Source organism: Diadema antillarum, unplaced genomic scaffold, assembly GCF_040938485.1.
Source record: "Diadema antillarum isolate AM-2024a unplaced genomic scaffold, OU_Dant_1.0 seq00001253_RagTag, whole genome shotgun sequence".
NCBI classification, from domain to species: Eukaryota; Metazoa; Echinodermata; class Echinoidea; order Diadematoida; family Diadematidae; genus Diadema; species Diadema antillarum.
The window spans coordinates 189,527-312,500 of NW_027272039.1; the positions used below are offsets into that span (position 1 = coordinate 189,527).

Consider the following 122,974-nt stretch of genomic DNA (forward strand, 5'->3'; position numbering starts at 1 on the left):
TACTATCTGGTCGTGCTATCTCATATTAAGAGTATTTTACATTAATATGCGTTTATATGATCAACTATGGAGGACATCTACTCAAATCTCACAGGGCATCTACTCAAATCTCACAGGGCAATGATGATAACGTCACCACAATCATCCTAATAATAATATACCAATGTCCGAGCACATCATATTAATATGTTTGGCTGTATTAAATAACCTGACTTTGAAGATCGTTATTATTAATAAGACAAATTTTATTCATTTTACAACAAAAAGCATACCGGATTCTACAAATTTAACCATTAAAATTGATTTTATACCACTAAGGAGCAAAAGGATTCCCACTAAATTTCTCGGCGTTTATTTGGATAGGAATCTTAATTGGAAAATACATATTCAAAAAATTGTTTCTTCAATATCTATAGAGTCATCGGTATTCTCTATAAATTTAAATATTATCTTCCACCTCACACACATTATCTTCTTTATAATTCACTCGTACTTCCACATATTTCCTATTACAATATAATCTAGGGGAATAGCTCTAAATTAAACACTAATATGATTTTACATTTACAAAAGAAAGCCCTTCGTATCTGTACGGGTTCCCACTATCTTGCCAACACGGATCTTCTATTCCATCAACTCAACACTTTTAAAGTATGTGATATAAACATTCTACAAACGGCATCTTTTATGTTCAAATTTGTCTCTAATTTGTTACCCCCTTTTTAAATGATATATTTGTTTATGATAGAAATGTACATGAATATCCAACCTGAACTTCTGACAATTTTTCATGTTACTAATCCAAGAATTCTCATAAAATTAATCACCGATCAAAAAGTCACGACGGGCCAGATATGGAATCCCCTACCGGATCACATCTCTCTGGAATATTTCGTTGTATAATAATTGAATAATTTTTAAATCTCCAAAACACACTGAAGGCCTCACCACTTTCATGCACTCACCACTTTGTACATGCAATCCACCTCGCACCCCTCCTCCCCCCCCCCCCCCCCGTCCTCACGCTCCCATCCCTATACTCACCCTGGATAAACATTATTTATATTTGTCAACTGGGCTGTTTCCGTTCTCAAGCATAAGCTTATAGGATACAGCCTTTTTCTGCAATCATTGCTCCCCTTAGATTGTACCTTTGAATTATCTTTCTTTATCATTAATGTACTGTGTAATTTGTATCAAACAATTATTGTCAGTATTTTGTATTCATCAAGTTTATCAATTCTTTTTCAAAAATCCTATGGTTTGTACAAAAGAAAAATGTATTTGTTTGTATATTACGCTTGTCATAGAATTGCAGAAATAAACAAAATCAAATATATCAAAAATAAATATCAAACATATTACTTTTTTTAAATTCATTTTATTTCAGTCTGTTCTAGCTATCCGGTACAAACATACCCACCCATTCACCCATAAACGCGTATGATGTTGATGATAATACATGTAATAATAATGATAATAATAATAATAATAATAATAATAATAATAATAATGATAATAATAATAATAATAATAATAATAATAATAATAATATTAATTATTATTACTATTATTATTATTATTATTATTATTATTATCATTATTATTATTACTATCGTTGTTATTATTATTATTATTATTATTATCATTATCATTACAATTATTACATACATATCTATGAGCTTGCAACCGTTTTTACGGCCTTCGATCTTCAGGGCTTTTGAAAAATAAGATAACAATAACAAGCCATCGTTTTGTAACGAAATCGGAACAAAATCATGGTGAAATGAAAACAGCAACAACAAGCACACACCAACGGTATTCGTAATACAGTGTTCAAACTTAAGGCACCAAATATATTCGAATTAAGTGTAGCAAAACTAGGTGGTATGATATACTGTCATTTTATGGCGTTGGGAAGAAGTTGTGTTGATTGATACAGCAATATTATTTATCCAATGGACAGCGAGATGGCTAAATAAAATCGCGTGTTATTTTTTTTGTGTGTGTGTGTAAATAAAGGGTTCAAGTAATACCATCAGTGAGTCTTAATGTACCGACATAATGCATTTTTACTCATATTCGAGGAAAAATATGCTGCATATACCTGTGGTCATGAAAACTTTTATCTAAAAGGCTAATTAATCAAAGGTTCCGCTATATGAGACCTTAACCTCTACAAAATTTTGTTTGCTTGTTCTGGAGATTGACGTTATAAGTATGCTTTTTTTGTTGTTGTTGTTGCTTACTTGTCTGTTGCTAATCTGTATCCAAACTATATTTTTATCTTTTAAATGTATCATTTGCCTTAACATCTTACTGTCTCTTAAGCGAAGTTTCATACTCTCTTTAAAATGAAAATATACTTTTGAAGATTGAAGTTCTTGTTTTGCTTTAACATCATATGACAATTTTTGTATATTTCCTACTGATTTTGGGCAGATGTAAAGAAATCAGCCATTTCCATCGATAAGTGTATTCCTCCAGTATATACATGGAATACGCACCGAAATTATAAGAGGTGTCAATGCATTATAGTGCTGACAGGACGATAATTTTTGCATCAAAATCACACTACCGGGAATGGCTAATCTAAATTATAGCATAACCTTCTTCTACAGTAAGTCCAACGTTATTGTAAAGATGGGTCTTTAATGTTGTTGTTTTTTCTTTTACCCCTTAATATACAGAGACATCGGATTGGAAAGGAGCGCATCAAATACAAGACAACTGCTAATGAGGTGAGACTTAAAGGACAAGTTCACCTTCATAAACATAAGGATTGAGAGAATGCAACAATAATAGTAGAACACATCAGTGAAAGTTTGAGGAAAATTGGACAATCGATGCAAAAGTTATGAATTTTTAAAATTTTTGTGTTGGAACCACTGGATGAGGAGACTACTACAGCTTGTGAGTCATATGCGTACAACAGTATAAAGAAAATGTAAAAGAAAATTTAACATATTTTCACTTTTTTCGCGGAATAAAAGAGCACTTGACTTGCCTCTTTCTAAATGCGGGGGGAATAATATTACCCATAACATTTGTCGGTAACGAGTCAGGGGAATGTGTACTTTTTTCAAAAGATGGAATTTTGTGAAATTCTCTTTATATTTTCTTTATATTGTTGTACGCATGTGACATCTAAGTTATACATACACTGCAGTAGTCTTCTCATCCAGCGGTTACTGCACAAAAACTTCAAAAATTCATAACTTTTGAACGGATTGTCTGATTTTCCTCAAACTTTCACTGATGTGTTCTACTAATATTGCTACATTCTCTTAATCCTTATGTTTATGAAGGTGAACTTGTCCTTTAAAGGACAAGTCCACCTTCATAGACATGTGGATTGAGTGAATGCAGCAATTAGAACACATCAGTGATAGTTTGAAGAAAATTGGACAACCCGTTCAAAAGTTATGAATTTTTGAAGTTTCTGCTCAGTCACTGTTGGATGAGAAGAGTACTATACTTATAACGATATAAAGAAAACATAGAAAAGATTCAACATATTTTCGCTTTTCTCGCATAATAAAAGAACGCTTGACTTGCCTCTTTCAGAAGGCAGGCGGAATAGTATTACCCTTAACATACGTCAGTCAAAAGAAATGGTACTTTTTTCAAAAAATGAAATTTTGTGAAATGGTCTTTATATTTTCCTTATATCGTTGTACGCATGTGACATCATACACTGTAGTAGTCTTCTCATCCAGCAGTGACTGCATGCGCAGATACTTTAAAATTCATAACTTGTGAACGGATTGTCCGATTTTCCCAAAACTTTTACTGATGTGTTCTACTAATATTGTTGCAGTCACCCAATCCACGTGTGTATGAAGGTGGATCTGTCCTCTAAACTTGCAAAGCACATGCAGTGTATCGTCATAACGAGAAGTGAAAATCAAGGAGGCTACGTGATGTTCAAACTCACTTGGGCTTGATAAGGACGGTTTATAAAAAGGCACCGAAGGAAAGAGGGCGATTTGCTGAGACGAGAAGACAACTCCTCAAACTCGCGTGATAAGTCTATGCCTTATATAGTTTTTTGCCTCCTCCTGCTACACGAGTTAGGTTGAATATGGAGCGAGTTTATAAGGGTTGATAATCTTAGTATTGGTTGAGATAAGGAGTCAGCTGTTAATTTTTTGCGAGATACTTAGAAATCACTTTATGAAATGCTAAAGAGTGTATACAATTCTAAGAGAGGATTCAAAGTTTATTTGATGAAAAAAAAATGTTTTGAAATGGCTGGACATAGTCATAGGCCTATCCAAAAACAAGGTGAAGCAAAGTGGTTCTCATAAAAGATGGGTCCCACCTTTTACTAGGACCTCTTTGTGGATATTGCTAGCCCTTTTCATACCAATTTTCATGAAATAAACTTTGAACTTTTGTTAGAATTCTTATGCTTTTTCGTATTTTCATGAGAGGTTTCTAATTTCCTCACTAAAAAGTTGGAAACCGGAAGCCCCGTCTCGACCGAAACTATGCCACCCAAGATATTCCCCCCCCCCCTTTAACTTTAACAAGCTATTCTGTCTCTGTTGGTATCTAGTTTAATCCTAGTTTAAAAGAACAATTGCAGTAACTGTTGCCATTTTCTTTTCTTTTTTTTTTCTTCTTCCAGCCAGATCAAGACAAAATTAGAGCCGTATGTCGGGCTATCGAACGCGAGTCTGGTAGCCTCGGCGTGCGTTTCGTTGTCAGACAGAACGGGACGACGGAGTTTACCGTCCGGGGCTCAGAGGATCAAAAAGAACTTGCTCTGCGCTTGATCCACATGCGACTGAAAGGAGTGGTGAGGCAATTATCCTATATACCGAGAAGTTGTTTGCCTGAAATTCATTAGTTTTCTTCTTCCTTCAACAATTATTCACTTTTATCTACAGCGAAAGAATTCCCATCAGACTAGGTACACTTTCTATTTGCAGTCGGACTTGAAGTCGATTTTGTGTGTGTGTGTGTGTGTGTGTGTGTGTGTGTGTGTGTGTGTGTGTGTGTGTTTGTGTGTGTTACGTGCATTTCATTTCATTTCATTTGCATCCCTGCTTTGTGTGTTTGTTTTGTTTCATTCAGATTTATTACATGTAGGCCTATAATGATTATGTGTGTTTGTGTGTAACTCATCACTATAAGAAAGTTTTCCAACATCAAGTTGATGATTAAGTGGATATTCATAAATAATCTAGAATCGTAGATTCACTCCAAAAACCTATCAAAATAAATGTAAATAGTACAACTCGGCGAACACAGAATTCCGGCTTGAACTGTGTACTGAGTAATATATTTCCACGATGCCTTCTGCTGATGCGTGTGAATATAGGTCTTCAGATCACAAATAGGAATCCTTCGATCAAAGTACAATGTGTTTTTTTTTCTGCATCCATGCACTAATTTCCACCTTTCCTGCCTTTCGTGACGTCAACAACGGCGAAGCCAGTTGAAATAAGCGTACTAACAGTATACCCTACGGTGTGTACCTGGCCATAACCAGGTGTTCACCATGAGCAAGACATGTTTTACGCTGTGCAATCCATACGATTTGATCATTTCATTTTCTTGTCACTATTAGACTTAGTCCTATGTCAAATTTCTCTAGAATTTCCAGAAGTTACAGAATTCGTGAATTATAGACCCATTCACATCATCAGAAATAAACAAGTAATGGGATGTCAGGGGACCTCTGAGTTGTATTGAAGTATAAGTACAAAATATGAATAAGTGAAACTTTTTTTTTCAAGCTGGCATAAGATTGAAATGATTCCTATATATACCAGGAAGAGTTACATTCCTATCTTTTTATAGAGTCTCATCTACACAAGTCTCTTTACACTCACGCAAAAGCTTTGCGCATAAAATCATTTTTGCAATATGCATTAATTTACATTATATGCATCATAAATGATAATAAAAAAGCAAACGCAATAACATTGCACGTTATACATTGTACATTTTACATTGTACATGACTACGATCGACACATACAGCCTGCATGTATTTTATTTCGATTTCAGCCAATGCCCGAACCGCCCGCTGTAGTATTTCCTCTGTCTGCCGAAAATGTCGAGCGACACAATGAGCACCTTAGCGACCGGAGGGAGTTCGCATGCCGTCCGTGCGCTTATGTTTGGTGGAGAAAAGTTTTCGAGTACAAGCCGGTCTCAAGGTAAATGCAGAAAGCAAGATGAAAATATCTTAACTGTATTATATGTCTATCAATATTGATACATTAGTAGAAAAATATTAGGAGAACACATCAGTGAAAGTTTGAGGAAAATCGGACAATCGATGCAAAAGTTAGTAATTTTTACAGTTTTGGTGTTGTAATGACTGGATAAGGAGACTACGTACTAGAGTTCATGACGTCATGCGTGGACAATATTATACAGAAAATATAAAGAGAATTCCACAAAAATTCATTTTTCATGAAAATTACACATTCCATCAACTTCATACTGACATATGTTCAGGGTATCAGTAATCATTCCCCCTGCCTTCTAAAAGCGGTTAGTTAAGTGCTCTTTCATTACGCTAGAAAAGTGATTGCATGTTGAATTTTCTTTATATTTTCTTTACTAGTACACTGCAAAAAGTCCGGTGTTAAATAGTGAACACCGAGCTGGTGTTAAATTTTCGATGCTCATTTATGGTGTTAAATTAACACCTCCGGGTGTCATTTCCAAATTTTATACTGTTTTTTTGAAGAGTTTCTTAGTAACTGCACTTCTTGTTGATTTTTAATTTAAACAAGACGATCAAGAATTTTACATTGAAAGACTAGATTTTTGAAAAAATGTGAAAATAAATTTACACCAAAGTAACACCAGCTGGTGTGGTCTCTTATTGAAGCTGGACGGGTGTTAAACCATTGATATCAACACCAACAAATATCAAATCAACACCATGTGGTGTCATTTTTGAATTAACACCAGTACAGTGTCAAAATAACACCAGGTACAGTGTCAAATTAACACCACAAAGTGTCAGGTCAACACTTTTCAACACCATCACAGTGCATATTTAACACCTGTGGGTGTGGTCCTTTATTGAAGTTTGATCGGTGTTAGATTTAACACCCGTGGTGTTAAATCTAACACCGATGTTTTTGCAGTGTATGATACTCGTATGTTGTCCTCAAATGATGTCATAAACTCAAGTATAGTCTCCTTATCCAGTAGTTCCAACACCAACATTTTTAAAGTTCATAACTTTTGCATCGATTGTCCGATTTTCCTGAAACTTTCACTGATGTGCTCTAATGTTGCTTTCACTCAATCCACATTAAATGGGTTTTGGTTTCCTTTAAGAGTGATCTTGGGCCTTTATTTTATAGAGCGAAAGTTCAAAATATCAGAGCTCGCTCATGCAGTCTGCTGGGTCGCATTGCTGAACCACCTCTAGTTCTGCCATCATGCATTCCAGTATTAACACATAAGCTCGATCAATTTCCTTACATGACCATGTGACAATTTTATACGTTTTACTTTTCTGTTATACTATAAGTTAAAAGAAAATAGATTTTTAAATCCGTTCTCCGTATAATTTCATGCCTATGAATTCGGGAACCTACAGTTTTACAAGCTTCATAGCTTTTATTTAGGCCCCAACATATTTCTGACATTTACTTGTGACATCTTCAGATGATGACCATATATTTGTGTTAAGTATGTTTTTGGTGTTCCTTTTCTTTCTTCTCCAATAAAAAGACATGGTTGTATATATTTTGTATTCTTGCTTTACTGTCACTCATTTTGCAGTGGCGGATCCAGGGGGGGGGGGCGCAACCGGTGCACGCCCCCTTTATTTTTCGTTTAAAACAAAAGAAATAAAAAGAAAAAATGAAATGAAACCCGGAAGTGGCACCAGAAATATCAGTTGCGCCACCCCCCCCCCCCATCTTTACAGAATTCCTGGAACCGCCCCTGTACTTGTATATCAAATGCAAGTATGGAACACTGAAGTCAAGCAGTAGTGAGGGATTATGGCAACGTTCAAATGAAATTATAGCGTCGGCCTCATGCCAAAAGGGCCCTAACAGTGTACAAAGTCTGTGGTGCTACAAGGCCATTTTGGCATGAGGCCGACGATTATTAGTATAATTTAAGATGCGACGGGTGCATCTTAGGAGAGACTGGTAAAGTACACTCACACACTCTCCCTCCAATAGCTTGTTTGTCATCTCCATCGGTAAGAACTTTATTGAATTATAATTTAATTAAAACACTATGAATGTGTACTCTTTTTTTTTATCATGTAATGCATATTCAAGAATGTAAACACGCATTCATAGAATGATGAATAGTGTTCACCACTGGTCATTAGAACATTTTTTTTTTATTTGCCCAACCCTTGTACTGAACACAATAAATTACATGAACGGAGTATAGAAATAATATTTATTTTTTTTTTTGCGATGTGGAAAGATATTTCAACACTCCTTGGCTGACAAAATAATTCTGATTCTCGGGAGAATTTATTCAAGTGTATGTTGAGCAATTCTCGTATAATATGACGTTGGTGTATAGAATACATTGAACTCTGATGATAGTCAATTAAACCTGATATTAAACGAATCGCGAATATGATGATTCATTGTAAAATCGTTTGTCTCGCTGTGATGTACATGATGTCATTATATTGTGCTTCAACAAGTGTGATTTCGCTATTTTGTCGTTGTTGTTGCTGCTGCTGTTGCTTATTGGGGTTCTTTTTAATACTATGATAACATAGATGTCCAAGGTGCCATGTTCGTTACGACCCGATTCCCAAAGAGCGGGAGTTCGGGTGGGGCCGCTGCCCGAACTGCAGGAATGTGTTCACAGGACGAGCGCAGGTCGGAGTACCTGTACACTGCTTCAAGTGCAACCGAATGGTAAGTTTTACTAAAGAATACTCAATGAAAAGTACATAACCCCCTGTAAAATTTGCCCTTCACGAACATTGCAATTGACATCATAAAACAATAATGATAGAGGACGCAATCGAGATCAAATCAAATTACTATATAGGACAGAGACACTAATCTCTCTGAGTGTAGCATCATAAACGGCGGTATTAGCGTATTATATACGGATACGGAATATATAGGTGACCTCCCGTCTCAAAAAACCCCAAAGTATAGGCCAAAATGAATATTCACTTTTCTACATACTTAGTTTGAAAGAGTATAGTCTCTAAGTTTTAAAATGATACACCTGTTCAAACTGGACCATCCTTACCCATTCAAAAAAAGATTAAAATATGAGAGAGTTAGGAGGTGCAGTTTCATTAAAAAAAAAGAAAAATGAGAAAAGATGATTTAAAGATAATGGTCACTCAAACTTTAAAAATTTGAGTCGGTCAACCCAAATGACTTTTTGCTCCATTATGATACAGAGAATCCTAATACTTGTATACGACTTATTGTGGGTTTTGAGCAGTTTTTAAGCAGCTAGGTGTCACCATAAAAAGCTGCTATATAGCTCAATGGTGTCACCAGAACAAACAAAACAAAACAAAACAAAACACGTGATCACCCTAATTGGACAATGAGCGCTCTAACCATTCCAAGCGCCTTCTCTTTTAGCTATTCAGTAAAAAATTTGAGATCTTTTGGCTTTATACACTGTTTTGTAAGGAATCCCCCTCCCGATTATTTGTATCTTCTTGTAATCATGTAAAGGTAGATCGATGTTGTATAAATAACGCAGAAGAGAGAGAAATGAAATAAATCAATGTGCGTGATAAGTATTATTTTTGACAGTGTGTATGTATGTGTGTGTGTGTGTGTGTGTGTGTGTGTGTGTGTGTGTGCGTGTGTGGTTGCGAAGCAGCAACTACTTGCTTTGGCAGCACATCATTTCAAATTGGGAGATGCAAAGAAGATTAACTAATGACTATCTTGAAAAACAATACAGTCAAGCCTGTCTTAGCCACCACCTGTCTATAGCGGCCACCTGCCATTATACGACCACTAGAACAATTCCCTCCTGAATAGAGAAAAAGCATATTAAAGAATCTGTCTTAACGGCCTCCTATAACGGCCACTTTTTTCGTCTCCCTTGGGTGGCCGCTATAGACAATTTTGACTGTATCATGACACTATTCCGATGGTTATAAGCAGATTCTCACACAGCATCAGATATTGCGGTGGCCATCGCTATAACTCACAAAACTTTAATTCTCCGAACTTTAGTTTTATTGTCTATCTGATTTTCTCTGAGCCACACTTCGCATGAATTCGCATGATGTCCTGTCTTCTTTCGAGCCATTGTGGAAAACATACATGTAGTCCCAAATCAAAACAATATTCGATGGAGAGTGACCTTCCTTCTTTTTACCATGTTAAAAGGCTTTGAAAATGAATAATATGTTATAAACTCTCATTATCCTTTCATGATTATCAGGCGAGTGCTCATTACGTTACCACAATAGGCAATTAATGATTCAAACGAGAAGAAATGTCTATGCACTTATTATGTATAAAATATGGCCCTCGCCCTCGGTCAGTCAGTGCTAGTATTGTTGCCGGTGAAAACTGATGATTTCTTATATGTTTTCCCTTTGTTGTTCAAGGTTTTCCCCGACAAAATCGGACCCAAGCCCGCGAGGGGGCGCCACGCCTGCGAAGCCTGCAACAACGGCCACATCCGCCCTTGCACGTCGTACCCCCATATACCATACACCAGCGTGCCACACGAAAGCACGGGGTCTACGGTCTCCACCTTCCTCACTCAAGTGTCAGAGATCGAACACGATTTCGACTAGGGCCATCTCTCTGATCGTGCTTGTGATCGATGATGCAAGGACTGCATAATACTGTCAGAATTCTATCGATTGAAGGGCATGTACATTTACATTATTAAAGGGATCGTAAAATAGTTTTGGTTGCGGCCTAATTTCAGGTTTCTAACATTTTTTGGTGAGATAATCAGAAACCTGTTATGAAATATGAAAGAGCATGTAATTCTATGAGGAATTCAACGTTTATTTGATGAAAATTGGTTTTGAAATGGCTGAGATATAAAAAAAGAGCGATTCTACTAAAGTGTGGGACCCACACTTTATCACGATCGCTTTGTTTTACTTTGTTTTTGGATATTTCAGTCATTCCAAACCCGATTTTCATCAAATAAACTTTGAATTCCTCTTAAAATGGTATGCTCTGTACTATATAATAAGTGTTTTCTTGGTATCTTGCAAAAAGTTAAAAGCCTAAATCTCATCTCCACCAATACTGTACTATCCCTTTAAATCTAACCCTTTGGGTGCCTTGAGTTCCGATTGGCACAGAAAATCCCACAACGCTGTAAACACTCAGTCCAAAGTTCTGGCACAGAAAGGTTAAGGTTAAGGGTTAAAGGTTAAGGGTTAAAGTGTACCCTTGAGTAGTGGTATTTGTCGTAACACGCTTGCAAATATGATGGGGTGGTCAGCGATCACCTCATCAAATTCATGACCTAATCATATCACAAGTTGCTCTCCATTGATATCTAAACAAAATAATTATGTATCGTTCAGATTATGGTTTTGGTGGGATATTTCGGCAACAATATCCCTTCCGCCCTGGAGGCGCAAGCAAATTAAATAATATATAAGTTTTGTTTCTCGCTGATTTCACGTGAAAACAAGGGCAATCAACAGCTAGGATCAATTTGTGAATTGTGAGGGCATGACATCATTACTGTATACCTGCTTTGAACGTGTTTTGCGGTAAAACCAGCGTTTCATAAAAAGATAAAAGTGAAACTCTGATATTTCAGTAACCTCTTACTTAGATTCCATTCTAAAACGAAGCCCCCTACTCTCTGTTCGTCTAATTTCACCCGATTTATGTGAAGCCTCCATAAGCTGTGGAAAGTCACATCAATTGTATCATTCTAAGTCATAAACATGCTCAATTAAGCGGAGACTATAGGTTGACTTTACGTAATGAATGCATTTGTGTAATATTGTATAAGAGCGTTCATCAACGTTGCCAGCCAATCTTACCATGTACAATATTGTATTTATCTCTCTGCAGATAGACTGATCAAACTCTTGTAAAACTCGCCGTGCATTTATATGCATTAAGCCAGCGTAAATCCAGTTCAGAAGTTATAATGAAGGATAATCACTAAAACAGTCTACTCAGTATACGACTCAAAATGTCTTCCTATATACTGTAAAACAGTACTGATATACAGTCATCTGTGCTGAGAATTGGAGTCGAAAAAAAAAAATCTAAATAAGTTATTCGTGAATAATCTTTATTTTTAGTCATCTTACAGAATTTTTAACCGTTCCACAGGGATTCCGAGTATTTGTTCTTGATATGACTTTAATTGAATAATATACAGTTAATTGATACAGATATCATAAACAGTTCTATTGCTACCTTGTCACTTGTCGGCTGTTTACTTGATTGGACTTAAATCCTCTTGGTCATTGTCAGTGTTGATGATGAAAAAACAAAATACAGGCATAATAATGAATCACTCTGACTGTCGTAGATCCGGTATGCAAAGACGTGATTTCATGCATTTTGATTATTGCCATGCAGACTCGATAGCAATGTTGGTTCGCAGGGTGTGTATCCCATCACGCAATGGAATTCACTGCCCAGCTGAACATTAGATTATCACACATACCAGTAACAACTTAAATACGTTGTTTATAACAACAGCAACAGTTGTAATGCTCGAAGCTGCTTGATTCATGACTGTCAAGCCCATTAATGAAACAGGACGCTAATCATAATTATGCTGCATGCAGTAGATTTAGGTATTGCTATATGAAACGGGTATATACCCTCGTCTGTTTCAGTACATTGCATAGTTGATATTATGTTGAACTTGATTTTTTTTTATTCCGTTGTGCCTATACTCAGTGTGAAGCAGAATATACTGTTCAGCAGTATTATGATATACAAAATATTCAATGTCGTGTGCGATGGTTCCGAATGTTAATGAGCGTGCAAGTTTAACCGTTCTATTCAACGACGCGAAGCGGAGTTGAATAGAACGGTTAAAATTGCACCGATTGTAATATTCGAACCGTCGCACGAATGATAAAACATATTTGTTTTATACAACACACAATATAGACCTGGTCTGGACCAAAATAGATCAAACGTTAAGCCTATCTAGGAGGAGGACTAACGGGCCTAGATTTAGATCTGGCTCTATATAGGTCTTGCTGGCAGCGCAAACGGGTGCGCGTATACATCAATGCTTTACTACGATACACAAGTTCACTGTGTCCTATAGGATCTGTATTGCACATCTGGCTCGCTTGGTTTACCGTTCAATATACTGATGTCTATATTGCACTGCGCATTAAGAGTGAGCGTGGGATAACTGATTCTTCTGAATGTCATGTGACTCACATTCATCCAATCAGATGGCAAGAATCTATACATGTGTTGTGTAAAACAAAAATATACTCCATATGGGCCCCGTTGCACAAAAGTTACTATTGTGATAACTTTGCCATCCAGTGGTAACTACCATGGAATTCTTGATTTTGATTGGCTGTTGAGTATTGCTACCATGGTAGTTACCATTGAATGGCAAAGTTACCACAATAGTAACTTTTATGCAACGGGGCACATGAATGTGTGAGTTTTCCGGAATAAAATGACTAAAGTTAGTAGGAAAAGTAAACAGAAGGAGATTTTCGGATGACTTTCCGACTTTTGCAATTAAACGCCACAAATGTTTAGTCACAATGGTTACACAGTTGGAGAGTCTATATTGATTGGGATGAGAAATAAGAATATTTTCAAAATTGGTAACAAATCACGATGTACAATTATGACAACATAGTAGCTTCACATAAGAAACCATGATTGGGTGCTCAAAGAAGAAGAAAGAAAGAAAAAAAAAGCATAAATTCTACCCAGGTGGGACTAGCTGCTATTGCATTGCTATTGATACTGGAATTTGTGAGCCGCCTATCATCCTGTGTCATCATCCTTGTTCAGTTTACTTTGTTTTGGGTTTTTAGAGTATGGGTTCATTCTGCTCAGGGACCATCCATACAGTAAATTCTACTAATCTACAAATGGTACTATCGATTTATGTACTCCATATACTGGTAAATCGTCTGGAATAGCTCTGTAAACGCGGTATAAAAGTCTGTAATAGGCTATAACCATTGTACCTCCATCCACTTTCTCTGACTATAAGAATTACCGGTATCATTATGTATACATACTGCACTGTATACTAAGTTCAAATGGAAAGACTAAGATTCTCTTTGTGTTGATGACAATTGGTTTTGAAATGGCTGAGATATGGCAAAAACAAAAAGGTCCTAATAAAAGGTGTGACCCACCTTTAATTAGGACCACTCTGTTTTACTTTAGTTTTTTTTTTTTCAAAACCGATTTTCATCAAAACTTTGAATACCTCTCAGGATTGTATGTTCTTTAGTATTTGATAAGTGGTTTCTAATTATCTCGCCAAAAGTTAAAATCTGAATCCTTCATCTCAACCAAAACTATGCCATGCCTTTTATGAAGTACTCACGATTATTATTTTCCCCATTTTCAATGAAAAAAAAATCATATTCCGATTGCAAGATTATAAGTGGTTAAAACATGACTTAAGGCAGATTTCCACATGCGCAAGCGTGGTTCGATATTAAATGACTCTTGCAGTCATTATACTCTTGTGAAAATGATTTTAGCCATATTTTATCATCATTTTTATCTTATATTTTCACTTTTTAATCTCAATTTCCTTTCAGCGTGACATGCTACCTCTATACTGTTGTGGATTCTTAAAATTGACTCAATCAATTGAGTCAACTAAAGCATGGTATAAAGGAGGTGTGTAGCATTGTGTAATCGATTTCTCTACCTTTTATTCACTATCCTTCAGGCTATAACTGTCAAACACTTTTCTTGGTGATGTCTGCACCCGTTGCTGGTTTGATGTGTCGCAAAGCAGGAATAAATCCATGCCCATTCTCCATACAGAGGTTCGTGATTTGCCTTGTAGTCTGTGGTCACTTTCGTTATCTGCGGTTGTCCAAGGCACCTTTTTATGAAAGTAATCGTCAGCCCTGACAAGTTGTCAGTCTCTGACAAGTTCAGTCAAATCCTTGGTTTTGATTGGCTGAGAAGCTCTGGCCACCGACTGTTACTATGGTAATCATCAGAGACTGAAAACTTGTCAGGGCTGACAACTTTCAATATATGCAGTGTAAATAATTTTTCAGACATTATATAAGTATGTGTATGAATGAACGAAATAATACATATGAATAAATAGATAAATGAATATATATATATATATATATATATTGTAGTTGGTCCGCGTATTGGCAGTACTAGAAATAGCAATGATAATGTCACAACAGAGGAATGCAGGGAATGCATTAATTGCCAATCTCGATTTTGCTATTTATATATATATATATATATATATATATATATATATACATGGCTCGACACTAACTTTTCTGTTTGGTGGCCCGATGGGGCCACCAAAATCCTAAATTTCAAATTTTTGGTGGCCCAACAGAAAAATTTGGTGTCCCGAAAAAAAAACAATAAAAAACAATAAAAGTCCTTTTTTTTTTAATGAGTCAAATATTTAAGATTTATGATAGTAAGAATTAGAAGTTGGACATATCTTCTCATAAATAAACTTCAACGAACTTGCAACACTCACTCTCAGGCATTCATTCAGTCCTTTTCATCCATCCTTTGAACAAATTTAACTGCTAATTTCCGGCGCAAAAAGTTACGAATTTATTGACATACATTTCAAAAAATTTTGGTGGCCCGAGGCGGGCCACCAAATTTGCCCTTTTTTTGAAATTTGGTGGCCCGACTTTCATTTTTGGTGGCCCCGGGCCACCGGGCCACCGTTAGTGTCGAGCCCTGATATATATATATATATATATATATATATATATATATATAGTGAAAACTTTGAGCAAAGAAAATGGGTTTTCATCGGGATGAAAACCCATTTTCTTTGCTCAAAGTTTTCACTATTTATTATTTGTTTCTGGTCAGTTTTCCCTTTGTTATATATATATATATGTATATATATATATATATATATATATATATATATATATATATATATTGAAAGAAATTGGACTGAGGCAGGACGTTGCTCTCGATCTTAGTCTCCCTTTTATTTGTCAAGCTTTCGGCCCGTCATTAGGCCTTCGTCAGGACCTACCAACAGAATAATTATTATATGAATAACCTGATGTGTCATATAATATCCATAATGCAATTCCGTATGTTACCAATCTTCTAAATCATTTCCTTTATATACACAAATCAATCATTCAATTCAATACAAACATCCAATCTAATCTCAAATCATCATATCAAAATAACATCATATATCCCCAAAAAATATATAAATAGATTCTTATATCATAATGCTGCCATATAATAATCATATTGTCTTATAATTCTTAGCATGATAATCACAAACAGAATCATATACATATATATCATATTCATATGTCTATTTGCATTGCGTATACAATGTATGTATACATCCACGTACACACACACACACCCACATACATACGCACATATATACATATTCACATACACACACACAAGCAGACACACACACACACACAACTCCGGTTGATATAATACTATCTAAATCAACATATCCTATATATTTCTTATATTACAGAAATATAATAACCTTAACCATGCCAAAATTATATCAACTCTTAGATCAGATGTATAAACAACAACAGTTTCTATAAATTACCTGCGTGGGACCCGTTGATCGTTATCGTGCATCCCAGCACCGTGTGCTCATCTTCTGTTCAAAAAATACAGAAGTAACATTCAATCATTCATAACACCTCTTATTTTGCATATATAATCAAACATAATCATATTAAAACATCACAAGATCATATTCACAAATCCATCATACACTATTTTCCATATCATTCATATCCAATCAGATCAACTCGTGACGCTCAACAGTAATCATGAATCGTGTGATCAATGAGGCACCGCGCACGTTCGGGACCCAGGGAACTATTTCTTACACTATACCAGGGCTCGACACTAACGGTGGCCCGGTGGCGAGGGGCCACCAAAAACGCACATCGGGCCACCAAAATTTCAGAAATGAAGACTTTGGTGGCCTGATTGGGCCACCAAAAATAAAAGTTAGTGTGGAGCCCTGTATATCTATATACATACATATATATATATATATATATATATATATATATATATATATATATATATATGATATTTTATATACATACATACATTCATAAGTCGAGGTTTGACACTAACATTTTCTTTTGGTGGCCAACCAAAATCATCAAATCTAATAATTTAGTATATATTTTTTCTTTTCTTTCCTGGGGCGGATGCCCGACAATAATTTGGGTGGCCCGAAAATAGAGCAAAATGAAAGAACTATTTCCATGATATAAAAATAGTAAAATAACACAGTGATAATCGTGTTAAAATTGGCAAGTTCCTGTAAGATAAAGTGTTCAAATACCATGGACTGTGACTATCATGAGAAGTTAAAAAAAAGAAAAAAAAAACATTAGAATTGAAATAGAATACAATGTATCACAATAATTATAATTACGTGAACATTGGTCGGTATAGGGCCTATCATCAGACTGCACAGGGCTTCAAGTACCAATAATGTGACTCAGTTCTCCTACTGTCTTACATATTCAATATTGAATTGAGGCATTAACATGATTTTCCATGACACTATATTCATGAAAATTATTATTTAACATAATTATAGGAGTGAGTATACATAGTCTTTTACTGGATTGACATAATTTGGCAGTGGAGTTTGGCCGTGAGAGAAAATGATTATAAATTGTTCATAAAGGCTAGCGGCGACATGATGGCATCCCTGGTCGCGGCAGGCAAGACACCTCTGATCTGCTGATGACAATTACGGAGCACTGAGCGGCGAGTTATTTACCCCTGTAATATTCTGGATGAGAAAAACATAAATTTTACAACAGGCACACTACACACTCAAAAATAGTTGAAATTCTAATGTTTTTTTTTAAACTTCTCATAATAGTCACAGTCCATGGCATTTGAAGCACTTTATTTTACAGAAACTTGCCAATGTTAACACGATTTATCGTGGTTTTATTTCACTTTTTTATATCGTGGAAATAGTTCTTTCGTTTTGCTCTATTTTCGGGCCACCAAAATTATTTTTTCGGGCATCCAAATATAATTTCTTAAAATGTTGTGCCCCCCCCCCCCCTTCACGACTCCCTCTTTCTCCTCCTATTATTCCCCTCCCCCTTCTTCTTCTTCTTCTTGTTAATCTTCTCTCTTCTCTCTCTCTCTCTCTCTCTCTCCCATCGCGCGGGTCCCTCGATCCCCCCCCCCCCCCTCCTAATTTTTTAGGCAACGTGTACACCAGCTGGCTGTGACCAAAGCTAGCTAAGTGCCGCTGTGCAGTTAGTGTTCAACGTGACGTGTACGAATACTAGTAGTATAGCTGGGACCGGCGCGTTGTTGGCATTAAACTAAAACTGTGTTGCATTGGTCGAACATCAGTAGCGTATCACTGCCTCAGTGACGAAGGAAAGAAATATGGAGAAATTATACCACGAGACAAATTGGTAAGTAGGGAAATCCGGGCTTTACATCGAACTGCTGCTGCTTTAAGATAAGCAAGATATAATTTGCCGTATGTTTGCAAGCAGGGAGCTGACAGAATAGTATGCAGTCCCATGCATTTATTTACATGTTTGCTATTTTGTTCTACAGATCATAGCATAGGGTGTTGATTTGACAATTTTGGCCTTCTCTAGATAATAATGATGATAGTTCTCTGCTCCTCGTTGTTTAAAAAAAGTAAACACTCGCATGAATGTTTGTCCGCCTGTCAAGGCTGTGTGAATTTCCCAGGTCATAGGTTCAAATCCTGCTCGAGTATGTACGCCCATGATTTCTTTTAAGTTTTATCATGGCTACCACTGAAACAATCAGTGCTTATTTACGTCGATGTAGGGCAATTTGTCGATCAGTTGCGATAGGCCTACATTTTTTTTTCTTATGGAGTTCAGTGCTTTGATAGAGTGTTTATGGAGGATATCTGTGTATCATGCATTACCAGTTACTCATTTCTACACCTCTGTCAAGAGGACATTGTCGGCAAAACATCTTGTCCAAGGATAAATGCCCCAGGCAGGATTCAAACCCCAAACCTGGAATGTTTACAAATGAAGCAATTCATCCACTATTCCATGGTGCTACCACCACAAACTGACCTTTTGTTGTTGTTGTTTTTTTTTTTTACCCTAGTGCATTTATGAAATCATTGCATATTGAGCAGAATGCTGCAGTAAACCAGTCCAGCTCAGAGTGTATAATGCATAGAGACTATCTCATGGTATTATGCGTTTCTAAGAACTGACTATTATTATTATTATGTGGAACTTACTGTAAACATTCTGCTTCCAGAATACTATGTGAATGACATGTTTTGCCTCTTCTTTCTACAATTTGTGTTTATTGGCTTTTGCTTCATGCAGGCTTGTTCTGGATGTTCAAAATGGACTGAGTCGAGTGGAGCAGGCAAAAAGAGAAGATGCACATTGTATGTAAATATTGTACAACTTCCTACGCAGTGTCGATACTTTTGACTCTCTGGTATATTCCGTACCGGTGATACAAATGTAGATCATGCAACATGACTGAAAATCACACTTTATACAAAGTGGCATACATTTTTCCTAAGATGATGATGATGTTGGCAATGAAGGTGTTAATTTTTGCCTCCGTAGTGTTAAAGTCGGGTGACCAAGGTCGCTATTTCAAGATCTCCACAGGATGTCCAAATGACATTGCTAACTATCACTCACATTGCCACAACATTTATAACACATTGTGTTTGCTTTGACTGAAACTTTCATCAAAAGAATGTTGTTGTTTTCTTTTATTCCTTTGATATGAATTGTTCTTTAGTCCCCCTGAAGTTCACTCCTTCAAAGTACATGTGACATTTGGATTATCACAGGGGTGTTACTGTTAGTGGTACTGATGGAGTTCACAAACCCTACTTTTTCCTGCTTGGTGTGATTTCCCTCAACAGTGGTAGAAAATGAAATCAGGGCCAGACTGGACAAGGTGGCAAGCAATTGTGACACCCTGGACATCATGGTGAACAAGGAGCCCCCTGCCAGACGACAAAATGCAAAGCTGTGAGTGTGACTCGTGTTTGCTGCTTCCCCCATCCCTGCCCCACTGCCCATATATACAATGGTGTAAGGGCCATTCTCAGATTAAGTGTTCAATTCCATGTGAGTAAAACCGAAAAATCAACCACAAAGTAATACATTCAAAGATGTGTTTTCGGAAACTTCAAAACCGGTCAAATACGAAACAAAAAGTGGAACATTCTAAATGATGGCCATTCATTGAGTAAAAATGAATTGAAATAGAGCATCATATATGATTTTTGATCACCAATCAGATACGTTACCGCAAATTTACATGTTGTAATGGACTCCTAACTCTAAATTAAATTTATTGTTTTGATCCAATTTCTGTTCAGGAAAAGACATCTGTCCCCCTAAAGATATTGGGGTTTTTCAAGAGGTAAAGATGTTGTCATCCCTTGCTAATTGGTAGAAATTATTTCTGTGTGGTAGGTTGAAATATGCTTTTTGCTGAAATGAAATATAACCTTAAGATTCACTTTGTATTTTTAGCAAATTTCGCTTACAAATAAAGTTTCGAATCCCACAAATCATGCAAAGGGAACGATCCGATCTGGAATTTCCACAGGAAACAAATATGAATTGCTTTCCTGGGGAAATAACCATTGAAAAACATCGAATCACCTTCGGTAACGTATCTGGTAAAATATAAGTAATAATTTTAGTTGTGTATGAATTAATAAATATCACCTGTGTAATTATTTACCTCATGAATTGATGTAAAAATGAATGATGTAAGCCCAAATTAACCATTTTAAACATTGTCCGTAATATTTAAACTATGAAATGTAGTGGAAAAGAGCCCTAAATGTGAAAGCTGAGTTCTTCATTCACAGACTATTCTCATCTTACGTCTGAATGTATTTATCCATCTGACTATAAATATTCATTAAGTTTTGATGGATAATGCAAACAAGGTTTAAAAAATATATTTTTGCAGGCACTTAGAAGGAAGTAGGTACAGTCTCTATGAACTCGATATGCTAAACAGTTGTTTGACCTATGGTAACGTATCTGGCTCATCCCTTTTGATGAAAATGAATAAATAATTGTTCAACTTATCAATGAATCTTGAGTACTTCTTCATATGTTGAAAAACACTAGAATAAATATGCAACAAAACAATGAAACTTTTCTCGGAAGCGTTTCATAAACCACTTTTCACTCTTTCAAAGTTTGGTAACGTATCTGGCGTACCGTAAATGAATCTGTCGGTGAAGTTACAGAGCAATTTCTACTGAATATTCTTCATTTGAACATAACTTTAATTTTTCATGGAAGCGTCATTCTATGCAGAATTGTTTTATGAACACTTTATTTTACATAACATTATTTGTCACCGTGGGTGCCCTGAATTATACGTAACGTATCTGCTAAATCTGAAAAGCAAAAAACTGATATGCTGAATCTTAGCTTCGTCTTGTAAAATAAACGTTCAAAGTTATTGCATAGAATATGAAAGTGGCTGGGTTTTATAGAATAGAACTTTGGAGTTTATGAACACACAACGATTTGTTTGTAAAAACATTTACAATTTCTTTTCAGCATTTTGATTATGTGGTAACGTATCTGTCGGAAAACTTGGCATTAAGTTGTGAGACACTGACGCACAAAGAAAAATCATGTGGAAGTGTTGCTCTTTTTCACCTCTCTGTCCTTTTGGTGTAAGAATATAATCCTGAGGTCCAACAAAACGAAGCATGTAATGTGTAGGGATGAATTTTGACCAGATTTGATCCCCAGAAAGCACAAGACCAATAAGCAAAATTCGGTCACGTATCTGGGGTAACGTATCTGTGGTAACGTATATGGTCGATCATATTATTATGAGAGCGATATCTACCAAATATTTCTCACTTGTACTAAACTTTAATCTTGAATCGATGCGTCATTCCGAGAAGTAATGTATAATATACAATTTGTCTGACATTGCAATATCTGTCGCAGTGGGTTGCGTGAAAAGTATGTAACGTATCTGTCCAAATAAAAGTGTAGAAAACCGATATTTCAAACATTGTACCGTATTCTCAATAAAGAGGTGTTGCACAAAAAATCTAAGTACTTGCAGTGTATGAAGTATATCCTCAGGGTTTCATATACACAGGGTCATTGCATAGTCTTGTTATTTTCGCAATGCTGTAACATTAAAAAAACTGGTAACGTATCTGGCGGTGAATTTGGCGACAGGTTTCAAAAGGCTATAAAAAAAGAAGTCAATAAAATTTTGGAACTTTTTGAGTATTGTGATTAGCACATATGATATGCTCATCGTCCATGAAAATGATATTTGGAAAGTATGTTTGTGGACGGAGAGGAGCAATAAAACATAATTCTGAAATAGCCGGCGACACTGCGTTTTGGGGGTCTTAACGAAGTTTAACAGCAAAATTTTATACAAAAAGGCAGACAACCGCATTTGATCGCGTTTATTTTTAACAAATAAAGTCCTCGTGATATATTATAAACATTTAAATAGTATCTAATAGGTTTCAGGGAACCGCAAACTGTCATGGAATGTCGGCGACACCAAAATTCCGTATTTGAACGCTTTTACTGAGAATGGGCCGTAAGGTAATCATAGTTAGGGGTCATCTGCCCCAATTTCTTATGTCCACACATGTTAAGATTTGTCCAATGATACAAATGTGTTTGAAAACATTTTTATTCACATGTGGCTCAGAGGGATTAAAATAAGATGCAATCATTATAATAATAATAGTAATACATACAATTTCTATAGCGCCGTTCTCCACTTTGATTAAATGCTCAAGGCGCTTACAATTGTACATCAAAGCAAACAGACTGAAGATACAAGTACATCACCGTAATAGAAGAAGATGAAGAAGCGGAAAAAAAAAAGACATGAAAGTCTGTCTTCAAAAGACACTGGTCTGAAAGATGTTATAGAGCTCGAGTCTTTCAGCTCACGAGGAAGTGAATTCCACAGTGTTGGTCCAGCGTGAGCGAAAGCTCGTTCCCCCCAAGATTTCCTAGAAAACGGAATATGGAAGAGACCTGAAGTTGAGGATCGAAGAGTTCGTGAAGGTTGGTATTGACGAAACAAACAAACATTGTAATCAGGAGCTGTTCCCTCAATAACGTGATAAACCAAAAGAAGTATCTTAAACTGAATACGCTCCTGTACAGGCAACCAATGGAGAAGATTCCCCACACAAGGATGTGAAAAATGACTAAAACTGATGAAATGCGAGCACTAAAGCAAAGTATCTATTCTGGTAGTAATTTGATAAGGCTTGTAATGTACAGTGGACTCCCGTTATAACGATGTCCTCGGGACCGGCAGTTTTCTTTCGTTATATCGAAATTTCGTTACAACCGAACAAGTACAGTAAATAATAAAAGATAGAGCCGATAATTTGGGACCTGGTTTTTTATTTCGTTGTAACCAAAGTTTCGTTTTAACCGTGTTTGTTATAACAGGAGTGCACTGTATTGTATAAGGCATTTAAGCAAGTCTAATTTTTTGCAAATCGGGACTTCCTAACAATTTCGCGAAATGCTGCTAAAGAGTCGAGGAACTAAGGTGTCTCGATATTGAGCTTTGATTATGGCACCACTGATCATTATCTTTATCCCGATCTTCATGCATAAAATGCTATTACTCAGGGCTTGACATTCATCTTTTTCTCAGGTGGCCCATTCGGGCCACTAAAATCTTTGAATACAAAATTTTGGTGTCCTGAAGAAGCCGTGTAGTTGCCCGAAATAAATGGAATATAAAAATTCATTTTGAATTATAGCTGCGCGATTAGGCTACCCAAAGATCTGGTGGCAGGAGATCAATTTATTGTGGCTCTGGGCCAGTCTGCCACTGCTATTATATCAAGCCCTGCTACTTTCCATTCTTTGAGGAAAAAAGATATTTCATGACTCTGCCCAAAGTAGATCAAACATATTTCGTCTCACCCGTCATAGATTACAATATTCCAATACCTACAGAGCATGAAATAAAAAAATAACAATTAGTGTATGAACAGCATGTATCAAACTGTAACAAAAAAACAATAGAGGACACATGTGAAAACCGGGCCAAATTTCATAAGCAAGTTGCTATGATAACAACTCTTTAGTTAAAGGACAAGTTCACCTTCATAGACATGTGGGTTGAGTGAATGCAGCAATATTAGTAGAACACATCAGTGAGAGTTTGAGCAAAATCGGACAATCCGTTAAAAAGTTATGAAATTTTGAAGTTTCTGCTCAGTCACGGCTGGATGAAAAGACTACTATAGCTTGTGATGTCACATGAGTACAATGATATAAAGAAAGAATAAAGAAAATTCAACATATTTCCATTTTTCTCGCTTAACAAAAGAACACTTGACTTCTCTCTTTCAGAAGGCAGGGGGAATAATATTACCCTTAACATACGTCAGTAGCAAGTCGAAGAAATGTGCACTTTATTCAAAAAGTAAAGTTTTGTGAAATTCTCTTTTTATTTTCCTTATATAGTTGTACGCATGTGACATCATCCACTGTAGTAGTCTTCTCTTCCAGCAGTGACTGCGCAGATACTTAAAATATTCGTAACTTTTGAACGGATTGTCCAATTTTCCTCAAACTTTCACTGATGTGTTCTACTGATATTGCTGCATTCTCTCAATCCTTATGTATATGAAGGTGGACTTGTCCTTTAATAATGCAGTAGTAAGTGTCATAGTGATGACAAGAATCCTACTTCATGATTGGCTGTTGCTTCAGGAAGTTGTTATTCTAGCAAGAGTTGCTTTCCCGACATATTTTATGAAATGTTAATGTTACCCTGGTCCATTCATTGTGTTTGTTTCACTGAAGGGATCAATGAAAATGTTTGTGAATTCACAAAGAAAGAAGATATTGCACCGATTCAGTGTTTTGTTTTGTTTTTCTTTTGACATCCAGAAAGGTAGACCAGCTGAAGTACGACTGCCAGCATCTAAACGCCGCCCTGAGAAACATCCAGCACAGACGGCAGCTGAGAGAGCAGGAGGAGAGAGACAGGGAGGAGCTCCTCACGAGACGATTCACAGCCAACGTGAGCTTTCTTCCAAGCAGGAACCCCCATCCCCTCCTCACCTCTACCTCCACCCACCTCCACTTCTCCCTATCGCATATAGCCGATATCAAGCGATGTCACCTTGCGATACCGACATCTGATCGATCGCTCTTGGGACGTACACTTCTGGTTTTGCGGTTTACCCACGCCACGTCCTTCATCTATAGATATTTTCCATAATTTCGTTGTTTTGCATCATCGGCCCAGCATTCATGGGCCGCTTTGCAGAAGAATCCCATTCATCAAAAAGTTACAGATTAGAAGATAACTCTATTATTCGACAGATTATAAGACAGAATTTAATACAAACTGTGAATACTAGTACTTCGGCGTTCGATGTGCATAAAAGCGTACATTTACACATCGCACGTTCATAACCGGAAGTTTATATCCCAAGAATTAAAGGTTAAAAAATTAGAGCGCCACACGCGTTCAGATTCGGAGAGCTATATGCGATAGGGAGAATTCTCTACTTCGCCAATGCACAAAAAGCTTCTGCGCACGTTGTGCAGAGCCCTGTGTCACAGATGCACTATGAGATTCCTTGGGAGCATTATTGTCGCTTCTGGCTGTCTTGCACGTGTCTCAGATCCCATGTGATTCAATGCAATTTTTATGCCTCCGCCATGAAGTGTCGCCAGAGGAATTATGCTCCATACCTTGAAAATTACTTCATGCATAAACTTATAAAAGGGTCAAAAGTCAAGTAAAAATCCTCAAATCCCCAAATACTTGCACTCGTAGACAGTATAGCCATTCATCCAATTAAATCTAGTTCAAGAAAGTGAACATTTAGCACATTTGTGACAAGCCTGTCACTTTGATATTTTACCAATTATGTTCGACTGTCATCACACATTGTCAAGTCGTATTATAGACTTATTAGGAGAACCATGCATTATGGCGGAGGCATACCAGTCACCATAGCGACATTTCTAGTTGTCTGCTTTTTGTGGTTACTGCTCTTTTCTTCTGTTAGAATTAAGCTAAAAAAGAGTTCAAAACTTCTAAATTTTACTGATTTCTGGTCACTGGAGTCATGGTTCACTACTGCATGGCTTCATGGTGCTGGTCACATGATGGAAAGCAAAGAAGTCTTCAACAAAAATACCCCTGGATTAAGACGAAACATGACCTTAGTGCATATGCAGCCAAAACCAGTTGCAAGTTTGTCCCCTGAGCTATCCCATAATGCATCTAAAGCGATGCTGGCTGCATGGCACCCAGGTATTGGAGATACCGAGAATTAAAATTAAAATTAATTTGGATAGGGAAGCACTACATGGCCTTCTACGCCTCTGCCCAATGTTCCTCATTTTCTTCAACAAAAAAGAAAAAAAGGTTGCTTTTGTAATTGAGAACACCTGCTTTTTCTGTCTCATGTTGACTACTAATCTACAATAAGAGGGAGAAATGTAGGAAGAAACTGAGATATATCTTTTGTATGCATTTACAGTGTTTTCACTTCTTGTTTTTCAGGATGATAACACCTCAGTAATGATTGACCATGAACTTCAGCACAACACATCATTGCACAACAGCCATCGAGAAATGGACAACCTCCTATCTTCAGGGGCAGCAACGATAGGAAACCTGAGAGATCAGAGAGGAATCTTGAAGGTGAGCTCTGGAATGTGCATAAACAGTTTCAAGCTGAAATAATATACTTCAAAGCAATAAAAATGTTATAAGAATCAGAGGGAAAAACATTAGAGATAGATGGATTAGAAGCAGTTCATTAAATTTCATTGAAAAAATTATACACATGCATATGCTATATTAAGATTAATGCATGAGTCAAACATGGACTGATTTCACACACTGTAAAAGTGGAAATTTTTGTGATGTGGAAACTTTTGTGCATTTCACGCAACCAGAAACAAGCGCAAGAATAAAGTACACGGATAGTAATGCTTGCTACACTGAGTGAGCTGTTATTTTCGTGTACAGATATTTTCGTGAATGAGCAGGTAATGGGCATTTTCGCTAGATGCTGTTTTCGTGAATTGACACCGAGGCTCTATGTAAGTTAAGTAGCAGCCTAGCCCATGGCGATTTCTTCATGTGTTGTTAAATTCGTGGTCAAACAGTGATTCACAAAATTCACAAAAATTAAACCCTAGCGAAAATAACAGCTTACCGGTATACAGTATGTACTACTTATAAATTTCTTTATTATGGGGGATTAAAAACATGTGAAATTCATCTTACCCAGCCCACCACAAAAAAAAAAAAAAAAAAATTACTTGTGCAAAACTGACCATACTTGTATTTACAGTACATTCTTATGTGCCATGGTATGCACACAGTCAGTCGCATGCAATAGTGCAATAATACTGTATATACGAGTTGATCAAGAGCTTAGATATGGGAGTCAATACATATTGTTGATGTCAGCAGTATGATATCCAAAATTTCTCAACAAATATTGCATGGCTAAACAAGACAGCATGCAGTAGTTCTTTTACCACATGTTGGGTGATGAGCAATTGACCAATCAGATACCTAGAATCTTTTCAGGTGTTGTATAATTTAATTTGTTGCAAGTGACATTGTCATTGAGTTTCGTACAGGCACCTTAACTCATTGAGCCCTGGAGAAATTTTGCTACAGTAATCATTAAAGTGACACCTCAGAATTTCACTGCGTATTTGATATGGGACACAGATCAGATTAAAGTCAGCAGAAATTCATCAAGTCTGCACAAATCAGAAAAAGGAATTTACATTTTGTGAGCTTGTAAAGAGAAATGGGAATTTCAGTCCTCCAAAATTTGTTGCAAAGTTAAGAATCATGTAAAAAGTGAGGAAGCCATAAAGAAAGGCTTTTGAAAGTTCTGCAAGCGAACAGAATAATGAACAAGAATGGGCTCAAATGAAGTAAGCTGTTTACTCTACCTTATTAAACACTGACAGTGAATTGCCAGAAAATGTAAGAAAAGGATAAAGCACTAAACAAAAGGAAGATATCCACACATAGACTGGTTTTCATCACATGTTACTGCAAGACAAGGCATGTTCCTGTCCATTTTAATTGTGCAAATTTAGCGCGAGCCAAGATTTGTGAAATTAAAGTGCACGCAAAAGTTCTTGTCTACATCATATGTGTTGGATGCCAGTGACAATTCACGAAAATTTCATGCCGCGAAAAAAGCTTGCTTTGCAGTATCACGTGTTGCTCTGTTTTACCGTTCAGGGAGCGCAGCGAAAGATGCTGGATGTGACGAACATGCTCGGCCTTAGCAACACCGTGATGCGGCTGATCGAGAAGCGAACATTCCAGGACAAGATCATTCTCTTTGGCGGGATGATTGTGACACTCGTCATCATGTACCTCATCTACAAGTACTTTGGTTGATACCTCACCCGACGCCAGTGAAGTGATCACAGTAAACTCTCTTTGAAAGTGCTCTCCACGCAAAGGCATCTCTTTCACGTGGTCAACGTTGGTTTCAGCCTTCGAGTGCGTTCGCGTGCCTTTCATTAACCCCCAGATGCGCTCACTGTAATGGCAGGAAGAATGGTCATCTGCAAGTACAGGCTGCGCTTGAAAAATTCTAAACAAATTATGAATATCTCACTCTAAGCCAACAATTATATTACATCTAAGAGGCATGTATTCCAATCATGAGCTTGGTCTATCTGCTGTGGTATGGTACAGATACTGTATGTTGATAGTTCTGTGTATTGTGCCAGGTTAGTGATACCAAATTTGCATCAGCTCTTGTCTAAATCACATCATATGTCATGAAATGATGCAAACATCATGATTAGATTAACCTGTCACATACAAAATCAGAGTGATGTTTGACACAGATATTTTACCATGTGCTTGTAAATGACGATCAGCTAGCAAGAGTAGTATCATACTTTGAGGTGACGAAGACACAGATAGTCAGGTATCATAAAAATACTTCTTTTTTTTAAAATGCACTTCTACATAGCCACATGCACACATACATACTTGTACACACACAATTTAAAAAGGGCCCACATACATACATGCACCGTATTATATGATGCTAGTACATTGTACATGCACGTACGTATTATACATCTCTATTGTTTTTGTAGATGTACACTTTGTATACATACATAAGTACAAAAATAATCACAAAAAGAGCAAATGGTCAGGCAAAGGACCAGTGCAAAGCTTCAATTTTGTGCACTATCAGCACTGAGTTATTAGGGTTGTAACCTCTTTAGATTAATGTATAGTGGACTCCCATTATAATGAAGTCCTCGGGACCAGCAGTTTTCTTTCGTTATATCGAAATTTTATTGTAACCAAACTAATAAACAATAAAAATACATAGAGCGGGTAATGTTGTGGCCTGAATTTTTACTTCATTGTAACCCAGATTTCATTATAACCGTGTTCATCATAACGGGAGTGCACTGTAATGACACAAGAGGCCTACCTTTTACAGTGCAAACATCTCTGATCGATTATATTTGAAATAATGTTCAAAATAGTGTACAGGACCACTGTGAATTCATGTATCTGGACCATTCATGATTTTTTTGTCTGCTTTGAGTACCTATTAGTATTGGTGCAGAAACCCCCGTGGCATTGTACACACTGTCCATAGTCCCTGACATAGGAGGGGTTAAAGGATAATCCTCTGGAATGTCAAATTTGCTAAACATGTTGGTTTCAAGGTGTTTCACATTGAGTTAGATATTAAAGGAGTATCATCGTTATCATTTTCCAAAGATTTTGAAAGTACGTTTTGGGATAAATCCTCTACTTGGGTGGTGTCATCAAAATGAAAGTTTGAATTGGTAGTGACTGTTGTTTGTTTTATTGTCTAGGGTAGATAGGACATCATGCAATATATGTGTTGGCTTAACGGAAGAAGTGAAAAAAAAAAGAATTTATGATATTTGGATTGTGTATACACTGTAGCTCCCCGTTATTGGACACAGGCACTCGCAGGTTGATTCCACCTCTGTGTGAGAGAGAGAGAACTTTTGGACCTGCCGCAGCACGAAATGAGTTTGGATGACCAAATTTTTCCCGGAGTAGACAGAGAGATCTTCAAACATTGCCATTCCATTGGAGACAGGAGCGGGGTTGTGATGGCCGGAAGTGAAGATGCCTCCGGCGTGCGATGTTCATCTTGGTAACCATGATCAAAGAGAGTGTTTGTAGCGGTGTTTAAGTGTAATAAAGGCAGTGTGCTGCTTTATCTGATCACTTTGCAAATAATTTATCACTGGATTGATTGTGACTACACATGTAATATAAGAAACACGTTGGGAAATTGAATCCACCACGAGTTTGGCTAATTTTTGGCATGTCCATTGCAAATCCCCTCCTTCTGTACTGGAAGAAAAAAGAAGAAGAAAGGATAGAGAAACTATTCCATTTGCAGCCAACATTTCATAAGTGACATTCTTTGTGAGGGGCAGTCAACTTTACATATTAAAAACATATCATTTTATGCGACATTCAACTTCAGCCTTAGCAGAGGAATAACACAGTAAGGCTATAAAATGTAAAATTGGGACTTTTTATTTTCATCGACTTAGCTGATTATTCGACATGTATGTATGCTGTGGACATGGGCGGATAACACCACACTTTTCATCTGTACTGCCTCTATTGCATCCCAATGGTGGTTGACATGATTAGAGATGATTCTATTCACATTGATTTTCGTATCATGCCTTTTGTCTCATTTGGATGAGTGAATTCATTCATTTTGCACTTTTACGGTGATGTTCCATTAAGATTTCCTTTACGCGGTGCAGTTGGGGATGAATCTGTGTTTATTTGAAATTGAAGCGCAAGGATGATGAAGTAGTCAACAAAATGCCAGGTAATACGCTATTCTCCATCTACAGCAGAAATGGCTGAGTCTAGTGGATTGTGGTTATTTTGTAAATTGTGACATTGATGCGCAAAGCAATGTTGCAATCAATTACATCTCAATCTAAGCTTCCCTATTCAAGTTCATTGCATTTTTTTTTTTTACTACCACCACATGCAAAATACATTAAAAGCTATTCTGTGTTGAGTGAAATCTGGGTTTAGGTCATTGCATGCACACAAGGGTTACCCACTCAATCCACGATGCACATGTACTCGATGTAAAAGTGTGCGGGTAATTCACAGTTCATTGCATAAACACGATTCAAGCTACCATAATTTGTGCAGCAAATAAATGTGTCAAATACTGCTATGCCGGCATGCAAACTTGTTATTTGCATGAATGTTAATGAAAGAGTTTTACTGTCATATTGAGCCCTTTATTCTGGCAGAAATATTTGTGTAATTAAGATTTATATTTCACATCATCCTTACAATTTCATGAGACATTCTTCATGAAGTAGCCGTCATTCACTGTCTTGGGTATGCGCAGTAAGTATTAACCCCACAAGGTACTTTTGAAGGAGTGTGGACTGTTTCGAAGATACCGATTGCAGGTAATTATGCTAATGCTCAAACAAAATTATGTGTATTATTTGTTTTATAAAATGATGAAGCAGATCTTTGTCATTGAAAGAATTTCAAATGTAGGCATTTTAAATTCCGCGGCAGCCATTTTCACGAGTAGTAAGATGATAGAATCTCACCCATTCACTATCTCGACTTAAGAGTGCTAATGACCAGTCATTATACATGTACTTCACGTTGTTATTAACCGGTCATAAGCAAAATTATGTGTAAGGCAAAAGAAATACCTCGTCACATGCACGCTCCCAATTAATCATAAGATATGTTTCTTCACTTTATAACACTTGGCTAAAAATGGAGTGATCAGAATTATTCGTTTGCTGTACACCTGCATAATAGTATGTATGTGCTATGGTACTGTTAGATGTGCATTTTATTTTCCTCAGTCCATATAAAGTAATTATGGTGTGAAATGAAATGTATGAATTTTCTCGTCATTCTACTCACCATGATCTGTTCCTGGCATTTCCTCAGTTTTGAAACAAGTTTGGGGTATTTCTTTGCCATCAGAATATTTTTTTTTTTCTGTCAGTCTGTGTGCACCAGTATACATGTTTGGATTTATTGTTTTCTGCAGACGTTCATAACCTTACCACGAATGTAGGATGAATGCAGGATGACAATTCCATTTTGTTTGCTGGATTCCATCATATTAAGTCTTGAGGGGTTCATTGATTAAGACTCTTTGACCTTTAAAAATTGAGATTTTGATCATAGCTGAATATGAAAGCTTTACTGTTCTCACCCAGTTATCATGCTTTGTATTTTGAAACTACACTTTGGACTCAGTACTATCATCACATTCAAAATTCCACATTACTCCGTATATATTTCAAAATCATACCTTCGAACTGATTGCTGACGCAGGTTACACTTTCTGCAATTCAACTCTTTTTTTTTCCATCTTGGAAGTTCAATAGGCCATTGATATATAAAATATGCGTCATGTTCAAACATGTATTTCTTGTAAGCTTCTGCTATTTTCTTTTTATTTTCCCTTCCAAAACTCTTTTATATACAATTTATACAATTATACAATTGTATGTGTGTGCTCCGAGTCTAAATAATTGTGCATATATCAAATATGTTTTAAATCGGAAAGCAAACACACGTCTCCGTTTTAAATAAATGTGTTGTTGGTGGGGTGCTGTTAACATTGGTTGTTAGTGTGAAGGCAATACGTGTATCAGAGTAAAGACTACATGTATTAGTACATGAATGAATGAAGGTGACACGACGAGAGAATACATTTGTATGAATTAAATCGCATATAAGTATGTAAATACATGGACAGATGGATGAATAAAATGAATGAATGAATGGATGAATACATTATCGAAAATGTCATACATGTTTTGTTCTTAGACGACAGTCCCAGTTATTGACGAAGGGACGAATGATGTAGACGCATTTCCACAGTTAAGAGTGCAGAATGCAACGACGCACCGCACGACGGCACCGTGGAGATGACTACTTTCATTGTATCACTTTGGGTACCCTGTTAGATTTTTCGATCGTTTGTACCTTTGCAAAAGTAACAAAGATGCAGTGTCTCAGGTAATGACAAGTTATGTATATGAGTGATCAAAATAAAATGTAATTGATTCATGGAATACCAGGGAATATTGCACTCGTTAGGGTCAATATTGCACTCATCTTCGATTCGTGCAATATTGGCCCTAACTCGTGCAATATTCCCTGGTATCCCATTCATAGCCATCCAATATAATATAAATATTCTTAGCTCCTCCTTCCTCTTCTCTTTCTCTTCCTCCTCCCTCTTCTGCTTTTTTCTTTTTTCCTTCCTCCTCGTCTTCTTCTTCGTCATCGTCGTCGTCCTCCCTGCCTCCATCTTCTCTCCCTCATCAATCATATCTCGATCGTTGACAACTCTCCTCGTCATTTCTCATCTTTCATCGGTTTTGTATTTCGTCGATGTCATCAACCTGTATTATGAGAATAATAAGTGTGTGTAAAGTGACCGGGAGACGGACAGAGCACAAATAATCTTGTCTATCGTATTCCCCATGCCTCCACGGCACTTTGGACAAACTGCAAAGTGTTTTTGTTTTGTTTTGTTTTTTCCTTTCCACAGCTATTGTTACATGTTTCGAAAGACTTGCCTACAACACGAGCCAACTTGTTAAGGGCTGACTGGACGATTAGTGAGGAACGTAGTAACTCGGGTGAGCGTTGAACCAACTCGGTAATAAAAGGGCGTGTACCGGCCAAATTTCCGGGTGACGCCGCCCTCTTTCGATGCCGAACGGAAACGCGGTTTAACCATCGGAGGTTGTCCGCACAGTAAAACTGCCGGTTACTCGGCAGAAAATGCCCCGAGAGAGGAGCCGGACAAAGAATAGACCACGATGATTGGAATCAGACGTTGAGGAAGTTCACTAGAAGAGTACATCGTGTAACCTGGGAGTTTCCAGTCAGATTTCACTGGCCTATATTTAAAGCGGAATCATCTAAAGGCTCAGATATATGCCTTGGTTTAAAAAAGAACAAAAAAACAAAACAGATTGGGGGGAAATGATCTCACCAGCTAGTGATGAGTTCACGTTACCGGTGTCTTCGGTCGACTTCTCGGAAAAAAGAAATACACACCACAAAATGCCGAAAGAAATCCTTTAAACTACAAGATGTTCTGACTCAAAACTATGGCTCGTCCTACACATGTGCTGTAGTAGACATATTTAGACGATTTATGTGTAATGCGTGCAGGCCCTATACTGCATTTACCAATGTGAGTGTGAGAAGAAAATGGAATGGTGTTTTATGGGGGTATTCGGGGGTGCTTCGTCACCCCTTTATGTTAGATGCTAGTACTATGATGTTCTTGCAAACTCCAATCGTCAGAGGAAATGAGATTTCGATTGTACACTGCAAAAAGTCCGGTGTTAGATATGAAACACCGAGCTGGTGTTAATTTTCGGTGCTCATTTATGGATGTTAGATTAACCCCTCCGGGTGTCATTTCAAAATACAAAATTGTTTTTTGAAGAGTAACTGCACTCCTTGTTGATTTTGAACTTCAACAAGACGATCAAGAATTTTCCGATAAAGTACTTGATTTCTGAAAAAATATGTAAACACATTTACACCACAGTAACACCAGTTGGTGTGGTCTCCTATTGAAGCTGGACGGGTGTTACACCATTGACATTAACACCAGCAATATCAAATCAACACCATGCGGTGTTATTATTGAATTAACACCAGCACAGTGTCAAATTAACACAACGAAGTGCCAGGTGAACATTTCTCAACACCATCACAATGCATTTTCTACACCCGTGGGTGTGGTCCTCTATTAACACTCGATCGGTGTTAGATTTAACACCCATGGTGTTAAATCTAACACCGATGTTTTTACAGTGTATGTTGTAGACTATATAAAACATCTAGGAATAACCTATCAGAATCTCTCGTCATTGCACCGAAATTCAGCTCCAGGGTACGAGTACGATGTATCACACTCTTCTCGAGTCATTGCACAACAACAACAACAACAACAGCAACAACGATAACGACAACAACAACGACAACAACAACAACAACAACAACAACAACACTCGTATTATGACAGTAACCTTTGACGGTTAACTTCATGAATTGGAAAAGGAACCTGAAACAGATTTTGATATTGTATCTCATATCATGTTGATATCTTCCGGAACACCACGAAGTTATAATTTTATCTAGACGCATTGTCATCTTATAAACATGAGATAAGCGACTTTAAAACAAAACAAAACAAAACAAAACCAATTTAACCTTTGCTCCATTCGAAGACTCCCAGACGTGATCGTCTGCAACTTCTTTTGAAATGAATCTTGAGCTGAAAACTCAATACGGAAATGAGATTGAAGGAAACGAAAATGCCAACCAAAGTCTGACGAGGGATTGAGCCTGTACGTAGCAGTAAATTCTGACATATTCCCGTCGCGTCTTTTGTCTGCTGCAAATTACCATGTATATCGCAGGATATTTCGTCCCAACAAATAAACACAGCTCTCTGAGCTTCAGCTCCATAATCACTAAATCAAAACGCTGATATAAAAATGTCTTGCGGCGTAATTTACGGGCGGATGCAATTTATATATTTTCGTTTCTGTGCAGAGCGCGGAGATTAGAAGTAAGAACATCGTCATTAAACAGTTTTCCTCCGATCCCCAAGAGGTTAGTATATTTGGCACAGTGGATTGCCTTGCACTATTGGTTTACCAAGCTGCACCGGAACAAAAGTTGAATGTAAGAGATGTATACATATATAGGTCTAAATTATAAGTACGCTGTAATATCCTTCCAGCTGGATACTGCCTTACATGCCTTAGATATGCTCAGAAGGTAAGCCATAGGCCTATACAGTGTACATGTATTACAATCGCTCTTTTTTTTTAACACGATGGCCATCGAGACGCTGGAAATATATGTATTTCGCAAGTTACGGAAATGAATAGTACAGTCAGACCTCTCCTATCCGGACATGTCGGGACCGGCGCTCATCCGGATATAAGGGATTTGGCCGGATATGGGAGACTCAATGTTGCAGACACGCAGCTGCAAATGTACATGTAACCTAATGCAGGTAGCGTGCACTGAAACTCTTTCCTTGCTATCAGCGCAAAATTTGGCTGTATTCCATGTCTGAATGCATGCTATTTTAGATGACATTTTGATGTGAATGTATATATGTGAATTATGTTGGAAATATTATGTAATTCATGTGACTTTGTACGAAATTTTGTTTGAGTTTGAAATCCCCTTTCCACCGTAATTATTAGATTTAAAAAAAAAATCACAGCGAGATTGCGTCCGGATAATAGAGAGATCCGGATAAAGGGAGGCTGGATAGGAGAGGTCGGACTGTAAATGGATAGATGACTGATAGTACTATAGATAGGTAGATCGATACCTATATAGTTATATGAAGAGATATAATGTAAACTGATGGATGGCTGTCTGTGTATAGATCGAAAAATGAATAGATGATTTTTTTCATTTTTTTTTAACAATTTGATGGAATTCTTGCGTCGAGTTATTTTCATTGCAACTGATTGACAAACTGCCCTAGCAGTATTTTGTTGAGATATGTTTCGCAGTCTAAAGCCTGAATTTCACAAGAAATTGCAGTATATAGATCCATAACGGGCGGCATGAATGCGCAAAACTATATTTTGTTTTGTATACTAATCCAGAGTTTCCGGTAAATCACATCTTTGAACTCCACTCTGGCTTGATTAACTGAAAAAAAATATATATACACATTGTGTATAGTATATTTATGATACAGAAAAACTTCCTCATGATTTTTTTTTGGGGGGGGGGGAGGAAAAGCGTATCCTCGGCTCAAATTAAGTGTCCATAGGCAGATTTTTAGCACCTCGATCGTGCCATAGCAAGTGACAGTGACCCCAATCTCCACTGGAAAACAACCAAAAAAAAGTTTTTAAATGAGAAAATTATTTTTCTGCCGCGGTCAGTTTTGTCTCTGTACTCGACCACAGCTATAGTCTCAAATATCATCACATGATTTAGAACCGTAATAACCGCATGTCTCATAAAAGCGAGCCTGATTTAAGGACCACACGGCCCGAGCAGTTCTCCCCGTCGACAGGCAGGCGACATTTAGCCCAGTATACGGGAATTATCACTTCGTTGTCGTCTACTTCGTGTAACTCCGTATAAACCCTTGGAACATGATCAGTTTGTGCTTCCTTTGTTTTCAATTCTCTTCTTGGGACCTTGTTCTGGATTTCCGGTCTTTCCTATTTTGCGTTCTCCGCTGCCAATATCAACAGTGTCGGTAGGATTTAATTTGTTGCGCAGTGAGATGTTCATAGCCTATCTAGTAAAAAGTTTTGATGACTAAACAATAAGGACTTTTAGGAGATGGTTGTAAGTTAATAAATCGACACAAGCTTTTTGGTTATAGGAGGGCGTTTCTACTGGGGTCATCCCCCGAGCCATACGGCCCATGAGTTTGACATTGGAAAAGGTTCATGAGTCAAACAGCCCAGGAGTCATACTGCCCACGAGTCGTACAGCTCATGAGCTCGACACTAGGCAAATAAGCCCATGAGTCCGGCAGTAGGCAAACAAGGCCCACGAGTCCGACACTATAGACAAAAAATGCCCACGAGACCAACATTATATCACAGGGGTTAATGTGTCGGTCTCGTGGGCCTTTTTTGCCTAGTTTCGAACTCATGGGCCCTGTTTGCCTAGTGTCGAGCTCATGGGCTGTATGACTCGTGGGTGTCGAACTCGTGATGCTCCCACTTTCCAGCGTCCCTCAGAACGGAAAAAAATAGGCCTTTGTGTTTGATTTTAATAATAGTAAGTTAAGGTCAAACATGAATATCACCTGCTATTAGAGATGCATTTTGAAGTGCGAAAGACATGACGAACATTGCTTCTCCTACAACAAAGTCATCGCAGTGTTAAAGGTGGAATGCGCATGGAATTATCAGTGTGGAATTTATGAAACATCAGCATGTGACTTTTTTCTTTGACCGTAGTTTGCTTGATCTTTGAATGTAAACCTGATGTGTTGGTTTCAGTTTTTATATCATTTTACATCCAATCTTACGGAAATTATTTGCTAACTTATATCGTGATGGTCTATATAAACTAGCGAGGATTTTTTTTTTATCGTTTACGTTGACTCTATTTTTCTAATGACATATCCATTACCGAAAGCCGGAGTAACGCTCACTAATGTTTGCAGCGCAAAAACACATCTAAGGCATTTATACGTGACCATAGATTTATACAGCATTTCATACGAAACTAAGTAGGCCTATATTTATAATGAAATAAACTCAAATGTTTCAAGTGCGTGATCAAACTGTCCTTTGTGCGTACAACAGGTTATCTTCATGTTTTGGCATGCTTTCAGCATGCTCTGTCATTATTCATGCGCCGAAAATCTTGAGCTCACTGCCTTTACGACAGGAAACATTAATGTCACATTATAAACATATCGTTAACAAATTTATTTTTTTCCCACATGAGCTTGTTTTATCATCTTCGCTCTTACTGTCAGGAAGTATCAAATTTGATGCCTTTTTTTGTGAGACTGAAATCGAAGTTACCAAAATATTGTGTCGCTGTAAATAGGTAACGACAGATTTTGCTATGCATTTAGTTCACACTGGTTGATGTGGATTGTGTGTATGATATTGTTTAACAGCGTTACCACACGTGAACCACCTCGTCTCCATGTCGTCTTCCGTACAACGATTATGTCTCCGCAATGTTTCATTTTTCTTGGCACGGACGCAACCTCAATTCCAGGGGGACGCTACGGTATACCCGAGTCGCGTTTCCAGAATTCGGCGGAAACCGAATCTTCGATGAATTCTTGGCATTTGCCGTGCTGCCGCGACTGAGTGACGAAAAATAAGGATGTTGCTGTTGAAATGTCGAGGGTGGCTGATTTTTACGAGTCAAGGAGGATTCAAATGCATTCGGGTCGAGCCACATAACGACAGTGTTGTTGCAGACCACGACAGTGAAACGGATGTTTGTTACGATTCGACAGTCTCAGACTGCATCGCCTCAAGTTTTTTCCCGCCCTTTCCGCTGTCTTCCTCTTCTTTTCCCCCCATCTATCGTCTTCTTCTCGGTTAGGGTCTGTAGCTCTTTTGAACGCTGGGATCAAGTGCAACAATTGGGGAATTCAAATATTCGCTTACCAAGTCGGCCACATTCCCCATTCCGTGTTTCGTTCATTCATTGTATTCTCTGAGTTTACAGAAAGTTTAGCAATTTGGCGAGAGTGCACGTGCACAGAGAAACTGGAGAAGGAGAAAGAACAGAAGAAAAAGGAAAGATGATGGAGCTCGAGTACAGTACTTTGTCACTCCATTATTAAGCTAACTTTAATGATAATAATTTAAAGGCAGAAATTTTACCATCATCGAGCGGGAAGGCTATGAGATTTTAAACTTTCACATGTTTTCACAGAACGTTGATTAGTTTTTACATTAAACCAGTTGCAGTAACGTATATAATGATGTAATAATGTCCTCACCATGACTACGATCAATAAAAAAATCATTAAACTATACTAACTCTTCAACTACAGCCCCTAACTACTTCAAGATGTCGCTGCTGGGTATTGTAATACCACATTCACCTAACACACAAGAATATAGGAGACCATCATTGACTGACTCGACCTGAGATTTACTGGATAAGATACCAGCTTCAAAAAATACGCAAAAATACATAAAACGATTGATCGCCAAACGTTATAAGTGTGGCCGTAATAAGTACCATTTGTTAACATTTCAAAGTAAGTCCATCATCAGACAGGGCAAAATATAACATTTCCAGTGATACTTCACTTGTTATACACAACAAGAAATAGTCTTGAAGCTGTGATTGAAAATATCCCGTTATCTTCTTATTATTTTCTTTGATTTTTTAGCAGCTTTAATCGCAAATATCTCAAATTTGTACGAGTGTACTTAATTCGTTTTGCTATTGAAGTCTTCACATACACACAAACATGAAATTTGATTTTTTTTTAAAGCTGGTATAATGTATCTTATCCAGTAAATCTCAGGTCAATTCAGTCAATGGCGGTCTCCTATATTATTGTGTGTTAGGTGAATGTGGTACTACAATACCCAGCAGCGATATCTTGAAGCAGTGAGGGGCTGCAGTTGGAAAGTTAGTATAGTTTAATGATTTTGATTGATCGTAGTCATGGTGAGGACATTATAACATCATCACATACGTGGTTGCAACTGATATTACTGTATGTATTTAAAAAACAACAACTAACCAACGTACGGTAAAAACACGTGAAAGTTTAAAGGTCCTGTTTACCTTTGGGAGCAGTGATTTAAAAATGTTTAAGAAATCACTTTCGATGCATATGTGTACGTCAGTTGTATCACAAAACATCCTACCATATAAACTTTTTGCAATAACGCCTAAAATATAAGGAGATATCACTATTTTTGTCACTAAACCATAACTGTAGACGGTTTAGTCTGGAAACAGTTTTATTATAACTATTGTTCACATTTATACTTAACAATACTTAACATTGATTATACTGGTTTAAATTTTCACATTGGTTGTTTCTATCCCTAATTCACATTTTAGAACTACAGGCCCGTAGCCAGGATTTTTCAAGGGGGGGTGCGGTCACTAAAAAAAACGGACCTTCGGTACCAATACCAATGATGACACACACACACACACACACACACACACACACAATTATATATATATATATATATATATATATATATATATATATATATTCTTTGGACGACCGAACTATACAAAAGTTGTATAAGAATTTGCGCGCGAAGCGCGCCGCAAATTGTGAATTTTGACTGTTTTAATGACGTTTTAAAGTCTCGAGGAAATTTGTATTTTTGTCTGTTGCATGCAATCGCGTTACGGTATTTCATCTAGGAAATAGTAAAAACTCATTTTGCCAGGAAGTTGCAAAGTTTAATTGTGTTCGAGACTCTGCGCGCGTAGCGCGCCGCAAAATTGAGAATAGTGATTTTCCTGGTGTTGTTTTAACTTTTATTTTTTCTATTGTATACCCGCGTTAGCAGGCCTGAAGCCAGGATTTTTAAAGGAAGGGGGGATTGCGTTAATTAACAAAACGGTCCTTTGATACTGTCCCGGGAGGGGTAGCGACAATTAAAAGGTGGACACCATGCTCATACATGGACTTTCAAAATGGCCCCTAAACGAGTAATGATCATATGATTTTTTCGGGCCTTAAAAACAAGTATTCCTTAAATGTTTCCTGCACCCTAAAGAAGTACTTCATCATGATTGAACAATATACCATTTTCCCAAATTTCGGCCTTTTTGATACCCTTTGATTATATACGCTCGTACATACCACTTTCCATCTAATCCGTGAGAAAAAACGACCCCTATTACGCGTTTTCTTTAGCGAGTATGGTCACGGTGTCCACCTTTCAGTTGGAGTTTTCCATCCCATTGGATGCTGTTTGGAAGATGAAACATTCACTTTACTATACAGTATATCAGCCGTTGGTATGCGAGTTTGTCAAAAACGAAAATAAATAAGAAAATTTTTAAAACAAAATGAATTGTAAATGTGAACCATTTATATTTTGCCTCCTTGTGGTAGGATATTTCCAGCATGTCCGAACTTTCAAATAATCATTTTAGATTTAATAATATTAAAGGTAGTAGATCCGATTCGCAAACATCTCCAATATCAGTCAAATGTCATATTAACCATCATGCTAAGAAGGTTTTCTTTGTGAAATTTGGAGGTCAGTGAAATTCAAAAATTAAACATCCGTTAGCCATTGGAAGAAGTTGAGTGCAAATTCAGACCTCAGGCTTAGTGCTCAGATGTTTTCCTATTTGATTTGATCTGTCTTACTGTGCACACTAAGATACATACTGGAATGGTTATTTCTTATTTATTAAATCTTAGTAGCATATTTGGTTACTAGCTGTCTCTAGGCATTTTCGAATTTGGGCTGCAAAGAGATCCACTATAAGTTAGAAGAGAGATAAGTAAATAATGATAAAATAAACAAACAAAAAAGAATGAGTTTCTTTTATAATACTATCTGACAAACTTTTTACTTTACCATTTTACTTCATAGCTCAGCACTTTCCATTCTCTCTCATACCCTCTTACCCATTACATTTAAATGAAATACAACTAAAATGAGTTTGCGTGCCTGCATACTCTTTGGAAATTATAAGTGAGAATGTTCTTAGGTTTTGGCTCACTTTAAAATGAGAACCAATAGAACTGTCACAACATGAGAAAATGTATAAGTAATAATCAACAGTACATTTCCGAATTTGGCCTGCAAAGAAATCCGCTACCTGTAAGTTAGAAAAGAGATTAGTAAATAATGATAAAATAAACAACAAAAAAGAATGAGTTTCTACCGCCGTATCCAGAACAGAGCCTGAAACGGTGCAGGCTCAAGAAATCGTTTGTACTAATACGTCTTGAAGTACTGTGTGATACTGTTGACTCAGACTTCTACAAAGCTGATAGTGAGAATTTTAACCCAATCCGGCTCATTACCTGTGTTTTTTATGAAAAATATGAATAAAGAATGTAAATTAAATAACGACGCGTCACAATGCAGTCTAACGCTCTCACAATGTTATCATACATAGGGTTTTTCCCCGACTGTTTTTACTCCGGAGTTCTTGCAATATTCAGGCTTTTGTAATACTATCTGACAAACTTTTTACTTTACCATTTTACTTCATAGCTCAGCATTCTCTCTCATACCCTCTTACCCATTACATTTAAATGAAATACAACTAAATTGAGTTTGCGTGCCTGCATAATACTCTTTGGAAATTATAAGTGAGAATGTTCTTAGGTTTTGGCTCACTTCAAAATGAGAACCAATCGAACTGTCACAACATGAGAAAATGTATAAGTAATAGAGAACTGGAGTAAGACAGGCCTTTCATTTTGTTTTGTCTCTCCTGATCGTTCGTAAGAAATGTTAATTCATGACCACCTTTTCACAATTTGATTGGAGCATGCATTCATAATGGAAAATAGTTGACATAATAATCTATCCCCAGGCATTATCATGCCAACATGTACTTATATATACATGTACTATATCTTTAAGAGACGTAGATATAAAATGTCTCAGGTTTTCGATTATAGTAATTTCGAGGAAATTTCTTTAATTTTTATCATATAATTATGTAAACTTGAGGCTATTAGATTTTCATCCACTTACCTCTGTTCCTGTGAAAAAATGCAAGTGTCAACCTCAATGTCATCCACGAATCGCACGTACTCGGGCGGCCAGTGGAAAAAAAAAAAACACCGGTCACACGCGCCAAGGGCCATGGCATGCAGTGCCGATATAATAGCTCGCACAAATTGATACATAACATTTGTGTTTGTGTGCATGGGGACGATCCGGTGGTTCATACAACAAAAGGGTTTCGTACAATTATTTCTAACATTGTTAAACGTACTCTTCCACATTTACGTAGCATATAATGTGTCTTTATATTTATTTGGATTGTTATCTTGAGAATTGCTAAAAACCGTTATTATGAAAAAGTGGACCTTTCAGAATTTGGGGGGGTGCGTACGCACCCGACGCCCCCCCCCCCCCCCCCCCCCCCCTGGCTACGGGCCTGGAACTATGCTGGGTCTTTGTTTCATCTACAAATGGTAAATTATGCCTTTAAAATCCCCTAGCCTTCCCGCCCGATGATGGTAAAATTTCTGCCTTTATCATCATCAAAGTTAGCTTAATAATGGAGCGACAAGGCGCTGTACTCGAGCTCCATCATCTTTCCTTTTTCTTCTGTTCTTTCTCCTTCTCCAGTTTCTCTGCACGTACGCTCTCGCCAAATTGCTAAACTTTCTGTAAACTCAGAGAATACAATGAATGATCAACTTTCTGCAAGAGTAGGAATTTCCGTTATGTGTGGGGATTGGTTTGGGTGTATTAGTATATGAAAAAGTATGTGAGATTACACCGTATTGAAAATGTTGATACCTCCTTTATATTACACTTATTACATAAAGTTAAGTGAGTGTTTTTAAAAGTTTCTTTCTGAACGAAATATGAATATTCTTATCTTATCTTGAACGAAGAAGAATATTTTTACGGGAAAGAAAACAAGACACCTTACAAACTGAAGATCAATACAAAATGGTAGCTTTTGATGACGATAATAAGATTATGCGTGAAGATTATTTCTAGATGGTAACTTATTTTGATGGCGAATATATCATGCAAAGCGTCGAAGGATGGGGAGGGGAAGGGGAGAGAAAAAGTTAACTGTATCAGGATAACTAAAAACTGACGCACATTCCACAATGTTATTATTCTTTGCCATGATGAATATAGTTATTGTCTACATTGTACTGTCAATCAATGGACAATGATCGATACGCATGCGCAGCAGAGCTATGGTTAAACGTGAGCAACGAAGGCAGATGGAAGTACAGTTCAAGTCATGGCAGGTTGTGGATAATTATGCTCACGTCTTTCTTACTTTTCTACCTACAACGGACATTCAGAGTAGAAGGTATTAGAATGTGTGAAGACTTGAACATGATTTATGCAGGTTTTCTTTCTTGTTCATAATTCTTCTTTTTATGCTACCCTTGCTGACGTTTACAACTTTACCATTTTTTGACCGCAGCGTCTTTCAAAGAATCATGTATTTACAACCGTTTTTTCCACCGGGCTGTTAACTGTTTGTTGGCTTGATTTTTTTTTTCGCCTTCTTGCGACTTGGCTAAACTGTTACTCATCCTTACCTTTACCAGAATATTTTTATCATTTTTGCTATCACTGTTAGATTTGTCATTATCATCAGTACTGTTTTCATCGTTGTTAATGTTTTTTTTTCTTCTGTTTCTTTTTTTCACCTCTCCTTATAGGCCGATAAGTTCATGGGTCGATTATATGAGTTGTCCACGGTATATAAGTTTTGCTTTTTAGTGGACTTTTCTTTCTTTTTTCATTTTTGCTCAGAGCATGGAAAATGGGACATATTACAGAACATAAATGGTGGGAAACTATTAATATATGTTTTTAGTTCGTTAATACATCTCATTTTCATCGTACAATCAACTATTGTGTATTTAAGATCATTTGTAATGTTGTAATCTATTGTAAATTATGTTACGTCTGTGGACTTAGAAAAAGGAAATACACTAAATTGAAAGTATTCAGGATTACGTAATTATTATTACTATCATTATTACCATCTTTCCCCCAGCAGCAGTATTGATAGTAGCATTGTCATGAATGTCATCATCATTTCTATGACTTGAAAAGTGACAGCAGGGATATGCAACCTTCTTTAAAACATGACAATATCGAGATAAGATTGGAGGAAAAAGGTACTGTCCCTCCTCTTTTTTTCTTCTGTCAGCAACGCTTGATTTGTCTTTAATCCTCTGAGTGCCAGAGTAACTTTCTGTCCATCAGAATGTGTGCAAAATTTGTGCACATTTAACTCATTGGCATAGGAAGGGTTAATTCAGGCCCGGGATGAGGGGGCTGAGCAGTTGTTGTGTCATGCTCGTCTATATAACTGTTTGGCAACATTCCACTTGCTCGTCGCTCTTTCCATGGTAACCATGTGGCGCGTCAGGTGGATGGCAGTTGACTCGATCGGTACATTCTGCTTGCTCAACATTTTGCAAATGTTTCTGTTCTGTTTCCTCGGGTTACTGCTTTTTTTTTTCTTAGAAAGGTAGAAAGAAGCACAGAAAAAAAAAGATAAAGAGATAGATAGATAGATAGATAGATAGATAGATAGATAGATAGGTATAAAGATAGATATAAGAAATAGATTCAATCGCATTCAGCCTAATTCAGTAAATGCATTAGACCACAGACTTGAAATTCTCATCTGATTTGTTTTGTCACTTGATGTGTATGAATTCATCATTTTTTCGACATAAATTTATTTGCGATAAGTTTCATCAGCCTCAAGACTTGCGTGATATTTTATGGAAATATCCTGCGAATGCTACGCCAACGTCGTGAGGGTTTTTTTTTTAAATGTATTTTGGGAGAGAATCCGATGAATAGCACTGGTTGCATGACGTCACAAACATAGTAAAAAAAAAACAAACAAACGACGCTTCCTGAATGCCCTTACCTTCCAATCTCTGTCTAGGTGATAGTAATATGCTCGAAATGGCAGACGGTTGTAACTTTCTTTTCATTTCATTTTTCCATATCTGATAACTCTAGCAGTATTCTTTCATTCAATCGTTTGTTGCATGGAAAAGAATATACGATTACTCTAGTCAAGCAAGGTCGATTTGACATTACAACCTGGTTAGTCACACTACTATAGTATCGCACTTGATATTCTTCATTGGTTGTCATTGTTGTTTTGATGGAGGATGTCGTTATGTTTCTCTGGTAACAACGGTATGTATTAGGCCACCTGAATCAGTTTTGATTACCGTCAAAACACGTCTATTTGAGGTTCTGCTTTCTTAGAACTTATAACCGCTCTCCGATACATGGTGGTCGTTGTCATATTATCTTCTGGGATGGACTAAATGGGCAATTTCGTTATGCTGAAAATTATTATGATCGTGAAATTTTACGATAAATACCCATCTTTTTAAAGACTGCGGCTCGATGTACCTACCCTCTCATTGGCGAACGATTTTTAAAGGAAGAGTTTGCGCGAGTTGCAATTACGCGAGAGAAAGTACCCCCAAATGCGGACTGTTGTTGTCAAGCTAATCACGGATTTCAGCGTCTTTCGTTTACTACTTTCTTCTGCTTCTTCTTCTTCCTCTACTACTACTACTACTACTAATGTATACTACTACTACTACTACTACTACCACTATCACTTTAACTTTGACTTCAACTACCACTTCTATACTAATATACCACCGTGCACTGCTATTACTCCAGTCACTATACCATTGATAATTGTGATTGACTTTATGATAATTTTGTGTATTACATACAATAAACATGGAAATGATAAGTATTACAGGGTTAGGATGTATATATAGGGGCTTCCTTGAAGCTTATCAATGTAACAATGAATAGGCCGTGTCATTGTCACCCCTCCAAATATCATGTGACAGCGGCAACAAGATTATCGAAATTATATGCAAATATGAGTTCTTTTCAAAACTTTTAAGGTATATATTTCCTTAACTGATTATTTGAGTCACGTTGCAAATAAACCATCATGCACGTTGATGTCTTGACAGCGATTTATATACTTTGTGCGTCCATGCACATATTGGTATGTATTATTAAGAAATTGATTAAGAATTGTGCTCCTAATTTTATGTCCTTTTCTTTCATTCTGCGCATGCGAGTCTGTTTTGTTTCCTCGCATATGTTTGCAAATCCATAAATGATAACACAGTTTCTCGTTTACGCGAAATCTTGTTTCCCCCAAGTTTGAAGATAATAATAAGAGTCGAGCAACGCATGGCGCATACGACAGTAGACCATTGTAACATAAGTTGCATGAAATTCGTTACATTCCTACACATACAATCTTGGCAGGTGCGTACACTGAGTAATCCACTGGTGTCCCGTAGAGAACCAGACGTGGGTTATAAAGACGCGAAATTTTTCTTTAAATCGATTAAGTCGTGGATACATTAAACAGTTGCGAATAGCACCCTGTAGATTTAAGAGACATTGAACGTGCGAGACAGTTACGACGAAGAAACCATAATCAAGTTACATGTTATTACGGCGAGTCATTTTAGACGTTAACGCAAAGGAATTTCAATGACAATTTAATAGAAGGATCGTCTAGGTGTAACCCACTGAGATGACAGACGAGAGATGATGAAAATGTTCATCCTTAAGGTATCGTTGGAAATTAAAAAAATATATATATCTTATATAGAGTCCATTATGACATAGTTTGTATGTTTTCTTGGGTCTTTTTTTTTACCCATTCACATTACATATTCCAATGCACCTGAATTTGAACATTGTCTGAAGCGGGATATTGTATCTTCTTTATGCTGTCGCATCCTTTCGCTTTATCCTTTTGTTAAATATTATATTTTTCTGCCGGAAAGGGGATAAAAAATATGAATAAATGATGGATGAGTGAATGCTCTGTACTGATACTTTTTTCTCCATGTATAATCTCTCCTTTTTCTTTCTCAGTGATTATTTCTTCAATGTTCTTATGTCTTACCTCTCCGTCCTCTCTCTCTCTCTCTCTCTCTCTCTCTCTCTCTATATATATATATATATATATATATATATATATATATATATATATATACGTGTATGCATTAAGTAGATTGTAGTCCACGTGATGGCACAATAATATCGAAAATAGAACAGAACTCAAACTCACGCTGTCAATACCAACAGTTTATTTTCCCTTATGTTTTATTTCATATATATATATATATATATATATATATATATATGCATGTATGTATGTATGACATTTTGTACGTCCTTGCAGCAACAGTTTGTGGTGAGGAGATTGTGATAAATGAGTAAAGGATGAGAATACTTTGAATACACGGACCGTTTTCTTATTGCTCAAGATGAAAATGTTAACTTCATCAGGTACATGTCAATTTGACATCATGCACCGAATGTTGAGGTAAGTTATAGACGTTAGCGTCCAATTGAGCTTCAATTAACCCCCTCCCCGGTTTGTCCGAAGGAAAATGTACGTTGACTTCGTAAACCTGCACCCTACGTAGCAAGCAGTTAATCTAAACCACCCTTTGGACTCTATTTCTATTAATGAGCCGCATACATAATCTTAATCGAGAATCGTTGCCAATCGGTACCTTAGTTTGTACCCTTCAATAACTATATGAATACAAACATGATCTGTTAAACTTTCTGGACACTTTTAGGACTTATTAATTCAAATCCCAAACATGATTGATGAAACCTAAATGAGGAACAGTTCATTATTGGCTAATCGAGAAAGTACAAAGGAAACATTGATGGTGATGCAAGCAGAATGATAAGTTTATGGTAATAATGTCGAAAGAAATGATTATTGACTTTGTTATGGTTGAAATAATCGATTAATAAAGGTATGAATATTCATAAGTCAGTGAAGTACACGCTTTTCGATGACATCCTTGTCAATTTGATAAGCTCCGCCCACAGCCGAACTATCGACCAATGCAGGTCACTGCAGCTGTCGGCGTTGAATGACGTCACCTTGAGCTAGTGTACCCACATGTGGAGTTACCTGCCCTAGTGCCGTCGGCTTGAATTGCGTCGCGTCACCGTGCGCGCCAACAGCTGGAGCAGACGACACTGAGACGAAAAGTGTGTAACTTTCCCTGTCATGCCGCCATGATTTAAATCTTCCTCCGTGCGTAAATTATATCATACCATTGGATTCTTACGTTGAAATTCCCGTAAATCAACGAATGGAATACTGACATGATGGTATAAAAACTCCTCCCCAGTTCTGCTTTCGCCTCGATTTTGCGTGTCGTCTGAGGGATTGCCTTGCTCAGTAATTAGTAATTTGTTTGGATTTTTACGCTCTGCCTTTTCTGTGGGCTGAGAATGCCCCGCGTTCGGGGGCTACCATGCCACGGAGTTACCGCTGGTTGCTCGCAGTTTCAGCTGTTTCGAGCCTGCTACACACGATTGTTTTCTTGTTGCTGATTAATGCCCCAGTAACACACGGATACTTCGGGTAAGTTTTTGTTATTTTTTCTTTGAAGCAGTTTTTTTTTTTTTGTTTTATCCGCGTATGAATTGATAATCATCTTGCTCATGGTCATAGATATTTTATGTTGTGATCACAGAGCAAAATAGATGACTGTCAATTTGATGGACCATTTTATATTCACCAAGACATGAAACTGTTAAGTGCGAAACCAGAGCAGTTGGTCGGTCACCAACTCAGTTGTATTACTGTTCTATTACTATACTGTATAATCTGTCTGTTTTCTTTTTTCACTGTGTGCACAATCACTGCATGGGAAAAATGTTATACTGAGAGTTATGCGGAGGCAAAAACAGATGTTTGTAGGGTCTTGTATAATAAATAAATATTCCTGATCCGAATCCGCCGCTTTTTAATGTAGCATACATTGCTAGCAATTTAGTTTATTCTTCAGGATGCCTGAAGTGAGACTGACTGTAAATATACAGCTATATTCATAAATTCACTTTTAAGAGCGACATGTATGGTCTTGATGGACACAACTCCGTGTATCTTGCCACACTAGTCTTATCAAACACTGTATGCATGGTATGGCAGCGATCGTGAAGACATGTGTGTGAACTTGTGTGTGTGTGTGTGTGTGTTTGTTTGTTTGTTTGATTGTTTGTTTGTTTGTTCTTGTGTGTGCGCTAGCGTGTGTGTGCGTGTTGTAGATTAGAGTGATACCCAAACCAAATCGTCGGTTTCTCTTGTGATCGAATCGTATAGACAGTTGAAAACAGTCACCTGCCAAGGTAGTCGTATGTCACGTCGGGTCAAGTGCTTTTATGATACAAATTGCCCAACAGATGGAACTTGTTTGACGATTTTTTTTTTACTGTTTTGGTGACTACCGATCAAAATTGTATGTTCCTATTAGGTCTACTCGCATATAACAGCGTCACTGAGCTCCTTGTCTTGTAGTTCATTGCAATGGTCTCTGGTTATTTATAGGCCTATAGGCCTACAATTTACGTACTCGCCCCCCCCCCCCATTTCTCTCTATCCACACAGCTTAAGAAATGTGAACAAATATGCAACAAAACAGCGTACAAGGTGTCAGTTTACACGAGTAATAATTATATCACTTTTATATGTCAATATTGCCGTAACTGACATGAATGCAAAACATAAAACGCTATCCAGGACGTCTGGTACAAGCGATTTCAGACACATTATTGCAGAACAATATCTGACAAACAGTCGTTCGGGGTTAATGGAATACCAGATTCATGAGGGTGATTTGATGATCACCCCCATCGAAGCTTTCCGTCTCGACTTTCAAATGACACGACATTTTTAGAGGTGAACTTCATGCATCATGCGACTTCTCTCCTTTTTTATTGTTGCATGAAACAATGGCCACCCATAAATCCTGCCTGTCAGAACTACTTATAAACTGTGAACTAGATCGACCCGTGCATGCCGGCACTTTATATTTACATGATTCATACTGCCAACCTGCAGGAGACTGGACTTAAAGACCGTATAGATTTGCACGTCTGACAGTATGCACAGCACCGTGGAGGCTAAAATAAAAACCAGCTTCCATTATTTTGCAAGGACCAATGTGATTTTTTTTCGCGTCTTCTCACCTCGTAAAACAAAACAAAACTTTCTTTTGTGATCTGAACGTTTTATTACGCTATTGTTATTGTCGTGAATACCATAGTGACAAGGAGTAAATTACGACGGAAGTGTAATTCGTTTATTTTCACCCAAATACATAAAATAGGGAGGAAATAAAGCCAGGACTGCAGCCCACTCTCACGTCTCATTTTTCTTCTATATCAAAGAATAAAAAATAATTCTCCTTGGCAGAAAGGGCCTGTCTTGACTTGTTTTTTTTTCGATTGCATCATCGATTTTATCGATTTTCCTGATAGGGACACCAATCGCTTGTCATTTCACAGGAATATTACTTCATGGTTATTACTCATGATGATCCTCAATATCCAGGACATCTCCAGTTTTGTCTTCTTGCGTTCTCTCGATTTCTTCTCTATCACCTTAATTTGACACTCAAATAGAATATAAAAGAGAATCAGACTCTAATATGAAAATAATAAAGTGTAATGTATCTACCGCTCTTCCCTCTAACATAAACATATATGTACGGACATTGGCGTTCATTACACAGAAGCTACGGGAGGTATTATGACGTCATGGGTGCACCTATTGTCATTAAAACATGTTGTCTGAAAAGATAGTGAGAGCCAGAGAGTTAGAGAAAATGTGTAGACATGCAAGCATTATTCATGGCACTCATAGAAGCCATTATGAGCGGGTTTGGCTGATTAACCACCGAAATCATAGCTAAAGAGAATCCTAAAACTGCAATCGTTCACACTTCACGTCAGCGAGAGTACTATCTCGGTCCACTTGAAATACACAGTCGGCATAGCGTTGATAATTATATTTGCATATCACTCATTCAATAGGGCTAACCATCTGGTATAAACTTAATCCAGCAAGATTACTTTACCCTTGTGCCTCCTATTCCCCCCCCCCCCCTTCGCCATGTTTGTTTCATTTGAAGTCTTTCATCTTTTACTGTAGACGACACATCACTCTCGCATTTTCCCCTGTTGTTGTTTTATGTTGCTGTTCCTTTGTCAATATAATCATGTGCAAGGTAATAATATGGGAGTGAAATAAAGAGACCTCGTCGATTTCCACGGTTTATGACTTAATCACGTCCCATGGTCGCGGACCGACCGGCCTTCCTGCGATGTTGGTCAAAGTGCACAGGTGGTGACAAAATTCGTTAGGGGGATACCGAACAAGAAGATGACTGTGGACATGATGGTGGACGTGGTGGATATCGCTTATTTTGATCCCGGCGCCCTCAATAAGAAATAGAATAGAATGCGAACAATGGTGAAATGAGAGCACACGCTGGATGCAAATTCGCGCGAATCCAGACAGCACGATTGATTTGTTAAAGAGCCCTGACCTTCCATGTATACAAGGGCTTTTTACACTTGTAAAATTTTGCTTAGCCCCGGACCAACGGTGGGGCTAAGGGGGGGGGGGGGGGGCCTTAGCCCCACCGTTGGTACGGGACTATCCTTAGCCCACTTTCTGTTTACACTCGTTTTTGCCAAAGTGGGCTTTCCCCACCGATAGTACGGTACTATCTGGCCCTGCAAAATAGCAGGGGCTAGCACCGCAATTGCGGTGCCAAGCAAGTGAGTGTACACAGAACGAAAAAATAATCCTGGGCTAAGCGACGGAGACGAAGTCCGACCCTCACTGACCAATCAGAAACGAGGTAATCAAGTGCTGCCGGTGCGTGCGTGTACGTGTACAGTACACTGCGTAATTATGAATATTCATGTGGTTTGGAAAGTCCGGGGCTAAGAAATACGAGTGTAAAAAGGTCAGTTTTCTCCTTAGCCCCGGACAAGAGATAGTACGGGACTAATTGGCGAGTGTAAAAAGCTGAAAAAATTGGTACGGGACTAACGATACTCCTGGGTCAGAGAAAGTCCGGGGTTAAGAAACACAAGTGTAAAAAGCCCTTATGTGTCTAACGTCAACTACTATTGGTTTCCATGTGCTTCTCAAGATAGCTATGAAATGATTGTATTTTGATACACACATGCATCTTCCCGCGAAAGACGCCCTTTTGTGAATTAATCCTAGTCACCGTCTTAACCGTGTTTTCGTTTTATGATATTCCGATAATTGTCTTTCGAAGAGTTCATTTAACAATCCCAACAATTTTCCCCGATTACTGACACTCCGAAAACACGAAACGAAGACATCCATCTTCACAGGTGTTTAAGACGTCATGTTCGCTGACATTCTAACCGTTTTTCTTCAAAACTTCTTTTCACTGTGAATCACTGAGATTGCTTTCATGTCCAGCGTCATGTACAAATTTGAAGACAACTTCATAAATGTATTTACATTTAAGCAAGCCATTTTTTTTTTAGGGTGCACGTCACGAGACCGACACCCACGAGTCATACAGCCTATGAGCTATGAATCATACAGCCCATGAGTTCGACACTAAGCAAACAAGGCCCACGAGACCGACACATTAAACCCCGTGTTGTATCTGTCGAACTCATTGGTCACATGGGCTTTATTTGCCTAGTGTCGAACTCGTGGGCTGTAGGACTCGTGGGCTGTAGGACTCATGGGTGTCGGTCTTGTGGGATGACCCCCGTTTTTCCCCTGAAGGTCCAATGTGTCATCCAAAACAGAAATGGTGCTCAAACCTCTATGGACCAAGAAATATCTATTTCTAGTGAATTTTGCATTTACATGTCAGGAGAGGTATAGATGATGAGTGAACATGTATAAATATTAGGTGAAATGAGAGGCAAGCTGCAGTGATGCTTCAGTGCTTGCAGCAGTTATTTCACTGTTTTAGCATCTTATTTTAAAAGTGTTCTGAATTTTGTAGAGATACATAAAAAAGCGATATCCACCAATATGCAGACACCACTGATACCAATGAAGAAAGAATAACATTAAAGGCACCAGATGATTCTAGAGTGTTATTCAAATAATCTTTTTCTTCTTATCTTCTTCTGTTATTATGAAAGTACTTCTACTACTACTGCTGCTACTACTACTCCTACTACTACTACTCTATTCACACTACTACTACTACTACTACGATACTACTACTACTACTACTACTACTACTACTACTACTACTACTACTAATATGTTACTACTACAATTTAGTGTACTCCCTCGTAATGCATTTTTCAGGTTGCCTGGTTGATACCGTTTGCTGAGTATTTAATTGCTAGTCACCTAGTTATAAGGTGAACCACGAAGGGTTGGCGTCATTCGCCCGTTTCTCTTGTGTAGGTTTATGATGGGCGGACCTCTTTACCGGTTTAGCACCCTGCTCTTTGCAACGGATGGATGAATGAAGTGGGATCTTTTACAAGTACGTGACTCTTGGCTTCCTCATACAAAGGACCTCCACTATTTAATGTCTTATCCAAGGGACAGGTGCAAGTAATCATTTACGTATAGTTATCCCCTGTTTCCTTCAAACTATTCGAAAGAATAGAAAAGACTGCCCTTTAAAAGTTGAGGTGTCTTATCTATATCTGGAAATTCACACATACCACAACATCCTGGCTTTATTAATTTCTTCACACCTCCTCAGGGTGGGGAGGGCAAATGGCGTGAATCATATCCAATATCCATCATTGTGCACCTGTTCTTAAAAACCAAAACTATATTCCCATATAGATAAGAAAATAATCTCAAAGTCAAAACAAATGCATTGCAAGTTTTCCTTTGTCCTACTTTAATATCTTTCAGATATTTTTGTGTTTCTTTCAATCTCTTTTTCATAATGCCGTCATGCTTATCACAAAGACTTTCACCATTTTATGCAGCACATGACCCTTATATTAACTACACTGATATCAAACAATTACTATAGTGATAGCAATGATGATGATAATGATGATAACGATGATAATGATGATGATGATGATAATAATAATGATAATAATAATGATAATAATAGCACTTGCAATGCGAAGGTATGCATCATGAATAGATGCTATGAGAACATGAAGAAATAAGAAAACGGAAGAAGAAAAGATTTGCACAAATTCTTGTCTAAACAAGCATTGGGACTTACAGTTTTACAAATTAGCTTTTTTTATTATTTCTCTTACTTCTTTGAGACCCCTTTATACCATTATGACCATTAACATTAAAGTGTTCAGTATGTTCTTTGTTTGCTGCAATGAAAAGACGTGGTTGTATGCATTTCATATTCTTATTTGATGTATCAATGTCAATGAAGTTGTTATTTCTTTGAGAAAAAAAAATGAAAATATGAAAAAATATTAAAAGCTTGACTAGATTTGAGGGAAATCTTAAAGTGTTTACTGTCAAGAAAGGACAAATCACAAATGTCTTGTGTACCATTCATTCACTCATTCATTCATTCACTCATTCATTCATTCATTCATTCATTCATTCATTTTATTTCCACACGAGCACTTGCTTCAGCCAAAGGCTGTTCTTTCACAACTCCGTGCATTTAAAAAAAAACAGTTACCTAACATGATACAGGAACAAACATGAACATCATATATATCATACAAAAACCCTGAAATATGTAATGAAAAAAAACATTGAAAAGACAACATCAACATTTGAGTTTACAGGCTACAAAGTACAATCCCTACCCATCCTCCCCCCCCCCAAAAAAAAAAACACAAAACAAAACAAAACAAAACAAACACACACAATCATGACGTTTGATGTAGACTCTAGAACCTCCTATAATTATGATCAACCGATTATATTATTATAATCATTGAATATGTCCTCGTGAGTGTTAGCTGTTCCCCGGATAGGTTGTGACCCTCATCGAAAAAACAAAACAAAAACAAAAACAAAAACTCGCCTTTGGGATTTAGGGGAAGTTAAATTGTATAGAAGCACTCTGGCAACTCTAGCAAATACCTGTGTACAGATGCAATATTTCCAAAATGATACAACATTCTGTGCTTATACAAAGTAATCGTAAAAAAAAAGAGTCTCAGAGGATTAAAGGCATGGAATGTAAGGAAAATGGTGCACGTATGTTCTTGGACAAGATGTTTCACTCACGACTAACCCTCCTGACCAAGGTGTAATCATGGAAGGATCCATGGCGTAATACTGGCAGTATGACGGGGCCCTGCGGAGGGGCGATGTGGATAATGGCGAGGCTACCCTGGGGAAAATTGGAGCTTTCTATTCATCCTAATGGTCAATCACCAGTACTGAAGACAAATGACTCGAGAAGTTACAAATCGATCACGGCATAGCCGTTAACAATTTTTTTTCCTCGACAGCCCGAGGCAAAGTGAAAATGAGCGCTAGCAATGAGAAACAAAAATGTGACATTTCCGAATAAAACAGAGAGTCATAAAAGTTAAGGGTGATTTGAAATTTACTTAAAATAGATAAACTACAGATAAATGTACATATTTATGAAATATTCATAAATATGGGCTATCCAGCCATTGTCTTTTATACGGAAAATAAGATCAATAAATCAATCAATCATACACATTTGTACATAGCACATATACATTGGCTATACATATACATATATATCTAAAGTATACATAAGAGAGGGTGAATTGTGTTAATACGAAGCTGAATTTCTGGCGGTGTATGGTTGTTTTGGCGTTGTTTACCGAGTCACGCGAGTATATGAAATACGAAGAGGTAACGTCCTCGATCGTCAGACATCGAACGATATTTCCAGCGGTCAAAGTCAAGTGGGTGAAGAGGACCCCGCTGTATATCTTCCCCTTTGTCGCATGTTGTGCTTCTTGAGTGGTTGAAGTGGAAACTGGGAGATTTATGCAGCCGTTTGCTCAGCTTTTTTGGTTCTCGTATCACCCCGTCACCACGACCCCCACCCGTGGCGACCAAATCACTTGACACACGCCGCGTGCTTGACACAGTTACCAAGCCTGATGGAAACATTTCGTCGGAAAGAAGGATTAGACACGGTAACCAAGGAAGCCCTCCGCGTGCCCAGGAATAGATCATCCCTTGATGATAATAGTGGTATGACAACATCGCTATGAGCATGATGAGCAGGTGGAATCGCCAATCTGCGAAAGAAACCTGGTTTCTACGCATTTACTTCTCCTGCATTTCCTGGAGAGCATTCCATAGTCGTGCAGGATGACTCGTGGAATAAAAACACTCTTTACATTACGATGCCATATCCTGCATTGTTAACAGAAAAAGAATAAAATAAATGCCACATCATGGATTTGTAACATACGTGCAATTCCCACTGGCTAAGTGAACTTGTCCATCTAAAAATATAAAAAACACATAGGTCTATCTTGTAAGGTAGTGAAGAAGCTACGTGCGCACTCAGAGCTTGGATGTTCCTGTGTCGTTGGTCAAGCGTACATCGCAGATGTTAGACTACAATATAAATTCATCAACTGGAAAAAAACGGCACTAGAATTACACCGTACTTAACAACAACAACAACAACAACAAGAAGAGATTATATCAACACTGTCAGTCCTCAATGTTACTGTCGCATTATTCGCTTTGCCATTTTACATTAGCCATTGCCCCTTAATAGGTGGTCTTCATGCATCGTCAACAGCGATGACGAACCTGGGCCCTATTAGCCCCCCAATAGTCCAAGTTTACGAACTTGACCCGGCACTCCTGCGTCTTTCCGTTGCTGAGGTTTAAAACAGCAGAAGTTTATATCCCCTCGGGGAGTGAATGAGGTAAACCCGGGTGTGGCAGTTTCTTCCTAGTATGGATCACAGGTCAAGCGCCGACTTTACCGGGACGTGGCACACACATCATGTAAGCTCGACTTCCAGTCCGCCACCATTGTATTTTGGCGAATGTTTCACAAGAAGAGCTGCGTAAAGCGGTCAAAACATGCCGAACGGTCAACGACTTACATAGTATCGCTTCACTGAGGATTCATCTCCGGTTGACCTTGAAGACACGACTGAAAATTGAAAGACGATACCGTTCACTCCTTATACAAGAAGCCTAACCGGAATTCATATCATTTTCATGAGTTTGACACTAGACTACGGGAAATTCCGAAATGAAGTTTAAACTTCATGGAATTACATTCACTCTGACGAATATACCTCAGTTCCAAAATTTCCATCGGAGAGGTGGAAGTGTGATCTATAGAATTAATCACTCTCGCTTAACATTAAAGCAGTCAATATTTTAAGTCAAAAAATTTTTTTTTAAACGGAATACCAAATAGACCCATTTTAATTTGATTCAACTTTTCCATCTTTGAACAATGAAAACTGACAACAAAACTTCACAGGAGGTGGTCCTCGCTTTGGCGAATCAAGGAGGTCGGAGTTTCATTCAGAATAAGCTCGCAGCAGCTTGATATGGCAGCTCAAGTGGGAAACATGACATCTCGTTGTTAAATTCATATTAGCCAAGGTTACAATTCAGCGTTCTCCATCCGTTTCGTTTAAAGGCGACCGGAAGAAGCTTTCAGCAATCTAAGTACAAGAGAGTATACAGTCAGGCAATTCTTTCAATTCTTACACGCGCGGGTGGTTTTTGAGATGCAATCTTAGGCTTGCTCTTCTCGTGAAAGGTGCCATTTTCGTAGGACTCTAAAGGAAATAAAACATTTTCTCTGAAGGGCAACCACCTTTAAACGACGTAATATCTAATATAATAGTCGTTAAATGTGGGTAAAAGTCACCAAAATGTAATCTTCCGAGCACGAGGTTTGATAGACTTCCATAATGAATGTGGTATTGGACTTGGAGTGACATTTACTGATGAAGCATGGTGCCCATTGTCGACATCTGGTCTTATTGCATTGTCTAGTTACAGAAGTATTTAGTGGTTGAAGCCCAGAGGAATATCTTGCCCGTTTCATTCAGGATTGTTTCAACAATTACCGCTGTTTTCGTTCTGACAGTGATAGTCCTGAACAATCAACAAGCTTCGGAGGCTTATTTTTTTCTTCTTTGTGAAATTGAAAGCAGGATTTAACAAAATTAAAAGGAAAACGACAGCAAATTGCAGATTATAAATTGGATGTCAAACAAAATCAAAATAATGAAAAAGAAACCTACTGAAAGGGAATGATTTCTGTAAAGAGATCGATGAATTCGAAACGACAGATGAGTGTATGTGAAAAAAGGAACTTTGATTAAGGAGATTTCCGGATGATTTTCGGACTTTAGCATCTAACATATAAAACTGATTACACTGGGTACAAAGTTTCAGAATTTATAGTGATTTCGATTAGGAATAAGAATGTTTTAAAAATTCATTAAACAATCACAATGAATGAGGATGATGACATAGCAGCCTCACATAAGAATGTGAAAGGTGCTCAAGGAAGCAGAACAAGAGAAGAAAACATGCATGACTAACCTACACAGGTGAAGTTGTGAAGCAAGTGGTAAGGTAGTAGAATTGCATTGCTTCTTTACTAGAATGTATGAGCCTCTATATATGTCATCATCCTTGTTCAGTGTTATTTGTCTTGGGGTTTTCAAAGTATTGATTTATCTGCTTAAGGACCACAATAAATAAAAAATCTACACATGGCACTATTGATTTATGTACTACATGATGTGACACTTTCAAAATCAAAGTGTGATGTCACTATAGGTCACTTAGGGCACCTCGAAATAAACAACCTTCGTGATGTGACCCGGACATCAAGATAAAGCCCCACTTGTTTCATTTACTTGTTTTCTGTTTGTTTGTTTGTTTGTTTGTTGTTGTTTTTTAAGGGGGTTAACGTAAAACCTTCTACTAAATTTGAATTTTATTGCATGATTTTCGTGAAATTCCAAAACCTCTATCAAAGAAAATGTATGGCAATAAGATGTCCTTCATATGTCTTTAGTAAAGTTTTGATGAAGACCTAATTACATATTTTCATAAAATGTGCTGTTTAAGTGCATTCCAAGAAATACGAAAATAGATGTCAGGTTTCCCAGCAAAGGACACTACAGCCGCCTGCTATGGACTGATACCTAAAGCTGAAGGTGTAATGATATACTGATATTATCAGATGTCATACAGACACTTTACAGGGTCATATATTTGATTTGATTTGATTCATATCAGCATTTTTTACTAAGTTTATATAACGCTACAATAAATCTTCCAAAAGTAAATATACATTTGAAAGAAAGTATTGTCGGTGGAGTGACAAGACCTGCATGTATCTCAAATTTTGGTGAAAATGACCTTTATGGATTAATGGTCAGATAATCGGTTAAATGATGTCCTATCCAAATCCTAGCAATCTTACCCCCAAAATGAAGCCACTACGGCATGTCAAAGTGTGTGTGTGGTTTTTCTTTCTTTTGTTTTGTTTTTGCTCTCCTGAGCATTTGACATTTTTGAGATAGTATTACGAGGTCTTCTCGCCCAGCAACGATATATATGCCAATCATACAGTATGCGCAAATTGTGGTAATACACGAACAGTTGAAAAATCTTAAATTAGTCAGTCCAATTATTGTTATCATTATTATTATTATTATTATTATTATTATTATTATTATTATTATTATCATTATTATTATTATTATTATTATTATTATTATTATTATCATTATTATTATTATTATTATTATTATTATTATTATTATTGTTATTATTATAGTGTTTTGCATAATGACACTCGGATGTCCCTGCTTCACAGATAGCTTTCGATAATGGTGTAGCTCGGACAAATTCTTCTCAGAGTATGAAACCTTGCCAGCAACGTCAAGAAAGATAATCAATTAGTAACTGTTAATAAATTTCATGTATTCATCTTGCCTTTATGGTTTCCTTTAAAGAAGAAAAAGGATATGTCAGAGTTGACGGTGCTTACAGGAGTATAAACGAGTTTTGACAAGGTTTCAAATAGAGGAAAAACACACGATGACACACCAAACGCCAGACAAACGTTAAGGAAAGCAAACATATTTTCGTGGTAAGTCGGTCCAATTATCCTTATTATTTGGCGGGAACCAAACAATCCATTATCCTCTTTCTTGTCGTCCACTTGCTCTCGGCTTCAACACGACCTTCGGAAAACGCAGATGACATGAATGAATTGCCTGTTAGAATTGCAAGCGACTGCAATTTGTTAACTCCTATTCGTCGCTTGTCATTTTCGACGTTGAGTTTGATTCTTTATAGGTTCCTGAAAGCAAAGAATATCACTACGAGTATGTTCCGCGAAATACGGAGGCTCCCAAAACCTGGAACGTTTAGCGAATGCAAGCAGATTAATTGTATGTGCGTTCGCACACGGTGCGTATATAGCAGCTCAAGGTCACAGATGCATCAGTGTTATAAAGTTTAACGAGTTTTACGTGCCATTATTCATCATTCTTCATTTACCATTAATAAAGTTGTGCCCTTAGAGGTACAATAACACGTAGTGAATGTTCGAGTTTATGTGCCCCGACTGTCAGTAAAACTGAACATGAAAACAATTCCTGTTCGTTTCAGTCGATCCCTTATTTCATGAAGATCTTGAACTTTGTCAGCTGGTACAAGATAACCCAATGTTGATCGATTGTCGGGAAAGATGGAACACAGTAGATCATTTTATACTGGTGGCTAAACTCATTATGGTGTATAATGATCGAACAACAATGATGTGCCTATCCATATTGATATTGACAAACAAGTGTTGTTGTTTTTTCCTTCGGTCAAAGAAGACGACAGTTTTTTGCGTTTATCATCATTTTTTAGCGCGAGATCAGGATGGCAGTGAAACCACTCCGTGTGAAACTAAACGAGAAAGCGGTAACAACGATTGTCTACGAAAGATCCAAACAAACAAACAAACAAACAAACGAACAAACAAACAAACCATCCTGGCGGATGTTATAACCGTAAATAAATAAATAAATGATTGAATGAACGTTTACCTATAATTCAAATAGTAATCTAATGTCAAATATTTGGAATTAGTGTTAGAATAAAATTGCTAATTTTGAAAAAACAAACAAACAATAAAACAAAACCAAATGTCCTAACAAACATTTATAATGTATGTTAACCACATTAGCGGGAAAACAGCAAAACAGATGAACCAATGTAATTATAACAGAAACGCGCATAAGAATAGTTTAAAGATCGACAATGGACTCTAGAACATAGATTCTTGCGGGTTGTGCTTGCCGTTCAAAAAGAAAAAAAAATGAATCACTATTGAGCAAGGTTATAACAAAATCCTAGAAGATTATATCCATCATGATTTAATTTCATTAGCCCAAAACAAACAAACAAATGCTACGAGGGCTCCATGTACTAGATGAGAAACATCCTTCCAGTGACCTCTGAAATGCATTGCTCGCTTTTCTTTGTTAGATATATCCAGGCAAACTGCAGATCGGGCCCGCCCTGCAAGTGACAGTTTATTGACTAGGCGGAAAACACCACTAATATCCGTGGCGGGTGACATGATACCGTAGGCCATACCGCTGAGGCGCTGTGACCCAAAACGACCCTCGAGAGCTCGCCATGTCCGCTCCGGTGCTCGGTCGTGTCCCGGTCCGTCGAAAATGTCGCTGGCTAAAGCACTGTTAGAAAGAGGGAATTCAATTGGGAGGAACTATCAAATTAGAAACATACACTCTGGCAAATTATTCTACTCATTTCATAATGAAGGCACAAGATGCTGAGAAGACAAGAATAATTTTGCAAAATCCTACCGAGACCGTGAAGAAAGTTGTCAATATTTGTTTTTCTTTCTCGATCGTATTGAGGTGCGCACGTGAAGTTCAAGTGAGAAAATCAGTTACAAAGCATGAATTTTCCTTTCAAACGTTTCAAAATAGAAAAAATATCTACACAAATTAAAAACTACTCTCATATCTTAACATTGAGTTTCATTGAGGGTGATTCCGAAGGTTCGTTAATCCGAAAGTGAAATATGATCTATGATCGGAAAATGAAATTGTAAGTTTCATCATTTCGAAGGTTCTTTAATCAGAAATTGAAATAAGGTTCGTTACCCGAAAATGAAACCAAGGTGTTTAAAAACGATCCTTCGAAATTACGAACCTTATCGCTTTCGGATTAACGAACTGTAACCGGCCATATGACTCATGGGCTGTATGACTCGTGGGTGTGTAGCTCGTGACGTGCAGCCGTGTCATTGACACCTTGGAGTAATCAGACACTTGAGGAAATAATTTCATTTCTCTGAAGATATGGAATCGTGATTCTGTCATTCACTATCAATATTGCGTCTATGCCACGTTAAAAATGGTTGCAGTTCGTTATTCCGAAAGTTCGTTAATTCGAGTTATACAGCCCATGAACTTTAAACACTAAATGAACAGGGCCCACGAGCTGTGAGGACCATGAGCTGGACACCAGACCTTATTTGCCTATAGTGTCCAGCTGGTGGGCCTATTTTACTTACTCTCTAGCTCGTGGGATTGTTTCACTTGGTGTCCAGATCGTGGGTTGTATGACTCGTGGTTTGTATGACACGTGGGTGTATGGCTAATGGATCCTTTTTTTCCGTGCCGAGCTCGTAGGCCGTATGACTCGTGGGGGTCTATCTCGTGGGATTATTCCGACAACACTCGTTGGTAATACTCCTGTGCATTAAACATGAAGAAATGCATCTCAGGCATAACAGTGGACGGCGCAAATGTATGTTTCCATTTTTATGAAATGAAATGAGTTGTCACAATAATGTATAATAACCGAGGAACTCACCAAACGATGCTGCGAAGATGATCGAGGTCAAAGGAACTACTCTGTAACAATCCTTTGTTACAATTATATTGATAAAATTAAGTCAAATGTATCAATGAATTATCCATGCAAACAAAATACAATAATATTCCCAGATTACAACCAACAGTGTCAAAATGCTTTCTAGAATTAGCATTCCTGTATTTTCCAATTGTGTTCCAGGTTTTAGGCGTTTCCATTCCCTTTCTTAATGTTTCTTACTGTAAGATGATTCATGTTCTTGCTGGAATGTCTTGATTTTCTCCAACATAATGTCATGAAATTCTTTGTGACGTGCACGTGCGATGAGTCGACACGCATTGTTCTGTTCAAAGAAAGAGGTGGGGCATATCCTTTCAAGTAAAAGAAACAAGTTGTGCCCATGGTAACAGCATTCGAAAGTTGTTAATTTCAAAGAGGATATAGTAGACGAAAACTCTGTCTCCGGACAAGTTTTCAATTTTTCCTAATACGTTACAACTGCAAGTAATAATTACGTATTCCTGCTGTGTTCCGTTTGAACTTCTATCACACGAATTACAACCAGATAATATGGTCATAGGCGACGCAAACATGCTGACACCTAACTCGTTTGTCATGCATCATATTCCATGAAGTCAAATGTGTTTATTTCATGACAATGATGACCAAAAGTCCGTTTCTACGAATATCAAGAATGGGGGGGGGGGGGGGTTCGTAAGGATCATCATGGATTCAATAAAGAATGATATAATGCACAGAATAAACAAACATTGGAACGAACAATTAGAAGAAAAGTCATTGTTAAGTTCCGGTAGTTTAAAGGGAAGATCTGTATTTGCTGGGACACTTTCCTGATTGTGACGTCATAATCTTATCTAATTTGCTAATATTAATCGAATACATGTGAAAGTTTGTTTAACTTGCTTTTTGTCAGATTTTGATTAACCTGCTATGTAGGCCTATGTTTTTTTTAAATCGTTTCTTAGAGTTTAAGCTATTTATTTAAGTTGATGACAATTGCAATGGCTTGTCCCCTCTGTATCAGTTAATGGTTGCTTTTTAGAATGATAGGAACAGTAGGTGAGTAGCGTCCTTGAAATAATGAATGGCGTAATATCTTGCAAAAAAAAAATGTTTGCATGCACCTCTACGATGAAACACGTATTTACGTTGTGCGTTATTCGAGCTATATACTTTTCTTTCTTCTGTGTGCTTATTTTTGATATTTTTACCATGGCTTACATAGAATGTATGAAATATTTCAACAAGCTGTTTTTTGGTGAAAAACGAAACAAAACAAAGCAAAAGGGTATCGAATTATTGCCTTTTAATGAACTGGGCGGAAACTTAAGGCAGTTTAGATTAAAGCGCAAACCGCAGGGAGTATAGGGTCATACGAGGGTGGCGTTCTTTGCTGGGGTCAAGTTGGAAGATTTTAGAATACGACTTTCTCGAGACACGTCATGTTCAGAGCAAGAATTAGTAATATATATTGATAGAGAATTATACTTGTAATTCTATTATGGTCATCGGCTTCTTCCCTAGATCATGGTCACATTTAAGTTTTAGATGTTACTATATAACCTCTGATAAAATCAAATGCCTTGAAAGTTTTCATTAAACTGAGTAGCGAGTTATCATGACTAGGAGTTCACTTCTTTTTCTTTTTTTCGGATTATCCTTATTGAAATTCAAGATACCGGGTATAGATCCCTCTTATCAGTCTACTTAAAACATCACTGAACGACAGAATACGTTGAACTCATTCGATTGTGGTTGTTGTTCTCATGCATGTGCATCCATTTGATATTTCGGTCTTCGAATACGGGCTATTACCCACCCTCTGCAATCAGGGTTAAATGGGTATTTCTCTCATTATACGTTGAGGGTGGAACCAGGCGGGTGAATGACCATTAAGGAGGTGTATATCGTGGGGATATAGGAAGGAAGGCAAACAGGTGCATTAGACTCTCGGAGCAATTCGAAGTGTGAGTGCTGAGACGAACTTTCAAGTCTTGCATGAAGAATGAATTTGATTCGTGGCGTAGTTTACGTAGAACACATCCAAAATAGTAACATCAGGTGATTTTTTTTTTTGCGCAGTCTTAACCTATCGTTTGGAGAGTTGTGGTCATGTGATACTTGGAAAGTCATCTCAAGCAACTTCCAGCGGCCCCTACTGCAGACTGTTCATCTTGGTCACGTAAATGTTACATCATTTGAATGACATGCCACTTATTTCTTAATTTCTCCAAAGAAGTTTGTCTTTAAGCTCCTGCAAGCGAAAATTAATAATTCTATATCATTTCATACCATGGACAAACAGAGGCAACGAATTTGTTCATGCACACTATAAAAAAAGAAAAAAACATTGAGTATTGTAAACGAGACTTCGTTGGCGTTTTTTTTTTTTCATCTCAAGCCAAACCAGCTGATGAGTCTCTTTAATGTCAAAGTACTTTCGTTTCAAATCGAACTCGCCGTCTATACCGCACATACTGTAGATAAAATATTCAATATCATGTCAAGCCGGAAAGTAATTGGAGTATTGTTGATTCCGATATGCATTTCAGCTCACTTTGTGTCTTCGCCGCTCGAAATTGAAAATGTCATTTTCCTTCGGCGCGAGTGTGTCATCAGCCTAAGCTACCAGCACTCACGTACCCCGCATACGGACAACCACCCAAATGGCCTGCTTGTCCAATAATGGTTACAGTATGATACAGCGTGCTTCCCAACATATTCATTGCCTTTGTTATCCCAGTCTCCTGCGTTGAAGACCATTTTAACGCAGCGAATTCATATTTGACTGTGCTATAACGTATGTGCCTAACTTGATTATATAGACTGGTGAAACAGGTTCGGAGGCAGTTCACTCGAAAAAAAAAAAAAATGTTTCAATTGCGTTTAAACCATTGACGACTTTTCTCGATGACGAGAGGGCATTATGTTCCCCACAGAAATACGGTGGCATAATCGCCGTTTTAATAGGGCGACAAAACCTCGAATTTCAAAAATATAAAATATTCAGGAGAATAAAAGGCATGGCAGCCAAAGCGCTTTAACAAATGGCATCGCCTTTCCTTTGACATGCCATGATGGCTTCATTTTTTTTGGGGGGGGGGGGAGGGAGGTAAGACAGCTAGGATTTGGACAGGACATCTCTTAAAGTTAATTCATATGACTTATCAAAAAAGAATGATTTTCACCAAAATTTTAGATACAAGGTTTTGTAATCCTAGCAGCGATATGTTACTTATGGACATGATTTATCTTTCAGTACAAGCTTCGAAACAGGAATGATGATACTTTGTGTTAACTATTTTGTAAGTTCATTTCCAGCAAACTAAGAATTAGAAAAAAAGTCTTTCTGATTGCTCAGATAAAACAAAATGTCCATGCCTAATCTAAACGGCGCTTCAGCTTTGACCGTCAAACTGTGTAGTAGACGGATCTTTTGATCTTCAGCCTAATAGGCATCTGCTCTGACGTGGAATGCTGTGTTCTTCAGCGTCATACTAACGCGTTATAAATTTGGAATAAATGCATAACTGCAGTACATGATGCATTTTAACATTTTTTTTTTGTTTATGTCACTAGGATCAATAAAATGAGATGGGTTCTAGGAGAATGGGGAACATGTCCCCCCCCCCCTTCCCCCACATACACACATACTTTTGAAAGCGTATGATAGCAGGCACGTTACTGTTCATTTATCCCTCGTTCCCCTTTGTTACGGCCGAGATTTTTTCTTTTTTGGGGGGGGGGGGGGGGGAGGTTGGGGTTTTGGTATTATTGCTTAAGATCGTGTCTCTGTTGGAGGGGGTAAAAATTGACAATGTGGCTGAAAATTGTAGTGTTTATTTGGGCAGGAGAAAACAGATTGTCGTAAACTGTGCTTTCTGATGTTGTTAGGGAAAATGTAGTTTCAACGATAATCTAAAAGATACAAATTGTCTCTGATTATCAGTCATTAACACAGTTCGTCTACATAGTGAAATGACGGATCCGCTGTTGGGGTTTAACGCAATTTAGTCATGTAAGTGCTGGTCGAACCGGTAACCCTCTGATTTCGAAAAGCTGTTTACTCATGAACATGTAGGGTTGATAAACGAGTATACATGTATATAATTTTTTATTTTTTCTTTCTTTCTTCTGTTGTAATGCCTTTGAACCCGTACGTTGCTTTATTTTTTTTCTCCTTTTTTCTTTTTCTTTTTGTGCGTGTATTTGTGTGTGTTTGTACATAATATTTGTATCAATTGTATTCAAACTGTTTTATTGTATAAGGGCATTCCAACACACGTTGCCTGTTAGTGTAACTTCTCGGGACATGTTCTCATCAGATCTCTGTATATAGCTATCGTATTCCATATAAATGTATCCTTGCAATTGATATGATCTGAAAGAATATTTAATGTATTTTTGAACCATTTGAACCATTTGAACGATTTGAACAGGCATGAAAATAGTAGCTAGGGCAGATCACACATTAAGTTGCTATATCCAGCAAACCGAAGAAATTCCCCGCTGCTCCATCGACTTTGAACGAATCATGGACGAGGTCAAAGGTCACATCGGCGAGGAAGTACTTTGCCCGGGGCGCTGTTTTGCCGCAACTGTTGCAAAAGAGGGTTAGGGTCATTTCGCAGGAGGTTAAAGAGAAAACGAGTGTTTGGCGACCAAGTCTGATGTCAAGATTTTTGGGAAGTGGTGAAGTAGTGATATGCAGACATGTTTGCCCTTGTTAGGTAAGAGAGGAGATGGAAAAGGAAGTTCGTGTTCAAGCCAGCAAGATGAGATTTTTTTTTTAAATTAAAGGTATTATTTACCATTTGAAGATGAAACATAAATCGAGCTTTAGTGCTTCAAAATATTTCTGAAATGTGACTGAGGATAGAAACAACCAATGTAGACATTTTAATGAGTATAGTCAATGTTAAGTATTGTTAAATTGAATTTTTAAAAAAATGTGAGCAGTAGTTATAATAAAATAGTTTCTCGAACCGTCTACAGTTATGGTTTATTGAGAAAAAATAGTAATATTTCCTTATGTTTAAGGCTTTATTGCGAAATTTTTATATGGTAGGATGTTTTGTGATACAACTGACCTACACATATGCATCAAAATGTAATAACTCGAGCATTCTTTGAATCACAGCTCCCAATGGTAACGGTACATTAAACCCTTTCTGTGCTAGGGGACTTTCGAAAGTGTGTACAATGCTATGGGGTTTTGTGTGCCAAGCGGTACTCAAAGCCCACAAAGGGTTAAACCCTGCCTGGAGCGACTTGCACTTCCCTACGTGTCCTCTTCCCCGGAGGTCTCAGCTTGGCATGGCAGGGGAGATTCGCAGACACACTGCTACAGTGTATCTGTAACAACATTTATTATATTGCACAGATGGATGGAGAAATTTGGGACAGACAGTCAGTGGAAATTGACAATACATGTATACGCATCGACGTCGAACAGCGCGTGGTGTCACTCTCGTTCATATTGATATTAGAATGTCGCTGTTTTGTCGTGAAATTCGTGGACACAAAAGAGAAAAGAAATCTATTGTCTATGAAATTCATTGGCGGGAGATGTGAGAGAACATTTTTTTTTTCAATGTAATCCTTGCGAGCTCAGTAGACAGTGACTCATCTGGCTAGTAACATAGTACTAAATTAAAGGGATGGTACAGTTTTGGTTGAGATGGGGCTTCAGGTTTCCATTGTTTTGTTTTTTGATGATGATTTTTTTTTTTTAGATAATGAAATACCTCTTATGAAATATGAAAGAACATATAATTCTGAAAGAAATTCAAAATTTATTTGATGAAAATTGGTTTTGAAATGGCTGACATATCCAAAACAAAACCGTTCTAAGAAAAGGTGGGACCCACCTTTTATTAGGATCGCTTTGTTTTACTTTATTTTTTGATATCTCAGCCATTTTAAAACCGATTTTCATCAAATAAACTCTGAATTCCTCTTAGAATTGTGTGCTCTGTAACAATTCATTAAGAGGTTTCTAAGTATCTCCAAAAAAAAACTTAAAAGCTGAATCCTCACCTCAGCAAATACTATACTATCCCTTTAAGTCTTAGCAGTATGATAGTGCCACCTCACACACCCCCCCCCCCATTTTTCTGTCTGATTTACAAAAGTGGAAGGGTTTTTCATTAAGAGATCTTACACAATATTATTTCTAATCCCATTCCGGTAGAAAGGTCGTGTGTGTAGGGACGGGGAATAAACTGCTGCTGCCTTTAGGAAACAAAACTTTGATCTTATCAGCCGAAGTCGAATGGATAAAGTGCCGCAAGAAGAAAGCAAGATTTGTGTAGATTGTTATTGGGCTCAATGGTAAAGTAAATGTCGTATGTGTGTGTGTGTGTGTGTGTGTGTGTGTGTGTGTTTGCGTGTTTTTTGTTAGTTTGTTGGTTTGTATATAAGTAAGTTAGTTAGTAAGTAAGTTAGTTAGTTAGTTAGTTGGTTAGTTAGTTAGTTAGTTAGTTAGTTAGTTAGTTAGTTAGTAATTAGTTGGTTAGTTATAGTTAGTTTCTTTCTTTCTTTCTTTTTCATACTTGCAATTGTTCCTGATGTTCCTGATCTAAGTTCTTAGGAGAAGGTGAAGTCTTCGTCTGGATTCAGATCAGAGACATAGGAATGGATGAAGGGAGGAGGAGGGGAGGAGGTGAGGTGGAAAGGGAGTGATGGGAGGAGGGAAGAGAGTGGATGAGAGGGGAACGGAGGGGAGCGGAATGGATCGGGGAGCGGAGTGGTGTAAAGGAGGTGCAAGGAACAGAAAAGGGGGGAGCGGAGAGGGAGGGGGAAGGAAGGGGGAATACGTGGGGGCTCTCATATAGAAATATGTTGTTGAAACTCCTGTGGAGGAGAAGTCTATTTCTTTCTGTGTAATTGCACATTTTGGTATTTAGGGAGTTTTCAACGAAAATGGTATATTCATCTCAACTGACCGAGATGGGTTCTTTGACATGTTTGAGGGTGATCATTTCCACCATGCCATATAGATGTTTATCTAACTGTCTATTCATAATGACTTTCTTGAATCTTCCTATTTTGATATTAATGACATATCCTGTCCTCAGATTTTCACTAGTAGCTCGTCACTTCAATTCTTTTAGATTTATTCAAATTATTGACTTCTGGGTAGATTATTCCTAAAAATCTGGGATATATTAAACAATGAAAGGAGATATTGATTGGGACTGGAATCAAATAAAATTCAGGCAACCAATTCCCATCTGATATGAGATGATAGGTGATAGTATTCAATAAGACTTAGTGATTAAGGAGAGAGGGGAAAAGACAAATTTAACATTTTGGAGGAATAACGTTGGCTTTTTTCAATAAAATAACGGGTGAAACGAATAAGGTTAAGAGTGTTTGTATATCGTGATGAGGATTTGACTTGGGGTTCATATTTCTAAAGGGATTAAAAAAACGAAAGAGTAGATGTGGAGATTAACTAAAGTGATCTGAAGAGTAACTGACTATAATTGATCAAGTGAAGGCGTACTGAGGAAGCAAGAAACATTGAAGACTGCATATTTATTCCAGTCATATGAATATTCAGATCACATGGAAAGCTAGGCATCGCTTTGAATGAAATATATTTCATGCTCGTTGTAGTAGTTATTACTTACACAGACCACCAGAGCCGAACACTCTGTCCAAGCTGTCTACCTCTTTCCACGCCCCCCCCCCCCCCTCATTCTTGTCCAAAACTAAACCGACTTCGCCTCTATATGGATGAATTACAATTTTGATCCGTTCCTGCGGCTCACCCCTGTATTCTGTGGTCGATCCCAGCCGACGCTCGCGGGGCTTAGCTCAGCACCAAGCCGTCTTGTGCACGTCGTTTCTTAAGGGCCACACACAGTATAAAGCGTCGGCACTGTTCAAAGGAATATAATTTCGCCACGGGACCTGAATTTTTTTTTGTTATATTCTCTTTAGCACAGAGTAGGGGGAAATAATTTCAGGCGAGGCGGAACCCGAGTGCGTTACCATTTAGACTTAATGTTATGCGCAAACAGTCTTTATCGGCAAGTGATACAATTTTGTTAGCCTCGCAAACACGTCAGCCGTCGCACCGAGGGTGGTTTTTGGCGGGAATGTAATACTTTAATAAGTTTGCGTTTAGCAATCATATCAGTGAGATGCACGGTTGTTTTTTTCCCTAAACAGAAACAAAGAGATGCTAGAGAAAAGCCTACGTTATCTCATCTGACAGGTGAAAAAAGATTCGACATCATTCGGCTTCCAGGTGCGATGTGGAACGTAACACCACGGAGAGAAACATATTATCATGGCGTATATGGCGAGAATTATTTTTTTTTGGTCACGTTGGTTGGAAAGCCTCTGGCAAAATGCTGAAAGAAACGCTGAGATTGAATATTACCCACCCCCCCCCCCCTCCCAGAAAGAGAGAGAGAGAGAGAGAGAGAGAGAGAGAGGGGGGGGGGGGTAGCCACAGAGAGGCTGAGGGAGACGGAATAGGAAGATATGATAAAGAAACCCCAGGTAATAGCATAACCGCAGAATATATACCTATATCTTACCACAGACATGATAGAGCAGATCATATGACATTATGGTTTCTTTTTCTGATCACGTATAAATTGATAGCATGCAGACGTGAACTGAAGTGCAAAGGGGAGTTGTCTCCCAAGCAACAAGGAATTAAAACGACCATCTTAATTAAATATACACTCAAAGCGACTTACAGTAAAGGAGCAAAAACCCAATACAGAACAATGATATCGGACACAGCCTCATATTATGCAAATTAGATTTAAAAAACACAAACACAGATGGTGTTATTGTTATGCAAGTCTTCACAATCGCTTGTCCACAAATCGTCACAAAAAAAAAAAATCTTCTTTGTACAGAAATGCAGAAGAAATGATATTCTGCTAATCAAATGATATTCTGCTAATCATATTGCTCTAGATTTCCAATGCTTTATCGTCGACAAATTCAAATGCTGGAATTTAAAGGAGACCTCCGGATGATTTTCAGACTTTTACATTTGAACAACTTTAAATTAGTTATACCGAGTACAGAGTTTCAGAATTTATAGTGAATTGGTTGAGGATTAAGATCGTTTTCAAAATTTACAGCAAATTGCAATGAACAAGCATGATGACATGGCAGCGTCACCAGAAGAATGCATGAGTTGGGGCTCAAGGAAGCAGAACAAAAGAAGAAGGCATGCATAGATTATACACAGGTGGACTTGTTAAACAAGTGGTATTGTAATGGAATTACACTGCTACATTTCTGAAATATTTGAGGCTCCTATGTCATCAACACTGTTCAGTATAATTTGTTTAAGATTTTTCAGTCTTGTTTCTCTGCTCAAGGACCACAATAAATTCCACAAATCTATATAGAGCTGTCGATTTATGTACTACATGACTGTGAAATTATAAAAATCATCTGGAATGTCCCTTTAACACTGACAGAGAGGAATAAAATTTTTAACAGTCTTGATCCACAAACCTGCAGAAGAGTTGGATGGATATGATAATTATCATCACCTTATGCAAATAGGTATGCATATCAATTTGATATTGAACGATTTTCGGGTAAATCCTTTACGCCAAAGAAGACCATAAACAAACGACCAAACAAACAAAACCCCGAAAATGATATGATATAAACCAATAAACAGATAAATGAATCATGTTCTCATTATTAGCTGCCCTTGAAACCCTATTCTATATTTTTTTCAACGAGATTAAAACAAGAACTCAAAGCTTGCACATGATTGAGTGTGTCTGCGTCTGTGTGTGTGTTGTTGTTGTTGTTGTTGTTGTTGTTGTTGTTGTTGTTGTTGTTGTTACAACCCAGCAGTGCTGACTTCTAGGGAAAAGGGGATATGGAATTTATCAGTTGTCAAATTGAATTAGAAATACACACTAAGTATGATTTTATAACACTTGTGTGTACAAAGAAATGAAAGTGGTATGGTGTGATGACAATAACTATTAACAAATTGCCCATATCAGGTCCCTCATCCCTTTCACTTGATAAATCCATGAAATTTTCCAGCGAAATTGGAGACGTTGGGGGTTAGGTGCAGCTTTGAGAAAGTGGACGCACTGGAGAACTTTTGGATGTTACAGCGGTCTGATGGATAGACTACTCGTAGATTACTACGACCTATGCCACGTATTAGTCTGGGTGCCAGAGGCTGAACCTTGTTTTACCGTCCACCCAATGTTTTTTGATGGTTTTACCCTATTTCGGGGGTGCTGAATCCGAATCCGGATGATGCAACTCTTGCATCCTTGAGGGTTTTGAGATATTCAAGATGGCCGCCAAAATGGCCGCCAAAACCGGAAATTCCCACGTATTTCCTTCTAAATAGTGAGATATTGAAAACAAGTGATGGTTTTACCCTATTTCGAGGGTGCTGAATCCGAATCTGGATGATGCAACTCTTGCATCCTTGAGGGTTTTGAGATATTCAAGATGGCTGCCAAAATGGCCGCCAAAACCGAAAATTCCCACGTATTTCTTTCTAAATGGTGTGAAATTGAAAAGAATTAATGATTCTCCCTATTTGGAAGGTGCTGAATCCGAATCTGGATGATGCAACTCTTGCATCCATGAAGTTTTTGAGATATTTAAGATGGCCGCCAAAATGGCCGCCAATTAAAACCGGAAATTCTCATGTATTTCCTTCTAAATGTTGAGAAATTAAAAACAATTGATGGTTCTATCCTATTTCGAGGGTGCTGAATCCGAATCCGGATGATGCAACTCTTGCATCCATGAAGATTTAGAGATATTCAAGATGGCCGCCAAAATGGCCGCCAATTAAAACCTGAAATTCCCACGTATTTTCTTCTAAATGGTGAGATGTTGAAAACAATTGATGGTTTTACCCTATTTCGAGGGTGCTGAATCCGAATCTGGATGATGCAACTCTTGCATCCATGAAGTTTTAGAGATATTCAAGATGGCCGCCAAAATGGCCGCCAATTAAAACCGGAAATTCCCACGTATTTTCTTCTAAATGGTGAGATGTTGAAAACAATTGATGGTTTTACCCTATTTCGAGGGTGCTGAATCAGAATCTAGATGGTGCAACTCCTGCATTGTTGAAGATTTTTAGATATTCAATATGGCCGTTAAAATGGCCGCCCAAAACGGAAGTTCCCATGTATTTCCTTCTAAATGGTGACAATTTGAAAGCAATTGGTGGTTTTTATCTTATTTTGAGTGTGCTGAATCCGAAGCTCAGGATACAACTCTTGCATCCTTAAGGGTTTTGAGATAATAAAGATGGTCGCCAAAATGACCGCGAAAAACGGAAATTCATATGTAGACCCAGTATTTCCTTCTAAATGGTGTAAGATATAAAACAGTTGGTGGCTTTACACTATTTTGAGTTTGCTGAATTTGAAGCTCCAGTATACAGCTCTTACTTCCTTAAGGGTTTTGAGATAATAAAGATGGCCGCCAGAATGGCCCCTGAATGGCCGTCAAAAACGAAAATTTCCATGTAAGCCCTATATTACCTTCTAAATGGTGTAAAATTGAAAACAATTTGCGGTTTTACTCTATTTCGAGGGTGCTGAATCCGAACCTGGTTGATGCAACTTTCGTGTTCTTTTTTAAGAGTTTTGAGATGTCCAGGATGACCGCCAAAATAACTGTCAAAAATTGATAAATTTTAGGCCCTATTCAGCACCCTCGAAACATGGTTGTCGAAATTCGTCCATTCTTTAGGGTTTTTAGACGTCCAAGATGACAGCCAAAATAAGTGGCAGAAATTCCAATGTTAATATATTTTTTTCGTAATGGTAAAAATTTTAAAATAAATTGATGTTCTTACCCTATTTCGAGGGTGCTGAAGGTCTTTGAAGGTTTTCGGACATCTATAAATGTCCTGTATGAACGGAAACTCCTTAACATGTTCTTATACTGAAATGGCGAAGTATTGTGCTCCAACGCGAAGCGGGAGATTAAACCCATGCAGGGTGAAAAGCAATAATTCGTATTCTTCAATTCAACTCAGTTGAGCGAATTTGTCAAATCAGCTAAAATTTATTGACAGTCAAAATGACTGTCACAATGGTATTGTAATATACTGAGATATTCCGATATGTCTCAAACGGAACTTTAATACCTACTGGAAAAAAAAGAAGTGATATTGACATCATACTGAAACGTACTAACGCAAAGAAAGATACGACTAAAAATGTCTTTATGCATAATTGTTATGAAATAATGCTTGTGGTCGCCAATAATATGGCTCCATAGATGTAAAGTTAATCCTTTTCGGCTACCAATAGAGTAAAATCAAATTATGGCATGTTGGTATTTGGTGTTGAAACTTGTCTTGTATTCTTACGAGTCTCGCCTCGTATTCTTGTGAAACTTGTCGCATATTCTGATTAGGTCATTGGAAATGGTTGCATCCACGACCACTATAGTAGATATCAATAAGGGTAATTTCAAAAACACTCTGCGCGATTATGGTATTCGTAAATACTGGATTATCAACTATTACCTTCCATGTTGTCGTTTGATTTTTATTTAGTTTTTTTTTTTTTTTCACGGCGCGTTACCTGTGATTTGTCCGTCCCCTCGTGTGTGTTTGTAATAGATTATATGTACATATATATACATATACACATACATAATGTTACATCATATTGAAGAAAAAATTAAAGCATAACAATAAAAATGTCCCACTCGTGTCTTCAACAATGTCATCAAAACCACCAAATAACCAATTTGAGTGTTCATGGATAAAGAGATTAAAACTGCTCATGGATTAAGGCAGGTAATGTTGGGTAATTTCAGTACACTTCTCTACATCACTATCACAATATGATTTAGATGAACCTGTCTTGTCCATTAATTGTTAGTGTTCAAAACTTATCCATTATATTATGTAGAGGAAACAGTGTAATCTTGCAATTATTCAACCGCATCTGTAGTCTTGAAGGGTTAATTTCTGGCACACTTGTATCGTACCAACTCAAAGATATCCAGTAGAGCTGGTTTCACTGTGTATGACGAAAACCATCAATTGTTATCAATTTCTCACCATTTATAAGAAGGAAATACATTGGAGTTTCCGTTTCGGCGGCCATTTTGGCGGCCATCTTGACTATCTCGAGGTGCATCATCCAGATTCGGATTCAGCACTCTCGAAATAGGGTAAAACCATCAACTGTTTTCCATTTCTCACCATTTAAAAGCTAATGCATAGAAATTTCCGGTTTTGATTGGCGGCCATTTTGGCGGCCATTTTGGTGACCATCTTGAATATCTCAACACCCTCAAGGATGCAAGGTTTGCATCATCCAAACTCGGATTCAACACCATAGAAATAGGGTAAATCCATCAATTGTTTTCAATTTCTCACCATTCAGAAGGAAATACATGGGAATTTCCGGTTTTAATTGGCGGCCATTTTGACAGCCATTTTGGCGGCCATCTTGAATATCTCAAAAACTTCATGGATGCATGAGTTGCATCATCCAGATTCGGATTCAGCACCTTACAAATAGGGAGAATCATCAATTATGTTCAATTTCACACCATTTAGAAGGAAATACGTGGGAATTTTCGGTTTTGGTGGCCATTTTGGCGGCCATCTTGAATATCTCAAAATTCTCAAGGATGCAAGAGTTGCATCATCCAGATTCGGATTCAGCACCCTCGAAATAGGGTAAAGCCATCACTTGTTTTCAATATCTCACTATTTAGAAGGAAATACGTGGGAATTTCCGGTTTTGGCGGCCATTTTGGCGGCCATCATGAACATATCAAAATCCTCAAGGATGCAAGAATTGCATCATCCAGATTCGGATTCACCACCCTCGAAATAGGGTAAATCCATCAATTGTTTTCAATATCTCACCATTTAGAAGGAAATACGTGGGAATTTCCGGTTTTGGCGGCCATTTTGGCGGCCATCTTGAATATCTCAAAACCCTCAAGGATGCAAGAGTTGCATCATCCAGATTCGGATTCAGCACCCCCGAAATAGGGTGAAATCATCAAAAAACATTGGGTGGACGGTAAAACAAGGTTAGGCCCAAAAAGTGGCTTTGGCACCCAGACTATATGCTATGATGCAGTTCTGGCTGGATCTTAATAAACACGGCCATGTATGATAATCATCATGAGCGACCTTGCAAAGAGAAACAGTGAATGGCGTATTTTTGCACCTCCGCGAGTTTTCGTCGTATCGCATAGCAACCTTATTCTTAGTCATTTTGTTTCCTATCAACATGCAGTTTATAGCTCGGTGTTGTGATATGGATCATCCAGCTTTTGCCAAAACCGTCATCCAAAAGTGTGCAAATGAAGTTTGAACTCTCTCCAAAAGTGCGTGCACCATCCCACCGGAAGCTCCGATATCCGGAATACGTCTGTCCATACTCGTTTACTGGAGCCCGCCGATTATACGGACTATGCCGCCTGAAAGTGATTTGACCAGCGTACAGAGAAAGTGTGAAAGCAAGGAGCTTCAAACAACAAGCTCCTTGGTTAAAGCAAACAATATGGGGTAAATGGTGTGTAGGTGAAAAATATTTTGAGTGAACGCTGTGGGAGTAACCAGTGTACACGGGTGAACAATGTAGGGATGAACAGTGGATATAGGATGAACAGGGTAGGGATGAACAGTGGATACGTGTAAACAGGGTGTAGGGATGAACGATATAAGGGTGAACAGTGCAGGGATGAACAGAGTATAGGATGAACAGTGATGGATAAGTGTGAACAGGGTACGGATGAACAGTGGATAAGTGTGAATAGGGTATAAGGATGGACGGTATAAGGTGAACAGTGGATACGTGTGAACAGGGTATAAAGGGATGATCAGTGTATAGGGGTGAGAATAGGAAGGGTGAACTGTGTAGAGATGATCCGAGCAGGGATTAACAGTGAGTGTATTATTGAGGTAAACAGTGAAGAGGTAAACGGTGTACGGTAACAGTGTGCATATAGGGGTGACCAGCATACATGTGACCAGTGATTGGGTGAACAGAGATGTAAACAGTGTGTATGAATAGTGCTTGGAGGGTGGCCATGATATAGGGATGGATAGGAGATGCACATCAGTGTAAGGGCGGTTGACTGTTGAAGGAAATAAGAAGGGATGAGGGGAGGGGAAAACAAGGGAAGCCGGAGGGTGCAAAGGGGAGTTAGCTAAATAGGAAGGAATTTAAGGGATAACGAAACTAGTTACGAGCATTGTCCACTAATACTGCACGAAGCGAAAGATGGATAGCGTGGGCTGAAAGTATGGGGTGACACTTTGAAATTTGCTGGGGGCGTGCACCTCATCCTTTATAATCAGCGGGTGAACATCAATCGAGTGAGATGAATGATTGTCTCATTGCTAAATATAGACGCAGCAGAGAAGATTTAAACGTATCAAGCAAATGTCTGTATTGTGGTTGAAGTGCCGCATGAAATGAACGATGGCTCAATAAAGGTGTCAAAGGATGATACGAAATACGGTCTGAGCAAAATGCTAAGATGGCACAATTCTCCTTAAAAACAATTTAGTAACCGCTCGAGTGTCCCGGTGTTCACCGAGCTTAGGCCTATATATCAATGGAATACTGCCAAATCGAGTGAACGAAGTGGCAGGGTTATTCGGGACCCCTAGATATCTACAGCTATTTGGAGTTGCGGTGTATTAAGATTGCAACGTCTCTGATATAGCGTGACATCACTCTGAATTAAAGTGACCGAGTTAATTCCACGGAAGGGTGTGCGTAAGCGCAATTGCCACGAGAGACGATCTGAGCTCCGTGTCCTGGATAAAGGGTTGAGCGGAATCACGTGACCCCTTAAAAATCTAAACTTGTCATAATACATTCAATATCAAGATAGCTATTTAGATATATGTACATAAATAGTTGAAGGTGGGTGAATGACCTTGTGTATTAAGATAAATACTAATTATATCTAAAGGTTACAAAATAGATATCAGCGAGCAAATTATTACTAGAAGAATTCATTATACAGACACCTAAATCAATAACTTGGTCTTATACTCAATACGCCACTAATGTAAGATCCTGCATTACTCTCAAAAATGAAAACCAAAATGATGACTTTGGCAGTTGGAATGAATCAGTCGGAGAAGTTCGTGCCACACTCATTGCTACTCCCGACACCTGTTTCACCAGGGCAGGTTGTTATTTCAGGATGAACACACAGGTTGAACGACAGTGAGTATATCGAACACCGCAGGTGACAAAGAGGTTGTACATGTCTATCAAAGATTGTGTGCAAAAGCCATGTCACAAGAAAAAAATTGAGGAAGTTTAATAAATTGCTACGTGCCAACTATAATGTCACACTTTCGTCCTTACAATCAAGAACTATTCACCTGCATGATTCCCTTGTATGATTTTAAAGATATCCTACCAACGCCTGAAATCATTCTTGCAAGACCGAAGTTCTTTCGATTATGGTTTGGTATAGTTGTTAATGTAGGACCTATAATCTTGTTTAGATGATGCTGGATTTGTAGATATTTCATTAATGTTCAATAAAAACACAGACTTTCGAAAGACAAGAATTCATTGTAAAGAACTCGATTGATTCAATATCTAAATGTTACTTATTACACATTAAATACTTACCCAACTACACCAATGAGTGACGTGTTTGTTTGTTTGGTGGTTTGTTGTTGTTCTTTTTTTTGGTTTGTTTTTGGATTTGTTTGTTGTTTGCTTGTTTTTTCTTGGGGGGGGGGTGGGTGGTTGGTTGCTTTAGTTTATCTAATTAAGGGGTAAAATGCCCCGGATGAGGAAGGTAACTATTTCCTGAGAGGCCTTGAATACAATATCTATGAAAACAAAAAGAACCCCCCAAATCAAAACAAAATACGACACATTGTTTTGTGCTGAAATGAGGGGCTTAGTGTCTTCTAATGTGAAATGACCTAGCAACATTAGACGTCTGGAAAAAGTGCACTCCAGACAGATGGTCTAGCCAAGAAGGGGGAAGGCAGGGGCCAGAGATACAAGTGAGATAGAGATATATCAACAAAAGGAGAGAGAGAGAGAGAGAGAGAGAGAGAGAGAGAGATGCCATGGAGAGTTAAAGGTTCTGTTACCTTTGGGAGCAGTGATTTAAAAAAAAATAAATGTTCCACATATCACATTTGATGCATATGTGTAGGTCAGTTGTATCACAAAACATCCTACCATATGAAAAATTCGCAATAAAGCCTAAAATACAAGGAGATATCACTGTTTTTCTCAATAAACCATAACTGTAGACAGTTTAGTCTGGAAACATTTTTATTATGACTATTGTTCACATTTTGTATATTTAACAATACTTAATATCAATTATAATGATTCAAATTTTTACATTGGTTGTTTATATCCCTAACTCACATGTTAGAACTATTTTGAAGCACTAATGTTGGGTTTTTGTTTCATGTGCAAGATAAATTATGCCTTTAAGTATACAGAGAGAAGAATTTGAACAATGACGCAGTCATATAGCTTAGTAATTTTGCATCAGTTGACTGTAAATGGCAGAAATTTACCTAAAAGTGAGCATCGACAGTAACACAAAATAAATAAACATTAATTTTCAAAGAAGATCATCTCAAATTAGCAGCTAATCAGAAGAAAAGGATGAACGCACAAAATAATGCAATCGCTGAAATTCTGGGAAAATGGGCAATTAAAGGGACACTTTAGATAACCTCGCTGAATAGTCTTCATGCATTCGTTCGTGCGTTCGTTCGTTCGTATATATTCGTATTCGTTAGTATACTTCTTTTGGTTTGCACCAAGAACTGAAGTTCTTGTTTTTTTGCTGGAATGCACACATTTCTTCCGATCTGTGGTCTCTCTGAAGTGGTCATCAAGAAATGGTTTCTTCTCTTGAGAGAGAGATAGAGAGAAAAAAAAATAATCTCAGATTAGTTTTTCATGCCCGACACAATCTAGTAGGCACATACGATTTGAGTGACGTCACAGTGCATGTAAGACGAAGAAACCATTGTACATATTAGATGACTTACTGTGCTGGTCTCACACTCCGGGAAGTTATTGTCTACAGACACTCGTGTTGAAAACAAAAAATTCCATAAGAAACACGGAAGATTTTATGTCTTTCTTGTTTCAATTTTAAAAAAAAAATCAACTTGCACACTTTAATCATACTACATGTATTCGCAAGGGGGTCCAGCCCGATCAGAAGTCCTTGAGAAAAGACTAGGCCTGTATGGTTTCTGTACTCTAGATTTCCAGTACATTTTGAATGTGTAACATAAAGTCCATCTAACTTTAAAGACGCATTTTTAAGAGGATCCCCCGCTCATTAACCGCAACTGACAGTGTTTATTAAACTACTTTTGTTGTTTTTCCATCAATTTTCCGGATAAAGTATAATCCACATTATACACAAATACATTGTCTTAGACGTAATATTTAGAATACTCCATTTGTAAGGGAAAAGACTACGAGATTATTTCAAAATGTGTATTGGATTGCCTGTTATTGCGGAAATGGGGCCAAGAAAAGGACACACACACACACACAAAACGCCACAATAATGCACAAATAAGTAGGCCTACATCATAAACCCGACTTGTAAATGCGCTAAGAAATAAGCGAACGAGGCTGCTTCCAGGAATCGCTGACAAGGCTGAGAGGGGATCGATGAGTGTAAGGAGGGAGGGAATTTGAAGCACGGCTTGCATATCAATCCGAAACGCGAGGAACAACTGGTCGGAAGTGGGTCTGGACAACCACGAAGGTGATGCATTTCCGGGACCTCGTTTGTACTTAACTATCATTTAAGGAGTGGATTATACCTATATGCATGCATGAGAGATAGATTCTTCTCACTTGCATTGCTCTGATCGTCACATAATACCATAGTCTGTGGTTTTGAAGACATTGTATACTGTTCTTGGTTTGTACAATTTCAATTCAATTTCAATTCCAAATTTCAAATTGATTCATTTCTCCTCCAACATAGCACAAATAAAACCAGTTGCGCGAATGAGATGACGATATACAGTGAAATCATTTCAATGATTATGACTCTTCAAAACAAATGCTTGCCATAAAACGATGAAAGGTCAGTTTGAAACATGTTTATCAAAAGAAATGGAGGGACTCACTTCAAAACGGTGATTGTAATGTACAGGTCCTTTAAAGAAATTAAAGTGAATGGATAAGGAATAAACTTCCGTAATGAATATAGCCCACAACGCAAGATGACAAATTCAGAGCAGATGGGACAATATGATGACATATTGTGACATAAACAGTGACAAGGAAGTACAAAGACACGACAAAGAGATAGAGGGAGAGATTAAGACAATTCCTAGATAAAATATATATAAAAAAGATAAAAGATATGTAAAAAGGTTGGGGAAAGGAATCAGACATATATGAAACATGTAGTGGTACAGCTTCTTCAAGTGGCATAAATACACTTGTGAGATGTACATCTGTACATGCACGAAATACTTGTACTTATGAAATGACGTACAGGTAATCAATTTGTGAGGGATTTATGGCAATTGCAGTACAAAGGCCTATCTCACAGAGGAGATGCGTACATACCTAGATGATAGATACTGTCTTTTGAAAATCAAAATAGTGATGTGAAAGTTATAAACGCAAACAATTAAGAGATGGACAAATAGATATCGTATAGGTATCGCTGGATAGATGTTCAGATGCACAGATGGAAGAACATAGAATATTATTCTGAAAAACTGAAATGAACAAAATGAAACCTTTTCTTAATATCTTAGTTTGATATGTTGTGGACACAAAGGACACCATTTCACAAAGGTGGTATCGATCTCTACCCCAGTCTCCTTGTTAATGATAGAAAGAAGTCTCAGAAAGACAAACTTCTCCCTTCACTATTGCTAATTCCTCTAGCGTGTTCGAAATCTTCAGCGTCCCGCCTTGGATATAATGGCTCTCTCAGTAATGTTGACGAACCTTACACCATCATCTCCTTTTTTTACTTTTCATTGTGTCATATATGCATTCAAACATAGTTTTAATGTTTTTCTTGCTTTTAATTTGAAAATAACTGGTTCATTTCAGGCGATCTTATGCCATTTTGTTTTCTCTGCTACCTGCGCTCGACTGACGAACCAATTTCTGGCTGTCATTCGCAGGGATCTTCAAAGAACTGGCGTGCGGGGTGCGCCGAAACTCAATGCCACCAGCAGCAAAGCCACCGACCCTAATACACGCGCTATTGAAAACACGTCAAATTGCAAGAATTACCGTGATGTGATTGTGTCCGTAAGAATGCCTACCCCTCGAGCAGGTCAAAATCCACTCTTGCCAAAGTCCCCGTAATAACATTACAGGTGTCGGTATCGGTCCACCACCAATGGAAAGTGACTTAGGAGTTGTATATGAAATGGTATCTGAAATTGCGACTGAAAAGGAGATACGTAATGAATCCGTATATGACTGCGTCTACCTCTTTTGATACCAGGGGGGCTCCGATTGTTTGGCCGTGTTGCGTTCGTGTATTCTGTTACGCTCTACTTCTCCACTTTCTACCACTTTCTCTAGCTCCTTAAAATAGTCTCACTTCCCGAGACCGTCAACGACTATTTTACATGCACACAAACATCAAAACTATTGACATTAAAAACAGAAATCTTCAAATTCATAAAATTACAACAAAATCCAAAACGATATATTATCATTACTGGCAGTGCGTGTAGCTCATGCTAGCGTTGTGCTCTTAATTACCGAGGAAAAAGATATTACAACAGGGAATAACAAAAACTTGAACAGAAACAGCAGCCATGACTTCACCAAGAATCCTATACTAGAACATCAAATTATTAAACATTGTTAGAAGGGAAATAATCAATCAAGGACCCGGTAAATTCTCTGTTCATGATATTATTTCAGCAACAGGGCAACAGTTTGGTCTCGGCTTTGGCAGACCCTAAAGTGGTAACGATTCACGAAATAATGTTCTTTCCGTCATGAAAATCACATCACGTCTGTGAAACTTCAAGTGGACTTGCTGATGTTACTGAATTGAAGTCTGAAATTCAAGACTGGCATATATATCCCTGTCAGTCGGTCTCTGAACTTGAAATTGATCTCCCGCTCAAATTTCCTTGCGCTATTTTCCCATCAAGCAAATTGACGGTCGTAAACCACGCCGGCTATAAAAGCTCCCTACAAGGGGGTATCCAATAAACCTCGTAAATCTCGGGGCCCCATCAGAAACATAGTTGACTGCGTGATTAAAATATTCCCCCAATATTGATATAAAGGTCCAATAACGCACGAATGTCCATGCGAACGATTGTTTTGAACACGGCAGCATATAGTTTAGACATCCCTTGACTATGACAGTGGGGAAATGAGCCATTTACTTGTATCTCGCGATGGACCTTTTGTTAGTCTCAATGTTTTGAAATGAGATGCGATGTAGATTCTTAGCCATTGCTTTCAAGCATTCATTACTCACAGAATGATAATAAAAATATCATATGCATTTGATGCACCTATTCTCCGTCTAAATGAACACATCAAGAATGTACAAAATAAAATGCAATATCACATCTTTATGTTTCGCATGTATACATAGCACAATGATTTCGTTAAAAACCACTTTTCCTTTTTTCTAACCCCTCGTCAGGTCAGTTTTGTTCTGCTAATACAGTTGAGTAGAATGACATCCATAAGCAGTATCCACTATTATTTTCTTACCAGCTTACTGTATTTTCAGCTGGCTGCATATTACATGACGTAGGCCTATATTTTTGAATCTTTACTGCACATAATCAGTCGTGTTTCGATTTTTGTTGCATCATAAAAAGAAAAAAAAAACTCCGTAAGGATATCACTCAGTGAGTGGCAAGATTTTCTTTATGTATCTCTTCGTTGAGCCCATCGCACAATTACCCCCCACTCAGTGAGTGGCAAGATTTTCTTTATGTATCTCTTTACCTGGGGCCATCATCCTCGTCAAGCTTAGCTTATGATGATGGTCCCCTGCATTTCATTTTTATCATTTCCTATTGCTTCCTTTCATATATGATATTCGTTCTTGAAAAAAAAGAAAAGAAAATGTATGTAAGATCCAAACGTTACGAATATTAGCTGTGTAAATGACTATGTAAGTATTTTGTTGATTTGTTGATTTGTATTGATTTTGAAATGCAGAAATAAAAACTGAACTGAACTGAACTGAACTGAAAAGTGTTGACATATTCAATGACTTCGTATAATGCTAAATAATGTAGTGATCAAATGTCTTTCATTTTGTTCAACACTCCATGTATATATTTAACATATCATATACGTGTAAATTGTATGTAATGAGACATTTGCCATTGCTTGCATCAAATGGTAAATAAGTAATAAGTCAATAGAGTACGCTTATCTATCACTTACTGTCTTTCAAGAAAATTAGCTGTGTTTGTTTGTCGCATTGTGCCACTCTCATTTTGTAACTTTGTTGCTGTTCTTATTCCCTCCGTATTTGGATGCCGGTCGCTGCAGATTAGCAAGTTCGAATCGGATTTCGCTGGACAGAATGGGCAGAGATTGCAAGAGTTTATTCCTGACTAAGAGACAGCAGAAACTGTGCAATAGGGACAGCGAAATGGCGGCGGTGCTTCTGGACGCTTTCCGTCTCAGCCTGTCCGAGTGTCGGTCGCAGTTCAAGCACGAGCGGTGGAACTGCAGTATGTCGAGTGACGCACACAGATACAACATACTCAAGGAAGGTGAGTAATTGATTAACTCTTTGAATACCAGGCGAAAACATTGTGAACTCTTAATGGAGTGAACTCGCATCTTTGGAAACCAAAGACTTAGTTGAGGATGAGCCCTAATTGCATTCAAATTCATTTACTATTTTCTAGCATATATTGAAAGAGCACTTGACTTCCCTCTTTCAGAAAGTAGGGGGAATAATATTATTTTTAACATAATCAGGACAGTAACAAGTAATGGGAATTTTTTACTTTTCAGTTAAAAAAAAAGAAATGTTGTTGCATATTCTTATATTCTCTATATTTTGTTCTTAGTCTTCTCATCCAGCAATGGCTGCACCAAATATTAAGTATATTAATATTGCTACATTCATTCTATCCACGTGAATGTTTTGGGTTTTTATCTCTCGTTTGTCAGTGTGACAGATAACAAATCGAACGAAACTATTAGAATTATCTCTGAGATGTTACTTTAAATTCGTTTCTTTTTCTTACATTTCCTTTTTTTCCCCTCTGCTTTCGTTTCCAGTCTAAAATGAATTTTTTGGGTCCTCATGTTGCCAAACAATTCTACATCTAACAAAGATATTAGACATCATGTACATATTTCGCTAACGCCGAACTGGCGACCATTTACAACATTGTGTATGATTTTTAATGGGTTGTGAAACAGTGATCAATACTCTTGTGACATTTTTATGTGCATGGATTTGCAAAAGGGTAGAATGACCGAGGAGTAAGAATTGGGGGGGGGGGGGGTAAGAAAATTGAGGTATATAGGCCTACACTTGTACCAATTTTACCTAGCTGGCGTCTCGAGTGTATAGTTGCATGTACTTAATTGTCTGTGGGCCAATGTGTGAATGTTTGGGGGTTTACTTTTGAAAAGCACGAGGTATGGGCCTACCTGTCTGATGTAAGTCAACGCGACTGCAAAAGTTATGCTTTTCCTTACTAAATTCTGTTAATTTCATTCTTCATAATTATTGTATTAATGGTTGCAGTTTACAGGTGTTATACAATAGGTGATATGCCTAAGGTATGTATAACCTAGTTCATTGCATAACTTTCCTGTAAGGTGTAAGTAGGCCACATATTTGTTCTAATGCCTAAATGAGATCACGGTTAACCCATCAGGTATTTGTAGGAGACCAACCACTGGTGACTGTGCTATTTGTTTTGGATATAATAATAATTGTTTTGGATATAAACTCCAAATTTTATTGTCCGAGAATGGAAATTCTTTTTGCCCAATTGATCGTGGGCCCGGCAGCCACTGAGCAGCGCCAGATCGACGTTGCTCTAACCTTTTCAACTGTTGAACGGCAAACAGGTAGCAGCAACTCCCATCTTTTAACGTCTTTTGGTATGACGCGGCCGGGGTTTGAACCCACGACCTCCCGATTGTGAGGGCAGCCGCTCTACTCACTGAGCCAACACATCGGTTGTTGGTCCCAGTTATCAAATAGCAATGTAATAACGATACTGCATGACTCATTACTTTAATTTAATGCAAGGAGAGTGAATTCAGACTGGTATGAATAGTACCCTTCATTCAGAGAGTTGGTATTTTTTTCATTCAGTTGCTCGGATATGTATAGACCTAGAATGAAAGAGTCTGAGCTTCGCACACTATGTGATACTATCTGATTCCCCCCCCCCCCCCTTACAGGTCCCCTGGCGTTAATTATGTGGTCACTTCCTCTAATGTGAAGAGGGATCTACCCATCGCATATTCTGGAACTGTTTCACCAAAATGTTTACCAGATTTATATATATATATATATATATAATTATATACATATATAATATATATATATATATATATATATATATATATATATATATATATATATAATTCAATTCTCGGCTGATGTTGTTGGGCGTTTTTTTTTATACCCTCTAAGCTCCACCCTTGATACCAAACTCTCTTGCCTATTGTGACGTCAACAAGAAGAAATTCAGCCGTAATAAGCATCGCAATGCTTAATGGTATGCACCTTACCTTGACTGATGCACAAATTTACAATAGCAGGTGTCATAGGACATATTATATCTCAGATGATTATAGTCGTATATCATGTGGGAAATGTTCCAGGAGTTTGAGTATGGCAAGAAAAGATAAGGAATTGTATTATACAAAACCGTCTTGCATTGTGAGCTGACGCACCTGGTTTTTCAAGGTGCATAATATTATTGGGTATAGAGACTGCTATGTTGATTTCAGCTGACTTTACTGATGATGTCATCTCTGATGAAAGCCAATTAATATTTATGAGGGGTGGAGCTCAGTAGTTGCAAAATAATGAAAAAAATAAATGGTGAAAAACATTTGATACATATTTCAAACAAACAGTTACTACATTTGTTACTTGAAGACCCATTCACATCAGCCACCGAAATTGGATGTCAGGGGGCCTTTAAAGCGGAATTTGTTCTCGTTGACAGCATCCTCTATAACTGTTTCCTCGCCAACATACCGGTTACATACTTCCCTCACGTTCTTCTTGGCTGTCCTTGGAAGTTCACCTTGATAAACAGTCAAGCCCAAAAGCCTGAAAGTTTTGTCATCCCACTTCAAATTTCAGCAAAAAAGTTGAGGAGTAAAAAAAAGAAAGAAAGAAAACGCACTCCGAGAAAAAGTGGAACAGCCACGCACGCACCCGCGTACATTCCGTTCTCTACCAGCTGTCCCGCACGCATTCTCGGAGTTCCATTTGTTGAATGTCACTGCCCTAAAAATGGCAGATGGATTAAGGGCTTTACCAAGGATGATCTTGTAGAACTGCCTAATCTCCACCCACAATTTAAGGATTTGGTTTTTTGAAGGCAGGCCTGGTGCTCGGGTTCCCCCCCCCCCCCCCCCCCGTCTAGTTCTGTCATGTGCCAACTGTGCTGTCTGTAACAAAGATGAGTTATTAAAGGTTTGATGTTCGCCTTTACAGCGCCTTCCCGCCCTATGGCGAAACTAGCAGGACCTACCCGTCATAATCAGAAGCTATCACATGATTATTGTTTGTCATGCGATGTGAATATATGTATTAGTTTGTTCTTCTTTATACTAGTGTATGCTACCTTCTGCAACAGACACAATTCAAGGTTAACAAGTGTCATCATAAGACGTCGTGATGAACCAAAACTTTGCATTTCATCAATTCAATTCAATTCAATTCAATTCAATTCAATTCAATTCAATTTATTTATTTTCATTCTTCTTCTTCCAACAAAACATAATATGGAATAAATCAGGAATTAAATCATAGGCATACATTCACCTGCGCAAATGATAAATGATAGTTTACAGATAAAGATATACATGCAAACTGACGAAATACAAAGTTATGTCTAGTGAAGAAAAGAATTGAAAGGTCCACTAAAAAGCAAGTTTTTATACTGTGAACCACTCAAAGGATTCTTAGGAAATACTTGATTACGTAACAGATTACGTAACTAAATTGTCACTATGATCAACACAATCATTATCGTTACTATTACAATCGACGTGAACGTCGTTGCCTCAGTATCGCAGTAGAAAGAGTACAATCATTAATGGTAGTAACGATATCCTTGCATGATGAAAATCACTTCAGTATTTTCCTTTTCTATTCGTCTTTTCATTGGAGGTTTTGACTAGTGATGGTAAGAAAAACCGTGACTGGCAATCTCTTCCTGCTCTGTAAGAAATCGTGGATTAGAAACGATTCGCATTTAAACGTCAATCCTGTATCTCCGGCTACTTTCTTTTATTAAAATATTTATTTACCTTCAATCATTTTCTGAATTATGAAATGTCAAAATAACGAACCTTGAGATAAAACACCACAAAGTATTATGATTAAAGGGGCATTCCAGACGATTTTCATAATTTCACATTATGACATTGTAGTACATAAATCGACAGATCCATGTGTAGATTTGTGGAATTTATGTGGTCCTTGAGTAGAGAGAAAAATACTTTGAAAAACCTTAAGCAAATTACACTGAACAAGGATGATGACATAGGAGTCTCACATATTTCAGAAATGTAGCAGTGTAATTCCCATTGCAGGTTCACCTGTGTCTTTTGTTCTGCTCTCTTGAGCCCAACTCGTGCATTCTTATGGTGAGGCTGACATGTCATCATCCTTGTTCATCGCATTTTTTTACACATTTTGAAAACATTCTTATTCTTCCTCCTAATCATTATAAATCCTGAAACTCTGCAGCACTCAGTATAATTGATTTATGATTGTTCAAATGTGAAAATCATAAAATCATCCGGAGGTCTCCTTTTATGAACATTTTTTCTTTTGGATTAACAAATATCAAGGTATACGGAATTTATGTGTTTCGAAATAACGAACCCTGGGAATAACGAACCTTATTTCATTTTCGGATAAACGAACTTTTGAAATAACGCACATCGCCCGTCTCCTTCTACTGGGTCCCTATGAAGAAAAAGCTAGTATATCACAACTTCCTCTTCTTTCCGTTCTGAAGTTGATCTGAAGTTGTCCAGGTAGGAGTGGCAGAACCATATCGACTTGATACCTCATTGACAGCTTTTGGGAATACTGAGACTTCCGAACAGTTCCGAATCTGAAATCTAAATATTAGTTTCTAAAGAAGAAATCCACCCCAACATTTTATTAATCTCATAAGAAAAAAAGAAAAAAAATCCCTGCAGAACAGTGCAAAAGTGATGAAAATCGCGTAGGAAATGAAGAAGTTATGACATTGTAAAATTTCACAGATTTTCGGTAGACACCTAATTTTTGACCAGTCGTCACGAATATTCAAATCAGCAAGTAGACGATGTAATGCTCTCACAATTTCTTCACAGTAAGACTAAAATCTCGTATTTCAACTGTATGAATATAAAACATGCCTTTAAACCACCCAAAACAAAAAATAAAGGTTACCTCTGATATAATGATTATCTCGGTATGGGAACATTCTTTTACTTGTATGAGCTAAAAAATATATTTTTTCCGAATTTCACTTATAACATACATAACATACATGAAAATTGTGAGGAAACGACATCATCAACTCGCTCATTTGAATATTCATAAGGACTGGTCAAGAAATGTTTTCCAAAAATGTGAAATTTCAAAATGTCATCTTATTTCTTCTCCGATCTTGTCATTTTTGTATCATTCTGCAGGGAATAGTTTTCTCTTTCTTTTGAAGTTTATTTCATTCGGGGGTGGATTTCCTCTTTAATTGTTGTAGGGACTCTCTACTTTATTTCAGGGTTGAAATAAGGGGCTGTGATCAAAAGAGCTGTAATCGAACAGAACAGTCAGACTGGACATTGTTGGACTCGACAGATCTGATTATCAATAGTATAGTAAAACGGGTTAAACACCATTTTTATGTTAAACGTTTTCAAGTGAGCCCATAATCAGATTTATAAAGCAAATAAAATCTTTCCAGTGATACCTCGCCTGTTACTGTCGCTTAACAAGAAATATTCTTGAAATCGCGAATGAAAATATCCCATGTCTTCATGTCTGATTTATTTGTGAATATCTTTTTACAAGAATGAAGTTAAAGGACAAGTTCACCTTCAAAGACATGTGGGTTGAGTGAATGCACCAATATTGGTAGAACACATCTGTGAGAGTTTGAGCAAAATCGGACAATCCGTTAAAAAGTTATGAATTTTTGAAGTTTCTGCTCAGTCACGGCTGGATGAAAAGACTATTATAGCTTGTGATGTCACATGAGTATAACGATATAAAGAAAGAATAAAGAAAATTCAACATAATATTATTTCCATTTTTCTCGCATAACAAAAGAACACTCGACTTCTCTCTTTCAGAAGGCAGGGGGAATAGTATTACCCTTAACATACGTCAAGTCGAAGAAATGTGCATTTTATTCAAAAAGTAAAGTTTTGTGAAATTCTCTTTTTATTTTCCTCATATAGTTGCACGCATGTGACATCATACACTGTAGTAGTCTTCTCTTCCAGCAGTGACTGCGCAGATACTTAAAATATTCGTAACTTTTGAACGGATTGTCCAATTTTCCTCAAACTTTCACTGATGTGTTCTACTAATATTGCTGCATTCTCTCAATCCTTATGTATATGAAGGTGGACTTGTCCTTTAAGTCGTTTTGCGACCAGACTCTTCATATTTTCAGAGATAGAGAGATATGGTGCGGGAGAGTGGATGAGAGCAATATTAGTGGTGATTATGGGCAATCGAATTGTTCACCATACTACTCCTGTCTATTAGACCCCACCCACTTTAAGGTCGTCCCTTTAATGATGCGTGGGATCGGTAACAATTCTGCCTATTTCACTCGGATCCCGGGGTAATTGACGTAAGTATCGGGCTTAAGGGGGGATTCCCGTTCCACTTAGGCGCAGGTTTCCGGATCAGATCCCCCGCCAATGGCAGACGGAATCTGCCACAAGATGCCGGCTTGTCTTCATCTATGCTCGCACCCCTGCTCGAAGGAGGATGGGAATTATGGGAGACCGCTCCTCTTCATTTCACGTCCAAGCTCTCGGCGGTCCCTCTGTGCCGACGTCTCGGGAGTAGTCAAAATATTTACCAAAATTTAAAGGTTGTAACCTTCATTTTGAGCACACTCCCTGTTTCACATTTTTAGTCTTTATACTTGGATTATTGGTAGATGGTATTTTTGGGTTCGAACGTGGCTTTTTTTAATCATTTTGTCTGTTATTGAAGACCTAAGACCCGCCAAATATAAATAGAGACCAGGGACGTGTTAATTTGGATGTGAAAGATTAGATAATCTTTTGGTGATTTTCTCTCTCTCTCTCTTTTCCCTTTCTTTTTCATTTTTTGTGGGCTGCCGGAACGAGCTAACTATAACCTCCTGCAAAAAAAAAAATAGATAAATAGATAAGTGAATAAATGAATATTGGCTCATAATCACGAAGAACATAGCAATAGTGTATGTTTGTTTGGGATTTTTTTTCTTTTATTCCAGCAGTGATCTAAATTTCTGGTATCCAAAGTTACTCATAACGAATATATGTTTACAGTGCACTCCCGTTACAATAAACACAGTTATGATGTATAAAAAAAAAACGCGGTTATAGCGAAATTCCGTTTACAACGAAGAAATTAAAGCTCAAACATTATCCGCATTATTTTTTTCTGTTTATTTGTTATAACGAAATAAAATTACTGGTTCCGAGGACTTCGTTATAACGTGAGTCGGCTGTAATACCCAAATATTCAGGAGACAGAACTAAAACGTCAAAATGCAGCGTAATACAACAATCTACCTGTTTTCTCCGGTTCAGGAGCAAGTAAAGAGGAACGGGATATTGTGCCTCTGGTGATATTTTTTGATATCGATGGGACGTCGTGGATTGTCTTCGAGTTGAATCCGTTACTTTGGTACCTTTATGCGAGTGATAATATCAAAATGTCCAGTCGTAAGTTCAATGACTATTCCAATATTAACGAAAACTTTGCAAACTGCATCATTTACTATTGTTACGTTTTATGTGATTTCAACGGATACCCCGCGATAAAGAAGAAGAGGCTGTAAAAGTAAATGTCGTACATGGCATGTACGTGATCTTGAGCCGGGCCAGGAGCCACATATTATTATAGGAGCTGTAAGACCCACAAAAGCGGAAAGCATCCATCAGGTCGTACCAGCGAAACACTTCAAACTTGGGTTCAAGAACCCACTTGCCGGATCAACCTTGAACGAAGACTTCTGTCGTTGACATGTGGCCAAACCATATACCTTCTCTCTTTTCCCGACGGGACGTCAGCTGCAAAAGAGAAATGTACTTTTCGATGACACACACGTCGCTCAACGCTCCTCAAAGTTACGGGGCTGGGTCATTGCAAAGCGCATTTCCGTTTGATGGTAGCCTAGGTTAGATGGACTATGTAGCTATGTGGCTCCTTGGTTAGATTCTGCATTGGTCCCAGACACATCAGGTTGAGTTCAACGTAAAGCTGTATGACTATCATTCTAATTTCTCGTATTTGCGCGCATTCCGCGGAGATAGGTCATCACTCTGTTTTTACTTTTTATTGAATGATAAAAAACGTATGTACAAAATGGTTATGTATAAACTTAAAACAAAACAAGGCAAAGCAGATAGAAAATCGGTAGAACATTTGGGTCCTTTATGAAGAGTTAATGATTTCTTTCATAAGTCTATGGCAGCCTGTGTGGTAGGGAAAATTTATAATCGATTATATCTTTTGATAAAACGGGGCACAGATTTTTCCCTCGCGTGGTCTGAATATCATATTCAACTTAACACTCAGTGCCCACTCTTGGAGATTTCCCTTCGTTTATCTGGTGGTCAAGCGAAGTGGTCACTAAAGATCCACAGGAGCTGGTATATGGGCAAACATGACATTTTAACGAATGGACAAGGTTCATCCTTATAGTGACAGAAAGTGTTCCCTTTTAGATAATAGCACTGCCAAAACAGTCACTTTATATTCTTCTCGTCGAAAATTTCTTAGATGCTCGAGTAAATATGGATAAATTGTACGAAGATTTTCTTGACTAATCCCCCCCCCCCTTTGTCCTCCGTAACTTTTGATCTTCCTTCTTTGCTCATGTAGTTGAGTCAGTGAGGGGTTTCGGCTGTCCCATCCATCAGCTTCAAATCTATGGAAACCCATAAAACGCTGAGCAACCAATTACAGGGTCCCCTCATAATGTCTTCATCAATTTCCCTTTGATGTATGCCTGTCTTCACATGAAAGAATCTCAAAAATAATCCCTTCTCACTGAATGTTCTCTATTACTCCTTGGTGTCCTGAAATTCTCAGGAAATCATCGCAGGACCAAGAAGTGCAAATATACAGTGCGTAATGTTCGTGACAAAGACAAACAAAAAATAACTAAGGAAAGCTGCGGTATCCGTGGTTTTATTTATCGTTTTCCTTTCATCATTAGAGGCTTGCGCATTTGCAGGAGGGAAATTGGACAAAATTTCTACTGGCTTTGGATGTTGTATTGTATTGTATTGTACTTATTCAGACAAATCAAAAACAACATGTCTAGGGGTGCAAAAAAAGGTACGAATACCCATGCATGTCTGCACCCCTGGAGTACATCATCACAAAATTAAACAAATTAAAAATTATGATTGGAACATTGAAATACAAAAATCTAAATACATATAGGTACAACTATAATACAGTTATTGTAAAATGACAATGAAATCAAACTCTGGCCTTCGGAACAGCAATATATTGCACAAAAAATGGGTAACCAGGATAAAATGTAAATAAGTGATATCGCAAGAGAGGAATAATCATCTAAGACAACAAACCATATTGCAGGGTATACTAGCGGAATATTAAAACATGGACGAATACATTAAAAAAAAGTCTATATCATAGTATATGCACATTAATATTGCACCGGACAGAGTAAGGTTAAAATTCATCAAATGAGACTTATATGATATACATGATACATTGTAGAATGAATTCACATACATAAAAACTGTCTTAATAAATATTTAAAGCGAGAAAGAGATGTACTGGCTACAATGTTACTTGGCAATGAATTCCATTCTTGTGAAGTCTTGACATAAAAAGAACATTTGAAATAATCAGTTCTTGCAAACGGGATATGTTCATGCAACAACATTATTCCCGCAACAACATTATTCCCATCACGGGCAATTCGTAGGCCTACTCACCCGAACCCGCAAAACACCACGGGTAAACAGTTCCAATCCGTTGGTTTGGTATTTTGTTTATTAGCGGTCCTCAAAGCTGGCTATAGCTGAAACACATGCTTTCACAACTGGGGTATTTTAGGGCTATCAAAATCGTAGGATCTTAGACTCACTGACATTTTCCCGAGAGAATTAAATGACGCGTTTCATCAATGGACACTTCAAGATGATTTTCAGATTATGGAATTGAACATCCATACATTGGTTATACTGGGTACAGAGTTTCAGCATTCGTTGTGTTTGGGATAAGGAATAAGAAAGTTTTCAAAATTGTTAAAGGGGAATACTAAAGAAATAGAATTATATATGAAGTGAAAGAGTGGGACACATAGAACAATTTGTCGTTTACATCGTTCAAAATGGCCTTTTTGAAGTGGAGTTAGAGGATTTTGAAAATTTACACCTGTCACCCCCATGAAATCTAGGTCACAGCGTAAATTTCGCGGCTTTGCCGATGACGTCATGGGATGAAAGGAATCGCGCAAGGTCTCGAGCGCCGCAGGCCCCCGCGCGCATAATGCATGCATTGTATCATACAAGTTGTTGTAGATAGTATTTGCATACAAAGTTTAAAAGTTTGTTTTTCGATAATGCACGACATCGTACGTTAAGGCCATGCAGTGATGATCAGGATGATTTCTTGGTGGAATTTGAATGTGGGAGCGATGATGAACTGAGTACACACTAGTGATGATAGCGATGATGAAACTAGTGATGATGACCCTGGTTAAGTTGGAGAGATAGATGTTGCTGACGAGCCGCACGGCGGGCGCAGGAGGGAGACGCTACGGGCGAGCTAGTGGGGAAGGCCCAGGGCGGTTCGGTTGAAGCGGACGGACTTAGTGGAGATTGGCAGTACGAGCCCTTGCCACACGGCAGGCCAGGGGACAATGTTGGTGACGCAGGACCAACACCAGGTAGACTTCAAAATTTAGATGGGTAAGAGTTTTTTTTTTAATCCTGAACTGAAAATGAACCGAGCTTAGTGCTGACTTGATCTCGTACTTCAGAGCAGCAGTAGGCCTAACTGAACACAGCCCAGTCGCTGTAAGTAGCGTAGCGTCTGGTCGGGCTACGTATTATCAATCACATCACACTCACTTCTAATAATACAGCCCAGTCGCTGTACGTAGGTACGTCGCGACAGGTATTCGCACAGCGTACTTCCAGCGTCTGGTCGGACTAACTCACTCCGTACTCCCGTTCACAGCTCATCAGCATTCTATCTAGCAAGAGCTAGGTACTGCACGATCCATTCATTGCTTCACCGAGTCCATCAAAGTTTTATCACTATCGATGAAAATCGCAGTGCTCTGTATCGTTTATTCTATCACCAGATAGGCCGGCCGGCCTAGTCAAGACTTCGACTTAGCCGATGCCCGCGCATTGATTGCGTGGTATCTAGCATTAGCGATCCACGTACGCCGAATGTTTCGCGAGTTTTTCTTTATTATTATTTTCGCCTATTTCGCGAACCTGGTGCTTTTTGCGAATTTAAAAACACGAGAAAATATCAACTCTCTTTCCGTATATATTTCCTTCTTCCGTGGTGTACTCCACAACCACGAATTTAAGCACTCGCGAAATTATTGGCAAGTCCCGATTCGCGACAAAATAGACTCGCTAAATATATGAATGTACAATATGTATATGGCGTACACAGTTGTAGTACTACCGAGGAACTGCCGATATAATACATTGCACGTATCAAAGAGGTACGAAGCTCAGGCTTCTCCGCTCTTTGATACAAGGAGGCTACTGCACTGCGACATACGCGGCCGGTGATGGGCGCATGCATGTGACTGATCGACTACGAAGCACCATCGTACAGGCACTAGGCCTGACAGCTTCTGTATTCATGGCCTAAATAACACGTAACAGACTCTATTTAAACGAGGAGACTTGAAGTAGAAAACAATTTTATTTCATTTTTTGTGACATTCTGATAAAAAATGTCTTGGGATTTCGGGGTATGAGCCTCGACATCACGCTCTCATCGAGAGCATACATAGGTAAGCTTAGGCTGTTGTATGATACTTCCGGGTTTACCTTTCATCCCATGACGTCATGGACACGCCACCAAAATAACCACGGATCTTCCGATTGAGCATGATTCAGGATACAATTTTTCTAAGCAGCCGTTCTCCAAAACGCAATTTTCTAAATGGATGAATTAAAGGCCGCTGTGTTTAACATGCTCTATGCTTGAAATGGGGGAATAATCCAACAAAATATGCGTTTCCTTTAGTATTCTGCTTTATTAAATCACAATGAACGAGGATGATGACATAGCAGCTTCACATAAGAGTGCACAATTGGGTGCTCAGGGAAGCAGAACAAACGAAGAAAGCATGAATGAACTCTACGAAAAAGGACTTGTTGAGGAAGTGGTATTGTAATGGAATTAAATTTCTAAATGACTGGAATATGTCAGTCTCATTAGTTACGTTCAGATGGTCATCCTTAAAGGACAAGTCCACCTTCATAAATAAGGTTTGAGAGAATGCAGCAATATTAGCAGAACACATTGGGGGAAATTTGAGGAAAATCGGACAATCCGTTCAAAAGTTATGAATTTTTAAAGTGTCTGCGCAATCACCGCTGGATGAGAAGAATACTACGGTGTATGATGTCACATGCGTACAACGATATAAAGAAAATAAAAAGAGAATTTCACAAAACTTTACTTTTTGAATAAAGTGCACATTTCTTCGACTTGTTACTGACGTATGTTAGGGGTAATATTATTCCCCCTGCCTGTCGAAAGAGAGAAGTTGAGTGTTCTTTTGTTATGCGAGAAAAATGGAAATATGTTGAATTTTCTTTATTCTTTCTTTACTGAGTTGTATACACTTGACATCACAAGCTACAGTAGTCTTTTCATCCAGTCGTGACTGAGCAGAAATTTCAAAAATTCATAACTTTTGAACGGATTGTCCAATTTTCCTCAAACTCTCACTGATGTGTCTTACTAATATTGCTACATTCTCTCAACCCGCATGTCTATGAAGGTGAACTTGTACTTTAACTTCGAGGATAAGCTCACTTCAAGGATGAGCTCGTAGGTACGTATGGGGCGCCAAGTGTCGCATGGTCTCTTTCGTCACGAAATGACTGATTTTGTGACTATGCGACACTTTTGGAGTCCCATACATAACTATGAACTTATCCTCAAAAGATCACGGTCTGAACGTAACTTATATGTCATCATCCTTATTTGTTGAGTGTATTATGTATTGGGATTTTAGAGTATTGCTTTATCTGCTCAAGGACCACAATAAATTCCACAAATATATACATTGCACTATCTATATGCGCTACATGGTGCGAAATTGTGTATATCGTCTGGAATGCCTCGTCAATAATGACTTTTCAATTATTTACTTTTTATGTACGTTTCTGGACAAGGAGAAGTGTGCCAAACGACGCAAGGAATAGCCCAACTCTACCAGTGTTAGCACGTATAGATACAGTATACTACTGTATTTATCAAGATAAATAGATTTATACAGTAAATATACACTACCAGAAGAAAGAACAATATTCCTGAAACATAAAAACACGTTGCAAAAAAAAAAACACAAGAAAACAACTCTGTTACAGCATTGCTGTAAAATATGCAGTTTTCATATTTTCAAATTATATAAGACTTCGTTGATTTCACATCTTATTATGTGACTAGAATTATCAGATCAGTAGAAACTCGGTGGCGAAACACCGTACATTGTACAGTGCGAAATTGCTTTTAATTGGTCAGGAATGAAAACGGTAAAACTTTTTATCATTTATACAATGATTTGTGAAAACCATATTTTTTTTTTATTCTGGAGTAAGCATAACAGGTGGTATAAACTCGGTATCGAAGAGGAGAGATCGCCTTTTCTTCGTCACACCCCAAGTCGCTACACCCAAATGGCCATGAACTCACATTATATGGCAGATCATCAAGAAACCAACAGTAGGGAAGAATGCTGTTTAGTCACCACTTAAAGTTGCACTTCCTCGTAGAAAGGGTGGAAATGAAGTGATTCGTCGTGCGTCGAACTCTCGTGACATCTTGAAGAAATTAACAGGGTAGTTTAGGCCTAATAGTTATGTATCCATGCAGTTATTATTCGCTGGCCATACATACCATGACAGAGTATGCAAAAACAAAAGAAGTAGTTCTATTGTGAGCGAGTTATACTGTTAGTGGGAATTACTTGTTTATGGAGGAAGACCGGTTTTCTTTTTTCTGCTTTCAGCTCAATCTTAACATTAAGTACTGATTTCATTTCATTAATAAAATGAAAGGGAAATCATATAAAGCATGAACGAAATTTTGTATGTACTCCGAAAGTATTTTTTCTTCGTATTAAGAAGAATTGAAGAACAATGAATCATTAAAAATACAGGTGCAATCGTACATCCACACAATACGTCACGAGAAGCCAAGAAAAAGTGGATTGCAACGCAGCTCAAATACCTCCCCCACAAGCTTTCAGTGAACGTGGGCGTTTCGAGCATACTTTGCGCGATTGCGCACCTTAAATGGGCAATTAAGACCGCTGAGTTAATCCCCTACGACAAGCTTTGGGTGCCAAAATGTTTTCACCGCTCAGCTCCGTCACTTGGAGGACGCGGAAAAGGCAAAGCACTTTTTTTCGCCGCCACGTGTTCTCAAGGACGCGCGTGTTAGAATGTTGACAATTAGCACATTCGGTCTGTTTCGCCGTGTCACTCTGCACACTTCATTGTTTGCAACACGTGTCATTCTCTAGAAAGCACGGGCAGGGTATGTTTCATTCTGGATCAAAGACACGCCATTACTCTTTCCCGATGCTGTCAAATGCTTCTTGTTAAATTCCAATGCCAGCAAAACGCCTGCTCGTAGATATATTCACTACTTTCTTCGAAAGGTGTTTTCAGGGCAATGGAAGCTAAAACCACAAGCCAGCGTTGAAATAATAATGATGAAAAAAAAAAGAACAGCATGCGAAGGACAAAACAAGCGAAACATGAAACATGAAACGCAAAGAATAAAAACAAAATTTGCCTAGTTTTAGCTTTCAAGTACATGAATGGTATTTACAGTATATCAGCCCATAATATCACCATAGAGCAAGTTGACAATTTATGACTATACAGCATTCGAGATAACGGAATATGTTCTTCGGGAACAGCAAATGAATCAAGCTTGCGACTACATTAAAGCTGAACATTCAAAGATATCAAATATGAATAACATTTCACGAAATTGCAAATACAGGTTAAGCTGTCCCCAGTTATTACAATTCTCGACCTCGCGCAAAATATCTGTGCAACTATTATGAAACTCGAGCAATACCATTCTCCTTTCTATTTCGAAAACCTACCGGAAATTCGCCGAACATGCCTGATATTTGTGACGTCACTGAATGGATTCACCAGGCAAATAAAGCAGACTATGTCCTACAAACAATGCACAGATTCAAAGGTGTAACTGTTTTCCTAGGTGAGCGTTGTATTGATATTTAGCCGGGATAAATGCCAAACCAATGCAAAGTGAATTTAACGCTTTTCCTTGTCATTCGAATGACCTGATCTAAAAGAATACATCAACAGTAACGAGCTATCAAATAAAAGGAAAAATTCCATGTCTCTCGCGCACCTGCAATATGATTTTCTCTGAATGTCCACTTTAATGAGCAGGAGCGCTATCGCACCTACTCATAGGGCGGAACAGGTCACATGACCTCTCTTCTTCGCGGTTAGCCTTGCTCGATGCCAAGAATTGTTCAAATTGTCGAACTTTTCTGCAGACGATGTCATCCTGTAACCGAAGATGTGAGAGAATGATTCGCGTAACTTTTGCTGGAATAGCAACTTCCCACATAGTAACAGCCAATCAAGAAGCTGGGTTTTTGCCGTTACCATGACAATCGACATTCTAGCAAGACTTGCTATATCAAGTTTTTATGAAATCGGGCCCTTGTAAAACAAACCAACAAACAAACAAAGATTGTGGTTCACCAGGGATAAAACATTTTCGTCTTTCTTTCAAATAAGACATTTACACACACACACACACACACACACACACACTTTTTATGACAATTTTTTCGTCAAATTTCGTTCGATGTGGAGATTCTATGCAGATTCGTACACACAAACAACAAAAGACTTGTAGAAAAAAAAATGTATGCAACGATCTTACAATACAAAATTCACCTTGATCAACTTGATCAAACTCATTAACTTGAACACACACGTACGAACATAGGTACACCTTTTCCAATGTTATTTACTCATTACCATTCAAATTCAAGAGCAATATTATAAATTGTTAAAACATTCGTTATGCTATAAAAAGTAACACAATGATCAAATATTTTTGACACATTAGTAGGAACGTGCTATTTTCTTTTCAAGAACCCGAAAAAAAGGATCACAAAAAGTACGATTTAACTCTTTATGTGCCAGGGATTCTGGGATGTGTGTGTGTACAACGCTAAAGGGTTTTCTGTGCCAAACGGCACTCAGGTCACACAGAGAGTTAATACTGCATGATGTGTTCTTTTAGAGCTAGACAATAAAGCTCAACTATTGTACAATACTTTTGCTTATGTTTATCTACTTGTGTAATATTTTGTTGTGATATTGATCATTGCATTTGTCATTCATTGTATCTTAAGAATTTGTGCAGAATTTGTATTTGTTTGAATGCAGAATCAAACCAAACAAAACAAGCACATACTACAGTGAAAATTTCATCAAAATCCTAATAAGATTAAGGAAGTTATGAAATTTAATGCTTTGCTAATCTTTTCAAAACTGATAAAGATACAAATGAGTGAGTTGCTGATGTCATCATGTCACAATTTTCCATTGATCGTGTACCAAAATAAACATGATGGAAATTCAATTCTTCTGCTATAAAAGTGTAATCATAATGTTATTTCTGGCTGAATAACTTCGAACTAATGATCAGTCAGATATATAATTGTGTTATGCCCCAAAAATGGAATTTTCATATTTTTGTTTGACAATGTATATGGCAAGTTGTCTACTAATCACATCACCAGCTCACCATTTGCATATTCATATATATATTGACTGTTCAAAAAATTAGCAGAACTTCACAATTTCATAACTGAATTCCCTAGTATCATTCCGATTTTGATCAATTTTTTGCTGTTGTACTTTTAAATCTTAATCTTTCTCTTCAAATTAATTTGTGATTAGAAATGATAAATTTCGTTAGTCGAAAATCAACAAGACTTCATCGCATCCTTCACGTCACATTCTTGTATAGTCGTGTAAAGACCAAACAGCGCAGATGTATAGAGGAAAGGGCACCAGGAGATCATAAGCATTATTGGCCAAAATACTATTTTACTCTTTTATTTTGTGTACAAATAAGTAGGAAGGGGTAACGTCATCTCCTCTTTTTATATGAAAAAAATGTATACCGGTAAGTAAGGTTTTGACCAATATCATTATTTGGTGGAATCATTTACAGCTTTAAATAATGTCGAAAATTCCACGACGTCTTTTTATTGAAAGTCGCCTGATATTTCCTTGTTCATCGAAGCCAGCTCTGAGCAGAGTATGGGATTGGATTATGAAACGGTAGATGATCACAGACAAGATTGAAGTTCGTCGTTGTAGTTTTACTTGACAGAAAATATATATCCTCAGAATTTAGCAAGGAAATCGGTAGAAAAGAGCCAAGAATAGGAGAGGTGGAAAATTGTTGAAGAAAAATATGAAAAAGGCGAAGTGAGAACAAAGTTGTAAACTCACAGATCGGACAGAACAATGCATAAAAACAATACAAGCGTATACCAAGTACAAGCCAGCGGGATAAGACCGAAAAAAAGTAGACAGCAATACTATTTTGAAAGAGTATGTAAGGGACTGAAACTTTGTGGGTGGGAAATCTCTATCAACATTTTATTCCAGGATGTAATCGGCATGCTGTTGCTTCTGGTTTCACGCGCCATGAATTCGTACCATTCCTAAATGCCGGATCTCTCTACATGTCCCATGGTTCGCATCGCTCCTAATTTATGTCCACGTTCAGACGCCGCTGTCACGATTAAAAAAAAAAGCGAACAATGAGAACGTCCCGAGGAATTTGACACTTTCCGCAAAAGCTATTCGGGATCCCTAAGTATTTTTCGATGGATTAGGGGGTCAAAAGTGCCGAGACTTGACAATGTACTTGGAAAGTGAGTCCCTTGTCTTCACCGGAGCCAGGGATGGAGTTGGGCGTCTTCTGAGGAGCCTTTTCACGGAGAGAGGGGGACAAAATATCAATACTGTACCTAGCCCGGGGCTTCATGCTTGCCCCTTAAACCCACCACGTCCAACTTTTACCCCGTATCATCAACACGCAGTGGCAACCGTTTACCGAAAAAAAAGAAGACATGTAGCATGTTGCATGCCCCCAAAGGATTTAACTAAAGTTGAAACTCTGATTTCTTACCTTCTTTTTCTCACTCCCTTCCCCCTCCCCCACTTTCCCTCCTTCTTTCTGTTGAGCAAATGTGAGGCTCAAATGTTCTCACAACTATAGCTGAATCCATATTTGGATATTGAATGTATCGATAATAACTAATGTATCACATAATGTGGTAAAAAAAAAGGAATGAATTTGAAAACAAACGGCGGGATGGATTCGCAGCTTAAATAGGTCTATGGATCAAATTCGTGCCATCAATAATCACTACATCGATATCTTCAAGAACTTTGCTTGAGAAGTAAGTATTAGTTATAGTCCTGAAGTCAGCATTCCGCTGACTTCATGACGCTTCGCTTGAGTGAGGTTGAAGTCAGTGAGAAAAGAAATTAAATCATGTAAGAGGTTTGATGTCCTTGTGATTATTTTTCCCCCATATGTTAGACACAATTTTACATTACACCATCATCATGCCGTTTAATTTGGCTCGGCGTTTGTCTTTACCTTCTATTTGGTCAAAAATGTTGAACAATGGTTTGCCCAAATGAAATGAAAATTAGTGAGATAAAGATACACATAAAATGCATTTATACAAAGATATTATGATTTGGATTGACAAATTGCATGAGACAAATAATTTGTCGTCATTGAGTAGATTTGTGTAGTTGTAGGAACCAATTAAGGGTGAAATTATTACCAAATATGGCAAGAAATCATAAGCATTTTGATATGGAGTTAACCAGAAAGTGTCGCTTTAAAAAATGGAATTAATGAAGAAGTGCTCGAAGAACAATAACATTTGTGATACACGTTTTTATTTACTTAATTTTTTTAAAGAGTTCACTAAAATGCTTGTAGCTAATTTGATTGCCGACAACAGCATGTGCATCTCTGTTGATACTCTCCTAATAAAAAGAAGGTACAAGTATAATATCATCAGCGTTCAATAGTATGGTGATAATACTGAGCTAACAAAGTGACCTTCGTTTTACAAAATGATTAAAATAGTAGGCTACTCGGCAGTGCAGAGCAAATAGTCACGTCCCTAATTATGGCCGTCTTTGTCGCATTTTACACGATTACAGTACATGCTCCCTTTTAGTTTAATGACCCGATCGCACAAAGCAGTACAACAGGTCACCTTGGGAAACATACCAACTCTTCACACTCAGTGTGTCGTCAGTAAAGTAAGGTACGGCGCCTCACTGTAGCGAAGGATACTGGACAGGTTTTCGGCGGGCCTTAAACCCGTAACCTTCGGCGTCCTAACCACTGGTCTACCGCCTGACAGACATTCTCTTTCATTAGCAGACGAAGAACACGTGCAAACCCTACGCCAAATCCGTCACCATGTTTTCGCCTGTCCGCGGGAAGTGACCCTAATTAAAACTTTACGACACATTGGGATTTACCTTCCTAATTTCATCCCTCCACCTGGTACTTTGGCATTTCCTCTAATCTATGCACACACACACACACATACACTCTCTCTCTCTCTCTCTCTCTCTCTCCCTCTCTTTCTCACATTCTTACCCTCTCTCCCGCCAAACATATATATATGTCTTTCCTCTGCTACCTGCTAACAAAGGTCATTGACCCTTTTAGATAATGAGTCTCCATTAGTAAAATTTAGCCAGACCTTCAGACGTATGTCTCCCGAGTGCCCAGCAGCTGACGGAACAGCGCGCACACACACACACACACACACACACACACACACACACACACACACCATATCTAATAAATCATATCAAAACGCACACACACAACATATCTAATAAATTATATCCAAACGCACTCACACACCCACAAAGTGTTTAACGAAAATTAGCCTGCACTCGCACATTCAACAAGTTCAATTCAAACGAACAATAAAGTTTGCACCGCGAGATTTCATCGCGCGAGGTTATGCTTGACGACATGCAACAAAAATCTTTTGCACACCGAGGACATTGGCCTTCCGAGGACATGACAACAAACATCCGGGATTTTCTGGCCGCATATCGTTATACAGTGGCAAATCTGATAGGCAGACTGATCTACACGTGCATTTATAGGCGCGCGCACGCACATACGCACACAAGTTCGGTTTATCTATTTGAGTCATATGTGGTCAGTGAATGACTGACTTTTGGCAAACCTCGCACGCTTCAGACGAGCAGAATATCAGTGTAGTTAGTCACTTGCGCTAGCGACAGGTGCGTATCCTGTCTGGCGGAGGCTTGACCTCTCGCTGCCAGGCAACTGTAGTCTCTTTCGCGGCCGAAGCTCTTTGGAAGTGATGTGCATGGGTAGCATTGTGTAAGATATTTTCCTTTCTGTAAATGATATGAATATCAATAAACACAGTGATGCTTCTGATACAAATGTTGGATCAGTCATTCTGATATTTTCTCAACTGAAACATAACCTTGTATTGTTTTGCAAGTATACATGCATATATATGTAACTTTATTATTGTATCATTTGCAAGTTGTATGTATACGATTGACATATGATTCCTAATTCATACTGTGTTATGTTCTGTTGGAAAAAGGAGAAGAATGAAATAAAATGAAATGAAATGAACTCTTATACTTCTTTCAACAATTAATTTTAGTTAATATGTACAATGATAGTGATGATAATTATGATTATGACAACAATAATAATAATGATAACAATAATGATTGCAATAACAATAAAAATAATAGTATTTATAAAGATTATAATATTAAGTGATGAGAATAAAAATAATATGAATATTAATTACATGAATTGTTATTATCATTATAGCAATAATGATAACCATGATTATAACATTGAAAGTGATCATAAAAATATGATAATATCGTATCACAGTAACTACACTCGTGATCGTCATCATCTTGATTATCACTCTGATAATGATTCATGATCTAACATGGCACATCTCGGAGTTCAGCGGTATTGATGATAATTTAGGAAACATTTAAAAAGTGAGGTTGGCTTATATAATCGTATAATGTCATGATATAAGGAGGAATATTTGGGTTTCAATTCTGACTTCTCTGGATTTTAAGCAGGAGTACTTCTGATGAGTAGTTGTCATGGCAACGATAATATAGGCTGATATTATGATACCAAGAGTCACATTTTACCTGCAATTTTATTCAGAGAAGAATGTAAATAAACAAAAAGTGTACATCATTCACAAACGGAATGCGTAACATTTGGTCAAACTTTTTACCGAGCACTCACATCTGCAGGAGTGCTCCGTGTGTAGTTTTAAGCCACCCGAACCCCCAAGAAAGTTCCCGAATGTCTCGATATCTGTCAGCAGACCGTCTAACTAGGCCTTCGCGCGCAATTTAACGCAAAAGTTCAAGGAGGTTTAGTAGATGCACGTCTGCGGGGGGTATAGCTTGAACCTTCCGGTAGCCAATCGTGCGTCGATTGACTCCATTCGGAATGATGGCGCAGTCCCGTGAATCATCGCCAGAAAATCTCTCATGCTGAAAATATCTCGGCTGCGACAAATATGAAGAGTAGTAGAAGTAACGTCTCCATTTTTAAATGTCACTGAAAGACTTAGCATTCAATTCAATTCAATTCGACTTAATGCAATTCAAGTTAGGTCAAATCACTCCAGCCAAGGAAACGCGAACCCTCGGCAATACGTTTTCCTGGATGTCTGACTGTATTTGGAACAGGATTTTGGTAACACTTGCCTCTTCTCTTAAGATTAATAAGACAAAGTCATGACAGTCTGGGAAGTACATCGGCATTCTTGCATGCTACATTTATAAAACACCTCTCAATTCCTGTATTTGACTGATCAAAACAACGCTTAACATCGTTATTGCCATGAAAGAAACATACTTTTCTATAATAGCCATTGAGAGCAGTATAGTACATAATCCGCCGAGGGACGTGGTACTAACACATTCTAAATGCGGGTTGACGAATTATGTCATCGCCTCATTCAACTGTCCCGTCCAATTTCGTTTCATTTTGAAGTTGCGAGCTCATTACTCTCAAACGCCGTGTGTGTTGCATTCGTCATAGCTCTCGCGCTACCTCGGGTCTAAACTCGGCTCAACTCTCGGTCGTTCTTGCCTCGACTCGGTTCTCGAATCGGTTCGGTTTTCGACTCTCTGCGCTGCTCGGCTCTATTCGGCTCTGTTCGGCTTCGCTCGACTTACCTTCGACCAGTTTTATGCTGCTTTTCCACATCGTAGTGTTGGCTTGCTTCACCGAAATTGTCCTGAATTTCTTTATCGGTTTTTAGTGTGGAGTGATGGTTGTGTTATTTTTCTAAACACTACCTGTCATTCAGGGTGAATAGCAAAACGTGGTAAAAAACAAATGTTCAGCCATATTTTAAACTCTATGTCACTCACAGCTTACATGCATTATAACTCAAAAACTCAGGTAGTTATAAGTGACTCATGGTAGAATTTTCGCTTACAGGATTACGGGATATTGCTGAATTATCACTTCTATCACAATCTCTTAAGTTTCTATTTTTTTTCTGATGAGTATGATAATTATATTAGAATTTTTGCCAACTAAGCCTTTTCGTTATGACTTGCAATGCATTTAGTAATGTGAGTAGAGTCATTTTACCAGAGTTTAAGCATTTATGGGCTAAATAATGCATAGAAAAACCTTTCATAACCACCGCTAATGAGGGAGACCTATCAATATCAAAATTGCGATTTCCCTTTTATGTCAAAACCCTTGTCGTCATTTATACCATAATTCTTATTGCAAAATTAATGATATGTCTAAAAGATTTGACAGAAAATGATAATAGACAAGCATTATACAATATAACTTTTAAGTTAGGATTCAATGTTTCCAAGGTTATCTGTTCGTAGACTTACAAAGTGTGTGTTCCCCGTCGAATCACAAGTCATGACACAATCTGTATGCAAAGCTTAATCTTCCAATCTGCCTGACCTTATAATATCTGAAGGGGAGCGTCATATTACGAAAGGACGACCGTTTCGTGTTCTAGCATCTGATCAGACGCTTAACTCTCCATTCATGCGCCTAGCGGCTGACAGGGTAATTATTTTCAGTGCATATCAGCTGGTAAATAGTCACACGAGTCCCCCGCCCCCCTACAGTCACGTGACAGCACTTTTCAACCACTGGGGGCGGGCTTGCGACCTATTAACCGCATTTTCACACCAGATAAAAAGGTGTTGATTGCCATCATTTAAAAACTCGTCTCAGTCCATGATATTCGTCATTGGCTGATGATAACTAACGGTAACACATTCTACATGACACTGCGCTGAGAAATAGGTTATTGAGTTAAGAAGTCTCCGTCGCACTTGTGGTCCCGCTCTACCAAAAATAACATCCGAGTGGGTGTTCAAATCATCTGCTTATAGACATTGTTCGTATAGTAACGCAGATAAGAGATCATTTCCAGGTGGAATCTCAAAAGCGTCTTGGTTCCCCCCACCCCCCCCCCCCCCCCGGAAAAAAAACTGAATTGAACTGAATTGAACTGAACATCCCAAAAATTATCAAAATGATTATCTTTGTCCCAAAATGTTATGAAACGGTGAAAGGAGAAAAAGACAAAAAGGTTAAAGAAGAAAAGAAAATGAGATGATACAGCTTTTTTATGGGGCCTTCAATATTTGATATATTTTCACTTTGATGGATTTTTCGCATAGCGAATGGATAATCATATGCTCAACTCATATCAGATATCAAAAGTCGACCAACGACACTTACAAAATAATTAACTCGTCATCTGCCAGGAACTCGGGAGCCATGTGTCGAATCCTTCGAGGGAACTGAATCAGCTTGGAGGCAAAGGCTTAACATGACTGTGATGGAAATGCAGTAGGCGTGATAAACAATCTTTGACAATCGGCAACATTTCCACAACACACCTCAGCAATATAATCGCTGGTGTCTACCACTTCGACCATTATACTGCCACCTTAAAGTGGTTATGGGCGTTATTCATCTAAATGTTAAATTAACCTCTTTTATCTCTTTCCTTAACCATAAATGCGGAGTCTACCCCTACCTTCATCAAACCACGTTATCTAATGATTTCACGGTGACTGCAAACTGTATCCTGACATAGTCGTTTGATCCGATCAAGTAAGATATAACCATAGCAATGCTCCATCATTTACCATGCAAATAAAAGTAGAAGTAAAAGCCGCCATCGTCAGCACGTATCCCGCAGTCTTCTGTATCGATAAAATGCTCAATGCTAAGCATCTCTTCGTGTCGGATTAAAAATCAAAGATTTTTGAACCAAGGACTCAAACCGTTCATTTTCTTTAGCTTTAACGTCTTCGATAAGTCCATTACTAGCAGGTCGGCATTCTTGGATTTAAAACTCATTAATTTGTTCTCAGACAAGAATGAGGGATTTAGGTTTACAGTTTTGTGAGTAACCTCCAGCGCAGGATCGGCTCGAATACCAACAAGATTCGTCCAAGGAGGTATCCGTCCTTGATTTTTCAAAGGCTGATAATTTAAAGGAAACCAAAGCGCATATATTTATTATGTGAATTTAGTGAAAGCAGCAGTAGTAGTCGAACACATCAGTGAAAGTATGAAGGAAATCAGGCAATAAGGAGACTATTAGAAATTTTCGGTGCAGTCATCGCTGGATAAGAGATCATCAACTATTGCACTTATGACGTCATCATGGACAACTTTCAATATAAAGCAAATATGAAAAAATTCAACACATTTTCACTTTTCTAGCAAAGTAGGGGGAAATTAGCACATGATTGTCGGTAACAGTCAATGGAAAGTGTACTTTTCATGACAACCGACATTTTGTGCAATTATCCTTGTATTTTCTTTATATCGTTGTCCAAAATGACGCCATAGACCGTTGTAGACTGCAGTAGTCATCTTATCCAGCAATGACAGCGCTAAACCTAGAGGGTTTCAACATGTGAACAATGGTTTTATCAAAATCGTTTCTATAATAAACCGTGTAGACTTAGGTTTATTGAGAAAATTAGCGATGTCTCCTTCTATTTTAGGCTTTATTGCAAAATTTTCATATGTTAAATGTTTTGTGATAAAACTGACCAATACATATGCATCAAATGTGATAACTCGAGCATTTTTTCAATCAATGCTCCCAATGGTAAACGGTGGCTTTAAAATCTGTATTTGTCGGGTTTGACGAAGCTGGGGGGGGGGGGGGGGGGGGGGAGGGAGGGCTGCACTGGTGACAAAACTAGACCCCGACATGTCAACACTTGGAAGTGCTAAAAACTGTTTCCTCCCGGTCGCTCGACACAGTTTTACGGGAATAAATCTGTCATTCGATGAATGAAGGTGACTTAAACTGTCGCCAGAGAGTCCGACCAAGTTTAGGTCTCAATACGTGCCCCCGTAAGCGTTCTTCTGCACCCTTGCACGGTCACTACCAAGTGTTTGCAACGTCTCCTTTCTTCTACCCTTGGGCTGAGAGATAGACAGTGAGAGGAAAAAAAAAAAACATAACTCTTGCAGAGCTTTTCAGTGTCTTTGTCTCTTAGTTTATAGCTTGTCTTCATTTCACGTGGAAACAAAGATCGAATGCTTCTTTTTTTCCAGCATCGGAAATCCACAACTTGAAATGATATCTAGACAGCTCTAAACAGTCATTTGTTATCTTCAGGACATGATGTTGACATAGTAAGTTTTAACCGCCATCTCCGATCTTCTGCATCGATTCTATTTGATTTTGCTGATCAGGGGCAAACTATGTTCAGGTATAATGTAAGAGTACACGAAAATGTATGCATCTTGGTCTCACGGACGTGTGTAAACTTGCCTTGTCTCAATGCTACCTTGCTTCTGTCTTTTTATCTTTTGCAAAAGGAAATTTATACTAATGTTGCAAAGCGGAGAACCTTTTTCACCTGTCATGTTTTACTCGTAATTTGCTTTGGCTGTTTTCTTCTTTGTAATCCCACAATATTGCTGAAGTTTGCTGTCTACATGTGATTAGAATGACAAAAAGTACCCAAGAGTGGGCACCGAAGATTCGTATAGAGAGTGCCGTAAGAATGAGCCTAAGAATATCATGATATACTTTTCTCTGTCCCCGTTGTTGTTTTATAGGGATGAAGGAGACGGCGTTCCTCTCCGCCATCAGTTCGGCGGGACTCGTCCACGCCATCGCGCAGGGCTGCAGTCGCGGTTCGCTGGAGCGCTGCTCCTGCGACGAGGTCAGCTTCAGCGACGAGGCGAACCGCGAGGCGTGGAAGTGGGGCGGGTGCGGCGACAACCTCAGCTACAGCCAGCGATTCCTTAAGGATTTCCTCAAGGGCAAGTCCACGGGGAGCAGGGACCTACGGAGCAAGATGGACAGGCACAATAGCAACCTCGGTCTCCGGGTAAGTCTTCCTTCACGAGATAATGATGATATGAGTAACTCGCTCATCGCCTAGCTTTATCCGCGAGGATGTTTCCGGTTCATGTACGTGACTCTGAATTTTCGATGCAAGATGGTCTCTCCCGCCCCCGTTCTGTGGTTATCATTCGATTATCCGTTTGTATCCCATGTCATTCAGCATCATGTTCCTGTTTCTGTTTTCATGTTCCCCTCCCCCCCCCCTCATCTTCTCTTTCTCTCTAACCCTCTCTATCCCTTTCATTCTACTCTCTTCTTGTATATTTATTATGTTTATCTCCTCCTTAAAGGGATGATATAGTTTTGGTTGAGATGGGACTTCAGGTTTCCAGCCTTTTTGTGAGATGTAATGAGAAACTCCTAATAAAACCTCTAATGAAATATGAAAGAGCATTGATTCTAAGAGGAATTAAAAGTTTATTTGATGAAAAGGTTTGAAATGGCTCAGATATCCAAAAACAAAAAGGTCCTAATAAAAGGTGGGATCCAACTTTTCATTGAGACCACTTTGTTTTATCTTGTATTTTCATATCTCAGCCATTTAAAAAACAGTTTCATCAAATAAACTTTGAATTCCTCTAAGAATTGTATGCTCCTTAATATTTCATGTTTGGTTTCTAATCATCTCGCAAAAGGTTAAAATCTGAATACCCCATCTCAACCAAAACTATACGATCCCTTTAACCCAAATTTCTCTCTGTATTACTCACCTCTTCTTCATACTCAGTCTTTCTAGTCATGTCCTCTTTATATATCAAATTATTTCCTTTCATTTCGTTATTCATTTTCAATAAATATGAATATATATATATATATATATATATATATATATATAATTGCAAAACTTACATAAAATTGCTTGAAAATAGTAGAAAATTAGACAGAAAAGGAGTACACATATACAGACACATAAGCAAACACGAGGTAGCTCTCTTGTAAAAGGAGAAAGAGGAAATGTAAGGGAAAGGAAAGTAAGAGGAAAGGAGAGCCTATCTACATAAGTTGACAGGAAAGGGTGCTGTTCGTTATTTCGAAGGTTCGCTATTCCGAAGGTTCGTTATTCCAAAGGGTCGTTAATCCGAAACACACAAATTCCCTATACCTAGAGGTTCGTTAATCCGAAAATGAAAAAGGGTTCGTTAATCCGAACATTTGTGGCGTTATTCCGAAGGTTCGTTATTCCGAAGATTCGTTAATCCGAAAATGAAATTCGGAACAATGAACCTTCGGGATAACGAATCTTCGGACTAAAGAGCCTTCGGAATAACGAACCTTCGGAATAACGAGCTGTAACCGACTGGAAAAAAAAAGGAGAAGGAAGAGAGATGTTGGGTCAAAACCAGGGCACGTGATGCACGAGATATGATTATAGACTCGCCAAAGTGTAAAGAGTTATAGAGAGGAGTTGTAGAAGGCAATAAATAATTGTCATGAAAAGGGACTTGAAATGAAGGCACAAATATGAAGTGAAGGCTTAAGGCTTATTTCATCCTTCTTCCACGCTTGGATTGATCTCAGCGAGGCTTTTAGGTGCATGCAATTCGCAAACAAAGCGTTACTGTGGTCTCAACTCCTAGCACTACATCCAAAGTTCGGCTACAGATAGATATGTATCTGGCCTTGCAATATCATGCACGTACCTTGCGCAAGTGGCACATGGGGTACTACGCGCAACTGGTATTTTTACATGCCTTTATTAACAACGGGGCATTAAAAATTAGCAAGCATAATCGATCATTCATGTCGTTTCCGCAGCAATTCAACAAGTGAAACTATCATTGAATCTCAGATCTTGCACTGATCTCCAAACGAATTTAAATTTAAATATGTACAATACAGTTGTATATCATTTGAATGGTGCCTTATAAAAAACAAAAAAAAACAAACAAAAAACAAACAAATAAACAGTGGTGACTTCCAATGTGTAAGTCTATAGTTGTAGTGGCCAAGGTCAGTTAAACATCTTACAGTCTGCTCGCATGATTATTTTTACTCAATGAATTGTGTAACCTTAATAATATGTATTGCTTTTACTTCATTTATTATGACTCAATAGCAATCAACTCATCAGTATCGTGGTATGAATTATGTTCGCAACAATTTTAGTGATAGATACAGCATGCAATATATATGTCATGGAGTTTTTCGTCCGCGGAGGGATATATATATATATATATATATATATATATATATATATATATATATTTGTATATGCAAGTACTTTGGTGGCACATTACGAGTCAGCATAAATTAGAACAACTCGATTCGTTCTGCACTTATCTCTTGAACTCTCCACCAACCCCACGTGCTGTCAGGACAGAAATTTGAACTCTGACCCACTGCAGATAACCACGTCTTCTCCTTTTCGGAAGACGAAGATAGATGATAATAACTGGTCTTACGCCTTCTTGTTCACTTTGAGCACGCGTATACAACACTGCCGCTGCCAATATCCTATACAATTTGCCTTCACGCCAGTCAGATGTTTACACCCAAACAAAGACATCTTTACCGTAAAGAAGGAAACGTAAGCAGAGTTAGTTGATCTAAAAATAAAAAATGAAAATAGTTTGTAGCCCGGGATCGTAACATAATTTCCATGTACATACGGATACCTTGGTGACATAACCATGTCTCTGTAAGCTGTTGAATTTGTCATCGTACTTTCTTAGACGGCATTACTTGAAATTTTTTTCTACCAAATGAGGTAGTACCTCAATTTGCTTTTTTTTTCGTTGTTTTAGGTGATATAGAAGTTTGTTCTTCTTCTTTTTTACCTTTTTTGTTCAGTTCAGTTCAGTTCTATAATAGAACTGAACTGAACTGAACAAAAAAGGAAAGTTTGTTCTTCTTTTTTTCCTTTTTTGTTCAGTTCAGTTCAGTTCTATAATAGAACTGAACTGAACTGAACAAAAAAGGAAAAAAAGAAGAAGAACAAACTTCTATATCACCTAAAACAACGAAAGGAAAAAATTGCTGCATCCATTCTTAATACAATATAACAAAATAAAATAAATTGTCCACGTAATTATATGAATTATTTTCGTAATTGCATTTCAATATACATTATGCATGCATAAGATACATTTGCAGGAAAAACACTTAAAGAGAAAAAAAATATATAGTACATGTACAGAAATTACTAGACACCAAGCGATTTGATTCATCAATGGAGGGATATTTGGGTAGAATACTTGGGGGACATCCCAGAGAACAGCCTGAAAATAAGGCTACGTGTGACTGACAAAAACAGTTCAGAGAGCAATGCGCGGAGCGATATCAGTTCGGACAACATTATGTCGCAGTATAGTTGGTGAATATGAAGATCAAACTGTTTCAAGAGAGATTATTTCAGGTCATTTGCTGGTCACATGGAATATGACATTACGTTGGCAGCTCAGTTCTTCAAAACGTTATCTGATGTTTTCTCATGCTCTAGAACTTTCTTCGTCTTTCCATGTGACTAACATCCGTTTACACGACTGTCCTGTGGACGTGGGTGTCACGACATTTTTGCTCCCTCGACAATTGCTCCGGTCTTATTTTCTCCAGGTCTTAGGGTTAGGGTTTTGATAGGATTTTAAGGTTTAGCTTGATGCGAGGATTAGGATTACGTTACTGTTCTGTTTGTGGGTAGGTTTTATGTTTGGCTTTAATAGCGTGCAGAGATTTCATGGTAGCAATTGTTGCAGGAGCAATGTCATAGAACCGTGGACGTGATGGTTATCGTAACGGATTTTAATTTTCTTGGGTTCGCGAATCACTTCAGTGAAAACAAAAATATAAAATCAATCTTACAAATATATATATATATATATATATATATATCCACATATGTGCGTGTGTGTGTGTGTGTGTGTGTGACAGACTTTGATATTGCTGTTTTATCCCCCCCCCCCCCCCCCCGAGAAAAACGCCGAAAAAGCCCGCTTTAGCTATTATGCCTACTATTTCATCGCTTGATTATTCTGGAGTTCTCAGGTAAACATTTAGTGTGTACAATAGTTTGCATAAGATATTTGATGCAAATTATGAATGAAGTATACATACAGAGGTGTATTTTACAGTAAAAAAAAAGTTATTCTGTAGATCCATAGGTTTGACTAGTTAGTATACGAATAATTTATGAGTTGTGAGTGCATAGGGCACGAATATCGCACGAGGCGCGAGATGAGCCACTGGTCTATTCAACAAGGCGCGTAGCGCCGCGTTGAATAGACCAGTGGCGAATCTCGCGCCGAGTGCGGTATTACGTGCCCCAATGCACGAACAAAATCATAAATTATTCGTTTTATACAACACCTTGTCCACAATCACAATATTAGTGACTGCCAACTCAGGAAGGCCCAAAAATAAATGTAACAATTAGGCAGAGAATTGTAAACCACCCTGTGTACTGCTTTCAAACACTCGTCATGATTCGACCACACAGTCACAGGAATCACAAACTCCGCAGGGTCTATACCCATTCTACGCTAACGTTAGATCGAGATAGGCCTGACTGTTAGGCCGATCTGAGATGTCGGTAGATCTAGTAGTAGGTCTAGACTTTGTCTATTTTAGAAAATGATTTTGTATAAAAACACAGAAAAATAATCAAATTACGGTTTCTCAACTTGAAATGAAGTCTTGATTTTGGGATCACTGTGGTCCACGTAGCAGATCAGAGTCAAAAGTAAAAACACAGCAGTAGGTATAAAGGCCGCGATACATGCAACTAGCTAGGTAAAGTAACTGCGCGTACACGTACACGTTAACGTTGCAGTACTCCGCCGCGCCTGGTCTGTGAGACTTACCGGCAGCGCAGCGCAGCCGGCCAGCACATACACAGTACAATGTACTAGTAGTTTGCTGGCGCTTTGCTACTATACGGGTGTGTGGTGTGAGCCACAGAACTCTGTGAGCGGCCATGCATTAGTAGCCCCCCGCGAAGCCGTGCTATAGTACCTTCGAGCCGTGCAATAGGCCCATGCCAGGGGCCTATTGTATGGCTGTCACTCTCAATGAGTTTGATAGGTATTTTCTATTGAATGTCATGTGACATGTTCTTGGCCAATCACAATTCGACATCATTCTGAGTTGTTGTATAATACACGATATTGTAAACCCTCTGAATAAAATGCTAAGCACAGCTAATGAATGCAATGAGTCATAGTAATCAAAATATTAAAACTGCTTTAACCTATTAGAGTATGATATCAGAAGTTGAAGTTTCATCCGAGTTAGATTTGAAAAGGTGACAGCCATCTAAACGTCATGTGTTTTTACTAAATTGCGGTATTGGTATCATACCATGATATACAAATTGATTGACTTATTACTATGTTCATCTTTTTCTCTTTGTTTCTGGTCCAGGCCGTGAGAAGACGGGTACAGAAGGTCTGTAAGTGTCACGGCATCTCGGGAGCATGTACAACGCAGACGTGTTGGAAACAACTTGGTCTCTTCCACGATGTCGGCGGCGACATAAAGCAACGTTACGAGCGCGCCGTCCAAGTTATTCTGGCTAACCGTGCTGACGGTGAAAACGAACTCGTCCGTCGTCGAGCGGCGCGGCGAGGAGACGCCGGTCGCGAAGCCACGGCTTCGCCGGGCAAAGGCGACCTGGTCTACGAGCGAGCCTCACCGGATTTCTGCTCGCCGAGCATCTATTCCGAAGGCACGGGAGGACGCGAGTGTGACAAGGTCAGGACTTGTGATAGTTTGTGCTGTGGGCGTGGTTACAACATCCGGAGCGTCATGGTAACGCGAGCTTGCCAGTGCAGATTCCATTGGTGTTGCGATGTCATCTGTCAACGTTGTACGACGCGGGAGGAGATTCACCTGTGTAGAGTCTAGGCGCGTCAGATCGAGACAAACTGACGCTTCATGTTGCAGTGCACAAATTGAAGGCCCTTGAGATTCTTCCAGCTCAATAGCGAAACAAAGCTATGAAATAGATATCCTTATCTGATATTGTCCGTATAGGAAAAATCGAAGATGATCAAAGCTAACATTGAGAACCACGCGTAAAATGAGAATCCTGTACGACGTGACGTTCCAGACGCCGTTGGACATATCTGAGAGGACGGTAATCTGAAACAATCGTGATACGTGCTCGAGGAATAGAGGACAGTGGAGCAGAGAAACTGAACTGCTTTTTCGTCGAGCACAAATAGAGATGGACTAACTTGAAGCAAGTTTGATAGCGTGTTCATTTATTTGTAACATAACGTCTTGACATGTTTCAGATCAAAAGACACTTCCAAGCGCATCGAAAGGATGTCTTCCGTCGTCTGCTAGTGTTTGATATCACGTGCTTTTTCCTTCTGTTTGCATGGCGTATGTTATAGATATTGATAAATAAATGGAGAGGGCCAATAAGGGACAATGAGATCTTTTCGAGGAAAAATGCTTGCAAAAGTACAACTGAATTATCTAACATTAATTTTGTCCAACATCTCTCAATATGTGTGAGCAAACGCACGATCGAGGAATTATATCGTTCACATTTGACACCAAAATGATATTTTTATCTGACTTGAAGTGCTCTACTGGTAAAAATGAAACCAGTAACTAAAGCGAATTTCAAGCGAATTTGAACGGACAGAACTCGTAGTGATATTCCTTTTTTCTACTCATCGATGGAAAGTATATAATTTATATATCATGATACGTACGTGTAAAGAATGTATATTATCTTCTTCGATTCTATGCATTGGACGCATTCAATGTGAATGATGTCTCCTTTCTTTTCATTTCGTAACACGCTCACCATTAACACGAGCTCTGTGCATATTGTGCATGTATCCGCGACGGAGAAATCTTGCGAAGAATGAAGAATAATGAATTTAGAACTCTTCACATGTTGTTATCACCCTAAGTTAAATTATGGCTTTCCTTTTGTAGTTGCCTTACCCGACGTTGTTGTCAGAGGTAGTCTTCGCACAATACGCCCTCGTTATGCAAGCGTCACACTCTCCCGACATTGAGCAAAGATGTACACAAAAGCAAAATGTAAATGTTCAAATTTAGCTGTGATTGTATACACATTCGGTTATTGATGAGGGCATCTTTAGCTATCGTTTGACCGCCGGTTAAAGTTTCTCAGGCTCCAACAGCAACTTCTTGAGCGGCGGCAAAATCTTCGTCATTCGTGTAGCCATTATGTTTTCTTCGTGTGACCTTCGGGTAAAATTCTCAATAAAGATTCACATCTTCGTGTATAGCCTTCGTGTGTGGTTCGGGGGCCATCGTTTGATCTTCTGTAGACATCGCACGTGCTTCGGCTTTTAATCGGCTTTAGACCATGTTCGGGGCCAACATCGAAAAGTGCCACTTGAAAATTCCATATATTCGTATGGCCATCTTGTGTCAATTTCAGGACAGTGTGAGGCCACCTTTAATGTTAACAAACATGATTATTTACATTGTTGTACAAAGCACAGAGGATGTGTGATTCATTGTTGCCAGACGCTTCTACCAGTGACATTTCACGAAAATGACAGTTTATGAGCCAAAAATAAAGGTGTTGTATTGTTGCTGTTACCAGGCTCCACGGTTACGGGAGAGAAAAATCCAATTAAATAGCGTCATCAGCGCGTTTGCTGTTTTCCCACAGTGCGTTCATCCTCTCGTAAATTCTTCGAGAGTAATTATTTCTGGCAGTTTAAAACAAGGGGAGACAAGACAAAAAAGGGGGCATAACTCACAAAGCCAGTTATGCCTGCCTTGTGTGCCAAGTGTACTTTTGATGGCCTTATACAGGGTTATCGGATTATTGAAAAAAAAATCGAGTGGATCGCACATCATCCGTCATGAAATAATCTTGTCTGACTCGTCTGATTCCAGAGTCTTTAAACCTTTCTGGTTGTTGTAATTACTAAAAGTAGCTTTAAGTCATAAAATCACCTTGATATAAGACATTATAAAAATAGAATTCATATGTCCATTGATGACAAAGATAAAGATAGCTTTAAATCCACTTGAATACCCTAAGGCGCAAGTTTAAAGTGGGCCTTTGATTTATAAGTGCCGTCCATGTTCATGTCGAGTAAAACTGAGTAACGTCAAATCATATAGAATCAAGTTAAAATCCGGTTTGAGAAAATAAAGTCATTCTATATGTCTGTAAAGTTTTCAAGTTCATATGTGACAATGATGTATAGGTATCCCCATAATATGCAGATTATGACGTCATACCTCAAGGGTCGCTAATTAGACCTATAAGCCATAATTTTTCCCAGATTCTTTGCGTGTGTATGTGTGTATGTGTGTGTGAAATTGAATAACTAAGTATATCTTGCATCATTTGCATCCAATTATTGTAGCATTGTGGTAATCTTGGCAACCATGAATTTTAAGGGTTGCAGTTGCTTGGCGTTTATCAATGATATGATTTTCCAATATTGTTTAAATGGGTAATATGGCCGTACGGTGGGAGGGGGTAGGGACGTGGATACTACATTTCCATATGGTGTGTAGATGAGCAAATTACACTACACACTACATGGCCGTATACGCTGGGAGGGGGTAGGGTCGTGGATACTACATTTCCATATGGTAATATATGTAAATGAGCAAATTACACTACAATTTAAGATATTTTTTCTTGTGTTTGATGATAACATTTCTAGCTATTCTAACCGGGAAATACTCATGGGTTTCCTGTGCGAAACCTTTTGGTTTTGATGAAACAGGCGACTATGATGTATCGAATCAAAATCAGACCGACAAATACAGTAGAGTTAGGCGTTTGCATGTAGCTGTGCAAGTGTTTGAAAATTTGGTAAATTCTGGTTTACAGTCCATGTGGATTTTTTATTTGCCTGTTTCAAGATAAGTCAAAAACTCATTTCTTTAATGTGATACGTGGTTTATTGTTGATTCAATCACTTGAAAGAAAAAGAAAAGGATATGAAATTCCATACTGAAAATATTTTGTATTGCAGGAGGACACTTCAAAGACTACATGTTGGGCATACGTGTGTCAAAGATCAAAAGTGAACAGCTTCGGACATAGACATTTTATGATTTAATTTTCGTCATTCATTCCATGCATATCAAATGCGACAGAGTAGTTCTACAGTCAACTTTGACTTACTGGAACAAAGGATTTACAGTATATGATGAAAAAATGAATTCATTGTTGTTTTCTAGATCAATTTGACACCTACCGTGGTTGTAATTTTCTCCAGGAAATGGAAAGGAACCTAGATTAACATTTAACATCAAAATATTACATGATATTTTAGATCAAATTTTAGTTGCTTTAATGAGCTGCGTTTATGACAAAAATATATAATTTCCTTCCAGGTATAAGATTTAGATTATGTGCTTAAGAACCGAATGTTTTCGTAAACAAAAAGGGGATAGAATTATAATAGAAATCAGACGTCACCTGCCTACTCGTACGGGGTTACGCCTTCCCGACAACGTGAAAATTGAAGACCCTTCCATTGACACCATGTATTCAATGATATATTCAATGATATTTTCAAACAAACATGTATTCAATATTAGATTATAAAACTTGTTACTTGGTTGTGTATTCAGTATTTTTCCCCTTGGGACACGGTTACAAAATAACTGGGCTGTCTTCTTTCTTTTGCTCTTTTTTT

The 122,974-nt window shown here is 38.0% G+C and overlaps 3 protein-coding genes across 3 annotated transcripts; all 3 read left to right on the top strand.

The window, feature by feature from the left end:
- The first annotated feature begins 2,576 nt into the window (after nt 1–2,576).
- LOC139745328 (shiftless antiviral inhibitor of ribosomal frameshifting protein homolog) lies at nt 2,577–10,752 on the top strand. Its single transcript, XM_071655727.1, has 5 exons — nt 2,577–2,741; nt 4,634–4,804; nt 6,021–6,172; nt 8,737–8,878; nt 10,561–10,752. The coding sequence occupies exons 1-5, from the start codon at nt 2,655–2,657 to the stop codon at nt 10,750–10,752; spliced, it is 744 nt and encodes a 247-aa protein (XP_071511828.1). The 5' UTR covers nt 2,577–2,654.
- Nucleotides 10,753–17,849: 7,097 nt separating this feature from the next.
- Nucleotides 17,850–28,779, top strand: LOC139745329 (Golgi SNAP receptor complex member 2-like). Its single transcript, XM_071655728.1, has 5 exons — nt 17,850–17,871; nt 20,067–20,175; nt 25,096–25,228; nt 26,729–26,869; nt 28,445–28,779. The coding sequence occupies exons 1-5, from the start codon at nt 17,850–17,852 to the stop codon at nt 28,604–28,606; spliced, it is 567 nt and encodes a 188-aa protein (XP_071511829.1). The 3' UTR covers nt 28,607–28,779.
- Nucleotides 28,780–49,793: 21,014 nt separating this feature from the next.
- LOC139745330 (protein Wnt-9a-like) lies at nt 49,794–119,213 on the top strand. Its single transcript, XM_071655729.1, has 4 exons — nt 49,794–49,903; nt 86,680–86,906; nt 113,084–113,358; nt 118,731–119,213. Exons 1-4 carry the CDS (start codon nt 49,794–49,796, stop codon nt 119,211–119,213), a joined length of 1,095 nt encoding a protein of 364 aa, XP_071511830.1.
- The last annotated feature ends 3,761 nt before the right edge of the window (nt 119,214–122,974 follow it).

What these genes read in the sequence shown, in the direction of transcription:
- LOC139745328 (XM_071655727.1), top strand. Translation starts at nt 2,655, where the DNA reads ATGTTGTTGTTTTTTCTTTTACCCCTTAATATACAGAGACATCGGATT. An exon ending in ACATGCGACTGAAAGGAGTG is followed by an intron (nt 4,805 to 6,020) that starts GTGAGGCAATTA and finishes TTTCGATTTCAG; the next exon opens with CCAATGCCCGAACCGCCCGC. An exon ending in GCTTCAAGTGCAACCGAATG is followed by an intron (nt 8,879 to 10,560) that starts GTAAGTTTTACT and finishes TTGTTGTTCAAG; the next exon opens with GTTTTCCCCGACAAAATCGG.
- LOC139745329 (XM_071655728.1), top strand. Translation starts at nt 17,850, where the DNA reads ATGGCATCCCTGGTCGCGGCAG. An exon ending in CGAGACGATTCACAGCCAAC is followed by an intron (nt 25,229 to 26,728) that starts GTGAGCTTTCTT and finishes CTTGTTTTTCAG; the next exon opens with GATGATAACACCTCAGTAAT. An exon ending in ATCAGAGAGGAATCTTGAAG is followed by an intron (nt 26,870 to 28,444) that starts GTGAGCTCTGGA and finishes TTTACCGTTCAG; the next exon opens with GGAGCGCAGCGAAAGATGCT.
- LOC139745330 (XM_071655729.1), top strand. Translation starts at nt 49,794, where the DNA reads ATGCCACGGAGTTACCGCTGGTTGCTCGCAGTTTCAGCTGTTTCGAGC. An exon ending in ATACAACATACTCAAGGAAG is followed by an intron (nt 86,907 to 113,083) that starts GTGAGTAATTGA and finishes GTTGTTTTATAG; the next exon opens with GGATGAAGGAGACGGCGTTC. An exon ending in ATAGCAACCTCGGTCTCCGG is followed by an intron (nt 113,359 to 118,730) that starts GTAAGTCTTCCT and finishes TTTCTGGTCCAG; the next exon opens with GCCGTGAGAAGACGGGTACA.